This window comes from Hibiscus syriacus, unplaced genomic scaffold, assembly GCF_006381635.1.
Source record: "Hibiscus syriacus cultivar Baekdansim isolate YM2019G1 unplaced genomic scaffold, ASM638163v2 tig00112801_pilon, whole genome shotgun sequence".
Classification (NCBI taxonomy): Eukaryota; Viridiplantae; Streptophyta; class Magnoliopsida; order Malvales; family Malvaceae; genus Hibiscus; species Hibiscus syriacus.
In genome coordinates this window covers 1-113,879 of record NW_024063404.1, presented here as the reverse complement: position 1 = coordinate 113,879, position 113,879 = coordinate 1, and the positions used below count along the sequence as shown (strand labels likewise).

The 113,879-nt window shown below is 35.8% G+C and overlaps 11 protein-coding genes and 5 pseudogenes across 13 annotated transcripts; 10 read left to right on the top strand and 6 right to left on the bottom strand.

Annotated features, from left to right (window-relative positions):
• Positions 1–7,199: 7,199 nt before the first annotated feature.
• Positions 7,200–8,790, bottom strand: LOC120183728 (shikimate O-hydroxycinnamoyltransferase-like). The gene is made up of 2 exons (XM_039188370.1): positions 8,345–8,790; positions 7,200–8,206 (listed from the first exon to the last, which is right to left on the bottom strand). Exons 1-2 carry the CDS (start codon positions 8,753–8,755, stop codon positions 7,292–7,294), a joined length of 1,326 nt encoding a protein of 441 aa, XP_039044301.1. The 5' UTR covers positions 8,756–8,790; the 3' UTR covers positions 7,200–7,291.
• An 11,766-nt stretch (positions 8,791–20,556) lies between these two features.
• Positions 20,557–22,051, top strand: LOC120183694 (annotated as a pseudogene).
• Positions 22,052–28,920: 6,869 nt separating this feature from the next.
• LOC120183691 (DNA-3-methyladenine glycosylase 1-like) lies at positions 28,921–32,383 on the top strand. The gene is made up of 6 exons (XM_039188350.1): positions 28,921–29,260; positions 29,446–30,344; positions 30,934–30,991; positions 31,107–31,190; positions 31,266–31,407; positions 31,780–32,383. The coding sequence occupies exons 2-6, from the start codon at positions 29,897–29,899 to the stop codon at positions 32,092–32,094; spliced, it is 1,047 nt and encodes a 348-aa protein (XP_039044281.1). The 5' UTR covers positions 28,921–29,260; positions 29,446–29,896; the 3' UTR covers positions 32,095–32,383.
• A 2,184-nt stretch (positions 32,384–34,567) lies between these two features.
• LOC120183693 (transcription factor SRM1-like) lies at positions 34,568–35,332 on the top strand. Its single transcript, XM_039188351.1, has 3 exons — positions 34,568–34,790; positions 34,893–35,028; positions 35,104–35,332. The coding sequence occupies exons 1-3, from the start codon at positions 34,568–34,570 to the stop codon at positions 35,330–35,332; spliced, it is 588 nt and encodes a 195-aa protein (XP_039044282.1).
• A 17,866-nt stretch (positions 35,333–53,198) lies between these two features.
• Positions 53,199–55,034, top strand: LOC120183743 (BTB/POZ domain-containing protein At2g24240-like). Its single transcript, XM_039188381.1, has one exon. It carries the CDS (start codon positions 53,515–53,517, stop codon positions 54,838–54,840), a length of 1,326 nt encoding a protein of 441 aa, XP_039044312.1. The 5' UTR covers positions 53,199–53,514; the 3' UTR covers positions 54,841–55,034.
• Positions 55,035–64,460: 9,426 nt separating this feature from the next.
• LOC120183744 (40S ribosomal protein S12-like) lies at positions 64,461–65,722 on the bottom strand. 2 transcript variants are annotated; one of them, XM_039188383.1, is made up of 5 exons: positions 65,702–65,722; positions 65,555–65,592; positions 64,983–65,271; positions 64,832–64,897; positions 64,461–64,641 (listed from the first exon to the last, which is right to left on the bottom strand). In XM_039188383.1, exons 2-5 carry the CDS (start codon positions 65,560–65,562, stop codon positions 64,588–64,590), a joined length of 417 nt encoding a protein of 138 aa, XP_039044314.1. In that variant the 5' UTR covers positions 65,563–65,592; positions 65,702–65,722; the 3' UTR covers positions 64,461–64,587. The 2 variants fall into 2 exon arrangements, with proteins under 2 accessions (XP_039044314.1, XP_039044313.1); XM_039188382.1 differs by having other exon boundaries at positions 65,555–65,598; positions 65,702–65,721.
• Positions 65,723–65,939: 217 nt separating this feature from the next.
• Positions 65,940–67,207, top strand: LOC120183721 (ABC transporter I family member 1-like). The gene is made up of 2 exons (XM_039188366.1): positions 65,940–65,981; positions 66,451–67,207. Exon 2 carries the CDS (start codon positions 66,501–66,503, stop codon positions 67,188–67,190), a length of 690 nt encoding a protein of 229 aa, XP_039044297.1. The 5' UTR covers positions 65,940–65,981; positions 66,451–66,500; the 3' UTR covers positions 67,191–67,207.
• A 10,624-nt stretch (positions 67,208–77,831) lies between these two features.
• Positions 77,832–79,358, top strand: LOC120183723 (60S ribosomal protein L37-3-like). Its single transcript, XM_039188367.1, has 3 exons — positions 77,832–77,877; positions 77,976–78,111; positions 79,093–79,358. Exons 1-3 carry the CDS (start codon positions 77,875–77,877, stop codon positions 79,239–79,241), a joined length of 288 nt encoding a protein of 95 aa, XP_039044298.1. The 5' UTR covers positions 77,832–77,874; the 3' UTR covers positions 79,242–79,358.
• Positions 79,359–79,582: 224 nt separating this feature from the next.
• LOC120183714 (GTP-binding protein At2g22870-like) lies at positions 79,583–81,794 on the bottom strand. Of its 2 annotated transcripts, none has more exons than XM_039188361.1 (4): positions 81,205–81,794; positions 80,740–80,842; positions 80,117–80,279; positions 79,583–79,926 (listed from the first exon to the last, which is right to left on the bottom strand). In XM_039188361.1, the coding sequence occupies exons 1-4, from the start codon at positions 81,677–81,679 to the stop codon at positions 79,708–79,710; spliced, it is 960 nt and encodes a 319-aa protein (XP_039044292.1). In that variant the 5' UTR covers positions 81,680–81,794; the 3' UTR covers positions 79,583–79,707. The 2 variants fall into 2 exon arrangements, with proteins under 2 accessions (XP_039044292.1, XP_039044293.1); XM_039188362.1 differs by having other exon boundaries at positions 80,740–80,809.
• Positions 81,795–83,219: 1,425 nt separating this feature from the next.
• Positions 83,220–87,836, top strand: LOC120183716 (transcription factor MYB3R-4-like). The gene is made up of 11 exons (XM_039188363.1): positions 83,220–83,397; positions 83,577–83,631; positions 83,872–83,929; positions 84,007–84,101; positions 84,232–84,335; positions 84,423–84,551; positions 84,766–86,308; positions 86,559–86,908; positions 87,064–87,178; positions 87,259–87,480; positions 87,567–87,836. The coding sequence occupies exons 1-11, from the start codon at positions 83,315–83,317 to the stop codon at positions 87,696–87,698; spliced, it is 2,886 nt and encodes a 961-aa protein (XP_039044294.1). The 5' UTR covers positions 83,220–83,314; the 3' UTR covers positions 87,699–87,836.
• On the bottom strand, positions 87,723–91,761 carry LOC120183718 (tetraspanin-19-like). The gene is made up of 5 exons (XM_039188364.1): positions 91,096–91,761; positions 90,903–91,002; positions 89,793–89,873; positions 89,564–89,668; positions 87,723–88,188 (listed from the first exon to the last, which is right to left on the bottom strand). The coding sequence occupies exons 1-5, from the start codon at positions 91,257–91,259 to the stop codon at positions 87,901–87,903; spliced, it is 738 nt and encodes a 245-aa protein (XP_039044295.1). The 5' UTR covers positions 91,260–91,761; the 3' UTR covers positions 87,723–87,900.
• Positions 91,762–91,857: 96 nt separating this feature from the next.
• Positions 91,858–94,266, bottom strand: LOC120183715 (annotated as a pseudogene).
• Positions 94,267–96,833: 2,567 nt separating this feature from the next.
• Positions 96,834–98,638, top strand: LOC120183713 (annotated as a pseudogene).
• A 638-nt stretch (positions 98,639–99,276) lies between these two features.
• On the top strand, positions 99,277–103,854 carry LOC120183692 (annotated as a pseudogene).
• Positions 103,855–106,671: 2,817 nt separating this feature from the next.
• On the top strand, positions 106,672–108,825 carry LOC120183682 (protein PEROXIN-4-like). The gene is made up of 6 exons (XM_039188343.1): positions 106,672–106,717; positions 106,919–106,981; positions 107,136–107,255; positions 107,353–107,481; positions 108,159–108,288; positions 108,648–108,825. Exons 2-6 carry the CDS (start codon positions 106,976–106,978, stop codon positions 108,734–108,736), a joined length of 474 nt encoding a protein of 157 aa, XP_039044274.1. The 5' UTR covers positions 106,672–106,717; positions 106,919–106,975; the 3' UTR covers positions 108,737–108,825.
• A 31-nt stretch (positions 108,826–108,856) lies between these two features.
• LOC120183742 lies at positions 108,857–111,304 on the bottom strand (annotated as a pseudogene).
• Between the last annotated feature and the right edge of the window lie 2,575 nt (positions 111,305–113,879).

Below are 113,879 nucleotides of genomic sequence, written 5' to 3'. Positions count from 1 at the left end.
TTTGTTAACTTTTAGTTAATAGCCATCTTCCACACATTTCGTATACAAAGCTATCTTCAAGTCTTCTTTTGTATCAAAACAATCATCTTTCTTGATACGAATAACTTTTGTGTAACAATCAACTGCTTTCTTTGCCAACTCTTCTTCCGGTAGCTGAAGTAATTCTGGCATATTCCAGTTATACTCCCGTGGTATTTTCTTTTCTTCGGGGACTTTTTCTTCTTCTTTTTCTTCTTCAAGATTATATGAATTACAGAATGGATGTTCAACATGTTCATTCACAGTCGTAACTTCCTCCTCATTATCATCAACAACATCTTCCTCAGCAACGGGTGTTTCATCATCAAAATTCGGGTATTGACCAATATCAAAATCATTACACGCAGGGTCTGTTTCTTCTTCTGAAACATCATCAAAATCCGAGCATTGACCAATATCAAAGTCCGGGTATTGACCAAGATCAAATTTCGAATACTGACTAGTACTCACAATTTTTTCTCTTGGCTTATCATCGTCTAATTGGTCAATACGAAAACCAAAATTTGGTGATGAAAGTTGATTTGGATTTGGATTAGAGAAAGGTTGTGGGTTTTGAGACCCACTTAGTTGATTACTACCCGCTACTGACCCAACAATACTACTTCTAGGTTCAACAACATAAAATGTAACATCATCACTTGAAACATTAATGTAAGCAATGAATCGTTCAACATCTTCATTGTCGGTTAACAAATAAACTTTACCATTTCTCTGATAAGATAGCCTAAATCCACTTAGGGGCTCTAAATTCAATTTCTTTGAAACACGTAACATTAGAGTTTCATAAGTTAACTTCTTTAATGACAGTTTTAGTTGAAGATTCATGGGTAAAGGCATATATTATAAAACACCATGAACATTCTCCCATGACCCTCCAAAACACAAATCTATCCAAACATGATCAACATTAGATGATTTCATGGTTGTAAATTAATTTACTAAACAAACGAGATGCGAAACTAAGACCTGTTGCCGGATGGGGAAGGATGTCGTTGGATATAGGAACGGATATCGCCGGAGAGAGTGATAGATGGAGATGAAATGAGTTGCAATTTAGGGATTTAGGTTATGAGTTGTTGCTGCTGCGTAGATATATACACAAAAAATTTGGCTTGCGAAACTAAAACCTGTTGCGAACTTTGAAACTCGCATTGCGATTCTGTATTATCTCGTTGCGAAAGTCAGAATCGCGTTGCGAAAGGCAATCATTTGAACATCGCAATGCAAAATGCAAATCGCAACGACAGAATCGCAATGCGAAATGAAAAAGGAGTATATATGTTAACAAAACTTGCATTATTTGTATTTTATGTGTGCACTTTTAACATTTTCAGTTAGGCATGTATTAGTAACTTGAGTTTGAACATTGCTATGATATGTTCAGTTGTTATCACTTATTAGACATTCATTTGACTATCACAACGCGAAAATGGCTATCGCAACGCGAAAATGGCTATCGCAACGCGAAATGGCTATCGCAACGACAAAATCGCAATGCGAAATGAAAATCGCATTGCGATTTTCTCGTTGCGATTTTCATTTCGCATTGCGATTTTCATTTCGCATTGCGATTCTCTCGTTGCGATAGTCAGTTTTGTGTTGCGATAGTCTGTTTTGCCTTCAACATAATACAGATTGAAAATGAAAAAATCAACTATTACATTTCAACACAAATAAAAATTATGTACACATCAATTAAACAAATCAACATTTACAAATCATCTTTTACAAATCAATTAAACAATCAAAAAATAATAATAATTCTTATTTCTTCATCAATTATTGAATCAATGAATCACAACTTTGTGACCCGTACATCCATTTCACGCAGCTCACTTAAGGATTAACCTGCAAAAACCAAACATTTGCTCAAACAAGACTTCCTACACATCTAAAACCTACAAACAACAAATTATTGAATTCTAGGTACTTAACCAAACATTTTCAAACCAAAAGGAGTATATATGTTAACAAAACTTGCATTTGACTTACCAATTAACAATGTACACTTTCATAATGCGGATGCAGGTAGGCAGCGTATCGAATATATTGCTCTAGCCATATAATGCCGAAACCACAAGCCTACTGCAGTTCTATCTCTATCGGTGGGAGGTAAAAACTCTGTGCTTCCCGTCGTCAAACGCGCCAAGCAAAGGCATACGAGAAAACCACAATCCCCTCTGGCTCCCGGCGATTGCTGTGGCGCGGTCTCGTCTCTGACAACTGTGACATTGAACTTCTTTGGCTTCTTGTGTCCAGAATGAGTCCAATAATTAATCCCATCCAAGAATTTAGCCAAATGAGAGCTCCATCACTTGAAAATATCTCTCAAATCAGACAGTGATATGTAATTGATCATGCTGTCATACACTATTATCTTCAGGGATGGGAGCTGAAGTTGGACGAGAAGCCAGTGACGACATTCCAAAACAGGGATAAACACCTGCAATCATAAGTAATAATTCATTTATTTGCGCACTTATTTATGAACACCTTTAAAAAATTTAAAAAATAAACACTAACCTTATCGACCCCCACCAGGATAAATTTTAGCTTGTCCATTGCCCAACGAAAATGATTCATCTCGTTGATTCTTCAAGTGAACTGCGTGAAAAGCCACCGGCATTATTGTATATAGCGATTTTTTTTTATTTTTCCTAAGCTTCCTTATTATTAGTAGACGTGACACCCACGCATCGATATGTTGTTTTACAAAAAAATACATATATTAGTGAATTACATTAATTTTTAAACAAATTAATCAAAATCATATATAAGACAAATATAAGACTTACCTCCCCATCCAAATAGCCACTGTCTTCAACCCCTAATAGCACACCCCAACAAGACCGATCAAGCAACAAAAACATTTCATCGTTGAGTTTGCTGATGTCAGTGTAACACCCTTGGCTCCGCTCATGTAGATAAAAATCAACTGCGGTCTTAGCCCAAAGGGTATTATCCACAATTGTTTCCGGTAGTTGTCTCCTCTCCACTTCAGATACCGGAAGGGTACTAGCCGGTAACTCATACGAGAGCCAACTCTCATCCATCATGTCCGGAACCGGTGGGGGTTTCTCAATACTTCGATATATTACCCCATGTGAATCGGGCTCTGGAATGGTGGGAGGAACCTCTTCAACGATGACAGTGGCCTCTTGAACGGTTGGGGGGGGGGAATCTTGAGGGAGGATAGGGGCCTCTTGAACGATTGGAGGGGACTCTTGAGGGATGATCGGTGAGTCGGGCTTCTTCTTGCGGAGTCTTCGCACCATTAGGGTGAACGGAGACGTAATAGCACGTCCACGCCGTCTGATGCGTGAACTCCATCGTGCAAGGAAAACCCGACGTAAAGCATCCACCTTATCGGGCCGCTAAAAAAAATTAATACATAAATCAGTAAATAAACAGACATGATATTAAACAAAGACAAATATGTTTCAAACTAGCATTGTATTCACCCAAGTCATTATTCTATCATAGTTCACAAAATGCTCAGATAACATTCCAGAAGTAAGCACTTATATAAACATTTAAAAGGACAACATATATAAACATTCCAGAAGAAGAATAGTTTACTTTCGCAACACGAAACTTAAAATCGCAACACGAAAATGACTATCGCAACGCGGAAATGGCTATCGCAATGCGAAATGAAAATCGCAACGACAAAATCGCAATGCGAAATGAAATCGCAACGACAAAATCGCAACGCGAAACACAAATCGCATTGCGATTTTCATTTCGCGTTGCGATTTTGTCGTTGTGATTTCATTTCGGATTACGATTTTGTCGTTGTGATTTTCATTTCGTATTGCGATAGCCATTTCCGCGTTGCGATAGTCATTTTCGTGTTGCGAAAGTGAACTATTCTTCTTATGCAAATTGAAACTTGAATGGATTGCATTACTTCAACCAAAAGACAAAAACAATACCAAAAACAAATACTAAAAAAAACAGTTTAGCAGTATTAGCAGCAACCGAATGAATTACGAGTATTAAAAATCTTAAACTTACTTCGTTGCGTAGAGTATGAACCTCATTCTGCAACGATGCTACCATCTCACGTAGAGCGGCTACCTCACCGCGTAATGTAGACACCTCAACACGCCATGCACCATCGTCTTTGCGTAAAGTACCGACCTCCTCACGCAAGGCATTGACCTCATCACGTAACTCCCCTAACTCATCCCGTTGAGGTGGAGAACAGGGAGATAAACGTCGTGGCATCTTTGCCGGTCGCCTATCTTGCGGTGATGGTGGAGAAGAGGCTCGATGATGTGACAGAATAGGTGATGGCTGTCGTTATGGAGGTGTATAGCCGGGTCGATCAGATGATGGCTCTGGGTGAGGTGATAGCTCTGGGCGAGGTGATGGCTCCCGAAGTGGAGGCTGCTCATCAACCGTTCCATCAAAAAAACGCTTACTAGCTTGCCACCAATCAGTGGCAAGCTCAGCTTCCGTGGGTGTCAGCCTCTGTAGAGGAGTGTTGGCCTCCTAACAATATAAAAGCTCAAACAAAGTTAAACGTGTACTAGTAATAACTTGTTTATAAACATATGGTAGTATTTATGTTAACTTACATTATTTATTGTCGTATACCGTAGTAAATCTTCCCATTGCAAGGTCCGTTTCCTCTTCCAGGAAATAGCCCTGGGAATATTATTTGAAGTTTTTATTGCATATGTCTTCATGGCGGGAAAGGCCTCAATATCCAAATCTACAAACAATAATAACAAACATTAGTAATTGTTAAATAATTACTTATAATTTTGGAAACATTATATAAAAATTCTTACCTTAAAGGCCCAAATAAGGCCTGTCAAAGTGTATTTGGAACCATCGCCATGCAAACTTTTTCGATCATCCAAGGCAGACGATAACTTATTCCATGTAGCTTTCCATAAATACGAGCCCCACGGAAACAGGTTCCACGCATTTAGGTCTTCTACCAATTTGATTAGATCATTTGGAATAGGTTGTCTGGCCTCTCTGCCTAAAAAGCCGATATGCAAAAGAATTAGAAGGCATACTCGGACAACGTCGACGTCATCCATCCGAGTAAAACCATCTTTCTTATTCAATAATATCGTCAGGTCTTCCACGTGTAGATTCGGCCTCTCCAGCTCAGGAAAAACCTGGGATAACCATGATGGGCGGGTAATATGTCTAGTGTACCGACCTACATCATCGTGTCCGAAGCGTAGACCGGTGATTAAGCAAAACTCCTCCCGCCCAAAACACGTATACGCCGGTGGAAAATCAAACCATATCTCTTCATCACGACGTTGTATAGTATCTGGTAGATCCCTAGTCATGGTTTGAAGAAATAGGTGTGTCAACATCGCATCTCCACGGGATGTTGTACTTTCAGCCATGGCCCGAAGCAAGTATCCTCAAACATTTTTCTTTGTGCAGGTGAAAGCTTCGACGCAATTGTTTTGGCCAGGCTGACTTTATTTCTTAAGGTTAATTGAGCCGAATAAAAGTTCTACAAAAACAATAAACATACTAAGTTAGATATACCAAAAACTACACTGTGAAGATATACCAAAAACAATAATAAACATAAAGAGTAGTAGTTTATTCTTCAAACTTAAATTTGCAACACTGTGAATTTCTTATTTGTCTTAGTTTTTTGGTTGAAGTAATGCAATTCATTCAAGTTTCAATTTGCAGAAGAATAATAGTTTCTGAAAATGAAAATCGCAACACGAAAATGACTATCGCAACGCGAATTTGACTATCGCAACGAGAGAATCGCAACGCGAAACTAAAATCGCGTTGCGATTTTCATTTCGCGTTGCGATTCTCGGTTAATAATAAGCAATCTAAGTGAAATGGTTAATCTATTATTGAAATTACCAGTAAACTTATCATCAATTTCAATATGAAAAACCTAATAATAATGCAAAAATTTCAAAAAGAAAATAATTAAAAAACTAACCCTCGTTGGTTGATTTGGTTGATTTTCCATTTCTGATTGTGAGGGTGGCTCTGAGAGATGGAGATAGACGAATTTCGCCGGAGATGGGGACGGATTTCGTCGGAGATGGGTGAGAGAGTGAAAGATGGAGATGGGATTGAGTTGTGATTTTAGGTTTTAGGTTATGAGTTGCGATTACGGGATATACTATGGACGGTTCAGTGTTCCAATATATTAATATTCGTGTTTGGAATTTAAAAATAAAATACTTGGCCAGGATACTAATGGCGCTTTGAAAATCGCATTGCGATTATGTATTATCGCGTTGCGAAAGTCAGAATCGCGTTGCGACTTTGTATTATCGCATTGCGATAGTAAGTATCGCATTGCGATAGTCAGTATCGCATTGCGATTTTCCCAATTCGCGTTGCGATTTACTTATTCGCATTGCGAATTGGGAAAATCGCAACGACACTGTAGACCATCGCAACGCGATTTCCAACTATCGCAACGCGAAATGCAACGCGAATTTGCGATAATGGAGATCGCGTTGCGAATTAGCGATCGCATTGCGATTTTGTTGGTCATTTTGGCAAATCCGGAAAAATTTGGTTAAAATCGTATATTATAAGGCATTTTTGGTCACTGAGGCGATTTTCTCTTTTTCTTATTACATTGATTAGTGTTATGTGAGTGGAAGAAGAAGCAGAAGAAGAAGAAGAAATCTGAAGTGCCTTTTGTGATGTGGACAAAATGATTATGTAGGAACTACTCATTTCATTCATGGAGTTTTCTATGCCTTATTTATTCATTTAGGTTTCTTTCTTCTCGTGTTGTTTCCTTGTTTTGCTTAGGCTGTGTGATTTTGGCTTCTTCATATTACAGCTAGATTGATGTTGATGCTTTGGATCTGATTGTGTGGTTTTTGGCATCTTCCACATACTGCTAGAATTGCAGTCTTGATGAGTAATGAGTGGTAGAAGTGAATCTGAAACTGAAGCACAAATGAGTATGAGAAAGCTTTGTCAATGGCATTGGGTTACTTCCTTTTTCTTAGCTTACCATTACTATAATCGAGAAGATAACAATGAGAGGAGTAGAAATTCAGGATTTGTGACTACAACATCTCCCAACGATTATAATTTCTATTATTTAATTTATAAGGTTAATAATTTGATGAAAAAGAAATATAATATTGCAGAGAACTACTAGAAAAATTATTGCTCGATTGTTTCCGTGTCCACCACACCTTTCTCTCAGTATAATTTTTTCACCAAGCGCACACAGAACATGGTAAGCTTTCCACCAAGTACTTAACTATATAGCTCATAAAGAAGACTTCCAAAGCGTTTTATGTGAGGAGTAAAGAAGAGTTCCAAAGCGTTTCACGTGATCAGTCTCTAAACGAGTAACCAACGTCAAACTCCCATCACCAGTTGAGCTTGGCAATATGTATACCTTCCCTTCATGGACTATATTTGCAGGCCTCATGAAAACAGGACCACCCCATCCGAAATCCGCTTCTTGGATCGGCAACCACACCCAACTGTTAATACTAAGGTTTGGGCACCGCATAGTCTCTGCTCCTCGTCTCACGGTCTTTACGTCCGCAGTCGTTTCGATCAAGTCGATACCTGACCTCAGATACTCATCGTCCATTCTATTCACTATTTCATGAATCTTCTTTACGGTATCAATAAACGGTTCGGATTGAAATTCACCCGCTAGGCCATCCAGTGGTGCGTAGAAGATCGCATTGCCGAAGTAACCAGGAGGAAGTGGCGGTCTCAATCGGTTTCGACTGTCGATAGGTATCGTTAACCTGATTTGTTGGTCAAGGGCGAGGTCTCGGGCTTTTACAGCACAACGCCATATGTGTGCGGCCAAGATGCTGTTGGTGCTGTATTTGGTATTACCTGAAGTTTCATCCACTTGGTCTTTTAGGGCCTTAACTTGCGCAGCCGTGATCTTAAAAACGGATACAACTGAGGGTCTGTGAATTGACGGATCTGAAACTGTTTTCAAAGTAGGAGATGGTTCGAATTCGACATGACGAAATTTCGGAGTCGGGGGGTCTCGAGCTCGAAGAAAGGATCGATCCAGGACGGGTGCAATGGTAGGGCACATGCCTCGAGCCATGTCAGCCCAACTGTTGATGAAATGACCATCGGCAGGGCCATCTGCTACAGTATGCTGAGAAGTAACTCCAACAGAAACTCCTCCGCATTTGAAAGTAGTCACCTACAAATATCCATTTATTATAATGCAACAAGTCATTTGAGTTTAAATCATTCTGATAAACCTTTTTATATTTAATCAAGTTTAGATTTTGGTTATTCAAAAACAACATATTTAAAGTGGAATATGATTTTTTGGTACCTGTACGCCTAGAAGCGGATAAGAAGAAATACCACCGGAGCAATCGAACTTTGGAGCAAGCTGAGGAACTTTGGAACCATCACTGAAATCCTGAATAAAATCATCCATGACGGAACTAGTTTCAGCCTCGCTGAACACCACTCCCTCGGCGTTGCACACTATTTCGAGCCTACCGTTTTCGTCGTACCCCAACCTGCCGGCGAAGGGGTAAAACGACACCAGAACCTTACTTAAAGCCTCCCTCAGCACTTTAATATCGAAAAAATCTGAGCTACCATTCGGCTTGTAGAAATATACAACAGAAATATGATATACGGTCATCACCAGATCGATATTTGACACCCATAAGCTTGTTCTAGGAGTGTCTTCGCATGGTGTTACCATTGTCGTCTTCTTTACAGTAACCTCCATTGCTATTATGTATGTGCTACCTGCAAATAACCAAACAGCAAATTCATGAATTACGCCATGCATGGAAAGGAAGTTGAAATAAATAGAGGTTTACTTTGACCAAAATGATGGTGGATCTCATGTACACATTTTTCGAAAAAAAATTGATAATGGATCTAATTGAATAAAATTATATTCTACTAATTAATTAAAATCATAGTGGATCTAATTAAATAAAATTATCTTCTCCTTTGCCCTTGGACTATCTCTGGGCATTATCGTGCTAGGGAGGGTTGTACGCTAAGCTGGAATCTGTCGGTGTAATGTTGGTTTCCTGTTTGGCTTTGGTATCGATAATTAGTTTGAGTCTGGTATGTGTTACTGACGATATTGCATTGACTTTAACAAATAAGTTTACGAAGATTTTTTAATAAAACATTTATCATCATTATATAATCTCGTGTGCATAAATAAATATCTCATACGCATTCCGTTTAAAAAATTTAATTAAAATCATAGCGGATCTCTTTTACTAATTAATTAAAATAACAGCGGATCTAATTGAATAAAATTCTTCTAATAATTAATTAAAATCACAGTAGATCTAACTGAATAAAATTATTTTATACTAATTAATTAAAATCACAATAGATCTAATTAAATGAAATTATATTTTACTAATTAATGTTTAGGCAATTTTACCCAAAAATCACCCTAACAGTTAAATATTAGCTGCCAGGCATACTTTCTCCAAATACTACTGATCTAGCACCCTTTCTGACAAATAGTGAATCATGAGGCGCGCATTCGCAGAGTTTTATTCGAGCTGGTGCCACAGTGGAAAAGCGTGGATCATAATTCGTGCCTTCGCAGGGTTTTATCTGAGCTGGTGTCACGGTAGTAAAGCGCGGATCATGAAGCGCGCCTTTTCTAAGAATCAGACACTTGGTGGAAGGCATGGATCAAAATCCGCGCCTTGCATTTAAATCCCAACTCTCTCACCTTAAATACTGTCCAACCCCGTCCCCTCCCCTTATAAATACCTCCTCATCCAACTCTCATACCACAAAAAAACACTCTATTTCTTCATTCTATATATCGTTCTATCTAGTTTTAAGCAAGTATAGTTGTCGTTTATAAAAACTATTTTTTTTATTATATTATAATCATTTAATATTTTATTTTACCAATTTTTTATTACTTTTTGTAGTAATAAAATGAAAGACAAATTACTATATTTCGATGATAATAAAATTTCGAGTCATTTTATCGATACGGTAATAATTTTAAATTATGTTATTTTATTTATTGTGAATGTTTTATTCATTTATTTTTTTAGTATTAGTTTATATTTGAAAATTAAAACGATGTGTTGTCGGTATATAAGAAGGAAGAGAGGGGCAGCTCTCAATCTCAGAGCAGTTGGATATTAGTAAATGCTGCCCGTACGAGGATGAGGTATCTTGTGATGTTAGGGTTCCAACCTATTAGTTAAATTGGGTGCATCGCTTTTAAGCATGTGATGTTGCCTTTGTTTCCTTCGTTGCAAGTGACGACGATCGATTCTGTTCACACAAAAACAAAAGTGATGACGATTGATGGTTTCTCAATTGATATGTCCACTGTGGATCGATCTATTGGCGTGTTCTATTATAGTAATGGGAACGGACCCATGGCCTTTGCCGGCATGTGCTATTGCATTCATTCTCATAAATTAAGGTTAGATTTCCGATTTAATATCGTATTTAATTTAATTTAATTTATATACTCTTTATTAATAATTTAATTCACTTAAGTAAGATATCGAGTTTGCGCCTTTGTGTATACAGAAAATCTCTGTTGGGAGTCTCACCCACCAAAATTAAATGTGCGAGATGAGTCGGTTTGAATTAGTCAAAGTAAAACCTTAAAATCGGAAGAACAAAAAAATATTTAATAAGTTGTTGAAGTGTTACGTAAATTTCAAATTCCTTTTGAAACTTAAATATCGATCTGAAAAAAGTCGGATTTTCTATATAATTAAAAATAAAAATAAAATACAATGCATGTATAAATAAATAAATACATATTTTGGTTGAATATATCCTTTTTCAAATGTTTATAGTATGATTTTAAGCTTAATATCATCGAGTTATTAAAACAAAGGTTCACATGTATACGTTGTTATCGTTGATCAGTCTATGCTTATGTTAACCCGAGTATAGGACATATAATGTATATGATGTATTTTTTGTGTTATCACTTTAATTTTTTCCTTATTTTTTTAATAAAAAAAAGATTCAGTCATTTTTAATCAGGATTTTTCAATAGAAATAGAGTGATTATAAGATTATATTTGTTCAAAAGTTTTCTTAATAATTCAGAATGTACACACACCTACGAACACTGCTGCTTGAACTCATGACTTATGGAGAAACAACACTCCTTCCAACTATTGAAATCACTTGACGAGTTCTTTTAATCATTTTTAATTGTCATTGCTAATAAGTAAATCTTAGAGTGGTATTGTTTTTGTACGAGGATATGATGAGTGCTTAATTTAGTTATTATTTCATTGTTAATTACTCCTTTATTTGTCGGTTTATGTCTGTTTATGTGGATAAGTTGGGCATTTTTTGTATATGACATTAAATTCCAGAAACTATACTAAAAAGGGTGATTTATGTAAATTTTTATTTTTCTGGAATCATGGTTGGACTAATGGGCATGATTTCATTGACGTGGCGACGAGTTAACATCTTCTAGAAGGTCCAATCAACATTTTCGTGAAGACAGAACTCTCAGCCGTAAATCCAGACGTGAATTTAAGATTTATTTTATTTTTGGGATTTATTTCAAACGGAATTATCTTTTGTAATTTTTAAGAATTATCTTTGTATTTATTAGGATTTATCTCTTAGAATTTTTAGGTTTTGAGGAGATTATAAATACCCCTTGGAGTAAGCCTTAAAATCATCTCGAATTGTCTTGTTTTTCTTTGTTCTTATTTTCTTTCTTTTATAAAGTTTTTACTTTTCCCTTTAGTTTTTACTTTTAAGTTTTTCAAAGCCAAAGGCTAAAGCGATGACTCAATTCCGATCATGATAATAGAAAAGAACGAAATACCCTTTGGGAGGAAGGATAAGCTTATAGCATATTTGACTTTCTGGGAACACACTTGGGAACTGAGATCGGATTTGATTCTCAGCGAGACACTAACCGAGTCGGGTTTTTCCAAGGCTTTAAAATCGAGCAATGCTAATAACGATTGTAGTGATTAGTCCACATAAGGACTTACAATCAAATATTGTTTTGGATTGTCGGTTCAATTAAGAGAAAACAAGTTATAGGGGTTGTGCCCTATAAACTGTAATCGGCATGAATCCGATGTGAAAAAATCTATTTCGATAATCGACGAAATTTGAGGCAAAGCGAAAGCTGTAGGCTGATTTTTAAAATTAGAATTTTAATTCAACTCTACTTCCTTTCAATTTTATTTTCTTTAATTTCAATTTGTAGTTCACGCCTAGTTCATAAGCAAGGATCAATTCATGGCAATTTCATATTCCTTATGGATCGACCATTACTCTATCTATACTTAATTTTTATTGAGATTAATGAATAAATTATTTGAAAATTAAAACGATGTGTTGTCAGTATATAAGAAGGAAGAGAGGGGCAGCTCTCAATCTCAGAGCAGTTGGATATGAGTAAATGCTGCCCGTACGAGGATGAGGTATCTGTTGAAATGTCAAAGCTTGGAAAATTGGTTCAAGTTAGGCACCTAATATTGCAATGTCAAAATTAGGTGCAACAATGTCAAAATTAGGTGCAATAATGTTTGAAAATTAAATGGGTAAATTATAAACTTTAGTCACTAAACTTTAGGGTATTTATAAGATTAGTCCTTAAGTTTCAACTATAAATACCCTAGCTCATTTAGCTTCAAAATCATCCCAAAGCATTCTAGCTTTCTTCCAATACTAGAGAGAATTTAGAGAGTTTCTTGAGAGTTGTTTTCTCCTTTTTATCTAGAGAGAATTATCATTGTTTTCTCCTTGGTAGATCGAGAGAGGTTGTAATTCCTATTTTCTCATAGTAAAAATTCTTCTACCGTTGCCCGTGGTTTTTACCCTAAATTTTTAGGGGTTTTCCACGTAAATTTTGTGTCTCTTTTATCTTCATTTTTATTTTCTCAAATTATCAGTTGCGATTTTGCTCTATCTGATAGCCGTCTTCCGCAACAATTGGTATCCGAGCTAGATTAGAGTGTGTAATATATATGCTTATTGTCTTTGTGGTTACCACCAAAAGGTGGATCCTCCAACATAAGAAAGTAAGAAGTTATTACTCATTCTTTGAAGGTTCCAGAGAACTATTCACGATAGTGAAATAGTGGGAGCTATCCGTAAACGAAGCAATGACAACGTAATTTGATATTGAAAAGTTCAATGGGAGAAATTTCTCATTGTGGAAATTAAAGATGAAGGCCATCCTGAGGAAAGACGGTTGTCTAGAAGCTATCAGCGAAAGGCCAGTAGATTTCACAGACGATAACAAATGGATCGAAATGGACGGAAATACTATGGCAAACTTTCATCTAGCATTAGCAGATGAAGTATTGTCAAGTATCGAGGAGAAGAAGACAGCTAAGGAGATATGGGATCATCTCACCAAATTGTACGAGGCCATATCGTTGCACAATAAAATTTTCCTTAAGAGAAAATTGTACACTCTCCGTATGCCAGAATCTACTTCAGTGACGGAGCTCTTAAATACACTGAACACTTTATTTTCTCAGCTTACATCCTTAAGCTGTAAAATAGGAGAACAAGAACGTGCTGAACGTCTACTTCAAAGTCTACCGGATTCATATGATCAATTCATCATCAACTTGACAAACAGTAATGTCACCAGTCTAGTCTTCGATGACGTTGCAGCTGCTGTTCTACAAGAAGAAAATCGGCGCAAGAACAAGGAAGACAGACAAGTAAATCTGCAACAAGCAGAAGCGTTGACAACGATGACAATGATGAGAGGGAGATCAACAGAACGTGGCCAAAGCAGCAGTCACAAACATGGTAGATCGAAGTCGAGAAGCAAGAAGAATTTAAAGTGTTACAACTGTGGAAAGAAGGGTCACTTGAAGAAGGATTGTTGGAGTCTAAATAAAAACTCCAATCCACAAGGAAATACCGCAAACACTTCAGATGATGGAGATGCTCTATGCTGTGAAGCATCAACCACCGTGGAAGGAAGAAAACGATTTGCAGATATATGGCTCATTGATTCGGGAGCAACATATCACATGACCTCAAGAAGAGAATGGTTTCATCATTATAAACCTGTCTCAGGAGGATCTGTTTATAGTTGCAATGATCATGCCTTAGAGATCGTTGGCGTGGGAACCATCAAATTGAAGATGTATGACGAAACAATTAAAGTTGTTCGAGATGTGCGGCACGTGAAAGGCCTGAAGAAAAATTTATTATCCTACGGATTGTTGGATAATAATGCAAGCAAGATTGAAACACGGAAAGGAATCATGAAGGTGTTCCATGGAGCGCTTGTGATGCTGAAAGGCGAAAAAATAGCTGCAAACTTGTACATGCTGAAGGGAGAGACTTTGGTAGAAGCAGAAGCCTCTGTTGCCTCATGTAGTTCAGATTCGGCAACTATGGCATCAGAAACTTGGACACATGTCAGAACAAGGAATGAAAGTCCTTGTGGAGCAAAAGCTACTTCTAGGCTTAACAAAGGTATCACTTCTTTTGTGTGAGCATTGCATAACAAGTAAGCAGCACCGGTTGAAATTCAACACATCAAATTCTAGAGGCAAAAATGTTCTAGAATTAGTTCACTCTGACATATGGCAAGCACCAGTAACGTCCTTAGGTGGAGCAAAATACTTTGTCTCATTTATTGATTACTACTCTATGAGATGTTGGGTGCACCCTATTAAGAAGAAGTCAGACGTGTTTTTAACTTTCAAAATCTTCAAAGCGCGGGTGGAACTTGATTCTGGAAATAAGATCAAGTGTTTCATAACAGATAATGGAGGAGAATACACAAGCGAAGAATTTAATGACTTTTGCAGGAAAGAAGGCATCAAAAGACAGTTCACAGTGGCGAACACTCCTCAACAAAATGGAGTGGCAGAGCGGATGAACAGAACCTTGTTAGAAAGAACAAGAGCAATGTTGAGGGATGCAGGCCAAGAAAAATCATTCTGGGCAGAAGCAGTCAATACCGCCTGTTATTTGGTGAATCGAGCTCCATCAACTGCAATAGAGCTGAAGACACCAATGGAGATGTGGACTGGTAAACCAGTTGATTATTCAAACCTCCATGTATTTGGAAATATTGTGTACGTGATGTACAACGCCCAAGAAATTTCAAAGTTGGATCCAAAATCCAGAAAATGCAAATTCTTGGGGTATGCTGATGGAGTAAAGGGGTATCGCTTGTGGGATCCCACTGCCTGTAAAGTGATCATTAGCAGGGATGTTATCTTTGTAGAAGATAAACTACAAAGAAAAGAAGACGATGATAGCGCTGAAAAGTCAGAGACTACTCAGATACATGTGGAAAAAGAGTTTGAAGAAGGAGATTCTTCTGAAGCAGAACCAACACATGATGAACAAGAACCAGAGAGTTCTGAAGCTTCAACAACTCGTCAATCAGATCGTGTGAGAAGACGTCCCAATTGGCACTCAGATTATGTTATAGAAGGAAATGTTGCATACTGTCTTTTAACAGAGGACAGTGAGCCATCAACATATCAGGAGGCAATAAACAACTCAGATGCTTCACTGTGGATGATGGCGATGCAAGAAGAAATCGAAGCCCTTCATAAAAATAATACATGGGACCTTGTGCCACTACCACAAGGAAGGAAGCCAATTGGTAACAAATGGGTTTTCAAAATCAAGCGAAATGGTGACGATCAAGTTGAGAGGTATCGTGCAAGACTGGTGGTCAAAGGATATGCTCAAAAGGAATGTATTGATTTCAATGAAATATTTTCTCCTGTGGTTCGACTAACAACAGTTCAAGTAGTTTTGGCAATGTGTGCTACATTGAACTTACATCTAGAGGAACTAGATGTTAAAACAGCTTTTCTTCATGGAAATCTTGAAGAAGAAATTTATATGCTCCAGCCTGAAGGTTTTGAAGAAAAAGAAAAGAAGAACTTGGTTTGCAGGTTGAACAAATCTCTATACGGTCTAAAGCAGGCGCCGAGGTGTTGGTATAAGAGATTTGATTCTTTCATTATGTGCCTTGGATACAACAGACTTAATGCAGACCCTTGTGCTTATTTCAAGAGGTCTGGTGATAACGATTTTGTTATTTTGCTGTTGTATGTGGATGACATGTTGGTTGCAGGACCCAATAAAGATCATATTGAAGAATTGAAGGCACAACTGGCTAGGGAATTTGAAATGAAGGACTTGGGATCAGCAAACAAGATTCTAGGGATGCAAATTCACCGAGACAGAAGTAATAGGAAGATTTGGCTTTCACAAAAGAATTACTTGAAGAAGATCTTGTCACGATTCAACATGCAAGATTGTAAGCCAATTTCTACCCCTCTTCCTATTAACTTCAAATTATCCTCCAGTATGAGTCCTAGCAGTGAAGAAGAGATGATGGAGATGTCTCGAGTACCGTATGCATCAGCAGTGGGAAGTTTGATGTTCGCTATGATATGCACAAGACCAGACATTGCACAAGCAGTGGGAGTGGTTAGTCGGTACATGGCGAATCCAGGCAAAGAGCATTGGAATATTGTAAAGAGGATCCTAAGATACATCAAAGGGACCTCAAATATTGCATTATGTTACGGAGGATCAAACTTACTAATTAATGTGTATGTAGATTCTGACTATGCAGGGGATTTGGATAAAAGCAAATCTACTACAGGATATGTGTTCAAAGTTGCTGGTGGAGCTGTAAGCTGAGTTTCAAAATTGCAGTCAGTTGTGGCTACGTCCACAACAGAGGCAGAATATGTAGCAGCTACACAAGCCAGTAAATAAGCAATTTGGTTGAATATGCTATTGGAGGAGCTTGGGCACAATCAAGAGTATGTCTCTCTGTTTTGTGACAGTCAAAGCGTCTTGCATCTAGCAAGGAATCCAGCATTTCATTCAAGGACTAAGCACATACGAGTTCAATACCATTTAATTCGTGAAAAGGTGGAAGAAAGAACGGTAGATATACAGAAGATCCATACCAAAGACAACATAGCATATTTCATGACGAAGGCGATCAACGCTGATAAATTTACCTGGTGTCGATCCTCTTGTGGCCTGTCAGAGACGTAAGCAACATGATGGTACAAGGTAGAAAGAATGGTGTGAAGATATGATTATTCCAATCAAATCTTCAAGTGGGAGATTGTTGAAATGTCAAAGCTTGGAAAATTGGTTCAAGTTAGGCTAATATTGCAATGTCAAAATAGGTGCAATGTCAAAATTAGGTGCAATAATGTTTGAAAATTAAATGGGTAAATTATAAACTTTAGTCACTAAACTTTAGGGTATTTATAAGATTAATCCTTAAGTTTCAACTATAAATACCTTAGTTCATTTAGCTTCAAAATCATCTCAAAGCATTCTAGCTTTCTTCCAATACTATAGAGAATTTAGAGAGTTTCTTGAGAGTTGTTTTCTCCTTTTTATCTAGAGAGAATTATCATTGTTTTCTCCTTGGTAGATCGAGAGAGGTTGTAATTCCTATTTTTTCATAGTGAAATTCTTCTACCGTTGCCCGTGGTTTTTACCCTAAATTTTTAGGGGGTTTTCACGTAAATTTTGTGTCTCTTTTATCTTCATTTTTATTTTCTCAAATTATCAGTTGCGATTTTGCTCTATCCGATAGCCGTCTTCCGAAACAGTATCTTGTGATGTTAGGGTTCCAACCTATTAGTTAAATTGGGTGCATCGCTTTTAAGCATGTGATGTCGATACCTTTGTTTCCTTCGTTGCAAGTGACGACGATCGATTCTGTCAAAAAAAAAGTGATGACGATTGATGGTTTGTCAATTGATTTGTACACTGTGGATCGATCTATTAACGTGTGCTATTATAGTAATGGGAAATCGTTACCTTTGTGCATACACAATGTCTGGAATTTACCACTGCCAATGCGCAATTGCATCTTTCGCCAGTATCTCCCTTAGTGCGATGAAAGCCCTTAGTTTTCCCAACAGGCAAGGTGAACTTCGACGCCCATTACATGCAATCACAAAGCTTGTAGAAGAAAGTCAATTAGAATTAACTCAGCTTTCGAAGCGGAGGCGAGAGTGGCGGTGCATGCAGTGGAGCTGGCTTCTGACATGGGTTTCTGTGAAAATATGTTATGTGCTTTCGGGTTCATTAAGGTTGTTCATGGACGGTTAAAAGATTTTTTTAACCGTAACATAACCATTAAAAAATAGTTAACCGTTAATGGTTAAATGTTATTAACGATTCGGTTACAGGTTAACTTACGATTAACCTACGATTAACCTATTACAATTATTTGTCAATTTTTTTTTTCATAATTCAATATACAAAAAAAAATGTAGCATTTAACACATACTACACCGGTGTAAGTGAATAAAATAAAAAAGTATAGCACTTAACATATACTTACAACGGTGTAAGTAAATACAATAAAAAAAAGTGTAGTGCTTAACACATACTTACACCAATGTAAGTATGTACATATCCCAATATCTTAGTACCTAACAATAAACATATAATTATATTGGTGTAAGTATATTTCTATATTTTCAAAGAAATGAAAAAAAAAAAAATATATTAATTTATTTGTATACAAATTTATTTTTTATATATATATATATATATAATAGAAAATTATATTAAGTTATTATGTAAAAATATAATAAATGAAAAATATAATTTTAAATTTAATTTATTAACGGTTAACCAACAGTTAATCGTTTATCAAAATTCGTAACCGTAACCTTAACCGTTAAACATAATTTTTAGCGGTTCGGTTAATCAAAACTGTTTAATATTAACGGTTCGGTTAATTAATATGTTAAATATAATAGTTATACCGATTAACGGTTACGATTAACGGTTTCGAGTTTTTTTAACACCCTAGGGTTCATTGCCGTTGGTAATGGAAATATAATGTTTTTTTTAATAATTAATAAAATGCATACCATGTGAATCATATATTTATCAAATACAATCAAATATTTTTTAATTTATCATTTGCTTTCGGGTTCATTGCCGTTGGTAATGGAAATATAATATTTTTTAATAACTACATACCATGTGAATCATATAATATTTAACAAGTAAAATCAAATATTTTTTTAATATACCATGTGCTTTCGGGTTCATTGCCGTTGGACTGGTAATGGAAATATAATGTTTTTAATAACTAATAAAATATATACCATGTGAATCATATAATATTTATCAAGTAAAATCAAATATATTTTTAATATACCATGTTCTTTTGGTTTCATTGCCGTTGGTAATGGAAATATAATGTTTTTAATAACTAATAAAATATATACCATGTGAATCATATAATATTTTTAAGAACTAATAAAATATATACCATATGAATCATATAATATTTTTTATTTGTTTCATTAGATCTGTTGTGATTTTAATCGATTTTAGAAATGTTTTATATTGTAATTCCTTTTTGAAAAATCCTAAAACTTTAATTTTCTCTCGTTGGTGTACCTCTCATCATTTTTTTATCTTTGTTAATCGACGGTGACATCAACTTTAATGTTGATTGTCGACTGTCGGTATTCTTTATTTTCTTTTGCCTTTTGATTTTCAATAAGTTTGCTTGTGTTGCACGTTTTCATTTGCTTTTATGACACATTTTCTTATGATTTTTGGCATGTTATTCAGTTATTTGGTCGTTTTTCTCAGGGTTGATTTGACATTGTCACGATTGATCAAGATGACAATTATATGATATCTTGTGATCTTCTCTACTTTAGATCCTCGGATTGGATTTGGATACCGATTTGCGTTCGTGGATAGTTTTTCACGTCGCTCGAGTCTGATTTTTTGTTTGTCTGTGGTCTATCAATAGCTTGATCACCTTTTGTGGTACTTTTTCCGGTACAATTAGATATTTGTATTTATCTTTTTCGAGCTTCTTGGTTAGATTTAATTTTTCTTTGTATGACCCTTACGTAATGTTAATTTACTAGTTTTGTTTCAATGATTATAGAAAATTTTCCTAGTTATGTGCTTAATTTACGATTATTATTGTAAATCTTTATTGTAATTTGTTATATTTCATATTTTGAATAAAATTAGTTGTTTCTATAAAAAAAAAAAGAAATGTTTTAAATTGTTTTATATTTTATATTATAACTAATATGTTTTTTAAAAAGTAAATAAAATTAATTTTAACCATAAATTAAATGAAATAGTATTTATTTTTATAATATATTAAAATCAAACATTAATATATTCTATTAAAATTATAAGCATATTCTTATACATTTTATAATTTAAATTATTATTAATATATATATTTTACATTTTTATTTATTAATTATTTAATTTTATAACATAAACTATAGATAATATTAATCTAATATTAATAGAATTTAACTTACGTTTAAAACATATCTTTATATTATTTTACAGTTTCTGTTGTGATTAACATATTTTTATAAAAGATAAAATTGATTATAATTATAATTTCCTTTAAATATTACTTTAATATCAATAATTCAACTTAATTTAATGATTAAGTAATGAATTTTTCTTGTTAGGGGGTGTAGGTTCTCAAAGTAGAGCTATATTATTTCATCTGTTTTAAGCTACACATCCATGAATGACATAACACATTATATATTTTGCTGTTTGGCTATTTGCAGGAAGTAGTTACATACATAATAGCAATGGAGGTTACTGTAAAGGAGATGACAATGGTAACTCCATGCGAAGAGACTCCTAGAACAAGCTTATGGTTGTCAAATAACGACCTGGCGGTGACCGCATATCATGTATCTATCGTATATTTCTACAAATCGAATGGTAGTAGGGATTTTTTCGATACCAAAGTGCTGAGGGAGGCTTTGAGTAAGGTTCTGGTGTCCTTTTACCCCTACGCCGGCAGGTTGGGGTACGACAAAAACGGTAGGATCGAAATAGTGTGCAACGCCGAGGGAGTGTTGTTCGGCGAGGCTGAAACTAGTTCCGTCATGGATGATTTTGTTCAGGATTTCAGTGATGGTTCCAAAGTTCCTCAGCTTGTTCCAAAGTTCGATAAACTCTGCTGCTATTTCTTCTTATCCGCTTCTAGGTTTACAGGTACCACGAAATTCATCTTTCACTTTTAAATATGTCGATTTTGAGTAATTTAACTCCGAATTTGATTTAATTACAAGAAATAATTTAAACCCGAAATGGATATTTGCAGGTGACTACTTTCAAATGCGGAGGAGTTTCTATCGGAGTTACTTCGCACCATAAAGTAGCAGATGGCCCTGCCGAATTACATTTCATCAATAGTTGGGCGGACATGGCTCGAGGTAAGTGCCCTACCATTGCACCCGTCCTGGATCGATCCATTCTTCGAGCTCGAGACCCCCCGACTCCGAAATTTCGTCATGTCGAATTCGAACCATCTCCTACTTTGAAAACAATTTCAGATCCGTCAATTCCGAGACCTTCAATTGTATCCGTTTTTAAGATCACGGCTGAGCAAGTTAAGGCCCTAAAAGACAAAGTGAATGAAACTCCAGGTGATACCAAATACAGCAACTACAGCATCGTGACCGCACACATATGGCGCTGCGCTATAAAAGCTCGAGAACTCGCCCAAGACCAAGAAATCAGGTTAATCATAACAATCGACGGTCGAAACCGATTGAGGCCGCCACTTCCACCCGGTTACTTCGGGAATGTGATGTTCTCCGTGCCAGTGGACGGCCTAGCGGGTGAAATTCAATCCGAACCATTTATAAATACGGTAAAGAGGATTCATGATGAAATAGCGGCAAGAGTGGATGATGAGTATCTGAGGTCAGCTATCGACTTGATCGAAACGATTGGGGACGTTAGGAGGGTGAGGCGAGGACCGGCAACTATGCAGAGCCCGAACCTTAGTATTAACAGTTGGGTGTGGTTTCCGATCCGAGAAGCGAATTTCGGTTGGGGTGGTCCTGTTTTCATGAGGCCTGCAAATATAGTCCATGAAGGGAAGGTATACATATTGTCAAGCTTAACTGGTGATGGGAGTTTGACGTTGGCTACTCGTTTAGAGACAGCTCACATGAAACGCTTCGGCAGTCTTCTTTACTCAGATAAAACACTAATGAAGTCTTGTTTATGAGTTCTACTTGTTACTTTCTGTTGAATGCATGGTTTTGCTTTTATTTTGTTACTGTGTTTGGCTTGTTTCAGATTTGGATTTGTTTTATTTTTGTTGCTTGGACCGTTCATTTTTAGATGTTGAACCTTAGTATACCTACAACGTTTAATTTTATCAATTTTAAAACTAACGTTTATTTTTAAGTGAAATTATATCATTATGCCGTTAATGATTTAACGACACGATGACATGACAGTTTCACGTCGTGATGTTGCTGACGTTAATGCCTCACCAAAATAACATCGTTTTGGCGTTACTGTTTTGATGCCTACAAAAACCAAAACAGTATCATTTTGCTTGAAGAGATTTAGTTAAAATTCAAGTTTGGTAGGATTTGAAATTTAAACCTTTGGAAACAAAGGCCGAAGCTTAGCCACTCAACAAACTTATGATTTTGGTTATGTTCTTACAAATATAATAAAAATAATATACAAATACATTCTTAAAAACAATAATTTTTCAAAAAACACCTAAAATTTTCAAAATTCTCAAATTCTCTCAAAACTCAAAGCCCTAAATACTAAATCTCTAATTTCACCCATTGTTGTCGTCGAATCAACGACCAACTCCCATCACTTTCGTCAACAGACTCTTACCAACAATTACCCCACTCTCCCGTCGTCGGAAATCAAAGAACAACGTGTTAATTGATTATCAAAACACCGAATGTAAAATGTTTTAATGGAACCATGATGACAACCAATCAACAGGCAAATGGTGAATGACGTGCACGACGAGAGGGGGACTTCATTTAACACCCCTTTCCCATATCTTATCCCAAACATGAGTCAAAGATGTCATAAAACTTTTACAAACATTCTATCATTTAAAACTAGTAAAATTTGTTTCTTAAATATTGAATACTAGTTAACATCAATTGTCAAAACTATTTAATCACGTAAGCCAAAAAGTAATATTTAAAAATATTTTTCTACCATAACGTGTATCAAAATCCATATTAAAATATTACAAACTCTTTTTACACGTACACATGTCAACTAGAAATCAAAACAACAGTAGGATGTAATTATTGATATCGGTAAGTAATCTTTGATGATTGATGTCAAACTCAGCCCCTTACTCCATTCGTATTCTTTTACCTACACGTGAAAATCATCACACGCTAAGTATACACTTAGTGAAACATTTTCATAACTATATAAAATAAAATAAGACATATCAAAATATGAAATATTATAATAACCAAAGTACTGTAAATATCATATAAAAATATATATGGACATCTAGAACAGGCTTATTAAAGTCATTTCGATCACATATAACTCGTAACATTGATTTTTTTTTTCATATATAAGGCATATTATGTCAAACCAAGTACTTAGTAGGACATGTGCTTTCATTGAAAACATATAATTTGTACCTGACATATTTATTCAGCTCATAGTCTGTACTCGTCATAATTAAGTCATACAACATGTACTTTTCTCACATTTAAATCATAACCTAATGTATATCAAATGTGAATGCATGATACATGAGTCAAACGAGTGTACACAATATGATGCCAAACTGTCACATAAATCATATGCACTTTAAGTGCTAAACAAGAGTTTCTGTACTGTAGAACACATCATCGCTATACTAATAATCGGGATGGTAATTAACATGTCAAAACATCATGAACACCATAATTGCACATATAGAGCCAGGAGTACATTAATGTACTAATACATGATTACCCAAATGTACTAAACAAGAAAATTTGATTTTATGTCAGAATCATATATCATTCATTTATCAGGAGTATCTGTAAATACTAATATACCAAGAAAATTTGACATGTACCGAGATCTGAAATAGACCCGAATATGATAACTTAAAATTGATCTGAAACTTAAATAAACCGAATCGAACCGAAATCGACTATCAATTATAGTTTAAACGAAATTAACTCGAACCGAAAGTAACCCAAACTGAAAAATAACCGAACCGAAAGCAACCCGAACTAAAATCAACCCGAACAAAAAAAATTCAAGCCGAAAATAACCCGAACCGAAAGCAACTCAAATTTAATTTACTCATACTCAATCCGAACCAAACTTCACTCCGATTTTAATCCGATAATTGAGTATAAGTGAACAAATAATTTATTATTATTATTATCATTATTATTATTATTATTATTATTATCTATTTTTAGTAATTAGATAAATAGTAGACTGATATATTTTTATTCTCATTTTATATTGTACAATTAGTTCATCACCACATTTAGTAATAGTTTAATAGTTCAATATAATCTTTACTCTGTTAAAAGACCATCTCTATATCCAATAACTTCTAAATCAATCCTAAAACTTATTATGGTTTATAAATTTATTTTTATACTTTGAAATATTCTAATTTGATTTAATTCATTTAAACTAAAAATTTTAGCCTTGAATTTAGGATGTGATAATATATAGTCACATAAATTTTCTAAATTACAAGTTATAAAAAGTAGCATCGATGATTAAGACTACAAAGTGTGAAGACGGTTTACCTAAACAAAAACAACCCGAATTAGCTCGAAAATCTAAAGGTTGATTTGAATCAAAACCAACCCGAATTGATCCGAAAATCTAAAGGTTGATTCGAACCGAAACCAACCAGAATTGACCCGAACCGAAACCAATTGATTCGATATTGACCTGACTCAAAACCAACTGATCTGAGTTAACCCGACCCAAACAACAACCGATTTGATTTTGACCCGACTCGAAAACCAATCGACCCGATTTGAGCCGACCCAATACTCGACTCGAACTGAATTTTGCATTGACCTGAACCAAACTCGAATCCGATCTGACCCGAACCAAACCAGTATATTAAACTTAGAATATTGTTCAGGCAATTTATCATGTGCAGAGGGGAATACTTATACCAGTGGGCATTCTCCTTGGATAAAGTGGACAACTTATCGGGGTCTCGCTCAGCTTTAAGCTTGGAAAGAACAGTTTCTCGTAATGGTATTGGCCTTTGGAGATTGCTTTGAAACTGAAATAACATGCTCTGATATCCTCTCATCCATAAGACACCAATCTTTGAAACTGAATAATCCCAACAGTCCAAAGAGACATGAAACTAACAGATTAATACACATATACCAGAAAAAAATCGTTTCTTCAAGTCACCATAATCAACAAATCCTCAAAAGCATAATAACCCAGATTTCAAAATAGAATCAAATGTAATATCTTGAATGAAATAAACAACCACAAGTTAATAGTCACAGACTAACATATCAAAATATCATATAAAAGTGTATTGAACAGTTCATACCCTAAATATTCTATTTTCACATAACATGAATATATTAAGGAAACATCACTTATCACTTTCCTTACATATGAACATCATATTTCATCATATGATCATTATCACAATTATCATGCCAAAATAATAGAATTGGCTCGTTTCAAACATTTAAGGTAACATATAACATAAGAGTAGCATAAAAACATAATTTATGACAAACTTTATTTGCCGGAAGTTTATGCTACCCTCGAAGAAGTACTATTATATATTATTCTACACACTTAAAAATTATTCGTTTATACCGTGGGAAACTAGACTCGAATTCGAATGTAACCATACAAGGCACTCATTCTAGTTCTGTAGATACTCATTTTCGTTCGGTGTTTTTGATCGAGTTTATACATGTATATATATTATTACTTTCTTAATTTTGATTTTATTGATGACGGTACTAATATATTATTTGTATGCCACGTATTAGGTTAGCATATTATTTAAATATATATCATGTGTGTGAATTTATATATTATATGTGTGTGAATATGTGATATATATGCGTGTATGGTTATTATGTGTATGCTTACTTGTATATATATTAGGCATAAGCATATATGTATATTAATGATTATTAATAAATAAATATAATGACTAAATATGCTTAACTAGTTTTTATTGATTCTGTTTGCAGATTTAGTACAAAAGAGGACCAGGTTACAAGAACGTAAACCCAAATTATACACAACTGAAGCCCAAATGACCCAAATGTAAAGATAAAGGAGACAATGGCCCATATGTTACCCAAGACTGTTAGGGTTTTGATGAAACCTTTCTCAGCTCCGGATATGAAGAGAATCTGACGGTTCATATTCAACCAAGCATTTTAGGGTTTTTATCATACTGCCTTGCCAGGTGCAAGCTACCATCCATCAAATTTGGACTCATCCAACGTTCCACATCAGCAATGAAATTTAGGGTTACACAAACCCTAGTGAAGAGCCCAACGCCACCGTTCCAGAAGATTCTAGAGGCCCTTCACCGTCCGATGAAGCTACCATGCACTAATATCGTTATTCGACGGTCATCGGAATCCCACAACGGCGTTTTTACCCAAAAAGCACCCAAAGAATCAATAATTATCTGTCAGACATCCATTGACCAGATTTTTCTGATCTAACACCTATTTGCTGACATGGACGGAAGGCGCGAATCACCAAACTCGCCTTCCCTGAGTTTTCGTCCGAGCTGACGCCACGCTGATCACCATCCGTACCTTTGTGTAAAATTGACGCACGGCGGAAGGCGTGGATCACCATCTGTGCCTTCCATAAATACTTCAACCGTCCGTCGCTCGCCTTTAATTACCACCTACTCCTCCCAAAAAACACTCTCCTTCTTACTTTTATCATTCATTCTAAGAAGCTTCAAGTGGGTTCTGTTATTGTTTTTAGAAGGTAAAATTATTTTTACTATATTATAATTATTAAATAGTTTATTATTTTATTATATTTTACTGTGTTAATTTTTTTATGTTTTGCAGTTATAAAATGGAAGGCGGGTTGCTGCGTTTCGATAAGAATCATATCTCGAGTCATTTTACCGATACGGTAACAATTTTAAATTGTGTTATGTTAATTATTGTGAATGTTTTATTTATTTATATTTTTAGTATTAGTTTATATTTTAATTTGTATACTATTTATTTAATTAGGGGAATGACCGTATATTAGATGCAATTATTCGTAACGCTAAGTTAGAGATGATGAATCATGTCTGACCGTATTTAGCTGAGGTTGGATTCCTGAGCTTAAGGACCGTTCCAACAAGTTCAATTTGTACAATTTATAGTGAATTTTCAAATCTAACTTACAGAAGTTGTTTCGAGCAGGTCTGCTGCCATATTTTTTGACCTATAATCGATTAAAAATTCATATCTTTTTGCATACTCATTGAAATCAGTATTTGTTTATTTTACACAAAACTAGACATGTATACAAATCCAACAGTATTACAATCATATTCTAATCATTTCTATATAATTTATGGTGATTTTCTAAACTTATTGTTCACATTATAAATCTAGGTAAATTTCACTAATTTGCATTTTTAGCTTATTCACTAATTAATATTAGATCACCAAATAAACACATATGCATGAATCACAAAATCACAAAACATTAGGAGTCACTTCTCACCATAGTAACTCCATCACTGACTCATCGCAAGCCAATGTCTACACAATAGTATAAGTACGAATTAAATATCACTCATATGGTGTTAATTATGTTAATTGAAGCTTGAATGGAAGTTAAAGGATAAAGGACCAATTTGAATAAAATAGAAAAGTTGAGATGAATTCCAAAAAGAATTGGACCCCATGTTTCTCGGATGATGACTCCCACTTTCACACACGCACATGTGAATCTACTTAACAGGTAACTACGTTACAAATTCTATGAAGTGTCAATGAGTTTGATGTACCTTAAAAAAAGTATCTAGTTCAAGTCTTGTGGATGAAAAAACAGTTTTATGAGAGTTTGTCTCGTGAAATAGAATCCGACCCAACACAACTCCGGACTTAGTTGGAGCCCTTATGGCTTACCTAAGGCCAGGGGTCTAAAAAAAATGTTTCAAATTCTATAAGGTTTGGTATTCATCTATGTTGTCTTAGTACTAGTTTTCTTTTTTGAAACATGGAAATCCTACTAGCTTTTCAAAGACTTTTTTAGTAAGCTTTTCGTTTTCTATTTGATTTGTTGGCTGAAAACTCCTGTTTTTGTTCAGCCAAATCGGTTTAAGCAGAGCCAGAGAAAGCTGTCAATGAAGGGCTCAATTAAGGAAAGGAGTTCCCTGCCCGTGCCTGGGCCAGTGGGTGCCTTGAGATAGGTACACAATTAATAACAATTGTTTTTCATTGCAAATGTATTTGCAAACAGGACCAAAAAGAACTGGGTTTTTTAGACTAAGGACCATGGTCATGGATGGTTCCTTAAGTCAATTTGTATAATTCAATATTAAGCTAATTAAACAGGATCAAAGCATTAAGAGAAAACTTCAAAAACATGACCCCATTGAAGGTGTTATTCGGTGCACCGAACCCCATTTTTAAGCTATAAATATACAATTAAACAGTTACTGTTTTAAGAGGGGAAAATTGACTCAGCCTGTTCCTTAAGTCCTCTCTAACCTTCACAAAATCCAAACCTTGCTATTTGCTAATATCACATTGATGTTGTAGCATGTAAAAGATCTTGTTGTTTGTTATATTCATATAAATTAGGAACTATTTCATCACCTGAATAAAAGCTTTAGTGCTTCCCTTAAAAAGTGTTGAATTCTGAAAAATATATTTATTGATACTCATTATGCATAAACGGATCGTGCTACGTACCAGTAAAGAAGGATCTAACTCGAGATTGGGTGCTTAAATTCACTTAAAAAACATTAAGTTTGATGGTTGAGCTGTAACCTCAATCCCTACCGGCTGTGATGTCAACGTAAGAAATGAAGCTTATAAAAGCCAAAAAAATTTCAAGAAAAAAATGTAAGATGAAGGTCCCAAAAAAGTAACCGGAAATAGCAGGTAACAAACAGGTCACTGAAAAGAAAATAGTGTAAACAAAAGGCCAATCTTTGCTCTTCTCTCTCTTCCACGCTTTGGCTATCTCTGAATTATAGATAATAGTAATGTAGGGAGATGCATCCAATTCTCATAGATCGAACAACCTTTTTTTTTTGGTTTCTCTTCAATCTTCATGTCTCTGATCGAATTTTCTGGGCCACTTTCCAGCATTTTCTCATGAAAAAAAGAAAGAGCAAGGAAGTATGGAATTGGCAGCATATGTGTCGGCTTTTTTCATAAACGAGTGACTGAAAAAACACATTCGGAAACAAAATACTACAAATTCTTTTAAGGTAATCAAAATTAGAAGCTCTTTCTCTCTCATTTTTCACAATGCAGAATGGAATCTTTGTTTTTTCGAGGTTAAATTTGAATTCTTTTTTGTTTTTTCTTAGTTTTTAAAGTTTGAACCTTTAGCTTCTGCTTCTTAAAAGTGATATATTTTTTGTATAACTTTGGTTTCTGTATTGGTTTTTAGGGTCTTTTAGCTGATCTTTGAAGACTTGGAGGACAAATGAAATGTGGATTTTTGAGGATTTGAGTGTAGCTTAGAGTGGTTGGTAGAATTGTAAATTTGAGGAAGTTTTCTGGGGTGAAGATGGTGAAAAGCTGAGATCTGTTTTGGGTGCTTTTTCAAGGGAGAGGTTGATGATTGTGTGTACTGGTAGTTCAAAAAATCTATGCAATTGTGTTTGAAGTGGTTTAAACTTTGTATTTAGGAGTAATATGATGATTTTACTGGATTTCATTGGTGGGTTTTTGTCACTTTGAGTGTTGTTTAGTTAGTGTTGAGAATTGTAGTGAACTAAAGAGCTGATAAAGTGGGAAATTAGGTTTGCTTTGAGGCTTACAAAAAGCTGATATCTTGAAATTTAGTGTTCTTTTGGTAGAGTACTTGATATATATCCGCTGCCCCGAGGTTGAGGTCCATGAATGCGGCCGATTTCAAGGCAAGGCCCGTATTGGGACCTGCAGGGAACAAGGCAAGTTCATTGATTGCAAGAAAACCAGCTTCAAAGCCTTTAAAAAAGATTGAAAAAAGTCCAGCTGAGGCCTCTTTATCAGAGGAGAAAAATGGCCTTCCGTCACCTAAAGTTGATTCTTTTCCCAAAATCCCATTCCTTTTCCGCCACGAACAGTTATTACATTCTAATTTATCATTAAATGCTTCGTGTTCCTCCGATGCTTCCACGGATTCGTTTAACAGTCGAGCATCTACTGGTGGTAGCCGTAGGTTTATTCTGTCAAATAGTGTCGGACCTAGGAGGAAGCCGTACTTGTCAAGTCCTAGAAGTGATGTTTCCAAGGGTGGTTTGGATTCGTCATCCAATGGTTCACATCAGAGGAAGAGATGTGCTTGGGTGACACCAAACACAGGTTTGTTGTTCGTGTCCTTTAATTTCTCACTGTTTTATGATTGATTAAAAATTTGTGTTTAAAATTTTGTTCCTTAGATTGCTTTTAATTTTAATAACAAATGCAGAAGCTCTCTCTAAGCATTTGGATAGAGAAAAATTCCTGCACTAAGAACACCTTCTGTATTGTTTATACCGTTCAAGTTTTTCAATCCCATAGCTGTAGCATTTGTTTATGTTTGATTAATAAAGTCATAGGTGTAAGGAAGGTTCGGCATCTTGTCAAATGAACCAACTAGGGTGGCAATTTTTCTCTTGTCATGATCGCCAAACTTTACTGTTCTTTATCAAAAACCTTATTTTCATGATTTAAATCGAACTATAGGTTAAATTGCCTTGGACTTATCTTTCTGACATATCTGTAAGTTTCAAACAGTGACCAAGTACATGATACGACATAAATGCAAATTGGTTATACATTCATATGTTCAAGCATCATATTCATAATGAAAGACTGTCAATTGATTGCAGTTTTGTGTCATCACTAATTGATGCTTTAATAGCTTCTATTTCATGTTTTATGTTGACTTAGTTTTGTTTATTGGGATCAGATCCGAGTTACGTTGCTTTCCATGATGAAGAGTGGGGAGTTCCGGTACATGATGACAAGTATGTGATCTTGATATTGCCTGCTTCTGTTTATCACTGATTAAATGATTACCTCTCTGATAGAAAAGCATTTCATTGAATGAGTGGTTTGCTTGAAATTGTTCCCCGTATGTAGGAAATTGTTTGAGCTGCTTGTACTTGCGGGTGCGTTGTCTGAACTTACATGGCCGGCTATCCTACGCAAAAGACACATCTTTATGTACTTTTCCAGCAGAAGTTCAACCTTACTTCCATTGAAAAACCAAACTCATTTCTTAAAGTGCCTTTTATGAAGGGAAATTTTCATGGATTTCAATCCTGTTGCTGTATCGAAACTGAATGAGAAGAAGTTAATAGCACCTGGTTGTATGGCAAGTTCCTTGTTATCAGAACTAAAGCTGCGTGCTATTGTCGAGAATGCACACCAAATATCTAAGGTAGATAGATTGTTGATTTGTTCTTATTCATGCCATCTTTTAACATTGGTTAGCATGAAAATAGTGACCCAAAATCACTTTTAAGCAGCACTTGCTGATAAGAGTATGTGTATCAGATGTACCGTAACAAGAGTTTGCTCTACCAAAGTTGTTTACAGTGCAAGATATTACTATTCTAAGACAGCTTTTTGTATTTAATTATTCCTATCTATCACGATGCCAACTTGATTAGCTGGCGAAATCTCAAGTCATCACTGTTCATCATGAACCAGCTAGCCCTCTTTTGCTGAAGTGGAAGTACCATAACTGCACCATCCATAGTGGCTATGATTATAAATGCAACCAACTTTTTTCAGGTTTTGATGATGCCAGGTTATAGATGAGTTTGGGTCATTGGACGCGTGCATTTGGAGTTTTGTGAACCACAAGCCTATTGTTAGCAGATTCAGATATCCTCGACAGGTTCCGGTTAAAACCCCGAAAGCAGATGTCATAAGCAAAGATTTGGTAAGAAGGGGTTTTCGAAGTGTGGGGCCTACGGTCATCTACTATTTCATGGAAGTGGCACGAATGACGAATGACCATCTCACGAGTCGTTTCAGATTCCAGGACTGTATAAACGCAGCAGAAGGAAAAGAAGTAAATGGGACTAGAGATATGCCCGAAGGGGAAAAAACGATGACATGATTGAATCAGAATTATCCATAGCTATCCATGAATTGAGTTTCTCCTAAGTATGATATTGGCTGCAGGCAGATGGCACTCCAGATTCGATCATCAGTTTTACCACTTTGACTGATTCACTGCTCTTACTTTTGGATGGTAACTAAGATGGTTTGTGTATAAAATTTCATTAATAATCATGCATCCTGAATTTTCCAGATTGTAGATCTAAAGTCAATTAAGTTTAACTTATGGACGTGTTGTTGATGTGGCCTGTCATGTAAGTCTTAAAATATGATGTACAATTTCCTTGCCCCTCCTATAGTTAGAAAGGTAGTAATTAGAGATGATGTTTCACATGCCAAACCCCGGCATCCAGAGCTGCTGACAGCAGGAAACCTGATTCGCCACCGGATCCGTCGCTAGCAGATTCTTGACCATACGGTTAATAAGCAGGATCGTTTGAGTGTGGACCGTTTGTAAGTGCCAACCCTTTAAGTCGTTGAGACAGCTAGACCAACACAGACAACTCTATTTGCTTTAAATGAATTGCAATAATGGTTAGTGGCAAAATGTTAGTGTGTCCTCTAGGACCTTGGGGGAGGACACCATCCACAAGGACATGCTTCTGTTGTACTCTATATTACTAATGATGTAGGTTCCCTGTGCTTGCTTCTGTTATTGATATAACAGTGTATTGATGGATGCTTTGTCTGAAAATGCTTAGAATGCTTCCAAACTGTACCTGATTAGATCTGATGGAAACCACTAGATTTTTTTTTCTTGCAAACATGAAGCCCTATAAATGTCCTTGTAGAGGGATTAGTAATGGCTAATTTCAATTCTCGTCTCATCAAACCAGACGAATCTGAAGTTTAAGTCAAAGCCAGCACCTTAATGAATGTATTACAAAAAGATCCAGCTAACGCCTCATAAAAAGAAAAGGAGAAATGGGGACATGGTTCCAACCAAGATGACAAGAAAAGGGTTGCCAATCAATATCCATTGTTTCCACTTTCCACAACTATGATAACGTTGTTCCTACTAGATTGAGAGTGGATACAACAGAAACGCATACATCAAAAATCAAAGAAAAACTACAAATAAGAAAATCAAACCTGACCATTCGATATTTATAGGGACATGCCTGATATTAACAAAAAGCTCGGTTAAGTTGAGCACGGCTTGATTTCAAAGACAATGCTCAGAAGCATTCAAGTAGATTCAATGACCTTCTCACCTTCTGTAACTACTGACCACCGGGTTGATGTAACTCGGCTTTTCCCTCGATCGGTTTCTTACTTTTAGGTTTTAAGTTGTTCATAGAGGCAGTGGCAACAAGAGCACTTGGATGGCCATGTCACTTCTTGGGTACAGACATGTCATGGTCATGAACACTTTTATATGTCATGGTTCATGACTGTGCATGCTGTCCTTTGTGTTAGAAGTGAATGCAAATCCTAAAGAAAATATATAAGGGTCATATATATAGTAGATGTGTAGAATTATCAATAAAATAATATAGATATTTGTAATATTTAATATTATATCTAGAATTATCTATGAGAAAAATCTAGACATTTGTAATGTTAAATGGCTAAGATGTTAACATTAGAGGTAGAGAAGAACAAAATAGTGGATGGATACGTTGGGCTCATCGAAATTTTCAATAATGTGCATTTGTAACAAATTATCTATGAAATATAGTAATAAAAATCAATTTCATTATAATAATTATTATTATATAAGATACGCCAGACAATTGGAAAGTAATATTCTTTTAATACATTTTTTTTCAATCTTAATTGCATATTAATTGATAAGAAAGAATTATGATAAAAAATTATATGATGCAATTATGACGTATCAATATATGTTACTTTATTTAAAATCATATTAATCACATAACTTTCTAAAATATCATTTATTAGTGTATAATTAAGAAAAGTAAAAATTTAACCATCAATTAAATGATTGGATTAATGAATATCTAATTTAACCATACATATAATGATATAGTATATATACATTTGACGTGGCGTAACGGGGTAAAACAAAATCAAAATCTTATATTATCATGCACAATCGTTTTGTATAAAATATTACAAACGTTAATTGTAGATTAAATTTTTCGAAATTATCGGTTGTAGATTAATTGATAAGAAAGAATCATGATAAAAATTATATGATGCAATTATGACATATAAATATATGTTATTTTATTTAAAACCATATTAATGACATAACTTTTTAAATTATCATTTATTAGTGTATAACTAGAAAAGGAAAAATTCAATCAACATTAAATGATTGGATTAATGAATATCTAATTTATCCATAAATATAATGATATTATATATACACATGACGTCGCGTAATTATTACGTACAATCGTTTCTGACTAGACAAAATAAAATCAAAATCTTATTCGTTTCCTATAAAATATCTAAACTTCATTCATTCCGTGTCTGATTAATTAAGCAATATTAGTTCAGTCATGAACCGAACCAACAATGATTTGCCTTCATCAAAGGCTTGGTCGTGGTACCATAACAAGTTGTTCGAGCAAGCTTTGGCTGTGGTTCCCGAAGACGATTCCGACCGGTGGGGAAAGATTGCTGCCGAAGTTCCAGGGATGTCGGCGACTGATGCTAAAAAGTGTTACGAGGATTTGGAGCGTGATGTGATGCACATTGAGTTTGGAAGGGTCGAGTTGCCGAGTTACAAGGACGAGTTCGATTTACTCGGCCCGTGGGAGGGACTCGTTACGCAACCTCCAGAGATATGGACTACGACTGATGTCGGAACCGAGCCAGAAAAAGTCGAGTTATCGAGTTACCAGAATGAGTTAGAATCAACTAGCAAAGTGGGAAGTGAGTTCGTTAGTGAATCCAGAGCAAAGGAGAAAGTAGTCGAGAGAAGAAAAGTTGAACCTTGGACCGAAGAAGAACACAGGTTGCTCAATTAAATTTAGTTTCAGTCCCTCTACTTTTATAATGTTGTCTAATTGGATACGTATTATACGAACAGGAGATTTCTGGTCGGACTTCAAAGGTACGGGAAAGGTGATTGGAAAACAATATCAAGAAAAGTCGTGTTTTCAAGAACACCAGCGCAAGTAGCAAGTCATGCACAAAAGTATTATATTCGATTGAACTCGGTTCACAAGAAGACTAGGAAAAGGTCAAGCATTCATGACATTACACTGGAGAATAATGATATTTCCAATCAACAAGGCACTTCATTTATACACTTGGATTAGCTACTCGATTTCTGTTCATATTGACTTATTTCTCTAATAATTTGTTATTTAATTTATTTTATAAATTAATTCGTTCAAATCAACTTATTGTATAGAAAAATTCCCTTTATTTATCTTAAATTGTACAATACATGGATATATAACAGCTATTAGTCTTATTGAACTCTACATCCCCACCTGAATCTTCCCCATGATGAACATCACCATAAGCCGAAAGTTCGATCGAATCCACGTCGGGACCTAAAGTTCAACGAAACAACCGAAAGTTGCGAATTAACTAATCGATTACGAATCAGTAAGCGACATCAACAGATGATCAAACTTACATAAATTGCAGACAAATGTTCAGTTTTCATACCTTTTTGACAGATACTGAGAGAAGTGAGCACCGCACTTGATGAATCTCCTTCCTTTTGCTCGGTCAGGGAGGCATGTACGCGCCCCGACTCGATCCATGAACTCCTATCAAGGCCATTCGATGACGATGAAACTGGAGTTGAAGAAGAAGGGTATATGTTTCTCCCACCCTCTTATGACTTCACTTATGCATAAAGACAGTAAACGCACCGTCATGCCACGCATGCAGACTTAGAAATATAAACTATACGACAGTGGGAGGGTTTGATGGAACCATTAAAATATTACTCGGAGCATATTGACTTTGAAATACAATAAAAGAAGTTGGTATAGGAATCTTGTTTGAACAATAAAGTGTTGTCGCTCAAGACAAAAGGCCTAACAAGAAGAAAGAGAGACTAATTTATCAATAAACATAGATTAATGGAAGATTAAAGTTCAAGTAAATCGATTGACCAATCTGTGAATATCTTTGGGAATCATTGCATGATCTTGAAACGAAACTATTATGATCATCATAGTCCCCATAACATTAGCATTTACCTTTTCTTTACATGTTAATGGGGGGCACACTCCAAAGTGATAAGATCACTAATGCAACCTAATTAATAATATTATCACTAACATTAGAATTCCCAAATAGATAGGATACCAATAGTGTAGACTCTTTCGAACTAAATCTGACACAACCAAACTAAAGAGAAAAACTCAATCCAACCTTATATGAAATTCGAATTTTATAAGAAAATACGTATCATATTGGTTCGTAGACCGTCAGGTACAATTTTCATTTTACCATCCCTATATATATTGCTCTTGTGGATAGGAGTGTTGTCTTAACCAATTAGGATAGCGACTATTAATTAGTTTGATGGTGGAGCCTTAAAGGAGAAGGACTCAACTGACAAATAATCCATTGAAAAATATATCAATGTACAAATTTTGGGCTTCATACAAAGCTTTAAACTTTCAAAAGAGCGCCTTTAAAGCATGGCGTCGAAGAAGCTGGAATGCCACCTAGTTGACTTTCTAGTAATTGCAGCAAAGCCAATCTGACATTAAGTGCCTTCCATGACTTGCTACCAGGTCTAATTTTGATTTTAGTTCTTCTACTATGTTGACATTAGATATTTAGCCATTATACTGTAATTTGATGCGATTTGATCATTTACTTAATTACTTTTATAGTATTATTAGTAAATCTAAATTGATGTCATTAAAAATCATGATATATATTTATTTTTTTACTATTATTAAATCATACTATTAGGATTACACCACATGAAAATCTAGTTAATTATATTCAATTAATAAAAATTTAAATGTCAATTAATTGTTTAAGTCTTTTTCTTAATTTACATCATCGCTTTATCAGTGGCATTATCAATGGGGCATTTTTCCCGAAAAAATCACCGGTGACCGGTATATTTATTGATCTAACACCGGTCAGATTATATTTCCCGATCTAACACCTGTAGCAGTAAAGCACGCTCTTTGTCCCGCGCTATATGCTGATTTAGCGTCACGTGGGGTATAGCGCGCCCTCTGTACCGCGCTATACGCTGACATGGCTTACATGTGGATATAGTGCGACCCCTGATCCGCGCTATACGCCACGTAGGGGTATAACGCTGCCCCTGTTCAGCGCTATATCTGGGTATGAATTATATTTAGCGCGGACAGGGTCCGCGCTATACCTTTATCTGAATAATTACATATAGCGCGGTGCAAATATCGCACCTTATATGGTTATAAATACCCTTCGCTCCCCGTTAAGTTTCTCACATCTCCTCACATCTCTCTCCTCTAACTTAAATTAATACACCAATTCCGTTAACGAGTAATAATTCTGGTAATTTTCTTATATTTGATTTAGAAGTTCGTGCGATTTTTCGTTATAAATTTTGTTATAATTTTTTTATTATACTTATTGTTTATTATGATTATTTGAAAAAAAATATTATACTAATTATTTTCAATTAATTTTACTGTTTATAAAATTGAAAAGCAAGAGCATACGTCAAAATAGTTTTATGGTACAGGTAATAATATAAAATTATATTATTTAAATTATTTACGTTGATGTGTAAAAAATTTATTGTGTTATATTTTTGTTCATATATAATTTATTTAATCAGGTTTGTTTCAGTTTTTTTTTTTTGCAGATATAATATTGACGTACTTTTAAACTCAAAGAATGACACGACTTTCAGATATTGTTTATTATGATGGTGAAATTCAAGAAGATGAAACCGACGTTGTTTTCGTATCAAATGAGCGTGTTAAAATATCATTCAAGAGAAACATAACTCTTGAGGAGCTGATAACGAAGATTTCGATGAAGATTCATGTTGGAAGTAGTAGAATAATGTCGTCGTTGCAGTACATATTTCCAACATCATTGTTGCCATTAACTTATACACCCGACTACAGTAATGTATGCACATTTTGTTTAAGTGCGTGCTGTTCGGGGTCAATCTTTAAGCTCCCGCTATGGGTTGGCTGAACAAGTTGATCAAGTTGACAGCCCGACTACAGTAATGTGTAATAATTTTAATACCATAATGAGGAGACATTCATCCGTAACTCCTTACGATATGTACCGAGCTGGATCCACTAACAATCTGTATGGCAACACCGCGTCCAGTTCAAGGGAAAGGCATTCATCTGCAAATTTCTTTGACCATATGGAGATGCCATCGACGCAACCATCTGTGCAGTTTCCATTTGACACGATGGCTTCAAGCTCCAGGGGGAGGCATTCGACTGCTAGCTTTTTCAATCTCAATGTCGATATGCCTTCCAGTTCAAGGGGAAGGCGTGCAAGTAGTAGGTTCTTCGACCTAAATGTGGAGAGCATGGAGGAACCATCATCTCCACCAGAAGAACCGCTTCGTGAGCCTAGTGCGGATGGTGCTGATGTAACATACCAAACTATGGGTTAGTGACTAAATGGTAAAGTTTCAGAAATTTGGTGATTAAAGTAGAAGAATGGATTAGTTCAATGATTTATCTGGAAATAAATCCTAAAAGTTGTTAGTAATTATCAAATGAAGTAGAGGGCAAAATGGTCATTTGACTAATAAATGAATTAAAAATATATTTGATAAGGATATATATGTTAGAGGGGAAGATGATGAAGAGATATTCTCTTCATCATCTTCTTCTTCTTCTTCTTCATGTACGAGAGAGAGAAGAGCCAAGCTTGCAAAGGTAATATTCCTTGTTAGCTGATTATTTGTTAATTTTAAGAGTGAGTTTTGATCATTAGGTAATACTTAAGCTTATGGAAAGCTTAAGTTGTTCTAAAATCAAAAGATAAAGAAGTTATGAAAGATTAAAGAAAATGAGTTTTTAAAGAAATTCTGGAAAAGAGTTAGTAAGTGAATTTTGAGAAGGAATTTGACTTGTCATCAATCTAATTAAGGAATATGGAGTGTTAGAATTATATTTAAAACATGTTAAAAATCTGGTATGATTCTTGAAGTTAATAAAGATGAGAGAAATATTAAGGTTTAAGATGAAATAAATGAGTATATATATTGGTTTAAGTATGTGTACTAGAGTTAAGAAGGAAAAAGGGGATGAAACATGAATGATTTAATCCAAAATGAATGAATTTTCGGGTTCAAAAAGAGGTTCTGGGCAGAGTGCATCGATGCACATTCATAGTGCATCGATGCATCAAGGTTAAAACCCATAAATCGTTTGAAGGTGTATCGATGCACAAGAAGTGCATCGATGCACTCTTTTAAAATAAATACATCGAATGCAATTCGTGCTTCGATGCATAAGTAGTGCATCGATGCATCCCAGTAATAATTTAACATCGATTGCATTTTATGCACCAATGCATCAGTAGTGCATCGATGCATACCTTCATTAAAAGATGAAATTGCCTTTTCTCTTAGTCTAAAGAGTGAACCATTAGAGTATATTAGTTATAATACTAATATAGACCTAAGTATGATGATGTAGATATAGAACGTGATCCCGTTCCGGATCAATTGAAGGATTATAATCGAATCAAAGCTGTTGAAAACATTTTTGATATTTCTATATAACAAATTAAGTTAAATGAATTTTAAGATTTTACAAATGATTTTACAAATTTATATTCGATTCAATTAACCGAATATCAAATTATTACTCCAAGTTTTTCAAGATCAATTTTAATCCTTACTAAATGTGTAAAATTGTGATTTGTACTTAAACTATTTTTGAAACAATTTTCACAAAGTATTTTGAACTAAAAACAAGCCTTAAATCAATTATTCAAAGGCATGCACCGATGCATCAGTCCATGCATCGATGCATCGATGAATTAATTGAACATCGAATGCATTCCATGCACCGATGCACTCTCCATGCATCGATGCACTCTGAATATTTTCAAAACATCGAATGCATTTGATGCATCGATGCACAAGCCATGCATCGATGCACCAGGCTATTTTTCAAACATCGAATGCATTTCATGCATCGATGCACACTTGGTGCACCGATGCATCAAGTGTTCCAACGGTCAAAATATTTGAATTTTACACGAATGCACCGATGCATCCTTGATCATGCATCGATGCATGAGACGCTCCACCTAGAAAAATTAATTGTTTTCACACTTAAACGCCTCTATTGACTCCACTAATTATCACCAACGTTCAGAATTGATTCAAGGAGTATTTAAACAAGTTTTGAAGCCATTGATCAACAAGAAGAAACAATAAGAAACATCAAGCAACAAGAAATCATAGAGAAACAAGAGAGAAAGCATCAAACACCAAGTTTGTGCAAATCAAGCCAATTTTCCTTTCAATATTCATTTTGCTTTCAAGAACACCATTTGTGCTCATTTGTAATTATCTTTGAGTGTTCTTTTCTTGTTCTAGAATTGTGCAAACATCTTACCTTGTGAGGTTTTCCTTGTAAGTTTGCAAATTTGTAATCTTCTCTTTGGGAAAAGAGTGTTCTCAAGAATTGGGGTATATTCTTGAGGGTATTGTAAGGTTATCTCTTTGGCCTCAAAAGAAAGAACAAATTAGTGAATTTGTTGGAAAATCCTTAGTGTGGATAGCTAAGGTAGTGGACGTAGACTTTGATTGAGAAAGTCGAACCACTCTAAATCGCTGTGCAAATCTTTTCAATTTTCTGCAAAAGCTTCCACCGAATTTTTAATTGCCAATTCACCCCCTCTTGGCTAATTCCGTCGATCGATTAACTCAATAATTGGTATCAGAGCCTCACTCATTTGAAGGTTTAATCACCTCTTGAGTAGATCCGGGAAGAGTTAAATCGATAAAGATGGCGTCCACTTTAGGTTCATTCTCCATGGAAGAATCCAGACCAATTGGCGTGCCTCCACACTTCAATGGAACAAATTATCGTCGTTGGAAGAGGTTCATGATGATGTTTATTCAAGCACATGATATGGAAGCTTGGATGATAATCGAGAACGGATATTCTTTTCCTACGAAGAAGGTAAAGAAGTGGAGTAATCAAGAACGGAAGGAAGCTCAACAAAACACAAAGGTTATGCATATGTTGTGTTGTGCAATTGATCCTAATGTATATAAAGGAGTTTCTTTTTGTTCAAGTGCCAAGGAAATGTGGGATAAGCTTGAGGAGATCTATAGAGACAAGGAAAAAGAAGAACCAATAAAAGTGATGTCTCTATTAACTCTCACAGAGCCAAAGGTATCTTCTAACTCAAATAGATTAAATTCAAAATCTTTTAGTGAGTTACAAGATGCTTATGATGAATTATTTTCGGAGTTTGAGACCATGAACTCCAAATACAATAAATTGATTTCTAAATTTATTACTAAAAATGATCTTATTTTGAAAGCTAAAAAGGACTTGGAAAATAAAAATGAATGTTGAAAAAGGAGTTAGAGCTTCAAAAATAAAATCGGAAAACTTTGAAAAAGAAATTTTCAAATTAAGCAAACTTCTTCTAGAAACTAAAATGGATTTTGAAAAACAAAATGAAATTTCGAAGAAGAATTTAGAGCTTTCAAAGATAAAATTTGAAAGTATGGAAAAGGAAATTTTCGATTTAGAAGTTAAGCTTGAATGTTTAACAAAAGAAAAAGAGATCATTTTAAATAATTCATCTAGTTCAATAATGACAATATGCTCACATTGTCATTATCATGGTCATAAGGAACATACTTGTCCTTTAAAGAAAGGAAAACGATTTAAAATTAGACAAGTATGGGTTCCAAAAGGAACAAGAGGCATTGAAACTAATGTTCAAGGATCCAAAGCAATTTGGATACCAAAATACACTTAAATGTCTCTTGTAGATGTGTGGGAGCAATGGTGATGAAGATGATGATATTCAAGATGCTCTAGCCACACATGAAAAAGGAATGGGTAACCTCTAAACTTAATGTTATTATTTATTTGGTTGCTCATTTAGTTTGTGCATACATGAGGTTTTAAATGTTGAATAATTTTTGATTTTGCATAATTGTTTTATTCTCATGTATGTTGAAAATATGGTTATGATGAACATTTTAAAGTTATATTTATTTTTTTAGAATTTTAGTTCATCATAATAAAACTTGGTCAAGATTTTAACGTAATTGATATTCATTTTAAACCATTGATATCAATTTTCAAACAATTTGATTTTGACCTTAAATTTTGTTCTAATGTTTATGCAAGTAATTTCAAAGTTTTAATGATATCTCTCTAAATCGATATCAATCTTTAATGCATAACATCTTTGTAAAACTTTATGCATATGCTCTTAATTTTGATAATCAACATTGCATAATGTTTTATATGTGAAAGGATTAAAGCATAATCTATTGAGTATTAGTCAATTATGCGATAAGGGATTCAATGTCTTGTTTGAAATTAATGGTTGTAAAGTCATTGACATTGCATCTAATCGGATTATGCTTGTTGGTCATAAAATAGGAAACATTTACATGGTGCATTTAGACTCTATTGATATGACTAATTTATGCCTAGTTGCTAAGAATGAGCATGATAGTTGGTTATGGCATAGGAGACTAGGACATGCTAGTATGAGTGTTTTGCAACGGTTAATTCAATGAGACCTAGTAAGAGGGTTGCCTAAGTTTAAATTTGATAATGATAAAATCTGTGATGCTTGTGCTAAAGGAAAACAAAAGCGAGTTTCTTTTAAATCTATTAATGATGTATCAACTAGTAGAGTATTACAATTGATCCATTTAGATCTTTTTGGGCCAACTATAACTACTAGCTTGGGTGGAAAACAATATGCATTTGTCTTGGTAGATGACTATTCTAGATATACTTGGGTTCTATTTTTAAGTACTAAAGATGAAGCATTAGAACACTTCATCACATTTTCAAAAATAATCCAAAACGAAAATGATTACTCTATCACTAGTGTTAGAAGTGATCATGGTACTAAATTTGAAAATCTTGGATTTATTGAGTTTTGTAATTCTAATGGTATTAGCCATAATTTTTCAGCACCTAGAACCCCTCAACAAAATAGAGTTGTTGAGAGGAAAAATCGAACTTTAGAAGAAATGGCTAGAACCATGCTTTGTGAAAATAATTTGCCAAAATATTTTTGGGCGAAAGCCACAAATACCGCTTGTTATGTTGTAAATCGAGTAATGATTAGGCCAATTATAAAGAAAACTCCATATGAAATTTTCAAAAATAAAAAGCCTAACATTAGCTTTTCATCCTTTTGGATGTAAATGTTTTGTTTTAAACAACGGTAAAGAAAACCTTGGCAAATTTGATGCTAAAAGTGATGAAGGAATTTTTCTGGGTTATTCCTTAAATTCTAAAGCCTATCGTGTATTTAATAAAAGAACTTTAGTTGTAGAAGAGTCTATACATGTTGTTTTCGATGATAATCCCCTTCCGAGGAAGGATTCTTGTGTGAATGATGATGTAGGTGTTATAAATACAAATGACGTTAGACATGACGTCGGAGAACCATCATCAAAGGAAGAAACGAAAAAAATAAGGAAACTCATGATCCTCTTGAGAATCTAACCATTGAAGAAAGGGAAGTATCTTATCCAAGAGAGTACAACTATGTCAAGGATGGTGAAATTATAGGTGATCCATCAAAAGGGGTAACAACTCGATCTTCTCTTAGAAATATTTGTAATTATGTTGCATTTATCTCATGCATAGAGCCTAAGAATATTAAAGAAGCATTAAATGATGAACATTGGATTATGGCTATGCAAGAAGAGTTAAATCAATTTGAGAGAAGTAAAGTATGGACATTAGTTGAAAGGCCTAGTAATAAATCTACTGTAGGTACTAGATGGGTATTTAGGAATAATCTTGATGAGAGTGGTAATATAGTGAGAAACAAGGCTAGACTTGTTGCTCAAGGGTATACTCAAGAAGAGGGCATAGGCTATGATGAAACATACGCTCCCGTAGCTAGGATGGAAGCAATTAGAATGTTATTAGCATTTGCATGTTTCAATGAATTTAAATTATATCAAATGGATGTTAAAAGTGCATTTTTAAATGGTTTTATAAAAGAAGAAGTGTATGTGGAACAACCTCCAGGTTTTGAAGATTCAAAATTTCCAGATCATGTTCTTAAATTGACAAAAGCTCTTTATGGTTTAAAACAAGCTCCTAGAGCTTGGTATGAAAGATTGTCAAATTTTTTAATTGAAAAAGGTTTTTCAAAAGGAAAGGTTGACACTACATTGTTTTTAAAAGCATAAAGGTAAAGATTTATTAGTAGTTCAAATTTATGTTGATGATATAATATTTGGTTCTACCAATGATGTTCTTTGCCAAGAATTTTCTAAGCTAATGCAAAGTGAGTTTGAGATGAGCATGATGGGGGAGCTCTCATTTTTCTTGGGACTCCAAATCAAGCAAAGAAAAGATGGCATCTTCATTAATCAAGCTAAGTACGTCAAAGATATGCTCAAGAAGTTTGGACTGAAAAATGGGAAACCTCATGACACTCCAATGAGCTCTTCAACAAAGCTTGACTTAGATGAAGGAGGTAAATGTGTAGATGTTAAATTATATAGGTCAATGATTGGCTCTTTGCTTTATCTAACTGCAAGTAGATCGGACATTATGTTTAGTGTTTGCTTATGTGCTAGATTTCAATCATGTCCTAAGGAATCACATTTACTAGCTGTTAAGAGAATCTTTAGATACCTTAAGGACACTCCTAGTTTAGGACTTTGGTATCCTAGAGACTCTAGCTTTAGCTTGCATGCCTTTTCTGATGCGGATTATGGAGGATGCAAATTAGATAGGAAAAGCACCTCCAGTACTTGCCAATTCATTGGAAATATGCTGATTTCTTGGTTTTCAAAGAAACAAAATTGTGTTGTATTATCTACCACTGAAGCAGAATACATTTCAGCCGGTAGTTGTTGTGCACAAGTTTTATGGATGAAACAACAACTTTTTGATTATGGAATTGAAGTATGTACCATTCCTATCAAGTGTGACAATACTAGTGCTATTTGTCTCACTAAAAAATCTCATCCAACACTCTAGAACTAAGCACATTGAAATAAGACATCACTTCATTAGAGACCATGTCACTAAGGAAGATGTAGTTCTAAAATATGTTGATACTTTGCATCAATTAGCGGATATCTTTACAAAACCCTTAGACAAGGAAAGGTTTTGGACACTTAGAAGAGAATTAGGTTTAACTGACCTATCTTCACTTAGTGTTTAAAATAATTTAGCACTTTTAATAAATACTGAAAAATGCTTATAATAATAATTTTTGATTGCATTCTTGCTATTAGTTAGGGGGGAGTTTATGATTCTTAATGAAAATTAATTTTATGTTCAAATAAAGTTTGAAGATTGAACATAATTAATTTTTGATATATGAGTTACCATTACCATTAGAGCCAAATTATTTAGCATTTTAAGTGTTTAAAACGAATTTTTGACATTTTTGTGCTTTATGCACCGATGCATTTAACAATGCATCGATGCATCCCTTTGAATGTGTATCGATGCATGAGGCCATGCACCGATGCATCCGTCGGGTTTTAGGTTAAAATGCTTCATCTTCTTCATTTTTCTCAAAACCTAAAACACTAAACACACAGCCGTTCGTCACCCTCTCATCCTAAATCTCCATTTTGCTCAAAATCTTTGGGAAAACATCAGATTCTTCAAGTTTTATATCCTACAAACCTGCTACAATCATTAAATCGCACAAAACATCTTCACATTCTCCTCAATCCGAATTTTTCAAGGTATTTTTTACAAAAACTCTATTTTATTAATTTTTGAACTTAGGACTAGTTTAGATTAGTTCTAGTTTAAAATAATTATCGGGCATTGGTTATATGATGATTCTAAACTAGTTTCTACAATGAATTTCATCAAAAATGCATAATTTTTCAAAATTGTTTTTGAAATTTCGAATTTAAAAAAAAATCAAAAATTACTGATTCAATTGTGTTGTTTTCATGAAAACTATGCGTATTATGATATTAATTTTAAATAGTTTTCAAAACTTTTCCTATTAGGACTTTGTTAGAGAACCTTGAATTATTTAGGACTCATTTGAGTTTTGGGATTAATTGTTGTGCATACATGTGTTTTAAAATTGCAGGTGATATTCCTTTTCCGATTTTCCTTACCATGACTAATCCTAAACGCCCTAGGACATCCTCTAGTCGGTCTCACCAAAACCGTCCTCCCATTCCTCAACATCCTCCTCCCGATCCTCCGATGGAGTAGACTTACTTGCCATGCTTTCTTGTTCTTAAAACTTGGATTTGATTTTTGTGGTTTGATTGATACTTTGAACTTGATTAGTTGTTGGATGTTTGTTTGAGGATGCTTGAACTTATTATATATATTTGGTTTGACATTTTAACGCTTTCTGTTTATTAATTTTGCATCATTAGAAATTTATGACCAAATTATGCCATTTCACATTTTATTATGAATATTGTTTATGAAAACTAATGGCTAATCTCTCTTTTGATTGTGATCTTAGCAGCCTATTATTAATAAATCAATTGGCTAATGTTTTTCAAAATTCTTGTTTAAAACGTTTTTATAGAGTCTTTTTGATTTAACAAAAAGGGGGAGAAAATTTAAGATGTGCTATAATAAGGGGGAGTAAGTTTTTCAAAATCGATTTCAAAAATAATTTCTTAAACAAATCTTAAAATTACTCAAATGTTTTGTTATATCAAAAAGGGGGAGATTGTTGAAAACATTTTTGATATTTCGATATAACAAATTAAGTTAAATGAATTTTAAGATTTTACAAATGATTTTACAAATTTATATTCGATTCAATTAATCGAATATCAAATTATTACTCCAAGTTTTTCAAGATCAATTTTAATCCTTACTAAATGTGTAAAATTGTGATTTGTACTTAAACTATTTTTGAAACAATTTTCACAAAGTATTTTGAATCAAAAACAAGCCTTAAATCAATTATTCAAAGGCATGCACCGATGCATCAGTCCATGCATCGATGCATCGATGAATTAATTGAACATCGAATGCATTCCATGCATCGATGCACTCTCCATGCATCGATGCACTCTGAATATTTTCAAAACATCGAATGCATTTGATGCATCGATGCACAAGCCATGCATCGATGCACCAGGCTATTTTTCAAACATCGAATGCATTTCATGCATTGATGCACACTTGGTGCACCGATGCATCAAGTGTTCCAACGGTCAAAATATTTGAATTTTACACGAATGCACCGATGCATCCTTGATCATGCATCGATGCATGAGACGCTCCACCTAGAAAAATTAATTGTTTTCACACTTAAACGGCTCTATTGACTCCACTAATTATAACCAACGTTCAGAATTGATTCAAGGAGTATTTAAACAAGTTTTGAAGCCATTGATCAATAAGAAGAAACAAGAAGAAACATCAAGCAACAAGAAATCATAGAGAAACAAGAGAGAAAGCATCAAACACCAAGTTTGTGCAAATCAAGCCAATTTTCCTTTCAATATTCATTTTGCTTTCAAGAACACCATTTGTGCTCATTTGTAATTATCTTTGAGTGTTCTTTTCTTGTTCTAGAATTGTGCAAACATCTTACCTTGTGAGGTTTTCCTTGTAAGTTTGTAAATTTGTAATCTTCTCTTTGGGAAAAGAGTGTTCTTAAGAATTGGGGTATATTCTTGAGGGTATTGTAAGGTTATCTCTTTGGCCTCAAAATAAAGAACAAATTAGTGAATTTGTTGGAAAATCCTTAGTGTGGATAGCTAAGGTAGTGGACGTAGACTTTGATTGAGAAAGTCGAACCACTCTAAATCGATGTGCAAATCTTTTCAATTTTCTGCAAAAGCTTCCACCGAATTTTTAATTGCCAATTCACCCCCCTCTTGGCTAATTCCGTCGATCGATTAACTCAACAAAAGCAAAGCTAAGGTGAGTGCAATTTAATTTGTACTTATATTATTGAATAAACATTTGGCTTGCGATGAGCCAGTGATGGAGTTACTATGGTAAGAAGTAACTCCTAAAATGTTATTTGATTGGTGATCAATGTTATGATTTGTGTGATTATGAGATATATATAAGTTATATGGAAAGTATATGTGAAATAAGATATGAGCTTATATGAATATGTGATATGAATAAAGCTATAAGAAATGATTTATGTGAATACATGCATTTGTGATGCGTGTTATATGATATTAGATATATGTTTACACATACATATGGTATGTGACCGAAGAGAATGAACATGTGATTATAAGATCAATGATTACACGTACATTTGGTACGTGACTGAAAAGAAAATATATATGTTCATAAGAGAAATGATATGAATAAGTAAATTGAACTGTTATGAATGTTAATGCACATGTTATGTGATAAGAGAGCTAGTGGTATAGTTGGCATGCCAAGGGTCGAGGGTTTACCTATGTTCTTCGGGACATATGGACTGTTTACCTATGTTCTTCGGGACATATGGACTGTTTACCTATGTTCTTCGGGACATATGGACTGTTTACCTAGGTTCTTCGGGATCTATGGACTGGTCCTTCGGGACGAATACTGAACTAAGGTTCGGTGCCCCATGAGGGAATTGATATGAGCTGTGGTGACAGCATTAGTGCACAACCTCAATGTACTCACATATCTTAAGTTCTCAAATCTATACATGGGCTATTGCAAGAGCTTTAAAGATAATAAATAACTTGTTATGATACTATATATATGCTTTGTTGTGAAATGACATGGATACTCGATGGTGAGTATAGAAAGGTTCAATATATGCATACATGATAGAAATAAATTAGTAATAATGATATGAGTACTGATAAGTATATTAATGATATATGTATAAGTATGCATTATGTTATATGAAATGGTTTGTGGTTTTATTATATGTTTTATATGCCTCACTAAGTCAACGACTTAGCGTGTAAGTGATTTACACGTATGTATGAAGAGGAGTAAAGAGCGATGTGGAGTAAGACAGGTCAGTTCTCCTTACTCAATGTCAGATCAGAAAAGAGGTGATTAATATGTATTTTAATATATAAAGTTCTAGTTGGCATGTATTCAAAAGAATATATTGTATAAACTCTGAATAGTTTTGTAAACGTTTTGAATAAGTTGAATGTTATAAAAGTTTTTAAATTACTCAATATTTTATACGAATAAATGTTTGAAAAGTCAATGTGACACTTCGGACTCGTATCCGAGTCAGATACGGGTTAGGGGTGTTACAGCTGAGACTGGACTATTCATTCACCCATAATCACCGCAATTCAACTCCGATGATGATGAAATTCCAGTAAATGTGGCACAAACTGACCCTCCTACACACATATATGAAGCTGATTATGGTGCAATGTACGGGCCAGAATTTGCGGATATGCCTCATCTCGGTGACTATGGATATTACTCATCAATAAATAATGGTGAGATATATTTAGGCATGGAGTTTTCAAGCAAAGAAGAAGCGGTGATGGCTATAAAAAATTACAATATCTGTAATTCTGTTCAGTCCAGAGTCAATCGATCGACGACCGAAAAATATGTATGTTATTGTCCCGACGCGAAAACGAATGCAATTGGATGGTTCACATATCGAAAATGAAGAGGAAAAACAACATATGGGAACTAACAATATACAACGGTCCTCACACATATTGTGTTGGAGGCATCATATATGGCTGCACATCATAAATGGCTGCGGTGGCTGCTGTGAAGGTCCTGCTGGTGCAGCTGAGGATGAACTGGAAGCACCTGCTCTCCGTCCATGAGTCGGGGGACGATGGTGTTGTTTCAATGAACGTCTCTATCAACGTCGCGGAAATGTCTGCCCTCGTGTATCATCGGGAAGCAGAAACGGTTTTCCGTTACTGTTGAACCACTCATAATAACCGTCAACAAACATCAAGAGGTCATCAAAAATGGGCTCTCTACGGGGAAGGCGCCGATATCGATCCTCCCACAACACGACCCACTCATGATGCCTCACTAGCCAATCTGTATATGTCTTGCCGCGTCTATCTAAGCTATGCAACTCGTCCATATTGCGAGGTGCTTTCGAAATTGGTTGAAAACAACCAAACTGCCAGAGCACGCGATTAGTAGAGTGTCACTCGATGGTCGCATTACAGATCAGAGGGACCATCACCATCCAAACATCTGATGGGCCCCTCAACTCAGGTGGGATCACCGCCATCACATCATCAGTACAATATGGCACTCATTCAAACTAAAACAAATATTATATAATTTTTATCAAAATAATAATCTAATTATATAACTATAATCTAAAATCGATTTTTAAACATTAAAATTCATACATGTGTGTCAGCCTTTTGATCGATTAGCACCCTAATTTTTTCTAAATCATCAGGTAGCTCCTGATGATTTTTCCTATCAGTAGACCATCTATTCAAGGAAAAAATTTATTATACGCTGTATAAAGTTATTAATATACAAAATCAGTTTTATAATTACCTCAGAAGTAGTGAAAATACGAATGAGTTCTTCACAACGGGACATAAAAAGGGCAATCGATACCATGCCCAAGACTGCAGCAGCAGGAGATATCCACCGATAGCATTATGCCTGTAGTCAGTGGCTCCACACATCTCCCTGTACAACAAAGCCAAAACTGCCGAGCCCCAACTGAATGATCCAGCTAGACGAAAGTCGCTAAGATGTCGCAACCACATACAGTGAACTAGGTTGCGCGATTTGTCTGGCATCAACAACCCTCCTATCAATTGCAGTATGCATGCTCGTGCATACATCTTAACTTCATCCTCAAAGGCGTCTGCGCTCAACTCCCGAAAATTGGCATCTAACCAATTTAATGGTATCCTACCTCCGATAAAACTTTCCGGGACATGTCATAGATTATCCCGGCACAAAGTAGTCCAGGAACCCTACGAGATCCCTGATATCACATCTCCATCCACCGGAAGCCCTAGGTGCATAGCAACATCCTCAAGTGTAATCATGCACTTTCCGCACGAAAGATGGAATGTGTGGGTCTCCGGTCTCCACCGCTCTACTAAGGCATAAATAAGGTCTGGTTCTATCTTACAATGACCCTGATATCTATATATGTAACCAAATCCAGCCTCTACTAAATATGACAAGACACAACTAGGTATCACTAACTTAAGATTCCTAATAAAAAGGATCTAATACATAATCTTTCTCTTAAAATTAAATAATTACACCAATTAATTCTTAATCTAATAATCATGCATTAAATAAATCAAAAAATTATTACAAATAATTTAAATTAAATTAAAACGTTAAAATGTTACCGTATCAGCAAAGTGTCGAGATATATGATTTCCATCCAAGCGAAGTAGACCGTCTTCCATTATATATCTGCAAAAAAATTATATTAGTAAAATATTAAATAAAGTAAAATGCTTAAATAAATTAAATATATAATATTAAAAATATTATAAAATATACCTTAAATAGAGAGAGTATTTGAGAGAATTTGAGAGAATATGGTGTGATGAAAGTAATAGAGGATGATGGTATTTATAAGGAGGATTTGGGGGGTAATTAAAGGTATAACGCGCCCTCTGTACCGCGCTATATGCCACGTGTCAAATAAACATATAGAGCGCGGATCATGGGTCGCGCTATACCCACGTGTAAGTCATGTCAGCGTAGAGCGCGGTACAGATGACGCGCTATACCCCACGTGACGCCAAATCAACATATAGCGCGGTACAAAAGGATTAAATATCCAATTCGAATATAATAGAAGGACTAAAATAAATAATTAAGCCCCTTCTAACAATCAACCATACAGAAATATTTAAGCCCCCTTCCCATTTGGGTGAGAGTGATAGGGCTCTCCATGTCTCATGAACCAAACGTCGAGAGTGAAGATCAGTAACATCATTGGTAGGTCTGTCGCGGTGGATTTGAGGAATGGTGACGGTCGACTTAGAGAGTTTTTAAGGATCAAAGTGGAAATAGATATTAAAAAGCCCCTCAGAAGGTGCCTAAATGTAGGAATGAGGACGGATGGAAGCATCCGACAGTGCCTCCTAAAATACGAGAGACTTCCTGCTTTTTGCCATGGATGTGGATTGCTGGGGCATGTTATTGTGGAATGCCCAACGTTTATAGTTAACAACTCTAACCTCCTCCAATACGGTAATTGGCTAAGAGTTAGACCGAGTTGGTACCAAGCAAGTGCTGCGAGGGTTCGAAGAGGTGGCATTTACTATGTGGAGCAAGAGGACCTCTCCTCCACTGAACAGGATCCTTCTATGGGAAGTTCTTTCAGATCCTCTAGGATGTGGTCCATTCTACCAGATGGAGGCACAGGTGAATCACACCCTCAACCTGACCCTAGGGGCTCCAAAACTATTGTGCTTGAGGAAGCATCAGAACCGGTTGAAGAACAGGGTGCGGACAATGAGTTCCCCATCCAAGCTACCTCGAATGGAAGAAAGCAGATTATTGAGCTGGTGTTTTCAAATAATGGTAAGAGGAAAAGTGGTGACAACCATGGCGGTAAGAAGCGAAACAAAAAGACTTATAGACAAAACGAGCAGTCAGTGGCGGCTAACTCCACAACTCTTCAAGCGAGAATTTAGATGGAATGCCCGATCCATCTCCCAAAGGTGGCGCCTTTATTGATTCAACGGCGGAAGCTGGTGAGCAGCCCTGCCGATCGTCATGAGTTTCGTTTGTTGGAATTGTCGCGGGCTTGGAAACCCAACGACAATTCAAGAGCTTAAAAGAATCATTGTTAAAAAGTTTACCTTGCTTGTCTTTATCTCGGAAAATAGACTGAGGAAAAACAAAGCCGAGCGTGTTCGGATTAGGGTCGAGATGAGAAATTGTTTTGTTGTTGAGAGGTCCGAGGGATGAAATCAAAATAATCACGACCGTTTGATGATCGTTGGAAATTCAATCTGACTTTGACATTTGATTTGAGTTTAATCAAAATAAATTAAAGTGGACCCCGGTAGATATTAGTTGGTCTGCATTAAGATCAACCGTTGTCCGGAAACCGGACCGAACATGGAAGCAGAAAGAACATGGAGAAAGTAATGTAAGAGAGAACGCAAAAAAAAAAAAAAATCAATAGATTTCAAATTCAAACGCTCAAATTCTTTAATTTTGCTCCACCAAATCCGATGAAATTCAAAACCCAGCTTTAAAATTCCTATCTTTTCAATACCCAGACCCCAATTTTGATTAAATTCCCCTCATTGAAGTTGCTCTTTTTGCTTCATTATTAGTCGCTCTTTATCTTCCAGTTCCCAAAATTTGGAGCGAACCAAAATCCAAGATTTTTTCCTCAATTTCTCAATCTGGTATTCTTCAAAATCATGGGAATCCAAAATGACATAGTGATGTTCAACGTAGGTGGAAGAATCTTTGAAACGACAGCCACAACACTTGCAAACGCAGGCCGTGATACGTTCTTCGGTGCATTATTCGACGACGATTGGGACTTACGACAGCAGCAGAACCAAGAATTCTTCATCGATCGGAACCCGGACTGTTTCGCCGTACTACTCGATCTTCTCCGCAACGGAGATCTCTGCATCCCTCCCAATGTCCCCGAAAGGCTTCTTTACAGAGAAGCCATGTTTTATGGGTTAATTAACCATGTTCGTATGGCAAAGCTTGGTCCTTTTGATGGTAACAGGCTAAATCTATCGAAATCAGTAACGGGTGGAGCCCCGGGGGATGGAACCGCCATACGAGCCGGTCCGGACGGCGGCTGCTGCGTGGCTCACGGTAGCATGGTCCATGTTTTTGATTGGATGTTAGAAGAACACCCGCCACTCAACCTTGATTACCAGAGGGTCAACGACATAGGTTGGGTCAACGCTGAGAATGTCTTGATAAGTGCTTGTGAAAGGCTGGGGAAAGGAGATGGTGGTATGGGATTGTTTAGTTCGTACACTGGTGATTTAAGGTACAAGTTTAATGTTGTCCATGATGATCAAATCAAGAGTTACACCGCTTGTGCTTTGAGTTTCAGCCCTGATTTTAATATATTTGCAAGTTGTAAAGGGAGGAGCAATGAATATGGTATCGGAGTTTGGGACCAAGTTACCGGCAAACAGATTGATTTCTTCTACGAAAGTCCGGGTTGGTCACTCGGCGAAGCCGATAAACTCCAATGGCTAAATGGGACAAACTGTTTGCTAGTCGCCACTTTGTTTCCCAGGAAAGATAACTGTTACATCAGTTTACTTGATTTCAGACGGAAGACAATGGTTTGGTCTTGGTCCGACATCAGTGCTCCTTTAACCGTTGATGAAAAACGTGTGAGGGATGCCATTGCAATGGAGGAATGCAACTCGGTGTGTGTCGTTAATGAGTACGAGGATTTGGGGTTTATTGATTTGAGGTTCAACGGGGGAAGTGTAAGGTGGAGTTCAAGGAGTAGGCTGATGAAAGGGAAGATGCCGGATGAGCCTTGTTATCCGAAACTGGCTTTGCATAATGGGCAGTTGTTTTCGTCAATGAACGATTGCATCTCGGTGTTTTGTGGACCTGATTGGGTCTTGACATCTAGGCTTCGAAGGAGTTATGGCGGTTCGATATGTGATTTCTCGATAGGCGGTGATCGGCTCTTTGCACTTCATAGCGAGGATAATGTGTTTGACATATGGGAAACTCCGCCAGTGCCGGTTATATGATTCAGGTCATAGTTTCATTGCTGGAGCAGTGCTTTAATGGTCATTTAAGTTATGAGGTAGTTGGACATGGAGGATCAACTCATAGTTGCAGCAAATATTATAGGTTTAGGCAAAAAGATTTGAGGGTGATATTTAAAGTTATGTTTTGTATGTATAGTTTGCTTGCTATTTCAAAGAAATGAAATTGATTGCTAGGGTTCTTAGTTTGTGAAGTGTCTGCTCATTGTGAAGTTGGTTTAATTGATCCGTGTAACTATTCTTAAAGACTTGGATATCGGACACCGAAGTCTAGCTGTTGCCAATGTTCCTTGGACACCAAGGCCAGACGGAGTACCAGCACTATTGACTCTAGCAAGATCTTGGAGTTTGAGCACCGGTCAAATTTGTGCCGATGGTGCTGATGGTGTTCGAGCTTATGCTTGATTATCTTACAGGTATCAAACATTTGATAGCTTCATGAGCTTATGCTTTGCCTGAAGTTAGGTTAGTGGCTAACTACTTTTAGTTCTAGATGAGTTCCGATTCGATGCAATCCTAATCTCTGGTACACAAAATCAACTGACGATAATTGATAAGCACCCACCATAACAAACCCCACCTTCTGCATTTACTAGTCTTTGGTCATTCATGAACCAGCTGGTCCATCCACAGAGTTCATTTCCTCTATATTTGCTTTCTTCTGTTGGAATAGGGAATATGTTGAAACATAATGATTTCAGCACAGGAATGAACACTTGGTGAAACCGAAAGTGATGGCTAACAGATAAGGAAGAACCAAAAAAAGAAGGGCAATGGACCCCAAGGTCTTAAAAATATCAAGCCATTATTACTCTCTTGAGAAATGGAATTGGGCAACATTCTTCTGGGGTAGCTTCTCATCCCCTCCTCGTCTACATGGCACAGTGCCATTATTGTCTTCATCTGACCCCAATTCCATGGAACGTTGTTTAGGTACTGTCGTCGACATTGTCTGATGGAGTTTAATGGAGAAAACTAAAAAGAGAGAGAATGAGAAGCACCTCTTTTGACTCTCGATTGGCCATTGGCTCGGACCCTGAAAATCAAACCAATAAAGTGAAAGAGATCACATGAAAAGACCCAGCCTCTCCCAATGGAAATGAATTTGACATTTGCTGCAAAGTTCACTCTTTCTGCTCTTTGACTGGTTGTCTCTTGCTCTCCACTAGCAGCCTATTTTGTGGACAACAATCCATACTGATGACTACCAATTGCTTATCATCCATGGCTTCTTGGAACCCTTTTTATCACACAATCATGATGGGACATCAATGGCTACATAGGCATTTGTTCTTCTTCCTGAATATTATCCTACAAGTTCTAGCCCAACCACCCAAAATCCATTACTACTGGAATCTTCTTTTTTAGTACACTACTTAACTACCATTTCATAGTGTTCATTGCCTAACGTAGCAGTTAACCAACAACTACAAAAAGTAACCAATCTTTAAACTGGAATTAAGTCATCCCAATCCCACCATAATGTTGTGAACTCTACAGAAGAGGCAAGTTATATATTTTCTAATACTTTTAAAGTCGAGTTCGAGTGAGTATTGTTGAGCTCGATTCGACTCGAAGACTCATGAGCCTAAAATTTTCAAGCTCAACTTGAAATCATGATCTGGAGCTCGTAAAAACTCAAAAAAAAAAGCTCGAAATGAAAACAAAATCTTAAATTTAACTTGATTGAAATGTCAAACTCGAACCTGAACCTTAAATACATGAAAATCTTATATTATATTTTTAAAAAAAACTCAACACATAAATGTTAATATTATTAATAATTTATTTTTTTTTAAAATAAAATCTTAATATATTATATTTAATTGTTGTTAGCTGCAGTTAACTCGGGATGACCACATCTTAATTAAATAAAAACGAAAGTGATCATATCTTAATTAAATAAAAACGGAAGTAGTCATATGTTATGTTTTTTGAAATTAATGACCAAAAGAGGAAAAAAACAAACATAAGTGATCATATGTGTAGTTAATCCAAAAAAATAATGTAATAAAATTATGCCAAAAATGGTGAAGTGTGTGATCAATTGAATGGTTTGTTTAATTGTTTCGTCTCTTCAATTCATTGAATCATCACTGCGTGGTTCTCATTTTCTTGCTCCTTTCAACATTTATTTATTTTATTTTTTAAAGGGAAATATTTTCGTCATTGATAATTTTTTTCTCTATAATACAGAACTAAACAAATTCAAGCTATTAACTCACAATCCCTCAACAGTAGATCAGTCACCTCAGTCAGAGGCGGTATGAACTACCAACCCAATACTTCTTCCTCGCGCCATGGTAGTAAACTTATCCGCAACCATATCAGCTATCCTATTAACATGGGCAATCTTCGTTTCCCAAGTGCGACGAAATAATCCTCTTACCAGTGTAACGATGGCACTATCCTCACTATCGTTCATCGGTGTTGTGATAATCTCAAAGGCCGTCTTGTAATCCGTCTCGACCTCCACCTTCCTAAATCCCATATTCCATGCAAGCAAAAGTGAGTCATGGAGAGACCATAATTCAGCATTCAACACTGTGCAACTTCCTAAGCTTCGTGAAAATCCCTGAAACCAAGTACCCTGAGCATCTCGTATGACCAGCCAGTTGCTGCCAATCTGCGGCTGTCCTTCCATAGCGCCGTCAGCATTGATTTTCACCCAGCTATAATCCGATTTCCTCCAACGATCAGGAACCTATTGTAGCCGACTGCTTCCAGAAATTCATCACGTAACTGAAAACAATGCGGCAGAAAATCTTCATGCTCAACAGGTTCACTCTGGAAAATAACACAGTAGCGACACTTTCAAATTTTCCAGCAGATAACAAGAAATAACAGACCACAATTCCGACTACTAATAAAAAACCTTGCTCTCCTGAATGTTCGTAACAATCCACTCCTTCCACGACATCTGTATGAAATCTTGCAGCTTTTCAGAGAGGATAAGCCGACGCAAATATCGAAGGCAAAAGGACAGCGGCATAACGCATGACTTATGTCCTCCTCTTCAGTCCGACATATATCAGACGTTGCCGAACCAGCAATGTGTCGTCTATGTCTTTCCACGTTAGTCAACAACCGCCCATGAAGTGCCACTCAAAGAAAGACTTTGAGCCTTTGCGGAACATTAACACTCCAAACAAGTCGCCAAACATCGTTAGTATCATTCGACTCTAAAGGAGACAGAGCCTCATACGCCAAGTGAACCGAAAACGCGTGAGTCATCTCCCACTTCCATATCGGAGCGTCATTACATTCGCAACTTTGGTTCGGTAACACCTTCCGAATATAAAACCAATTCCATTCCCTAGAAGGAGCCGTCATTGCATTAACAGCTATCGATTGAGGGATGATGCCATTCACGCATGAATAGCAAGCGGTTCCGATCCATCAATCCATGAATCGTACCAGAAATCCGTTGTAGCACTGTTGTGAATATTCCATAATATACTTTACCGTAACTCCCCCTATGCAGCTCAACCCCTTTCATAATCTAGAGCATATCGGCTTCGATATATCGACTGGACTTTGATCACTCCAACGGTACTTACTCTTGATTACCTTCACCCACAACTTATCCGCTCCCTCAATCAATTGCATCCCGATCTTCATTAGGAAAGCCTGGTTCTGCCTTTCTAAATCCTTTATACCTAGACCACCGTTTTGAACCGGGAGTTTCACTGTGTCCCACTTCACAAGCGCCAAACTATTTCCCCTTCTTTCGCATTCCACACGAATCGCCGAATCAACTTCTCAATAGTATCGCACACTCCTTTTGGGAGCCAAGTCGGTTGCATAGCATAGGATGGAATTGCTTGCAAAACGGCTTTCGCAAGAGTTATACGCCCAGCTAGCGGTAAAGTCCTAGCAGCCCAACCGGTTAAGCGCTGCTCCACCCTTTCAATCATATATCTAAAAGTCGCCTTCGTCACTCTTTTGTGTAGCAATGGCACTCCCAAATATTTCCCCAGGTCTTGAACAGCTTCAAATCCAAGGTTCTGAGTAATCACATTACTCATCTCCACACCATAATTCTTAGAGAAAAAAACTTTCGTTTTCCCTTCACTTACACGATGACCAGAGCTAGCATAAAAGTTCTCCATAACATCTTTAATAGCCATAACTTGATCAAGAGAGGCTTCCGAAAAAAGGATCTCGTCATCGCGAAGAACAAATGCGATATGCGAATTTGTCTCCACGTTCCGTTCTCAACCCGCATATTGATTGCATGGGATAACCGTTCCATACAAAGAACAAATATATAGGGAGATATGGGATCTCCTTGACGAATACCCCTAGAAGGGGTAAAGCTCTCCGAAGTGCTGCCGTTCCACAAAATCTGTGTAGGAACTGATGTAACGCATCTCATAATCCACCTAACAAAACGATCCGGGAGGCCCACTTCTACAAGAGTTTCCTCGATAAATCCCCATATACAGCTCAACCCCTTCTATAATCTAGAGCATCTCGGCTTCAATAATACCATATAATTTAAGGTTAAAAAAATTGCTTTATAAAAAGAAAAAAGATCTTGATGTACTGAAATGAGCATGAAGGTGCTCGAGAAAATTAATAAAAAAACTTGTATATATTTATGGATGATTCTGCCACGTTTGACAAACACTAATGATGAGCATCATTAATTTAATTTATAAAAAAATTAAATTTCTAAAGTATTCAACATATAATTATAAATTATTTAAAAATTTAAAGGTGAATTATTTAAAATAAAGATAAATTATACCAATGACACCTAACTATTGCTCCTTTTGACCACTATTTTTGAAATTTTGTCAATCAAGTCACTCAATTATTTGAATGCATTCAATTAAGTCACTTATCATTAATATTTAACAAAGAAGTTGATGTGGTAATTAAATTATGTGGTATAATTACACATTTGGTCACTGTTACTTACATATTCTATCAAATTGATCCTAATTTTAAAAAATTAAAATAAACTTAACCCTCAAATCAAATGATGTCATGTGTCACTGGTCTACCAAATTGGTGAAAATTAAATTGAACAAATTTTAAATTTTAAATTCTAAAATGATAGAATATATAGATTAAAACATATAGTTAGGCCTTTAAAAGAGCTTTTTATATAAATTTTAAATTTAATCTTAATCTTACTTAGAGAGAAGAAAAAATAGAGACATTAGGGTAAAAAAAGGAAATGTTCTTAGTAAATCTAGAATTTCATCGTATGGTATGTATGGTTAAATAAATTGATTCATTAACTATCCTTTTGTTTCGTCGTAGGATAAAATAAACATTTTCCCTAAAATATCTTAAACTATCATTTCTCTGAATTCTATATTAGTTGTGCTTTCTAATATGGTATTTTTCATCGTAGGTCTTGGGTTTCCTTTCTAAGCTTTCGTTGCTGCTCATTCTTATTCGTTGGTTATGGAGTAGTCCAAGGGCTTCTCGCATAAGAAAGTTAATGTCGTTCTCGACGAAATGAATTTCTTGCTATGGAAATAGCATATTCTGCTTACTGTCCGTAGTAATCGCCTGGAACAGTTATTGACTGCAGCTTTGAAGCCACCACCGGAGACGGTTCTTGATGATCAGGACGAGGTAAATGTTAATTATGCTTTTGAAGATTTTTTTGGTGCGGGACAGTGCGCTTGCATCGTGGCTTTTTTCCACTATCAGTATTCGTCTTCTTCCTTAGTTTGTGGGTGTTGACTCGGTTGCGCAGTGTGGAATACGATGCAAAAACTATTTGCTAACAGATCTACAACTGCTGATATGAGTTTGCATTGTAAGCTGCAATCGCTTAAGAAAGGGAATGACATAATGCGTGTTTATTTTACTCGAGTGAAAGAAGTGTGCGATGCGCTTGCTTCGTGTGGTAGTGCAGTCTCGCACGCTTGTAATGTTGTAAGCATTTTGAAAGGGCTGCCCAGAGAATATCAACCGTTTATGATGGTTATCACAACGACGAAGGAAACTCTCTCCTTGGAAAGTCTTTATATGGTTCTTTTAGATGATGAGGCTCAGTTAGCCAATTTTGATGAATCATTAGACTCTATTCCTATAAGTGCCAATGTTGCTCAGCATGAGGTGGTTATTGATTCCTCTAATAGTGGTCGGTGTGATTCCAAATCCTCACGCTCGCCTTTAGTACTCCGGTCTGGAAGTCGAGGTCAAGAAAGAGCTCGGATACAATGTCAGGTTTGTGGCAAACTTGGTCACCTGGTTGATCGTTGTTGGCACCGTTATGATGAAGATTTCATGCGTGTTACCTCTGATACTCGATCTCACAAAGGTCAGTCTACTAATACTCATTATTTCGTTCCTGAAACTTCTAACATTGGTTGTGAGTGTTGTAAAGGATGTTCTCAAGCAGCAGATCAACCATAAGTTAATGTGGTTTCTAAATCAGCCAATCACTAGGTAGTAGATTTGGGATCAACGCACCACATTACTCCTTATGTTGTCAATGTCTCAAACCCTGTTGAGTTTAGAGGCTTAGGTAAACTTAATGTGGGAAATGGAGTTTCCCTTGATATTCATACTATTGGTAATTCAGTTGTGGCTTCTTCTTCAAGAACCTTGCTATTGAATGATTTATTACATGTGCCTCGTATAACAAAGAATTTGCTTTCTAAGCTTGCTAGAGATAATTCCGTTTATTTTGAGTTCCATGCTGAGAAGTGTTATGTTCGAGATGAATCTTCTAAAGAGGTCCTACTGCGAGGTGAAGAGAAGGGTAGCATGTATACTTTTACATTTGGTTGTAAATGTGAAGAATGGCTTGGTGCTACTGCTCATCTTGTGTGAGCTGATATGTCTCAATTTGAGCTTTGGCATCGTCGTTTAGGGTATCCAGCTCACTATGCTTTAGATAAAATAACTAAGGAAATATATGTAAAGTTTGATTTTGATATTAATAAAACTTGTGTGGCTTGCTTTATGGGAAAGAGTCACATATTGTCTTTTTCTCCATCCAATACTCAGTATTCTGCTCCTTTTGAACATATTTTCTTAGATTTATGGGGACATCCTCACATTGCATCTAATGGTTTCTGTTACTATATTTTGTTTGTGGACGCGTTTACTCGTTTTACATGGATTTATCTTCTCAAAAATAAGGCACAAGGTCTATCAGTGTTTCAGTTGTTTCATAAGTTTGTAGTAAATCAATTTGGAGTATCGACCAAAGTTGTTGTCAAGGCTGAGATAGTACATTGTTTGTCCTGTCCTCACACATCGGAGCAGAACGGCGTTGTTGAACGAAAATACCGCCATATAATTGAGTTTGGTCTGTTTTGTTGGCTCAGGCGTCCTTGCCCATTCGATATTGGTCATATGCAATGGTGGCTTATGTTCATCTCATCAATCGTCTACCTACAAAGGTGCTTGAAGGGGTGTCACCGTTTGAGAATCTGTTCAACAAGAAGCCTGAACTCCTAAACAGCTTTACTCTGTTCGATCACCGACTGGTTATCATCGTGAGGAGAGTCAAAAGCAATAGAGTTCCGGTGTAACCAAATATTCCAAACAAGAGCACCAAAGAAAATATCCCAACCATTCCTATCACCGACAAAATCAGTCGTACCTCCCAAAGTCAAAAGAATCCACTCATGTAGATTCATATCCAAATACTCGGCAAGTTTATTACCCCGACCAAATGCAGACCAAATAAAAGTAACCGAAGAACAGCGGTGCAGCAGATGATCAACGGTCTCCGCATTTGTTAAAACGCTCTCAGTACAACAAAGCCATAAAAAGAGTTTTATTTTTTGTAGACCTTGAAATTCACTAATCATCACCCAAACATTATTCAAAGCACTATATGGTTCAGCAGTATGGAACTCATACGCCGACTTAATAGAGAAGCGATAATCAGCATTAAGGCTCCAGCCAATCGAGTCGTCTGCAAGGTGACCCAGAGGGCCCTTTTTTGCAGCGATACGCAACAAAATATCCGATGAATGAAAATGTTCAAATTAAAACCATCACCAATTCCCATTACCATCCGTCGTATCAAGTATCAACTATGGTAATCCGATGCATATCAATGGCTCCAGCCGCCATCACATAATCTATCAAAGGGCCACAATCATCATGTCATGCATCAAACCAAAAATCAACTAACTTACCGTTGTTGATACACCAAGAAACATGATTTCTAACATCCGCCCACATAGTTGCAAGACCCTAAATAAGGGGTGCGACACGAGGACTTTCTAGTAGATCACCCATCCAAGTACTACTCTCGCCTAAACACGGTTAATTGCGGAGTTGTGGTGAGATTTGGTGCATTATCACTAGTGTCATCGCACCCACTATTTGGTTCAGTTTGATCTTTTTTCTAGATTTTTAAAACTATCTGTTTAAATTTTGTGTAAATTACGCGTTTAGTACCTAAATTATCAATTTTAATTTATTTTATCACCTAAACTTTCAGTTGTTTCAAAATCATACCTAAAATTTAGTTTTTGATTAATTTTAGTACCCATGTTCAAATTTTAACGTTAAATTTTAAAAAAATTGAAAGTTTAGGAACTATAACAGATCAAAATTGATAGTTTAGGTACTAAACACGTTTAGTTTTTAACGGTGGGTACTAAAAACAATAAAAACTAAACGTTAGGTATGATTTTGAAAACATTAAAAGTTTAGGTACTAAAACATATCAAAACTGATAATTTAGGTATTAAATATTTAGTTTACCCTTAGTTTTTTATATTTCCATACTAATTCTAATATTTTGAGATTTCTAATGTAAACTGAATAAAAGAAAACAATAATTTTAAAATTTATTAACAACAAATTACTCAAATATTACTATTAGCTCAAATTTTATTTTCTCTATTTCTTTACGCAATTTGATCCGTTGTTTCACTCCTGCGAATCAAGGGCAAAGGATTAGCCATTCCTCTTATTCACTATTCTATTATTATTCTGTTATATATTTTTACTACTAAATATTTATTAGTATAGCATATTTTTAAATATATATATATATATAAAGAATTCAAATCGACATTGTAAAGAGATTAAAATTAAATAAAAATATATCTTATAACATATTATTACAATATGTAATTTAAATTAATTAATCAATAAATTAAATATTAATGATCATATAAAATTATTATTTTTATCACATTTATTTTAAGTTTTGAAGCATAAACTTCATATACATATATATATATAACACCACCATATACATAAAAAGAGGGGAAGGACAAGCTTTTTAAACATTATAAAAACCATATACAGTGAACTCTCTAAGATTTGCTTTCTTATATTGATTCTTACATTTAATGTACAATTTAATATTAACAATAATTGACCCCTTTCTAAAAAAATATTAGCATAAATCTAATTCTTTTAATTTAAATATTGATATTTAATCTATTGATCAAGTAAATTAGATCACGTTCTATTAAGATTTATTACGATAACGATTCTCTCAATTCAATTTACTTCGCTCCCATCATAAAAAATTCGACCAAATTTGATCCGAATTTCAAACCCAAACTCTAAACAAGCAAAACTCAAACTGTCATCAAGTACTTGGAGGGAGATAAATTCAGAAGCATACTTAAGAAACAACAAGCAGACGGACATTGAGACAACCTCGAAAATAGAAAATTCTCCGACATATTAGTCCATCGTCTACTATCGAAAATCATAGATAATCCAGAAATATTAACTCTAATGTTACTGAAGAAACCGTCCTCTAATCGCTGCTGCTTAGTCCTTCTGCTGCTGGACAACTTCCACAGCTTCATGTTGTTCACCGTAATCCTGCAGTGAGAAAGAGAACAATGATTCACGAAACTAACTACGGAAGAACTTTCATTCTGTGTTCTCTAGATATTGCTTGGCAGTAGGGTCGATCGAAAACGAAAATATGCTTAAACGAAACAAAACAGGTTGACGAATCGAATGTATTTTGAAGTAAACTATACTGTGGTTCCATGTACATTATGCATACCTTCACAACTACGCAGGAGCAACCGACAACCTTCCGTGCTTTCCCCTCGGAGTCTATCTTACACAACTTCACATAGAGATTAAACAAAGTTAGCTCGTCTTGAATGCAAGGAGATAATTCAAACGAATACAAGCAATGAAATGCCACTTACACCGGCCCACTCGCCAAGAGTTTTTGAACTCGGCGCATGTAGCAATTTGACGTTGTGATCAGCACAGAGGGCCTTGACCAGCTTAACATAATCCGGTTGGTCACAGTCATCAGCTATAATGCAAAGATGAGCATTGTGCTTTTCGATTGCCTTTGCAGCTTCGTGTAGGCCGCGTGCAAGACCGCCGTGAGCCTGTGACTTCCTCACCACAAGGGGCAAGGCTGTGTTGATGTCCATTGGCTCACCCAGAGCGGGCGCTGCCTCGGGTTGAGCAACGGCAACTTCTTCCCTGCAAGAAGCAACCGGCACGAATTCCGCATAAAAACATACAAACATGACAAAAAAAGGTATCAAAATAAAGATGAAAACTTTCAAAGAAAGAACACATCTGGAATAACAGAGAACAATTCAAGCAATCCATATTAACATGCAACAGTGAAGCAAACTAAACACAGAGCCTACATAATGAAAATGCAAGCAGCTTGAATTTATATAGAGAAATCAAAACAAACGCAACAAGAAGATCAAATTCTTCTGACATGGCCACGGTAAAGGAATGAATTTTCACTTACCCTGACATTTTTTTGAGCTGAAGTTGGAACCGGATGTACTGTTTCTTGTTAGCAAAAAGAGAAAAACGAAAACAGTGTTAAGAAAATGGATCTTTTAGCTAAGCTAATACTGAAAGTAAAGCAAAAGGAACATGAAGAGCGGCGAACCCTGGAGAGATAATATGCAGCAGCTGTTGGCGCAGGAATGGAAAAGGGTTAAGCGAAAGACTTTATAAACGCAGCCCTATTTTCCAATACTCTAGTGGGTCTCTTGGGCTTATATTATTCTTCTTTTGTTTGGGTTTATAAAGCCCAGTTAAGTTGAAGTTGTTAAAGCTGAATTTAACGCCGACCATCTACATTCTCAAAAACTAGATCGCCGTCGGGTGGCGGGAAAATCTTTCGAAGAGGAGAATCAACTGTCAATTTTCTTCCATTTCTCTCAGCGGTAACTTTCTATCAAGATTGCTAATTTTGGTTGGATTGGTTTCTGTGGAGTTTAGTTCTGTGCATTGAACATAGAAGTTCATTATCTTTAATCAAGCTCAGCAGCCCGGTGCACTCCTCCATGGCAAACATGTCTGTTTGTCACTTTGCTATGAAAGATTGGATTATTCATGCTTATTTTAGTATGGGCAGTTGTTTGGCTTGCCTGGTTAGTGTTTATTTCAGTTTTCAATGCATTTTCAGTAGCTCAATAATGGACAAAGGGATTGCCTTTTAAGTGTTTGATGCTTTTCGTTACTGAATTCAAAACACTGTGTACCTTTGTTTTTCGTCTTGTAGGCAGTTTCAACATAGAGATGAGAAGCGTTGGCTGCTTTCATTTTCTCTTTTGTACTGTTCTTAAATCGGTTTTGTTTTATATGAAAATCATGGCATTTGGGTTGTGTTGCTAAAGTTCATACACTTTGCAGGTCGATTGCAACATCCCTGAACCCGGGGATAATATTCTTCTTCAACTTCAATGGCTCTGCGGAAGCCACCACTCCCTAGAATTCTTCTTGACAACGTCTCTTGCATGAGAAATGCACAACAAATATTGCGACACGTCAATGTCTCGGTTCATGATGGTGGAGCACTCGTGTTGACAGGCAGCAATGGCTCCGGCAAGACTACTTTCCTGCGAATGTTAGCGGGGTTCTCTAAACCTTCAGCTGGTCAGATTCTTTGGAACGGCCACGACATTACTCAGTCAGGCATATTCCACCAATACAAGCTTCAACTGAATTGGCTTTCCCTCAAGGATGCAGTGAAAGAAAAGTTCACAGTCCTTGACAATGTTCAATGGTTCGAGGTTCTTGAAGGTAAGCATGGCAAGTCCATGTCTTCCCTGGAACTCATGGGTCTAGGAAGACTGGCAAAAGATAAGGCAAGAATGCTTTCGATGGGGCAACGAAAGAGGCTGCAGCTTGCTAGGTTGCTTGACTTCGATAGGCTGATTTGGCTACTAGATGAGCCTTCAGTCGCACTAGATGAGGAAGGGGTAAGGTTGCTAGAATACATTATCGCAGAGCATCGAAAGAAAGGTGGTATTGTTATTGTTGCAACGCATCTCCCTATTCAGATTGAAGATGCCTTGAATTTGAGGTTGCCACCTAGGTTTCCCAGAAGGATGACTTTGGTAGACATGCTTGATCGTGCGGATATTGCATGAATCAGGCGAAGTAAAGCTACACTGGTCGATATGTTCGACCATCACTCATCTCATGGTCACCCAAATTCGGCTGGTTATCTTATCTTTGAGAAAGCTTTAGCCGTGCATCCTTCATGTCCATTCATGGCACTGCCAACAAATGTTGATGCTCGCAGATATATACGGTGTGTTGGAATAACATTCTATACTTTCGAGTTGTGACAAATTGGCCCAAATAAGGTTTCTACTAGATACTCTCTTAAATGTAGTAAACTAGTACAAAACATTAACTTATATTGTGGAGGGTGAAACATAAGTATCAAATTTGAATGATTCCATTTTTTTTTCTCTGGTTCATGTAGATTAGAGTTTTATTTAGCATTTAGTTGGCACAACTTCTATAGTTATAAGCTTTTCAAGGCATTTCGGTTTTTGCCGTTAAAATTCATAATTCCTCAATCCCTACAAATAGAAGGTTGATGCACTTAAATTAGGCTTCAACTCGCAGCCTTTAACAACAATACTAATCGAATTAAGATTCAGTTAATAATCGGATTTTTTTTCTTCCAATACATGTTTTCAAACCAAATAAGATGACGAATCCTTAAAAGGAAACTTCTGAAGATGAAAATCGGATGAACATAAAGTCTAACGGTGTATGGGCTTTTAAATGACTAAAGTTTCACTCTTTAATCCTTTTGGGTAAATTACACGTTTAGCATCTAAGCTATCATTTTTTGATCCGTTTTAGTACTTAAAATTTTAATTTTTCAAAACCATACCTAAAGTTTAGCTTTGCTTCATTTTAGTACCCACCATTAAAAACTTTAGTTTTGTTTCATTTTAGTACCCCATTCAAAATTTAATGTTAAGTTTCAAAAAATCGAAAGTTTAGGTATTAAAACATATCAAAATTGATAGTTTAGGTACTAAACGCGTTAAGTTGTTAACGACTGGTGCTATAATGAAATAAAAACTAAATGTTAGGTATGATTTTAAAAAAATTGAAAGTTTAGGTACGAAAACGGATTAAAATTGATAATTTAGTTACTAAATGCATAGTTTACCTAATCCTTTTTGGTCATTCAACCATTATAAAAGGCAAAGATAAGCAGAGACATGAAGGTATGCAAAAGCTCTCTCATTAGTTTAAGATGAGGCTTTGCTCTCAAGAAGGTGGCTGGTTTTTCTAAAGGGTGGTTGCTCCCCTCCTCTGATTGATAAGCGAAGCCTATGATTTCACTTTCACTTACAGATGTTTATCTACAACAACCCTTTGTCTCTCTCTGTCTATGTACTCTAGTACATCCGATTCGCAATCTCCATCGTCGTCATCGTCGCTTCAGCATCTCGTTGTGCTAATATTGTTTCTTCTTCTTCTTGTTCATCATCATCATTCAAAACCCTCGACGCAATGAGGCAATGATGATTTTTTTGTTATTAAAGTTCAGACTTTTGAAGGGAAAAGGTCGTAGCTTGGCGGGGCAACTCTTTTTGTTGCAGCCACCGGCTTTGTTTCTTTACTTGTCTGACAAAAGGCGAATCTGAGCCTCCCCCATCTCTCATTTTCTAGTTTTTTCCTCCAGGTTTTGTGCTTGGCTGAGTTCTTTCCTGGCTGGGGAAAATACCCGGTATCATATCTTAATGGGATCAGTATGATTCTGGATCTAGTTGGTGATATTTTGCTAATATAAAGGAGAGGTGGAGAGTAATACTAGACCAGAACTGATTCCTAATGGTTGTTAAAAATTTGCTTTTGATTAGTTATATTAGAGTGAAGTTAAGGAATATCCTGTTGGGGAAAACGAGTTATTTCCCACACGAACGTAGTTTTAAAATTGACCTAAAATGTCAAGATTAAAACTACCAAAGGTTGCACAGCGGATAAATCTGTCAAACTATTGAATATTGAAACACAATGGAAAAGAACCGAATAAAAAACAGTAAAGGAGAGAACACACTAAATTTACAAGGTTCGACGAGAATATCGTCTACTCCTCGGGTACCACACCGGATGATAACTTCACTATATCGCCAATATTACAACAAATGGAATTCTTTGGAATTCCCAAAGTAGGAGAATGAAGAATACAAGAGGAAGAGAGAACTTGTTTTTGGGATGATTTCAAATGGAAATACTTAGGCCTATTTATAGTTGAGTTTCAAGAACAATATGTTCAAAGTTTGGCCAACTACCAAAGAATTTTCCAATGTGTACAAGTTAGCCACCAAATATGAAATTCACATGTTCAAAGTTTGGCCACCAACCAAAATGAAATTTCCAATAAGTTGGCCACCAACCAAGATGAAATTTCCAACTTGTCAACTTAATTTCTAGACAAATCTAACAAATCTCCACCTTGGCTTGAAATTACCAAGCCTACTAAACTTCTTCAACTCCCCAAATTTGTAGTGCCTCTAATTGCGCTCACAAGCTCCACACACCCGAAGGTTTTCATACTTTCAGGATGTTAATCAAGTTCAAACAATGATTGAACTTGATTACTGTTACCACCTTGGTCATCATATCTGCAGGATTTTCTGATGTCGCAATTTTCTAAAGTAGAATCTTTCCTTCTTCAAAGATCTCCCGCACAAAGTGATACCTCACGTCGATATGCTTAGTCCTTGAATGGTAGACTTGATTTTTCGCTAAGTGAATAGCGCTCTGACTGTCACAATAGAGACTAATGTGACTTTGAACAACTCCCAAGTCTTTCATCAACCCGTTAAGCCAAATTGCTTCCTTTACAGCCTCTGAAACTGCCATGTATTCTGCCTCTGAAGTAGACAAGGCCACCGTAGATTGCAATGTAGACTTCCAACTTACTGGGGCTTTAGCAAGAGTAAACAAATACCCAGTAGTTGATCGACGCTTATCCAAATCACCAGCATAATCGGAATCAACATATCCAACCATACACTGACCAAGTGCTTCATCCTGTTCAAAAACTAAACCAACATCCACGGTTTGTTGGAGATACCGTAGAATCCATTTCACAGCTTGCCAATGTCCTTCTCCAGGATCATGCATGTACCTGCTCACAACTCCAACTGCTTGTGAAATGTCAGGACGCGTACACACCATTGCATACATCAAGCTCCCAACTGCATTAGCATATGGAACTTTTGCCATATACACTCGTTCTTCGTTAGTTTTAGGAGATAATTGAGAACTAAGTTTCAAATGAGAAGCCAATGGGATACTTACATGTTTGGTATTTTCATAATGCCAAAACATTGTAATACCTTTCTCAGATACTGCTTCTGTGTTAAATAAAGCTTCCCTCTCTATCTATCTCTTCTTATCTCCATACCAAGAATCTTCTTGGCCTTACCTAGATCTTTCATCTCAAACTCTTGATTCAACTGAGCCTTTAATTTGTTTATCTCCTTTTGACTCTTCGAAGCGATCAACATATCGTCAACGTACAAGAGAAGATAAATGAAAGATCCATCTTTGAGCTTTTGCAAATACACACAATGATCATATTTGCTTCTAGTATACTTTTGCCTCCTCATAAAGCTATCAAATCGCTTGTACCACTGCCTCGGAGATTGCTTCAATCCATATAGCGATTTGTTCAGCTTACAAACCCATTTCTCACAACCACCATCTTTGTATCCTTCTGGCTGTGTCATATAGATCTCCTCTTCTAAATACCGTGCAAGAAAGCCGTCTTTACATCAAGTTGAGCTAGCTCCAAATTCAACTGTGCTACCAAGTCCAACAATATTCTAATGGAGGAATGCTTCACAACAGGGGAAAATACTTCATTGTAGTTGATTCCCTCCTTTTGAGCGTAGCCTTTAGCTACCAACCGTGCCTTGTAGCGAACATCTTTCTTGTTATGAGATCCATCTTTCTTTACAAATACCCACTTGCATCCAATGGCTCTTTTACCTTTCGGTAATTGTGCCAGTTTCCAAGTGTCGTTCTTTTGGAGAGATTGTATTTCTTCATCCATGGCACTTTTCCACTTATCACTTTCCAAGCTTTGTATTGCTTCTTGGTAAGTGATAGGGATATCATCATCAACAACTGGAAGAGCATAGGCCACCATATCAACAAATCGAGCAGGTCTACGAATTTCTCTCCTTGGCCTTGTAATTGCAAGTATTTCTGGTGTCTCCAATGGTTCTTGGGTTTGAACCTCTTCATCTTCTGATTCTTCTATTGGAGTTGAAGAATCAGTTGCATCAACTTCTGGGATCATCATCTGCTGAAACTCCACCTGTTTTAGAGTATGCTCCACCTGCTGCGGAGTACTACTTGTCTGGACAGCTTCACTTGTTACCTTCTTTACTAGGGCAGATTCATCAAAGGTAGCATCTCTACTACAAATTATCTTCTTGGTGTCTAAACACCAAAGACGGAATCCCTTCACTCCATGGGTGATTCCCATAAAGAGAGCCTTCTTTGCTCTCGGATCAAGCTTGGATTCCTTCACATGATAATAAGCAGTGGATCCAAATACATGTAAGAAATCATAATCAGTAGCAGGTTTTCCAGACCATACCTCCAATGGTGTTTTTCCTCCTATCGCTGATGACGGCAGACGATTAATGAGATGGCCAGCATATGTCACAGCCTCAGCCCAAGATGCCTTGCCTAACCCAGCATTAGACAACATACATCGAACTTTCTCCAATAGTGTTCGATTCATACGCTCTGCCACCCCATTCTGTTGTGGTGTATGTCTAACAGTAAAGTATCGAACAATACCATACTCATGGCAAACGTTAAAGAATGGGTCACTTTTATATTCCCCTCCATTGTCCGTCCTAAGACGTTTGATCTTTCTACCAGTCTGGTTCTAGATCATATTTTTCCATTTCAGGAAAATTTGAAGCACTTCATCTTTAGACTTCATCGGATACACCCAAACTCTTCTGGAAAAGTCATCTACAAAAGTTACAAAATAATGGTTTTCCCCCAAAGACGATGTCTTTGAAGGACCCCATACATCTGAGTGAGTATAATCTATAATACCTTTTGTATTATGTATAGTGATGCCAAACTTCACTCTCTTCTGCTTTCCCAAAACACAATGTTCGCAAAAGTTCAATTTGCAAGCCTTTGCACCTTTCAACAATCCTTTCTTTGCCAGAATTTGCAAGGATTTCTCTCCAGCATGTCCCAACCGCATATGCCACAACTGGGTTGCGTCCAAATCATCACCTCCGGAAGCTGCTGCAACTGCTCCAATAATTGTACTAGCTTGGTAGTAATACAAATTATTTTTCCTGATGCCCTTCATCATCACAAGTGCGCCATATGTGACTTTTAAAACTCCATCTCTAATAGTGACTATTGAGCCTTTGGATTCTAAGGCTCCCAACGAGATGAGATTTTTTTTCAAACTGGGCACGTATCGGACATCGTCAGAACTCTGGTTGATCCATCTTGATTCTTCAATCGAATTGAACCTATCCCAACAGTTTTACAGGCATTGTCATTGCCCATATAAACAACTCCTGCATTTAGTTCCACTAAATCGGAGAACCACTCCCGATTAGGGGATATATGATAGGTGCAACCCGAATCTAATATCCACTCATCGGAATGGAATGTTGTTGATGAAGCAACCAATGATATGTCAGAGTCATGTGCATCATGCTCTGCAACACATGCATCTGGAGCAGCTTTTCCTTTCTTTTTCAGCTTCGGACAATCTTTCTTCCAATGGCCTTTCTCATGACAAAAGGCACATCATCTTTTCCCAGTCTGGACTTCGAATTTGATCTCCCTCTCCACTTTGGCTTTTGACTTTTCGAGCGACCTCTTGCCACCATGGCCTCTGCTGCTTCGTACTTGCTCTCCTTCTTGGTTTTCTTCCTGAGTTCATAACTATACAAAGCAACAGTTACATCTTTAAGGGTAACATTATCCTTACCATGAAGTAACGTTGTCTCAAGGTGCTCAAATTCATCTGGAAGAGATGACAACAACATCAAAGCAAATCTTCATCTTTGAAGGTTTCATCCATGCCCAATAAGTCTTCCACTGGCTCATTGAACGCAGTGATGTGTTCATTCATACTGGTGCCTGGTTGATAATCAAATCTGAACAATCTTTTCTTCATGTGGAGACGATTCTGAGAGCTTTTCTTCAGGAATTTTTCCTCCAAAGCTTTCCACATCTTACTTGCAGAAGTCGTGTTCTTATAGCCATACTTCTGTCCCTGGAAAGACAAGATCGAATCGTGCTGCACGCCAAACGATTGATTGTTCCCCATTCTTTCTCCTCCATATATTTGGGCTTTTCTTCCTCAATGGCGATGTCTAGACCTTGTTGGAATAAAGCGTCTAACACCTCGCCTTGCCACATGCCAAAATGACCGGATCCATCGAAATACTCCACCGAGAAATTTGCATTTGACATCACCCTCCTCACCGATCTAGATGAAGAGCTTGATATCTCAACTGATCCGTGGCATTTTAATTCTAACGAACAATATTCAATATCACGAACTGTATCTTTTCAGCAACGGAACCACCAGGATAACCTCAACCGAAGCTCTGATACCAATTGTTGGGGAAAACGAGTTATTTCCCACACGAACGTAGTTTTAAAATTGACCTAAAATGTCAAGATTAAAACCACCAAAGGTTGCACAGCGGATAAATCTGTCAAACTATTGAATATTGAAACACAATGGAAAATAATCGAATAAAAAACAATAAAGGAGAGGACACACCAAATTTACGAGGTTCGACGAGAATATCGTCTACTCCTCGGGCACCACACCGGATGATAACTTCACTATATCGCCAATATTACAACAAATGGAATTCTTTGGAATTCCCAAAGTGGGAGAATGAAGAATACAAGAGGAAGAGAGAACTTGTTTTTGGGATGATTTCTAATGGAAATACTTAGGCCTATTTATAGTTGAGTTTCAAGAACAATATGTTCAAAGTTTGGCCACCTACCAAAGAATTTTCCAATGTGTACAAGTTAGCCACCAAATATGAAATTCACATGTTCAAAGTTTGGCCACCAACCAAAATGAAATTTCCAATAAGTTGGCCACCAACCAAGATGAAATTTCCAACTTGTCAACTTAATTTCTAGACAAATCTAACATATCCAATGTGGAAAATGTGGGATCTCGATCAGCCATTTTTGCTAATCTTGCATTTTGAGGCTGTAGCTTTGTTAAGTACTGTTTTACTGTAGTTTTCATATATTGAGAAGTTGTGTTTATATTTGATTCTATTTGTTCTGAGATTCACATTTCTTCCATTTGAGATTTTGGTTTATAGCTTCTGATGATTTTAGAGGTGTCAATATGCTTGGTTAATGAAATGCAACAAATATGTTGTCAATTAAACTAAAATTCATTTCTGTTTCTGCTTGTTTAATCATCTTTGTGTTGAGGATTTAGAGGCACTCGGTTCGTTGTAGTTGCTAACTGGTTATGGAACTGAGCTCTTTGTGTGCCCAAATGACTCTATTGATGCTACTTCAAGGAAAATGGCACACTTCTAGGTCTATTTCTTATGCATGTGATCAAGAAGTAAGTTGAAGTAGGTGATAAGCTTTATGAAGTTTAGGGCCAACTAAGCAAGCAAGTTTTCGTTGCCCAAAAGAACTATGTTTCCCTTTTGTGATTTTCTTCCTCCTCGATAGAAAAATATACTTTGTCTACTTAGTTTTGTGTAGAATAAGGAACCATGCCGTTTTATTGAAATTAAGAATATGAAATCTTACTTGGAGTGCTATAGTTGATCATTGAATAATTGGAGTGCTGCTGAATCATTGGTCTTGCATTTTAGCAGTCCAGAATATGAAATATATTTGTAACTGATCAATGAACTTACTTGTAGTTGATTATATAGTTCGTCTAGTTCACAGTCTTTGGTTATCTATGTGAAGAACTTATTTATATCTTTGTGCTCTTTTTTAATCTTTCACAGGGTTGGCTAATCTCTCAGTCACAGGTTATAAGTTCATTTTGTCAACTCAGATAGATCTTTATGATTTGATCTCTATGTTCATCCTTTTAATTAATTGAAACTTTGCCCTCTATTCATGTGGTGAAAACATGATCATGTGTTCATGTTATGGATTATGGTGAACACAGATTGTGCAAGCAATGAACCTAGTCTCAAGTGAGAGTCGGAGAAGAAATTTGTGGACCTTTTGACACATGAACATCACCTTTTCTGGAGAGAAGAGGGTGGCTTACCGGTACCAAAGGAGGCAGACAAATGTATTGTGTGACCAATGAAATCTGTCAAGAGGAGGCAGGTGACCGAGTGGAGGCCTTGCCGAACAGAGACTCAACTTTGTAAAGTTATACATGAAACCTGGGCCAGCTAGTATATATATAATCTTCAGAGATAGACTTTTTACACCATTTATAAGTGTTCTAAGAGGATCTGGATTCTGGAACCAACAATGAACAAACTACATAATCTATGATATCCATCATTTTGCAATCTCAGGGAAACATATTGAGCTGTAAAATGCACCTTTTTTTAGTTTGGATTCTTTCCCCAAGATCACATCTTTTTTTTTCAAGTACATTGCTTTCAAACCAAACAAGAGCTCAGATAATAGAAACAGGACAAATCCTTAAAAGGGGAACCTCCGAATATGTGAATCCAAGGGAAAAGAGTATATATTTCGCTAACAAGAACATAAACAAGTGATAAAGAGCTATGATTTCACTTTCAACGTTTACCTACAACACTTCGTCTCCTCCCTCGTGTAGGATAAGGAACTATGTGATTTTATCGAAGTCAAGAATGGATTAGGGTAATGTTCATGTCTATGAATCAAGATCATATAGTTGATCCTTGGATATTTAAAGAGCTGTTGAACCATTGTTCTTGGCTGTTATTTCTTTAACAATTGTCTGCAATATGGATATATTTGCTACCAATCAAGGAATGACAGTTGAATTTGGGATTTCTTATGTTTTAACAATATTAGCATGTAATAATGAGCTTGCATGCCGAAGCTGCAGTTTACAGTGCTGTCGTTTCTTTCTTTAATGCGTTCTGGCTAGTTACGCAGGCGATGGTTGTAAAATCTTCCTCGGTTGTTCATGTGTTTAGTACTCGGAACTTCCAGCCATCTATGCGAATAACCTATTTATCACTTTGGGCCTTTATTATTCTTTTTGCAGGGCTGGCACAGATCAGAAGCTGATTTTATCAACACGAATGGTAAGGAATATGAACACTGATTGCAGATGCAATGACGCTGGTTTATGTTCCGTCCATGATATTTTTTCGTACCATGTATTATGTTATCAAATGATTTGAAGTTCTATTATCTTTTCCAATATTTCATAGGGATCCATCAGAGAAAACTTATCATCACAAGTGAAGATTTGGCCAAATTTATGCCATGCATTTTGCTCCATATGTTTTCCCATTTTCTTTCATCTAAGTGTTGATGGTTTTAACTTGGTGAAAGTATACATGAAATCCAGACCAACAAGTATGTGTATGAACTTCGAGATATACTTCCTACCCGTACAAATGTTCGGAACAGGGTCCAGATTCAGGATCAAACAAACTGCATATCTGCAAAATGTACCATGACTCACCACACACACACACACACATATATATAATTTTGTAATCACTTTAATATATAATTTTGTAATCACTTTAGATTAATAAAAATAAAAAGGTTTAATATCAAAATAAGTGTCCAAACTATACCTTAAAACTCAAATAGGTGTCTAAACTAATTTTCGTCTCATCCATGTACCTAACGTTACAACCGTTACCCATTAGGTGCTCGGGCTATCAACAACATTAATTTCTGCCGTTAAGTGACACGTGTCACAATATGGTATTTTTGAATTTTTTTAAAAAAATAAAATATTAAAAATATTATGATATTTATTAAAAAAATAACTTTTCTTATATTATAAAATAACCCCGTAATCCCAAACCCTAACCTTAATCCACTGCCATCGCCCTTTCCGGCCATGACCACTACCACCACATAGTCCCTGTCATCCTCCTACTCATACACCGTCGTATTTTCCGTCGATTGGCTATCAGAATTGCGATTTTAATCCTAGGTTTCGAGCTTTTTAAAACGTTAATTCGTCGTTGATCGGTCACGATTTCATCATGGAGGTTTTGACCTTCGGGGGTAGGGGAGGTCGGGTGGAGTTTCCTTGACGAAAAAGGTGGTGGTCGATGTGGGTTTAGGGGTTGAAATGAAGGTTTTCAAAGTTTTGGGTTTATTTCAAAATTTGTGTTTTCTATTTTTTTTAAAATATATAATTTTATTTTTTTAATTTTAAATAAAATTTCTAAAATTACCAGATTGTGACACGTGTCATTTAATGGAGAAATTAACACCGTTACCTGCCCAGACACCTAAATGGTAACATTTGTAACGTTAGGCACCTAGATGAGACGATAATTAGTTTAGGCACCTATTTGAGAAAAACGGTATAGTTTAGAAACTTATTTTAGTATTAAGCCAAATAAAAACAACAACAAATCTTTATACTCTAATCGTCTTTATATATATATAACAGTATATTCTATTAGACCTACTTGAATTCAAAACTGAGATAAACAAAAAGAAGCCCAAACCCAATTCTAAAATGGAGCCCTAAGAGCCCATACATGGAAATCAGCATAATATATATAATTTTGCGCAACAGTTTCTGTTCAATCCTCCCATAGTTCTAGGGTTCTGGTAGCATCACCGTGGGAAGCAATGGTATTAGATCATTATTGTAGAATAAATCTATCTGTCGTTGTTTATGTAGAAATCTATTGTAAATTTCACTGAATTTTGATTTTTTTCTTTTTTGATAGGGGAAAGGAACTGGAAGCTTTGGAAAAAGAAGGAATAAGACGCATACCCTTTGCGTTCGGTGTGGACGCCGTAGCTTCCATCTCCAGAAGAGCCGTTGCGGTGCTTGTGCCTACCCTGCCAGCCGCATCCGAAAATGTAAGATTTTTTTGGATCATTATATTTTTGTCATTTCTGTTTGAGGTTTGTTTAGCTGAACTTAGAGAAGGTTAGAAAATATAAAGATTCACTATAATTAATAATATCTTGGAATTTATGGTTCTCTGTTTTAATGATTTTGATTTGAAAGAATACCGAACCATTGCCATTTCTTTGTTGATTCTTTTGACCCTTCATGCCTGTTGTTATAGTGTAAATTTTGGGTCAAAATTATTATGTCAAGCTATCATTGATTATCATTTCTTAGTTGATGGTAGCATCCTTGATATGTAGGCGATTTCTTTTTTCAGCCAATTTTGTTAAAAATTGAGCTTTTAGTATTCAAAAAAAGCAGCTGAGCTGTTACATTTTTACAAACTTTTTACCTAGTTTAAGCAGTCATGGAGGTATTGAGCCCCCAAGCATTGCAATGATCGGAGTTTACAGCCTCAATAGCGACATTATGTCAAATGCTTTTCTTTTTCCTTTTCATTGGCGTGCTTAATTGGAAAATGGAAAATAGTAAGATTTTTGCCTCATTGCATGAAAGGAAAGAATATATATATGCGTTATCTTGTAAATGGCTATCCTTAATTTGTATCTACCATTCTACCTTGTCTTCTCAAATCTTATTATTCAAATTTGAAATGGCTGTCTTAAATTTTCCCCTTTTTCTTTCTTACCACTTAAACGTGATTTTCCTTGCTCATTTGAACATTTCATTTCTTCTTTCAATCCTGCTACTTTTCTACTCTATTCGCTTGTAAGTCTTCCATACTGTGGTTATTGTGATTTTTGGGTTAAAATTATTATGTCAATCTATCTTTGATTGTCATTGCTTGGTTGAAGATGGCATCCTGGATTTGTTGCTGATTTATTTTTCTGTCATTTCTGTTTGCCGAACGGTGGGGTTTTCATTTAATGGTAATATAAGCTCGGTGGATTGATGCTTTGGATTATCTTTGTATTTCTGGGTTTTAGATAACTGGAGTGTGAAGGCTATTAGAAGAAAGACTACCGGGACAGGCCGCATGAGGTACCTCCGTCATGTGCCCCGATGGTTCAAGACTGGCTTTAGAGAAGGTACTCAAGCAACCCCAAGGAAGAAGGCAACTGTTATTGCTGCTTAAGTAAATTTTGGTTTATTGTTTTTAGATTTCTGAATTTACAAACGAGAAATGTTGTGATTTTATCAAAACATTGTGTACTTTTATGTTTCATCTAATATCTATGAACAGGTTTTATCATGAATCTCCACTATTTCGTTTCGATTATAGAATACAATTTACTTCTTTGATCTCTCTTTGCCATATGAGATACTGATGACCACATCCATAAATAAACTTATGAAATATTTATTGTTCTCATGCAAGTATTCGGATATGGATGTGAAGATATAACATCTAGGGTTGGATTTTTTATTCGGAAATGATCTCATTAGTGGCTGACTCGAGCAGCATGGACGGTAATCTCGTTTAAACAAAGTCCAAAACTTGAAAGGGAATTGTTTCTAATGCATGCAAAGAAACAGCGTTTAAAAAATCAAGTACATTAGCAACATACATAAACTTGATTGATTACGGGGTTCTTTAGCCTTCAGTGTTTACGCCAATAATTCCGTAGTTGAGCCATTTGCAACAGAATCTCATCGCGGCCTTGATTTGTAACACTGCTGGTCATAATCCACGGCGGCACAGACTGGAAGAAACCACATATCAGCTCCTGAAATTCACTCACGTTCTCTTCGGGCCTTTTTCCACCATTCTTTTTCTTCTTCCGCTTATCGCATTTGGTGAATATCAGTGTCATGGGGATCTGAACGATGATTTAAAGGTCGAGTAAAACATATAACATCATGAAATATCAGCATGCAAATATAAGGAGTTGTCTAAACTAAAGGATCAAGGGGTTTTTCGCCTTTCATCTCAAGAAGACAATACAAGTGCCGTATCAGAGTGGGCCACTCATATATCATATCCTTGTACCCAAGAATGAATGACATTACCTGGTTCTGACCAAGCCAACTAGCATATTCCAGGTCAATTTTCTTCGCGGGAATGCTAGCATCAATAAGTAGGAAAACCGATACTAGCGTTGAACGGTTGATAAAATAGTCTCTGGTGAACTTGCCCCAGTCTGTTCGAAGTTCCTGAGGTGCAGATGCATACCTGTTCAAGAGAAAACTGTAGTCAAACAGCAATCATGGCTAGTATGGAGCAGCCAAAACCATACTTAGCTCCTGTATAACAGCATAACATCATTTAAGGGAGGACAACCAAAACAGAGGTTAAGAGAAATTGGCATACCGATTACCAACCAGTTCCTCTTAACAAATAAACCAAGACCAGAGACATAAGACCGCATACAAGATTAAATATTGAAAACATCAACCCTTCATGTTTTAAAGTTGGAGAAAGTGATTGAATTAAGCCCTATACCATATTATTCATGAGAATAGTACATGATTTCATTTTCTCTAGTACAGTGAACAGCTCAATAAAGGCAAGTTTCCAATATTCCACCAATAAGAAAATCGGGAAGTTTAAAACTTGTAGGCATGTATCTACTCAAACAAGGTCTGAATAAAGAGCAGGTTATAGAGGAAGGCATATGGAAGGTAAATCATACCCATATCCAGGCAAATCCACCAGGTACCAATCGTCATTGATGCGGAAATGGTTGATGCATTGCGTCTTCCCTACGAACAATAGACATTTGCTTACATCACAATCTGTAAGTTTCAAAGGAATCACAGGCAAATCATAATCACACTCGTATTTGTTTAAATAAATAAACTATCCATGAAAATCTGTGTTTTTCCTTATGATCTTGTTTGTTTACTCGCCATTATCATCCCGATTATCATCGTAACAATAATGTTATTGTTATTTTAATCCATACAAAACGTGTAAAGTAGTTCATTGCACGATTTCTAGCTTCTAATAGAACCCAAATTCAACAATATTAACACCAACAAAATGCAAATATCTTGCTTTAAGGCAGGCATTCTAAGTTAATAAGACTCTAAGAGCAAACATTCCATTAGCCTAGGCAATATATCTATCATAATTTGCTTCAATAAATCAACTTTACCAGGTTTTTTAGACGTGAGAGCAAGGCGTTTTCTTCTTACAAGCGAATTAAGAAGCGAGGATTTCCCGACATTCGACCGGCCGACGAGCGCAAACTCCGGCAATCCATCGGAAGGGCAATCCTCGGTTCTCACACTGCTCTTCACGAACTCAGCCTGAACCACTTGAGCTTCCCTTGCATACTTGCTCAAAACTATGTTGGACCCTTTCAAGATTTTCGTGCTCAAGTTGGGATCATTGCAAGAAACCTCGGTCTCCGGGGGAACAAACAGCTTGTCCAATGAAACCTCGAGCTTCGGCTCATCGGGGAGTGCGAAATCAGCGATGGGTATTGGCTCGGCCGTTGAAAGACTGGAGAAGAGCGTCGGGGAAGCGGGTTTGATGATCGGGAGTTTCGGTTTGGGGAAGAAATTGAAGCTTGGCGGCGGGTTTTTGAACACCAAGAAATGGAACCTTGGAAGCTGAGTTAGAATCATAACTGTCGTCTTCAAATTGAACTCAAAATTGATGGATTGTTCAACTCTTCTTCTTCGTTGAAGTAAGCCAAAGCCCAAATGCAGCACTGTTAGCTAAATATCTTAGCTTATATTGTTTAGACAATAGTCGGACAATTTGGTTTTCCATTTGTTCGAAGATATATATATGGGCTAATTGCTTGAAACATCCCAAACTATATCTCAAGCTCTATATTGATCCATGAATCTTTTGAATTATCTATTTACTTTCATTCCAAGCTTCCTCCCATTCCAATCTTGGCACACATTAATATAGAAAACAAAATTAGAATGTAGTAAAATTGAAATTACCAAATTCTTTTGAACAATGATGCACTCTTATAATAAAAAATGAATATTTATACTAAAAAGATTGAAGTCAAAATTTTAAAATTATTGATAAAATATGAAATATTCAAAATTAAAGGTCAAAGGAAATATTTTTTAAACAAAAATATATGTTTAAAATTATGATCCTTCAAAATTTTACCATATATGAAACACCAAAATTTAAATTATTAAAACTCAACGTTTTTACTAAAAGGGTTGGTTTTTAAAAATTTTAAATCATTCTTATTTCCCTAATCTTTCCTAATAGTCTCACAAGAATGATAACATAATTAAAAATTAAAGAGTCGAATTAATAATTAAATTTTAAAAAATAGAAACAAAAACTTCTTTTAAATGGCTAAAATATATTAAGTCTTAATTAAAACATACATAAATATAAAATGCAGTTAATGAATTATTTATCTTCATTATGAACTTATTAATATAATTATTGTCGTTGAGTCTAACAATAATTATATATTAGGAGAAGTATTTATATTTTAGATTTACTGTTTTTTTGGATGAAATTTAGATTTACTTTTTAGTTATGAATTTCAAATAATAAAGATTTGGAAAATATAAAAGGTCATATCAAAGGTGGACTGCCTTGAATACACGTGAAAAAAATCCTGGCCGTCAAATACAAAGCATATTAGATCTTACACCGTAGGGTTTGAATTCCCCCATTAGTCCGCCCCTTTTATGTTTGAATATCTCTTTAGACCATTTCACTCTGCCATTTCCTCTTTATCTTCTCTTGCAGATCTCAACAGTCTTTGATTTTCTCTTCAATGTGTTCGTTTTGAATCTGCAAATTTGCACCGTTTTGACTTCCTCTGTCCTCGTTCTTATTCGAAGCTCAGCTCAGCTCGGTACTGTGTAGTTTCTTCTCCTTTTTTAGGGTATTTCTTTCTTTCTTTCTTTTTCGTTTTGTGAATTTGAAATTTCTTCGATCGGTCTTGATGTTCAAGTTAAATATTTCATTCAAGTTGAAGTTGTTGAAAATAATTTTGATTCTGATAATAATATAGGGTTTGAATTCGAGGAATTTATTATGAATTTGACATGTTTGATCTTTTGTTTATTAAATTAATCGAATTCCGTACAAAGTTTTCAAAATCATTGACTTTTTAATTACTAGTGTAAAATTTCTTCATTTTCAAAATGATCGAGTTGGGTAGCTTTCTAGTTTGGTTTGATTGAGAATGATTTCGAGAGCATATTGCTGAGAGAAGCTTTGAAGAGTTGGCATTGGGGTATGCAGCTTTATTCATCTGTAAAGGAACTATGGAAGGTGATATTACTATATCCACTCCTTCGGCTGGGCTCAGCAATAGCGATGGTGCTAAGAGAATGCGGCCTATTCATGGGTATTTATTATTTTTATTATCATACTTTAAAAAAATTTGAAACCATTATCGGTGTTCTTGGGTGTGCTTGCCCTCGCACTATATTTGTTATGTTTCTAATCTTATGTTATCTTACAAGTTGCAAGAAATTGATTGTTCTATATGCTGCTGAGTTTTGCTGACTTTGGTTCCTTCTATAGGAGGACTACTGGTCCTACAAGACGATCTACGAAAGGACAATGGACAGCTGAAGAGGTATTATTTATCTTTCCCTAGTTATGTTTCCTCATTTTGTTTTAACACCATTGTGCAACTTTATTGCTCTTGTTGTGTTATGTATTATAGTACCCATTTATTTTAGTCTTGTGACTCTTGTCCTTTAACGCAATTAGTGTTGGTGTCCAATTAGATATTCGCGTGCCGTGTGTTTTGCGTCTCTTTCTGTGCATGTATGTCTATACATATTCTTAACAACATAATTACATGGACTTCCAGGATGAGATTCTGAGCAAAGCTGTTCAACATTTCAAAGGAAAAAATTGGAAAAAGATAGGTATGATTGACTTGAGGCGTGACAGCACTTTGTGTATCATTTTGCACAATCTAATTGTAAGACTGGTTCATCTGCAGCGGAGTGTTTCAAGGATCGTACTGATGTACAGTGTTTACACAGGTGGCAAAAGGTCTTGAACCCAGAACTTGTTAAAGGGCCATGGACAAAAGAGGTAATATTTTTCTACTTTTTTCTTTCTAACAGTTCCTTGAAGGGACTGTTCTTGAAAGAAAAAAAGAAGAAGTTTTCTTGATATTATATTTATGACAGCATTCTAAGTTGCTTTTGCAAAATATGATCAGGAGGATGAGCTGATAATTGAGTTGGTGAACAAATTTGGCCCAAAAAAGTGGTCAACCATTGCTCAGCACTTACCTGGACGTATTGGAAAGCAATGCAGGGAAAGGTGCTATGATGGAGTTTTTAATTTTTGATATTTTAATCTCTACTACATTTAGAACTTTTGTGCTCATAAAAGTAACTACTGATGTAGGTGGCACAATCATCTTAATCCTGGCATAAACAAAGACGCGTGGACTCAGGAAGAGGAGTTGGCTCTTATTCGTGCTCATCAGATTTTTGGGAACAAATGGGCAGAGCTTACAAAATTCTTGCCAGGAAGGTACATATTATTTAGAGGTCACAACTTTTTATAAATGTTTTAACAGGTTTACATATATTTGTCTTTTATTCTTCTTACTACTTCTCCCTGTAACACCTAATCTTCCTCTTATGCTCACCTAAACCTGATTGCTGTGTTAATTAGAAGTTAATATATTTTTTACATTTGAACTTACCAATAACTTTCTTTATCCCCATCTTTGCATGGGTAACAGGTCAGACAATGCCATAAAAAATCACTGGAACAGTTCAGTCAAAAAGAAGTTGGACTCCTACATAGCGTCAGGCCTTCTGGAACAATGTCAGTTCCCATTTCTTGCAAATCAAAGTAAGCCCATGCCTTCGTCTTCTATGAGGATGCAGAGCAATGCAGATGATAGTGGTGCCAAATGTAGGAAAGAAGCTGAGGACATATCAGAATGCAGTCAAGAATCGAATGTGATGAGTTGCTCTCAATCTGCAAGTGATTTAGCTAATGCTTCTGTACATACAAGAGAGCAATTCCACTTGACTGAAATGCCTGCTGTGACAAATGAGAGGTATTCCAGCCCAGCACCTTGTGCAGAAGAGTATTACCCATCTTTTGAAGATGTCAACTTCTCCATTCCAGAAATACCTTGTGAAGCTGGGTACTCTTCCAGTGGGAATTATCAGTTTGGCGAGCATTTGTTGATAACTGATGATGAATGTAGTAGGGTCCTATTCTCAGAGGCAGTGAATGATGGATTCATTGCCTCCGAAAATTTTACGCAACAGTCTAATATGGTGGAATTGGGTGGGTGTGCAAGTACATCACTCTATCAGCATTCAGTCACCCAACCATCTGAAACTGGAAATACTCCGGCCTCACAATCTGCTTTTCCTTCAAGGTCTGAGGTATTGGCAACCTCATGCTGTCAGTCTTTTGCTTCTCCTTCACTCCTTTCAGTGGAGGATGGTACGCTTATGTATGGCCGAGAGGCCAGTCAATTAAATGTTCAACCTTCTGGAAGTCAAGAACAAGAATTTACTATGAATGGACATGATGGCTTCATCTTTACTAATGATGATCATACAGATGATACAGACCTACAAGAGCAATCTTACCTTGCAAAGGATTCTCAGAAGTTGGTTTCAGTTAATAGTTTTGGTTCAGAATCAAATGATTTGCTAACTTGCCCTGCTGTTGATGATAAGCCAAATTTTCCTGCAGAACAAGATACTGGAGGTCTATATTACGAGCCTCCTCGCTTTCCAGGCATGGATATCCCATTTTTCAGCTGTGATCTTAGACCATCTGGCAATGATGTGCAGCTAGAATATAGTCCCCTTGGTATTCGCCAGCTGATGATGTCTTCTATGAACTGCATCTCTCCATTTAGGTTGTGGGATTCACCATCTTCAGACGGCAGTCCAGATGTTGTGCTTAAAAGTGCTGCCAAAACTTTTACTGGCACACCATCCATACTGAAGAAGAAGCATCGCGACCTGTTATCACCTTTATCAGAACGAAGAAGGGAGAAAAAGCGTCATCGCAACACGTATCAGATATCTCCATCAGAACATAAAAGCAATGCTATAGCCTCTGTTGAAGAGAAAGAAAACCTGTGTCAAGAATCTCACGGGGAACTAGGCAAAGGTGAAAATCACACTGAGCCATTAGATGATGAAGCTCAAAAGACAGATTCTGATGGTTCTGATTTCCAGGGAAGTGTAAAAAATGAAGCTTGCGGTATTGATATGAAGGACAAAACGAATGCTCATGCTTCCGACAAAATTGTGAGTTCTTTTCCTGTGTTATTTTGATGTTTTCTTGCTCAAGGTGAAGCTGCCAGATTAATTCCATGTCAAACTTCTATTCAAGTCATGTATGATGCTGATAGCTCTATGTACATGTACACTGTTTTCACTTTGGTCTTGTTTCAGAAGTTTTGGTCTTAATTATTCTCTCGTTATTACTGTAGCATTCCTCTTTGCTTCCAATGCTTATTTGATTTATCATACTAATATTTTCCCTCTATTTTGATAGGTCCAACAGCCTTCAGCCGTGCTTAGTGAGCATGATGTAAATGATCTACTATTGTTTTCTCCTGATCATGTTGGTCGTAAAGCAGACCAACCATTATTTTCTTCATGCATACCAACTCCACGAAATCAGTATCATAAAAGCGTTAGAGCTGTTTCATCAAATCAAGGCCTTGCTTCTGAGTGTTTATCTGGAAACGCAAGCTTGGTTGTTAGCTCTCCCACTCTGGAAGTAAAGAACAGGGAAGGCCACTCGATTACTGTTACTGCAGTACAGTGTACCAATTCCTCAGCAACCCTTGAGAATTTGGCCGATAATGCTGGGATTGATGCTGCTACTGAAAATTATAACATGTCAGCTTCCGCTGCTCCCTGTTGTGATTACAATTGTTACAGTGCCTACTATGCAGTGTCCTTTATGTCAAGAACTGCTTTTCTTTATTTCTACTTCAAATGCTAGAATAAATTGATTGGTTCTTATGCGTTGTTTGCTTGATGTGGATTGCCAGATTCGCTGGAACTCCATTCAAAAGAAGTATCGAATCACCGTCAGCATGGAAGTCTCCTTGGTTTATTAACTCTTTCATTCCAGGCCCAAGGATTGACACAGAAATAACAACTGAGGTATATAACTACTTAAGCCTTGATATAGATTCAGAATTTAACCTTTTTTATGCTTCCTAATAATCAAAATTTCTTTTCAGGACATAAGATACATTAGCAGCCCAGCAGAAAGAAGCTATGACGCCATCGGTTTGATGAAACAATTAAGTGAACATACTGCTGCTGCATACTCTGATGCCTTGGAGGTTTTGGGAAACGTAACTCCGGAATCAATTGTAAAAGGAAGATACTCCAAGAATCGTAATGTGGACAAAGAGAATAACAGGCCTGAGAACCATTCACATTTGGCTTCAAATATCTTGGTATTACTGAAAACAAAAACCATGCCTATATCCCCTCCTTTGTTAATACGAGCAATTTATTGAAATTAGTACGTGATTTGTCGCAGGCGGAGCGCCGCATCCTTGACTTCAGCGAATGTGGAACACCAAGAAAGGAATCTGAAAACGCGAACTCAACAACAACAACAACCGTGAGTTTCTCGAGCCCCTCTTCCTATCTTTTGAAAGGCTGCAGATAGTGCCTTTTCCATTATTATTTTTTGACTAAAAGTCTCCTGTGTTTGTAGTTCATATTCATACATGTATGCCATCTTTTCTCTTTTCATAATTCTTCCATTTATTGTCGAAAAGAGAACGGATCTAATTAATTAAATTGATAAAAATGATTGTACCAAGTGCATATATAGATTCTTCATCGCTCTCTCTCTCTTCTCTTTCCCCTCAATGATTCAGAACGTTTGTGTTATTATTGTAACAAAACTTTATAGGTCTTGTTTGGAATTGCATTCTGAGAGTCATCATAATATATGAAAACAAGCCTTGTGTTGTTGGATTCCCAGTACGTAGAACCTCACATCTGCCACAAATGAGAGTGGTGTGATTGAGAAAGGCAGACCCCGTTCCCACCAGGAAAGATGTGGTGAAATCGGGTATCTCTAAGTGCCGCCTCTCTGAGATTCTTTCAATGCCCACACTCCATAATACTATTGCTAAAGCCACAACACTAACCTGCAAAAATAACCAAATTGGCATGGATATCGTTATGGATGGTAAGGGTGTTAATGAGTTGAGCAGCTTGCGAACAGCTCGAACTTGACTCGAGATCTTAATGAGTTAAGTCGAGCAAAATCCAACTCGACTTAATAAGTTTACGAGCAACTCGTTAATTTTTTTTATAATCTTTTACTAGTTATCTTAAAAAATTACTAATTTACTAATAGATGATGATAAATGACTAATCTATTAATTTTCTTATTAATTAATAATTATTATTTTAAGCCCAAAATTAAACCATAATTATTATTTTAATATATTTGTGGATTTTTATTTTGGAGTTTATACTTTAAATTTGTTTCATACACTTTTTTGATAATTTTTTTGGTTAAATTTATCAATTTACATTTATATTAAGCTCTATATAGTATTAGTAGACTTTACCTATAGTTAAAAAATAAGATAAAAATTTTGACGAGCTTAACGAGCACGAGTTGAGCAACAAGTTTTCTTAAAAGAACAAATTGAATAAAATTTTAATGAGTTTAACGAGTATGAGTCGAGCATTACCTAACTCACGATCGACCCGCTCAATAAGCATCCTACGGGCGCATAATTGGTTGCTTTAATTAGTTCGGTTTTTGTATATCAATAAATCCAACAGATTTTATGGCCAAAGCCGAATAATTGAAATATCCTAATAAACTGAAGGGCACAAACGGTTCATTGACTATAGGATATTGCTTTATTATGACTCAACTATTTAAAGTTACAAAATGGTGATCGAATTATTTATTATGTTCCAAACTTATCATTTTTCGTTAAAAAGTTAACATTATCTGAGTTGAAAGCTAACTTGTTGATTATGATACAATAAAATATGATCACATAATCTCAAATAACATCCCAATTATCACGTTAACATCCAGATTAAACAATCACTAATTTTTTAATGGACAATGACAAGTTTAGAACATAATAAATAATAGAGTGACTATTTCGTAACTTTTAATAATCGAATGACTTAATAAAATAATACTCTATAGTTAAGGGACTATTTGTGTATTTTACCCAAAATTGAATTGATATCCTTTTTATGCTCTTTTTTTTTTTTTAATTCGAATCAAATTAATTGACGAAACTGAATAAAATAATTAATAAATCGAAATTGACTACTTATTCTACCTTACTTCTAAGAATCTTCAACAACTTTGGTTTATAAATTTCATGTGACGTATTAATAAATGGCATCACTTTAGTCCTAACTGACATTAGATCCCAAGTTCGATTGTGGGCAATAGGGGATTAAATTTCAAATAGTAGAATAGTTGAAGGACTAAAATCAGATTTAGACTTTTTATTAGAAAACGGGGTTACCTGTTAAAATTACCTGCGGTGATAAAATCAAGATAGCAATGAGCTGACAAATCTCCTCATGGAAGACAATAAAGGTCTTGAAATCTTCATGCCTCTCATCAATGTATTTAGAAAATAGCTGCCAATTTTATTTTCAATAGAAATTAGATGACATGACATTGTAAAAGCAGAGGATGAATTAGATCAAAGTAAAGGGACTAAATCTTAAATTTAACATATATATGGGTGTTGAGTGAGCATACCGAAAACCAGTCATACTTGAAGAAAATTGTGACGATCACAGCAACTTCTAGAAAGAGAAGGGAACAGATGCTGATAATGTACTGATTAACGCTGGATTAAGGAAACTCTCGAAATGGATTTAACATTGAAGTTTTAATTTTCTTATATAATTATGGGTAAAGTATATTAATTATCACCCCGACTATAGAATATTATTTTATTAAATCTTTTGACTATTAAAAGTTATAAAATGGTCCATCGACAATAGGGGTATTTTATTAAGTCCATCGACTATTAATAATTACAAAATTATCACTTGACTATTTATTATGTTCCAAACCCATCATTTTATGTAAAAAAAATAATGTTAATCTGGGTTTAACGTTAACATGCTAACTGAGATATGATAGTCATTTGAGATTATGAGATAAAAATGTATCATATTTCAGTCAGCAGGTTAACTTATAGCTCAAACTGTCGTTAATTTTTAATGAAAAATGACGAGTTTGAAACATAATGAATATTCGAGTAATCATTTTATAACTTTCATAGTCGATGGACTCGATAAAACAATTCCCTATAATCGGAAGATCATTTTGTAGCTTTTAATAATCAAATGATTTAATAAAACAATATCTTATAGTCGATAGACTATTTATGTACTTTATCTTATAATTATGGGTAAATTACGTGCTTAATGCCTAAACTATCAATTTTAATCTGTTTTAGTGCCTAAACTTTTATTTTTTTTAAATCATACCTAAAGTTTAGTTTTTATTTCATTTTAATACACATGTTCAAAATTTAACGTTAAGTTTTGAAAAAAATAAAAGTTTAGATACTAAAACAGACCAAAGCTGATATTTTAAACAGTTGATACTAAAATAAAACAAAAAACTAACCATTTGGTATGATCTTGAAAAAAATGAAAAATTTAAGTATTAAAATAAATCAAAATTAATAGTTTAAGTACTATTTAATTCATCTGTAAATTAATTCGAATAAGATACTTTATTATGAGTTGTGCTCAAATCCCATCCCATCGAATCGATTGATTGATAGTTGAAATTTTGGTATGATTGATAATGATGCAAAGAAATAAATGAAAAGGAGCTCACGGGTAAGGATACAAAGCAGAGGATATTGCTGTTGATGCAATTAGCGACGATGTAACCGAAGAGTGTCCTCAAACAGAGTGCCATTCCCACACCTAAACATGTATATACGAACCTGAATTAAACACCGTCAACCACTTGTTTATTCAATGATCCAACAAAAATAGAACAAAAACGAGAGAGGTGAAAAGCTTTTCACCTCCATTACCATGGTTTACGCAGAGACGGATAAGAGGGCAATTGAGCAGCTCCCAGATTCCACATCTTTTGGAGCCAAAGTGAGTACACGATCATTGCGATCCCCAGGAAAGTCATGATGAGGTTCACCGTTTTCAACGAATAGTGCAAGCAACACCAGCTGCACCTAGCCATCGCCGCCGGTAACAGATCTCTCCGACGTGACTCGAGACGGATAAGTCTCCGAAAGGAGGAGGAGCGGTGTGGTGGTGAAAGGGAAGGCTGAGCGTAGTAGAGCTGAAGAGCATGTGTTTGTTTCTCGAGAAAAAAAAGGGAGCGTGGACCGAAATGGTGGTTGATTGGCTTACAAAGTTTGAAAGTTAGATTGGTTTGGTGAAAGCATAAAGCATATGATTCATAGCATCATGAAGATCGAGTGTAACTGCCATTCACTGTTTGAAGGAAGATGCATGTCTGACCCAATTTGGAATTTGGGAATTATGTTGCCTTCTCTGCAATAACTTCTTTTCACAATTTAGTTCACAATAACTCCCTACTAAATTATTGGGACATCACCAATCTATTAATTTGCGTTAGGGGTGGCAATGGGGTGGGACGGGGACGCTCTTTCCTGACTAGGGTTAAAAGTCACTGCCATAAAAGCGCGGAAGGAACGATCAACCGGACATCATGATTGTCGCTACAATTAAAAGCTCTTCTGTTCATGAGCTATTGGTATTTGGTGGAGAGCTTCAGTATTGAACAATCTTCCTACTGACAGTCAAGTATTGAAATTTCTCGGTATCACTGGTGTCTTGGTACGGGGTCACACTCTCTGCCTGTTGGAACTTGTACGTGTCATATGACGTACTTCGTGATAACTATCGGAGTCATCTTCTTCATCAGATGATAGAAGGGATGATCCCATCCATGTTTTGAATCCTTCGTTAACACGCCTTTCGACATCTGGGGTGACTTCCAAGGGGTTAGTCTCCAACATTTCTAAACCAAGGGTTCGACTACCGGATTCTACTTCGTCAAGAATTACGGCTGCTCTCCTTCTTAGGAAGAAGGCAGTTCCTCCATATAGAATCACCAGCCCCCAAGAAGCAATCTCATAGCACCAAAATAAGGGTAAAGAGCAGCTGCTTCCTAACGTGAGGAGGCTTGAACCCAGGAACAAAGCAAAAAGACCAAAGATGATAGCAAAAACTACATTCAAAATAGACAAGCACCGAACTCCACCTGCAGATTGCAATAAACTTATTTTAGGAACTGAAAATATATATGAAATTAACACATGCATGTATGAAAAAGAAGAAGAAGCAAAATTGTAGTTACAAATCAGCATGAGAATGGATGAGTATATCTATTCAAGCTAATGATGTTCATAGCTTAACGGGATCAATATTTTAATTCACTCTTTCAGAAGAATAAACAAGAGAAAGAAGATGCTGGTTTTTGAAGTAACAGCTAGAACAAATTCAAATTCCATTCGCATTTAAATTTATAATAGAACAGATTTCAGCAAGTCGAAATTGCCAGACAAGTCAGAACTAATACTTTGTTACGCAGTAACGGAGTCCACTTTAAATGAGCAGTGAGAAAAAAATATTCTCAAGTCAATAAATGAGAAATCGAACATACCTCTTTTTGAAGCGCAGTAATTATTCTCGACCGCCTTTAAACATCCATGTCTAGTTGGAGCAGAATAAGCAACAGTAATTCCTGACTCACAACTAAACCGTTAAAGAGCAGACCAACAAGCCAGGATACTTACATAAACTAAAAGGACAAGTGACAAGGGATTAAACATATGAACAAGCAAATTCAAAGACCCAACATCAAAGCAACCCTCACAAAAAATTAGCACAAGAAAAACTACCATATTCAAGTTCCAATATTCTCGGGTCAGTTTTAACCTTGAAATAACAAGTGAACAAGACTATACACTCGTAGCCCAGAATTTATGCGAAGAATGCCATGGAAGCAATTACAAATTCATGAAGCAAGCCGAATAGCCAAGATAATGTGAACCAACCATTAGCCACCAGCAACCTCTACTTACACCACTGACAGATTCGGTACTTTTCAAACCTCAACATTAGAAGAATACTAGAACCAGGAAACCAGGGAGATCCCCCTATGACATTGAACAGGTCAAATAAGAAGCTTAATTTCCTCACTATCGTTAAAGCTAGATTACATATATATTGTCTTTCACGATGTGGAACTGAAGAAAATATATCTTTAAGTTTCATAGCCATAATACTCATCTACTATATTTTCCAGTCACAGTGTTCTGCTACTGAATGACAAACAATAAGAGAGCTTTACAGCTTATAATTCAAGATTCAAGGCTAATCTTCACCTTTCTAAAAGCTTACTTTCTACAATGTGCAATTCTTGTGTACCCTCCTTTCATTTCTGAATAAGATCTTAAAGGGACCAAAGAATAAATAACCAAATATAGACTGACCTGCCACAAGATAAGCAGCCGAAGCCAAAAAATGACCATAGATGGAATAAACACAACCATCCAGTAGTAATCCACGGTCTCTTGATCAGTCAAATAAAATGCTCCGGGATATAGATCTGAATCGCCAACGCCTCCTCCTTTCGCATTCAACGGCAAAGGCTGCAATCTCCGGTCGTCACAGAACGGTCGCTTCAATACGTCTCCAGGAAACACAATCTTCAAGCTTATAACCGTGCAAGCAAAGATCGCAATGCAAATGATCCCTATGAAACCTATTAAGATCGGTCTTTGTAGCTTCGTCCAAGCTTTATCTCCCTCCCTTAAACTCTCGTACTCGTGCTTTGGCATAAACGTTTGGCGCAGCGCGTCGCCTATAATTGCCATGGGAAGCTTTTATTTGAGAACCTTACCACAGTATGGATCCAAAACTAGGGTGATTTGAGCTATTTCTTCAAAATGTGAGAAATGTAAAAGTCCAGGATTTTCGAACCCTGATAGCGTGTTTCGAAATTAAAGAAATAAACCTAATTTTCGAAAGGGATGGCAACAAACTACTTGGAGTTAGTTAATCTAGGGTTTAATTCGGGTGCTTTAATCGGAGAAGGAGAGGCGGTTGGAGGTGCGGCGTAGTTTTCAGTTGTGAATCGGCAGTTTTACGCCGTTTTTCAACTGGGTTTAGACGCCATTTTGTACCGCGGTGAACAGATACGGTTCCCAACAGTACTATTCGAGAAATCTACGTAATTAAATTATGTTCCCTTATTTATAATTGGATGGTATTAATAATAATAATAATAATAATAATAATAATAATAATAATAATAATAATAATAATGACGTTTATATCGAAAAATTACTTTTTTCATTTAATATTTTCGATCAGGCATCGTTCAGATTATATTTCTCGATCTAACATCCTTTGCATAAAGGCGGGCCCTTTAGCGCGTTTAACGTTGATTTAGCGCCACGTGAAGTAATGCGCGCCTTATGCTGACATTGGATACATGTGTGTATAGCGCGGCCCCTGAGGCGCGCCTTAGGCCACGTAGGGTATAGCGCGAGGCAAGGGTCGCGCCTTAACTGTGAATCTGACACAATTATATTCGGCACAGTCCTGGGGTCGTGCCTTAGTTTTATCTGCTATAATTATGTAAAGCGCGATACAGGTACCGCGTCTTGTATAATTATAATAACTTTTTTCAGCTATAAATACCCTTTCTCTCGAAACTTCTCACATCTCCTCTTAAGAGAAAAAAATTAATACAACAATCCGACAATCTTCTTATATTTAATTCAGAAGTTCGTTCGATTTTTCATTATAAGGTAATTTTGTTATAATTTTTTTATTATACTTATTGTTTATTATGATTATATGAAAAATATTATATTAATTGTTGCCAATTAATTTCTATGTTTGTAAAATTGAAAAGCGAGAACATACGTCGAAACAGTTTTGCGATGCATATGTCTGGTTCTATCTTACAGTGACCATGATATCTACCTATATAACCGAATCCAGCGTCTACTAAATACGGTAAGACACAACTAGTTATTACCAACTTAAGGTTCCTAATAAAAGGACCTAATACACGGTCATTCTCCTAAAATTAAATAGTTACAAAAATTAATTCTTAATCTAATAATCATGCATTAAATAAATCAACAAATTATTACTAATAATTTAAATTAAATTAAAATGTTAATGTATCAACAAAGTGTCGAGATATATGATTTTCATCCAAACGAAGTAGACCGTCTTCCATTATATATTTGCAAAAAAAATTATTTATGTAAAATATTAAATAAATTAAATACTTAAATAAATTAAATACAAAATATTAAAAATATAATAAAATATACCTTAAACAGAGAATATAAGAGTATTTGAGAGAAGTTGAGAGAAATTGAGAGAATTTAGTATGATGAAAGTGATTGATGATAGGGTATTTATAGGGAGGGATTGGCGTGTGAAACGTCGGGTAGGTGGGTAATTAAACCTAAGGTGCGCCGCAGGGGGCGCGCCTTACTGACGCGTGGCAGATTCACAGGTAAGGCGTGGCCCCTGTCCCGCGCTATACCTTATGTGGCCTAAGCGCACCCCAAGGGTCGCGCTATACACATGTGTATCCTATGTCAGTATAAGATGCGTTTTACCCCACGTGACGCCAAATCAACATTAAGCGCTGCAGGGGGCGCCTTTCTGCAAAGGGTATTAGATCGGAAAATATAGTCTGAACGATGCTGATCGGAAATATTAAATGGAAAAAGTGATTTTTCGGGAAAAACGCCAATAATAATTGGATGGTAATTTAATTCGATTAGGATGGAATAAAATTTGATTTAATGTTATATAGTTATATTTTTTATAAAATAAATAAATTTGAATTATATTGAGTTAACGAGGGATGAGATTAGATTTCAACTCAAGCATAATATTGTAAATTCTCTTTACATATATTATCTTTTTATTTTATAAAATAAAAAAAAATTTATATTCATATTGAGATTTTATCTTAAAATTTAAGTCTAATAAATTTTTAAAAAAACTTGAATTCAATCAAATATCATATAAGAAATTTAACTTTTAAATCTAACTCAAATAGATAAAAAAATTGACCTAATCTAATTTATTATCATCCCGATTTATAATTGAAATGTTCATTTGTGATAGATTTTAGGGTAGTATTGTTTTATTGAGTCACTGATTATTAAAATTATAAAATAATCTTTTGATTATAAGATGTTATTTTGTCGAGTTTATCTATTATTAAAAGCAACAAAATAGTCATCCAATTATTTATATGTTCCAAACTCGTTCTTTTCAGTTAAAAAATTAACAGTTGTTTGAGCTGGATGTTAACATACTGATTGTGATAGGATAGAAGTTTTAGATCAGATTTTGTCATATCCCAATCAACATGTGAACGTCTAATTTAGATTGTCGTCAATTTTTAATAGAAAATGACGAGTTTATAATATATGTATAGTCAAGGTGACCATTTTATAACTTTTAATAACAATAAAATCAATAAAACAACACTCTATTATTAAATATCATTTATATATTTTACAGTAAATTTTATTGATTTTAACATCTAAACACATAATATTTAGATTATAAAATATAGTGTATGTAATTATTTATAAATGATTTTTACGGAAATTACCATAAAGGACACGTCAATACGTCATTGTAGTAGGTAGTCCATGAATCGTGGTTGGTTGTTGTGGCCCAGGCGCTATATAAGTTTATAAATGCTGAAAGTCATCTCTTCCTATCAACATCAGCCGGCGGAGTTTTGTCAGATCTCGCCGTCGTACTCTTTTGGCGATGGAATCCAATCCTCTCCTACTATTTAGTCAACCATTTCCATAGCCTACTAAAAGAATCATCGCTTTTCATTTCTTCACTCAACAAAAGCTTCCATGGCTTCTCTATCAGCTACTTACCCAAAATACAAGTCCAATTTTCCGGCAAGATACGCCGATCAATTGTATGATTTATGTCTTGTTCCAAGAAATCATTCACTCATGAAAAAAGGGTCACCCGGATATTTGAGAATCGTTCGAAGTTCTAATCAAACTGAGTCAATGAAATTAACAGACATTCCTTTACTGTCTTGTCTAGAGGTTTGTTTTCTTCTTTCTTTTTTCTTACGTGATATCTTTGATTTCACCTATCTGTGATGTCTTCTTCTTTCACTTGTTTTAAGGCTATTGAGAGGCTAAAACAGAACAGAGAGAACAACAGAGGGAAGCAGCAGTTCCTGGCTATGTACTCTAGCATATTTGGTGGAATAGTAACCGATGAAGCAGCCATGGTGATCCCTATGGATGATCATATGGTTCACAGGGGCATGGTGTCTTTGATACTGCTGCAATAATGAATGGGTTAGTTCATCTTTCAGCAGAACAGATCTTCTTCCCCCCCCCCCCTAATTTAGAATCTAATTTAGAATCTTCTTTATTAACCTCTATTATGTGTTTTCTACATGCCAGACACCTCTATGAATTAGACCAGCATGTTGATCGAATCTTAAGGTCAGCGACGATGTCGAAAATTGCTCTTCCCATCGGTCGCGAGACTATTAGAAGCATTCTTATACAAACTGTAAGTGCATCTAGGTGCATGAATGGATCATTGAGATACTGGATTTCGGCTGGACCTGGTGACTTTCAACTATCACCGTCTGGTTGTCACCAACCGGCTCTTTATGCAGTTGTAATCGAAGATAAATCTCCGTTCGATTCGAGAGGCATCAAAGTAGTTACTTCGTCGATCCCCATAAAGCCTCCTCAGTTTGCCACCGTGAAGAGTGTGAATTACCTTCCGAATGTGCTTTCAAAGATGGAAGCTGAAGAACAAGGCGCATTTGCAGCAATTTGGTTGGATACTGATGGATTCATTGCCGAAGGACCGAACATGAATGTGGCATTTGTTACAAAGAAAAAGGAGCTTCTAATGCCCAGATTCAACAAAATTTTGAGTGGTTGCACGGCAAAGAGAGTTCTGACTCTAGCGGAGGAACTGGTGAGACAGGGGACGCTCCATCGAATAAGAGTCGATAACGTGAGCGTAGATGAAGGGAAGAGCGCAGATGAAATGATGCTAATCGGCAGTGGAATCCTCGTTCGTCCCGTGATACAGTGGGATGGACAAGTCATTGGCGACGGTAAGTTTCGTTTTTGACATAATTGCAATATTTGGCAACTAGTTTCTAGCATTCAATGATTCAAATCCGCCTGCATTCCAATTCATTTATTTCATTTTATCCTTGAATCTCGATTGATTAAGTGCTTTGTCCGAAAACGTAGCGTGTCCTTACTCGAACTGCATCGGAATAGTTCGATCCCAGAACACCTCTTCGAAGTCACACTTTCAGAATCTCTTTTATCATTTAGGGTTCATCAATACTTTCCTCATGTAGCATTGACAATTCCCCGCTTTATGTGTTTCTTTGCAGGCAAGGAAGGTCCAATATCAAAAACTCTCTTGAATTTTATCCTAGAGGACATGAAATCCGGTCCTTCATCGGTCCGAGTACCTGTTCCTTATTGAGGCAAAGCTTCATTCATTATCTTGCTATATATAACAAGGTTTGAATTAATGAAAAGTTCGATTAAGCTTGCGTTCAAATTCAATTACTTAACCTCACTTAACTGTGTGTTTAAATTCAAATTAAATGTCTTTATCAGGTAAGAAAAGGAGCATATATGAAATTTAATAATATAGATATTTAAAATTTTGCTCGGATTATAACATAAGCTAGAGCTCGGCTCGATTATTACCATATCAAATTTAATTTTTTTAAGTTGATCTCGAATAACTTGTAAATAATGTTATTGGTAAGTCTAAATCGAAAATGTGCACTTCATCTACTAATAATTTTATCAATTTGGATTTATTATTAACATTATAAAATAGAGGAATTAAATCATAAGTTTGAGAATAATAGAGGAACTAAAACCTGAATTAGACCTTCGGAGTCGCGCACGAACCACAGCTCGATTCATACATGCAGTGGTCAAAGGCATCGCTATCAGGTGGATGTGCCACGTGTATGCAGCATTTAACACCACGTGGTGGGTTTTGGTTGAGTCGTCCTATTTTTCTTACAAACATTCCCAAATGATTGGAGGAAAAAAAGGGAAAAGAGGGATAATTATTTTGAGATTTATCTTCCAAAAAATAAGAAGACGACGAAAAAATAACAATTTGATTTGCATTTAGAGACGATTCGTAGGATTCTCCGGAATATTCCTCAATTTCGCCGGACGGTGACCGGAATCGCATTTAAGTTTTTATTGAGTGGACGAATTGTTTATTTTTTGTGAGCGAAGATGGTGAATTATTTGGTGGAAAGAGCTACGAGCGATGCACTGACGGGGCCAGATTGGACGAAGAACACCGAGATCTGTCAAATACTTAACCATAACCCTACGTATGGGTCGCGCTTGATCCCTATCCCTCCCTCATTTTCAGAATTCCATTTGATTATAATGAACGAATCTGCTACTAATTGTAGATGTAGGAAAGATTAATTATCAAATTATCTTTTTTCGCGGGTAATTTGGAAGGGAGATTTGGTTCGTGAAGCTTACGAGGATAGCACAATTTCTATGTTTTTTTTCATTGTTCAATATTCAACTTAATCTGCTGCTCATTGTAGATTTAAGAGATATGGCATTGGTATCGTAAATTTCTAATAGTCTGAAATGATTACGATACAATATCTATGCCTACGAAAGCGTAATGTGTGCATTTATTCTGATTTTGGTTATAATTATTCGAATGTTATATCTTAACCTTAAATTATTTATCAGGCAGGTGAAAGACGTCGTGAAAGGCATAAAGAAGAAGATCAAAAGTAAACATCCCAAAGTCCAAATCCTTGCACTAACAGTAAGCTCCTGAGAATTAATTTGCACTGCAATTTTCACTTCTTTTCTACTTTTTCACACCTTGTTCTTACAAGGAAACTGAGCTTGTTTAGATTTTGACCTATGTTGTTGTAGCTGCTAGAGTGTATGTTAAAGAACTGTGGGGACATTGTCCATGTGCATGTTGCAGACAGAAACGTTCTTCCTGAGATGGTTAAAATATACAAGAAAAGGGTAGGACTGTCATGTTTTAACTCTTTTTTTTTTTTTTTGCATGTGTTTTTATTCTTATATTAAAGCTTCTTCTAAGTTCTTTGCCGGTCTATTGTAGAGTGATTGTGGGGTCAAAGAGAAGATACTGCTTCTGGTTGATACTTGGCAAGAAGATTTTGGAGGGGCAAGGGCAGTCTATCCACACTATTTTATTGCATACCAAGAGTTGTTGGTATGTTGGCTTTACGCCGAATTCTATAAAAAAAAAAGTCCCTGTATTACGTGTTTTTGGATAATTTAGTCCATTTACTATAATTTCATCATTTCTAGTCCTCTACTTTTTGTGATGTCTAATTTCAATATCGAGACTTGCTTTTTTCTGCAATTTCACTAAATAATTCGATGTAGTTTATTCTTTTTAAACATATAATGATATAATGATGTGGCATATACATTTTGATATATATATATATATATATATATATATATATATATATAGTTGGACAATTTTTTGCATATTTAAACAATGAAAAAAAAAATGTATAATACTTGTCCAACATTACAAAATTGTTAAAACGTATATGTGACATCATCCAATTCTTTTTTTTAATAAGCCACGTCAAATAAATTGACTGAATTAATGAAAAATAGGTTGATTTTAGGTTTGAAAATAAACATTGCAAAAATGCATAGTAGGAGGACCTACTATAGAATTTGACCTTTTACTTATGACTCTCATACATTCAAAACATGGCTGTTATGCAAGCAGTAGTTCTACATGGTATGACTTTTTCCCTTCAATTTTACTCGAGCCAAACTGGTTTGTCATTTCAGCGAGCTGGGGCTGTATTCCCCCAGAGAAATGAGAGGTCTCAAACTCAACCTAAAATCACCAAAATATGGGCTGCTGGGATAAGCAAGAGGTGGATGACCCTTCAGGAGAGCCCGAGTTTCCAACCCTGAGGTATTTTTGTTGCATCTCAGTTGTTTGAGTCGTAAAAACCTATGCTAATTGGACTCAGGTGCGAGTGTTGGATACCGTACATATCACACGTAGATATGATTGGATATTAGGAGGTCATATCCTCGTATCCATGTGCTGCACATAGATAGATTAAAGAAAACAAATAGTCCGAACAACATTGGTAAAAGCACGGTATCTATGTGCTGCATATGTGTTGTTTCTTCTTTTAAAACTTCACTGACTGAATGATGTTTTTGTGTTTTAATTGGAGTTTCATTTTTTAGTTCGACAGAAATTGAGAATGTGCGGAGAATTATTAATGACCTTGCAGATATGTTAAACGCATTAGATCCTAACAACAAGGAGGTATGTGTTTGCAATTTGAAAATCTAGAGAAAGGAAAGATATTTTGCTTGCTTGCTTAGACGTTTCTGTGTTGTAATGAACAAAACATATTCAGTGACCTTTCTTCTACAACTTCAGGGTGTTAAGCAGGATGACATTGTTGACTTGGTGGAGCAGTGCCGCACCTACAAACAGAGAGTTCTTCACCTCGTTAATTCGACTTCGTAAGGATGTTCTTTTCTTTTACAAAACTTCATAGCGTCCATAGTACCATTTTTATACCTCGATTACTCGATGTTGTCATCTGTTTTCATGATGCTGACATTCTTTTCTGTATGGGGTTCTTGATGCATTCCGTTAGTTTTGCTTTTACCTGGTGCTTCAGTTGATTGTGCCTGTGTTACTTGATAAAGTGCCTGGCCGTATGTCATTTTTTAGTCCAGTTGTCATAACGCGATCGCTCGCTTTAACCTCAATTTGGTCGAATGCTGGAGCAATTCAGCTATCGAACATGACAATTTGTCCTCTTTGAACTGTTTTTCACATGCATCCCTTTCTTATGTCTGAAGGGAAGTTAACAAAGTTGCAGTGGGTGGCGAGGAATGCTACGCTTGCATTTTGTCCAAAATGACTGCTCCATAGGCTCTTCTTTCATTGCTTTCCTTGCAATGTCAGTTTACGTGCTTTTTCATCGTCGTTTATGATCTATTCTAGCATGCATAGCGTATGAGTTGCATTGGTAGTCATTTTCTAACCTCTAGGAAACTGTAGGAGGAGTTGCGTGAAATACTTTTACATTTAAAACATATATCACCTTTAATTCTCTCTCTTCTAGGGATGAATCACTTCTACGCCAAGGTTTAGACTTGAATGAAGATTTGCAGCACTTACTAGCCAAGCATCAAGCAATAGCTTCAGGAAGTTCTTATCAACCAGACAATAATAAACCTAAGCCTGCAAGAGAAACTGGGAATTCCGGTGGTCATCTAGTTGATACTGGTGATATCAGCAACCAGTCTATTGCGAGGTAATTACACTTCTTTGATCTCCATTTACAATATGCTGGGAATCGTTGATTAAAAATGTGTTTACAAGTTTTTTGAAGCCTTGATAGAACTTAGTCACTTGGTTTTCTGAACAACGTTGCCTTACTGCAGGGGCTTGATTATGACGAAGATGAAACCCGTTGAACTATTTTAGATATATAGTGATTACTAGTTAATTTATGGGTTATCTGTGATTCTTGATCAGATGTTTCTGGTATCTCGAGCTTTGACAAACCGGATTTCTTTGCAGATCCATCTCCGGTGCGGATGCAAGTTCTCAACCAGGTAATACTGCTCCAGCAGCAGCGACTCCCAAAATAGACCTACTTAGTTGCAATGACTTTGATTCATCAAATGCAGATATTTCGCCGGCCATGGTTCCTTTTGGAGAAGCACAAGAAACAAGTCCTGCACCACAGCAGAAAGCCACTGTTCCATATGATATGTTCCCTGATGGTAACAACTCCTATGATTCTTCTAACACACAAGGTTTGGCTGGACAAACCAATCCTTGGACTCCTCAATTTCAGCAGCAGGAGCAGAACTTTCATGGGATCATTGGTCCTACCTGGAATAGTCAGCTGGATCAGCAGCAGCCGTCCCCTTCACCTGCCTATGGTTTGTTTCTGTTTATAATAAGCTTTTCGTGCACAGATAGATCCTACATGACAGAAAATACATCATTATGGTGTTTTCTCTTATCAAATTCATGTAGTTATGTTCTAGACCTCTTTGGCAGGCTGAATAGTTTATATTCTTGATATGCTACTACACAAAAATCAATGGAACTTACTTTTTCCGTTTTCGGTACTAGCACTACCACCACCACCCTGGGAGGCACAACCAGCAGACTGTAGCCTAATTCCAGGTGCTAAGTATCCCCAGCCAATGGTAAGCACGTACACTCAGCCGATCACAACAGGTCATTTCTCCGCAACTAATAATAATCGGGCCATGCAGGGAAGCCAGTTTGCTAGTTTTCATCCCCAACAAAGCCAAGAACCTCAGTACATGGGCATGGTTCCTTACAACCAACAAGAACAACAAATGTATGGAAACCCACAAATGGAAGCACCATCTGATTATGGCCAGCAGCAGTATCTTGACCAGCAAATGAATGGGCTATCCATTAGAGATGACAATGGCTTAATAAACTCTCCATACCAGGTTTCAAGTGCCTCTAATGTTCTACCCAGCAAATCTTCACAACCAACAACTACTCCTGGAACACCTGGTACCATGTGAAACCCTGAATTTCTTTCATGATTGTCATTTACATAATTCCAGGTGGCTAATTTGATTCCTCTTATGTCCCTTAGCCCTTTTTGTCCCCCCCTTAAATTTTCCTGAAGTTTTTTAATACACAATGAGTCGGGCTTGGATGATAGCCTGTTACTAAACTCCCCTGGAAACCCAGGAACAGATTATTGAATTTTTTCGAGTTTAGTACGTTGATCATTGATGAGTAAGGAGGGTATTAAATGTTTAGGATCGTAATCAAAACAGAAAAACTGAGACCAAAGAGATGAGAACGAGACTGCCATCAACCCGACACCACAAACTTTCCATGTAAAGACGTAGAATAAAGATCACTGATGCTAATCACGAGCGATGCATACTGCAGAAGTGGATCATCGAAACATAAACTTGACAATAATCTTTGTATTAAACCAAATTTCAGAGAAACGAAACATGTTTGGTCCAATTCACGACTGACGGGTTTCTCATTGATCAACACTTCCCAATTCATCATATCATAACAAGCAACACAGAAATTATTAAGAAATAACCCTTACAGATATAAAAAACAGAGTGAAACACACTCCAATTTGGCAAGAAAAATAACAGCCACCGACCAGAGGTGCTATTATAAAGGCATAGATATACCTTCAACATCGGAAAACAACAAGAATTAGAAACAAATGATAAATGCCAGTAACCGAGTAAATAAGTATGCTCGAATGCAAAACATTCAGAAAGAAATAGCAACATGAACATATTTTCCGTTTCCAACTTATTCAATTAATTTATCATCACTGCAGACGGTAGTACTTTATCAAGCATACACAATGCTGGCTTTCTTGACAAAATAAACTATCACCAAAATAGGCATGTCCTCACCAGTGAATGCCAGAGAGCCTTACAAATGCATGCTATAAACTATGCAAATGGTAACTAACAATAAGGAGAAGGGATTCCATGAAACAGCCCGTCACATAATTGAACAATTCACTAACGATTCTTACATTAAATAGTTGAGTTTTTCTATAAATCTAATCACATGGTGCAATTGTTCCGTACAATCATTACTCAACTATATGAACTAAGAATTCAGAGATCAAAACTGTAGTGTTAATCGCTCCATTTTCTGTATCAATAATCTTGAGTGCTGGCAATCTCAAAACAAATTAAAAAAAAATGCATTCAAGTGTTCCAATAAGAAGAGACCTTGAGGAATCAAACCCCAACTCTGAGATTCCATAGCAAGAAATGATCTGAGGCGAGCTGAAGCAACTGCACTGTGTAATGGCATCATTGACATTAAGCAGCTCAGCTCCACTGGCAATCTAAGGGAAAAAATAAACACTATGAAATTGTTATTAGTGACATGTGTCGAGCCTAGTGATTTTGAGAATTTATTTTAAAATTTTTAAAAATTAAAAAAATATTTTTTATTTAAAAAAAAAAAAGCAAATCACCCTGCATACGCAGCAGCACCCCCTTTCTTCTTCTTTTTCTCCCCCTTCCCCCTTTCCCCCTTCCATGGTAGTCGTTCGGCCAGTCGTGACCGTCACCGCCACCGCCACCGGTGTTAGCACCCGCATCGACTCCCAATCAAACCTCCGTTGACCTTTCACCGTAAGCTGCCACTGTTTGACATGGAATAGCGTTTGAAGGTTCGTCAGATTTTAAGCTATCATCGCTGTTTTTCGTCGATTTCAAATGATCCCGACGTTTATAAGCTACGCCATCACCACCATTCGAATCACTGTGTAGTTTAGCTCAAAACCCATCCTCACCGTCGCTCCTCTAGCGTTCCACTGTTGGTAACAGGTTGAAATGAAAGATTCTAGTTTTTTAGAGTTTTTTTTAATTTCATTAAATTTTTGGTTTTTTTTATAAATAAATTAAGTTTTTTTTATTAAAAATAATATTTTTATTATTAAAAAATAAAAAATATATATATAATGAGACACCTAAAAGTATAACTGAGAAAACATTAGACACCAAATCATATTTTTTGAGATAAAGTTTAAACACTTATTTTTGAATTAAGCCTTTCAAAATCGTGGTAAATATTTAGTTTTTGTTTCATTTTAATACCCAACTGTTAAAAACTTAACGCATTTAATACCTAAACTATCAATTTTGGTTCTTTTTAGTACCTAAACTTTTAATTTTTTCAAAGCTAAATGCTAATTTTTTAACAGTGGTACTAAAATGAAACAAAAACTAAACTTTAGGTATGTTTTTGAAAGAATTGAAAGTTTAAGTACTAAAACAAACTTAAATTAATAATTAATGTATTAAATGTATAATTTACCTAAAAACTTATTGTCCTTTGACCACGATGTATATAAAGATTTATTGCTATTATTTTATAATAATTTCATACGTTTAATGATTATTTTATAATTTTTAAAATTTTAATAATTAAAAAGATTATTTTAGCATGATATAATGATCATTTATATACTTTATATATGTTTTTGTTTATGTATAATTTCCATTTACATAATACTTCCACGTTATACATCCGAATGACAATGATTAACATGTTATATTTTTAATGGGTAAAACATAATAGAATAGATAGGGATGGATATTTAATTTCATTCGATGAGTTTCGACTGATTAAATCGAATTAAATTAGTTATGAATTTCCACTTAAAAATTGAGTTGATTTTGAATCGAGTAGAACTCTTTTAAACCTGAGTCGATACGGGTAAAGGGTACTTTTTTTAATTAGGTTCTAGTGAGTCAAAAATTTACCACACCTAACTTATCTAGAACATGCGAATTAACCATTTGTTTAAAGATTAATTTAAAATGTAACAAAAAAAAGATTAATTTAAAATTAAATTAATAGTTTAGGATCTTTAATGCAATTAACCCAAAATAAAGTAGATCGCATAACACATAATCAAATCTCCGTCACCGTCATCAAAATAAAAAAGGCGACAAAAGAAGAATCCTTTTCTCTCTTCTCAGGTGAACTCTTCAGGTTAGATTCTAATAAACTCTCTTTAATTTTCCTTTAATTATCGTTTGAACTAATTTCATTAATCGATATCTTATCCGATTTTATCCGTAAAAACTCAATTGGTAATTAATCATTTTCTCTGCTTGCAATTTGCTAATGGTACACACTTAATTTAGGGTGTAAAATCGCTAACAATTTTACTTTTTCTTTTCAATTTCGCAGCGTTTTGTCTCGCTGATATAAAAAGAAGCATCTTTGAATTTCCAGCAAGAAACGAAAATGCAGGTTGGCTCATATTTACGTAGTTTCTTCTTGGTTTAATTATGGATTTTTTGTGTATATCGGATCAATTAACCGGTGATTACCTGAGAATTTAGTGTGGCTTGTTGTGAAAATCAATTCTTTCATTGATTGTTGTTGTTGAAATATTTTTGTGAAGGCATCAAGAGCAAGGTTGTTTAAGGAATACAAAGAGGTACAGCGAGAGAAGACGGCCGACCCCGATATTCAACTAGTTTGTGATGATTCTAACATATTTAAGTGGAATGCTCTTATCAAGGTTGGTTCAGAGTGAAGAGTGTAAAAAAAAACATGGTATAGACATTTTTGTTCCTTTTTTCTGTCTTGAATTTTATGACTTTTTTTTCGTTATATAGGGACCATCTGAGACACCTTATGAAGGTGGAGTGTTCCAGCTTGCTTTTTCTGTTCCTGAGCAGTACCCTTTGCAGCCTCCTCAAGTGCGGTTCTTGACGAAAATATTTCACCCAAATGTGCATTTCAAGGTATGAATTCCTTGGCTTCATTACCTTTCACACCTTTCTTGAATCGTACATCATAAAATAGAAGGAAAGAAAGATGCCGCGATACTTAAGATAGTGTCCTAATCTCTTACTAACATTTGATGATTTCCCATCCCATGAAAGTTGGTGACTTTGGTTAGGCTGCCATGACCACCAAAAAGCAAAGATCTCGACGGAGAAGCAGTATTTACTCACCATTGAACCTATTAGTTTCCATACAATACTGTTTCTATGAACGTTTCATATTTTTTAACTTCACAATGTAACATTTGAGGCTGTCAATTCATCTAGACGGGAGAGAATGTTTGAAGAAATTTGTGAGAACACTTTATACCAAAAGGTTGTATGGGACTACTAAAGAATCCAGTTTCATTTCGCAAGCTTTTCTTATCCAAGTTGATGTAAGCCATTATATTCCTGCTATGAACTTCACTTAGTTACCACCAAGCTAGGAAGGAGAAATTGGATCATATGTCAGAACTCGACTCTAAAATCAATAACATTACAATCTTCTTATAATTGTATGCTCCGGATCATGATTGAGTGGTGTAATATGGTAGCACTTGATCTTTAATCCTATTGCAGTATATCATATGTATTGGATTCCAGGTTGCTCAATTGAGAATTTAGCCTTTATTTATTATTACTCTCTCGTACAGACGGGAGAGATTTGCCTTGATATATTGAAGAATGCTTGGAGTCCTGCGTGGACACTTCAGTCTGTTTGTAGGGCTATAATAGCTTTGATGGCTCACCCAGAACCTGATAGCCCGCTTAATTGTGATTCCGGTAAGTTGGTCTATTTTATGTCAATTGTGTTTCTGCTAGACGAATGGTAGAAAGATTAATTTAAACACAAACTTAATTACAAAAGTTCCCCTTTTTACTCCTTTTAAGTAGATGTTTTGTATATTATCATCATGCGAGAAAGATCTTTGATATCGAATTATGTACTTTCTGTTATGTAAATAAGAAATGAAGATGTCTACTGTGCCATCTCTCCATGGTTTCTTTTCTTTTTCCTGCTCATTGCTCTCCCATTTCTTTGAACTCTGATATATTGACACCGAAAATAAATCCGATAGTACTTTGAGCTGCTTTTGTTTTTGATTTTATCCATAACAGACACCTTTCCTATTTGTTGGCAGGCAACCTTTTAAGGTCGGGTGATATCAGAGGATTCCATTCTATGGCAAGAATGTACACCAGACTTGCTGCCATGCCCAAAAAAGGGTGAACTTATGGTGTTATGAACTGCCTTTAAACCATAAGACACGATTAATATCGGTGATTTCATTTGTGCTTTTCAAACATCGTTGTATTATCGTTTGGATATCGATATTTGCAATCTCTTATCTTATGTACGAATAAAATGAAATTGTTTTAGCTTGAGGAACCTGTCCATCCACTGACTTGCTTCTTTCACCATTAATGGTGTCATTTCGTGGCCAATTTATCTTGAACAACAATCCTTAAGAACCATTAAAGGAACTGAAGCAAGTACTTTAAAGAATAATTGCTACCTATAATCCATCCATACCTTAAACTCTTACAAGAAGCATGAGCCTTTGCATAAGCTTTAGGAGCCCTCTTTGTCGGAGTTTTTATACCACCAAGCGGGCAACTTGGATCATTGGTACCTGATACTCAACAAACCCGAAAAAATAAATTCTTTCAACAATGTATGCATAACCGAGGCAAGTTTTTAGTGTTTCAGAGAGTGTCGTGCCGCTTAGTATTAGCAGAGGGCGTGGTGCGATAGCTGCAATCGAGTATGGTGAATCGAACTTGAAAGCTACACCGGGAGCAATCCTATCCCAGACCTCTACAACTTCTTTACCAATTGCACTCTTGTCTAGATCAGTCCTTGCCACTGAACGAAATAATCAAAGAGACTCAGTAACACAAGCTATTTAACTCAACTACAATAATGTCCAAGATGACAGCATTATATTCGGTTATACAAAGAACATCACCTTCGAACACAGGCTTTATACTGTCAACACGAGCCTGCCATTCATCGTTCTCGATTGCCCATCGGAATCCCTACATGTATAACATGAAAGCTCTGTTTCTGTTCTTCATTTGATCTTCTATGCTTTCAAGAATTTAGAATTCTTTTGTTATCTGAAGACCAATGATTGGAGCAGCAACAGCATAGCGGGTATCAGCAAAGGCAGCAAACCAAGCATGCATCCAGTGGCGGATTCACCGAGCCCCATAGGGGCCAAGTGCATCCCATTATTTTGGAGAAATGGTTAAATTTAACTTGTTAAGGAAAAAAGAAAAAAAAAATTTGCAAACCTATTATTTTTAAGAAAATAAAATTAAAATTTTAGACCCCATTTTTAAATTTCTGGATCTGTCAGTGCATGCATCCCTGCATTTTCATGATGTTCACTTGAACTGTATATACCACATGTGTTACATAATCTCCAATCGAGTTTAACTAACCTCCGAGCGATACACCGGTGATTCCGATTCTCGTAGGGTCTATATCCGTTCTCTGTGTTAAATAATCTGCAAGCTTTATCAAATCCCACACCTGAAAAATGAAAACCTTGTATTAAACCAGAACACACTGGAAATTCAATCATGACAATCCTGATTAAGTTAGAGGAAGTAAAATGGTTCAAGAAGAAAAAGAAAACTCAGAGGAACTACCGTGTCGAATATAAACGGCATCGTATCTCTTTTAATCCATGAATGAAACTAGAGCCTGTGCTTCAAAATTATCAGTTAATTAAAACCATGTCAAAACTACAGGAAGATTGGATACAGAATACGCACATCTTGATAGGTAGTGAGATTGCGAGCACGTTCACCGGGTACCGAGAGTCGATAGCAACGGCGATGTATTCCCTCGAAGCACATGGCTGAAACAAAAACCAAAGGGAGAATGAAGTAAAAATGATTGAACACTCGGTAAAATAAGAGCTAATAAGGAAGAGGAAACGTGTAGCTGCTCCCTCGATCAATGGCCGCACCGACTCTTAGTTCGTGCCGGAACTGTGCAGAAAGACAACAGCAGGCTTTCTTTTCAATTTGTTACCTTTCAAGCTTAAGATTAACAGGCAACTTCCCTTGATCTCCAGCCTTTCAGCAATAGCCGTAAAGTAATTAAGCTTTCTTCACATGCATGCATGCATACATACATACATACATACATACATACATACATACATACATACATACATACATACATATGTACGTACGTACATGCATGCATATGTATATACATACATATGTGTGTGTGTAAAATGCTAGTAAGAAAGAATCCCTATTACCTCAGTGTGCACATACAACTTCCCCTCGTGAACTCGTCCCTTAAAATTTTTAATATCAGCCTTCGGACAAAATTACACTACCTTTTTCAAAGAAAATATTATCTAATATACACTGAAAACCAAACCATTGCTCTCAGCTGACTGCTTATAACACACCCATTTCTGTGAAAGAGAAAAGAAAGCAAAATGACCTCCTCTCTTAGGGTTGGTGGAGGAACTTGAAACAAAGGATTTTGCACTCGTTTTGCAGGTTCCACAGTCAAAGGAACTAAGATTTTAAGAAAAAGAAAAGGGTTTTTGCAAACATACTGATATATAAAGTAAAAGAGATTATATCGTTGTAGTATTAATTTAGTGTTGTTTAAGGTTTGACCTTGAGGAGCTCGTCTGGTGCGAAGAAGATGAAGGAACTGAGACCGAAGCTTGTCAGCTTCATAATTAACAGCAGTACTGTGTTCGATTCCCAGTGCTCCATGGCTCAGCCAGAAGAAGAAGAAGAAGAAGAAGAAAATGGCTGAGAAAATAGAAGAAGAAGAAGAAGAAGAAGAAGAGATGGTGGTTTCCATTATTGATTTGGAGCAAAACAAAGAAGGAAATTGTTGTTTGTTTGAGTTTTGAAATGGTGGGGTATTTAAGTTTGCATGTTGGTCAAGAATCGCAACGTAAGCAAATTGCAATATAACTAGGGTAAACTATCCATTTAGTATCTACATCTGTAAGTTTTATTCTATTTTAGTATTTAAACTTTTAATATTTCAAAATCATACTTAATATTTATTTTTCATTTAATTTTAATACATGTCATTAAAAACTTGACGCGGTTAGTACTTAAACTACCAGTTTTCATTTATTTTAGTACCTAAACATTTAATTTATTCAAAATTTAACGTTAAATTTTAAACGGAGTACTAAAATAAAACAAAAACTAATAGTGAGTACTATAATGAAACAAAATCAAAGCTTATGGTTTTTAAATTTTTTAAAAATTTAAGTACTAAAACTAATAGTTTAGATACTAAAAGTGTAATCTACCCATATAGCTATTATGTGCTGTGATCAATATTGACATTATCTGCTAGCCAAACGCCCAAACCTCCATGTGGACGTACACCGAATTTTATCGTGATTATCGATATAAAAATATTAATATGAGAATAGAAAAATTAATAATATATTAAATAAACCCAAAATAAGAAAACGAAATAAAATCTCATATTTAAAATTTGATATAAAATTAGAAAAAAACGTTTCCATAAATTTTATTACAAAATCAAAGACTTATTAAATAAAATGACTCAATAATTTAAATATTTAAAATAAAAATCAAAAGATTTAAAAAACCCTAAAAAGAGGGAAAAATAATTATTTTAATAATTTAATTCCTATTGATTAAACATACACATCATCCTCGATATTATTATATCAATATAAGTGGTCCTAATATCATTAACTTAATATTAAATATACTGCATGGGTGTCTCAAAAAATATTATTAAATATACTATGAAATAAGGTTTAGGTATTTGTTGATTTTTTCCCCTTAAAATGCAATTGAATCGAAATAAATGTTATATGTTTCATTCAATGGTAAGAAAAAAAATCAATTCAAGAGACTTTTTATTTTTATCTATTGTAATTATTTTATTTTTAACTTCTTTTTATTTTAAAATTTCAAAATTTTATGTTTAAAATTTTTATATATATATATATATATATATATTTGTGATGGTTCGATGCAAATTTTACTCCAAAGTCCAAAGGTCGGATCAAATTTTAAATAGATGAAATCTCTTTAAACTCAAATCGAAGCAAATAACGGATGGAGAGAATATTTAGGTAACAGACCAAAAATCAATCTGACTCGACCCATGCCTATTACTATTTTTTTTAAGGTAAAAGGAAAGGGAAACATAAGGGTAATGATAATCATAACAATGAAAGCATAGTTTGATTCAATGATGATATAAAGAGGCACGAAAGTGCAAAGGGAACTCCATTTTTGTTGATGTACAAGTTGGGAAGTTGATAGGAAACTCCACCAACACCCACAAGATACCTCCATTGCATATATTTGTTATGAAACATTGAATTATAACAGAAACGGTGAACACTCGATCAATCGTGACGGGATTGATGCACGGTGCCTCCGATAGAACTGATATTATCGAGAATATACAGCTTAATGGTGATTTAAAGAGGGACGAGAGAGCAAGGGAACTCCATCTTTGTTAATTTACCAGTTCTGGATGTTGCTAGGAAACTCCACCAAAACACAGACAAGATACTGACTCCATCGTATACATACTGTTATGAAAAGTCGAATTATAACAGTAAAAACGGTAAACGCTTGATCAATCTTGTCGGGATCGGATGCATGGAGTCTCCTATAGAACTGATATTATTGAGAAATATACAGCTTAAGGGTTTTAACTGAAATTTCATCACCCTGTACGTACTAGCAAGACAGCCCCAAAAATAATCCAAAACATTCACTTTATCTGTTCCTAATGTCATAAGATGGTAAGGGTTTAACGTGTTTAGCTATCATGGTTAACTCTAACACTATTGGAGTTTGAACCTAATAAAGGATCCAAGAATCAAAAGCAGGGGTATAATGAAACATGCAGAAAGAATGCCGGATGATAATGAGAACTATCTTACTCGCTAATTCGAGCTTCGAATCTCTACATTTTCGTGTCTCGGTTGGGCAAATTGTGCTTTAAAGGCTGATCTGTATTCAAAGCAGAAGATACTGCAGGGAGAGTGTGAACAGTTTCTCCAGGTGCTGGGATTGGAGACTTTACAATTCCGTTACGATAAGGCTCCTTAGCTGCTGCATTCCCGGATTTCACAGCAACATTTTCCATGGGTTCTTTGTTTACTTCTTTTTCACTTCTGGCTGACGGAGACCACATTGTCTCTGTGAAACTTATTAGGTCAAATCAGCATTTAAGAACGTTAATTGAAAAACTAACACGTAAGATTTACAATGAGAAAAAAATCTAGGTCGGAAAATCAAAAAAAAATCTCAAGGGATGAAAAGACCAGAGAAATAATCTTTTATTTCTTTCAATTCAAAATTTTTTTAACACC

Excerpts from the sequence above, each read along its gene's own strand:
- LOC120183691 (XM_039188350.1), top strand. The coding sequence starts at position 29,897 with ATGAATGCGGCCGATTTCAAGGCAAGGCCCGTATTGGGACCTGCAGGG. Across the intron at positions 30,345-30,933 it reads TTGGGTGACACCAAACACAG|ATCCGAGTTACGTTGCTTTC; the intron begins GTTTGTTGTTCG and ends TATTGGGATCAG. Across the intron at positions 31,408-31,779 it reads ATGCACACCAAATATCTAAG|GTTATAGATGAGTTTGGGTC; the intron begins GTAGATAGATTG and ends TGATGATGCCAG.
- LOC120183723 (XM_039188367.1), top strand. Across the intron at positions 78,112-79,092 it reads TGCCAGCCGCATCCGAAAAT|ATAACTGGAGTGTGAAGGCT; the intron begins GTAAGATTTTTT and ends TCTGGGTTTTAG.
- LOC120183716 (XM_039188363.1), top strand. The coding sequence starts at position 83,315 with ATGGAAGGTGATATTACTATATCCACTCCTTCGGCTGGGCTCAGCAAT. Across the intron at positions 83,398-83,576 it reads AGAATGCGGCCTATTCATGG|GAGGACTACTGGTCCTACAA; the intron begins GTATTTATTATT and ends TTCCTTCTATAG. Across the intron at positions 84,336-84,422 it reads GGAAAGCAATGCAGGGAAAG|GTGGCACAATCATCTTAATC; the intron begins GTGCTATGATGG and ends CTACTGATGTAG.
- LOC120183744 (XM_039188383.1), bottom strand. Across the intron at positions 64,898-64,982 it reads CTCTTGGCGAGTGGGCCGGT|TTGTGTAAGATAGACTCCGA; the intron begins GTAAGTGGCATT and ends CTCTATGTGAAG. Across the intron at positions 64,642-64,831 it reads GCTCCTGCGTAGTTGTGAAG|GATTACGGTGAACAACATGA; the intron begins GTATGCATAATG and ends TTCTCACTGCAG.
- LOC120183693 (XM_039188351.1), top strand. The coding sequence starts at position 34,568 with ATGAACCGAACCAACAATGATTTGCCTTCATCAAAGGCTTGGTCGTGG. Across the intron at positions 34,791-34,892 it reads TGGAAGGGTCGAGTTGCCGA|TCGAGTTATCGAGTTACCAG; the intron begins GTTACAAGGACG and ends AGCCAGAAAAAG. Across the intron at positions 35,029-35,103 it reads ACCGAAGAAGAACACAGGTT|ATTTCTGGTCGGACTTCAAA; the intron begins GCTCAATTAAAT and ends TACGAACAGGAG.
- LOC120183682 (XM_039188343.1), top strand. Across the intron at positions 107,256-107,352 it reads AGTGGAATGCTCTTATCAAG|GGACCATCTGAGACACCTTA; the intron begins GTTGGTTCAGAG and ends TTCGTTATATAG. Across the intron at positions 108,289-108,647 it reads CCCGCTTAATTGTGATTCCG|GCAACCTTTTAAGGTCGGGT; the intron begins GTAAGTTGGTCT and ends ATTTGTTGGCAG.
- LOC120183721 (XM_039188366.1), top strand. The coding sequence starts at position 66,501 with ATGGCTCTGCGGAAGCCACCACTCCCTAGAATTCTTCTTGACAACGTC.
- LOC120183718 (XM_039188364.1), bottom strand. The coding sequence starts at position 91,259 with ATGGCTAGGTGCAGCTGGTGTTGCTTGCACTATTCGTTGAAAACGGTG. Across the intron at positions 89,669-89,792 it reads TCAAGTATGACTGGTTTTCG|CTATTTTCTAAATACATTGA; the intron begins GTATGCTCACTC and ends TAAAATTGGCAG. Across the intron at positions 88,189-89,563 it reads TCTTGATTTTATCACCGCAG|GTTAGTGTTGTGGCTTTAGC; the intron begins GTAATTTTAACA and ends TTATTTTTGCAG.
- LOC120183714 (XM_039188361.1), bottom strand. The coding sequence starts at position 81,679 with ATGATTCTAACTCAGCTTCCAAGGTTCCATTTCTTGGTGTTCAAAAAC. Across the intron at positions 80,843-81,204 it reads TCTCACGTCTAAAAAACCTG|ATTGTGATGTAAGCAAATGT; the intron begins GTAAAGTTGATT and ends TGAAACTTACAG. Across the intron at positions 79,927-80,116 it reads GTTGGCTTGGTCAGAACCAG|ATCCCCATGACACTGATATT; the intron begins GTAATGTCATTC and ends ATCATCGTTCAG.
- LOC120183743 (XM_039188381.1), top strand. The coding sequence starts at position 53,515 with ATGGGAATCCAAAATGACATAGTGATGTTCAACGTAGGTGGAAGAATC.
- LOC120183728 (XM_039188370.1), bottom strand. The coding sequence starts at position 8,755 with ATGGAGGTTACTGTAAAGAAGACGACAATGGTAACACCATGCGAAGAC. Across the intron at positions 8,207-8,344 it reads ATCCGCTTCTAGGCGTACAG|GTGACTACTTTCAAATGCGG; the intron begins GTACCAAAAAAT and ends GGATATTTGTAG.